General features: G+C 50.6%; 4 protein-coding genes across 14 annotated transcripts; all 4 read left to right on the top strand.

Moving 5' to 3' along the window:
* Positions 1-6,228: 6,228 nt before the first annotated feature.
* On the top strand, positions 6,229-15,441 carry RSAD1 (radical S-adenosyl methionine domain containing 1). The gene is made up of 9 exons (XM_084646978.1): positions 6,229-6,396; positions 8,739-8,872; positions 9,280-9,484; positions 9,754-10,119; positions 10,651-10,714; positions 11,010-11,157; positions 11,785-11,839; positions 13,332-13,435; positions 13,508-15,441. The coding sequence occupies exons 1-9, from the start codon at positions 6,265-6,267 to the stop codon at positions 13,614-13,616; spliced, it is 1,317 nt and encodes a 438-aa protein (XP_084503104.1). The 5' UTR covers positions 6,229-6,264; the 3' UTR covers positions 13,617-15,441.
* A 9,262-nt stretch (positions 15,442-24,703) lies between these two features.
* Positions 24,704-39,783, top strand: MYCBPAP (MYCBP associated protein). Of its 5 annotated transcripts, none has more exons than XM_084646781.1 (19): positions 24,704-24,909; positions 27,892-28,019; positions 28,643-28,802; positions 28,982-29,088; positions 30,241-30,424; positions 30,818-30,933; positions 31,630-31,780; positions 32,153-32,268; positions 32,442-32,557; positions 33,524-33,632; positions 33,990-34,179; positions 34,727-34,914; positions 35,523-35,669; positions 35,881-36,195; positions 36,943-37,064; positions 37,873-37,988; positions 38,555-38,688; positions 38,912-39,094; positions 39,629-39,783. In XM_084646781.1, the coding sequence occupies exons 1-19, from the start codon at positions 24,771-24,773 to the stop codon at positions 39,728-39,730; spliced, it is 2,823 nt and encodes a 940-aa protein (XP_084502907.1). In that variant the 5' UTR covers positions 24,704-24,770; the 3' UTR covers positions 39,731-39,783. The 5 variants fall into 5 exon arrangements, with proteins under 5 accessions (XP_084502907.1, XP_084502908.1, XP_084502906.1 ...); XM_084646782.1 differs by having other exon boundaries at positions 33,521-33,632; positions 34,727-34,795; positions 35,488-35,669; XM_084646780.1 differs by having other exon boundaries at positions 33,521-33,632.
* Positions 39,784-47,368: 7,585 nt separating this feature from the next.
* EPN3 (epsin 3) lies at positions 47,369-67,625 on the top strand. Of its 7 annotated transcripts, none has more exons than XM_084648588.1 (11): positions 47,371-47,793; positions 48,022-48,087; positions 53,527-54,231; positions 55,220-55,338; positions 60,208-60,291; positions 60,697-60,804; positions 61,439-61,523; positions 61,975-62,283; positions 63,799-63,909; positions 64,597-64,827; positions 65,881-67,625. In XM_084648588.1, the coding sequence occupies exons 3-11, from the start codon at positions 53,658-53,660 to the stop codon at positions 66,195-66,197; spliced, it is 1,938 nt and encodes a 645-aa protein (XP_084504714.1). In that variant the 5' UTR covers positions 47,371-47,793; positions 48,022-48,087; positions 53,527-53,657; the 3' UTR covers positions 66,198-67,625. The 7 variants fall into 7 exon arrangements, with proteins under 7 accessions (XP_084504719.1, XP_084504714.1, XP_084504717.1 ...); XM_084648591.1 differs by having other exon boundaries at positions 47,371-47,850; positions 60,211-60,291; XM_084648587.1 differs by having other exon boundaries at positions 47,371-47,850.
* An 8,826-nt stretch (positions 67,626-76,451) lies between these two features.
* Positions 76,452-106,284, top strand: SPATA20 (spermatogenesis associated 20). Its single transcript, XM_084648012.1, has 16 exons — positions 76,452-76,573; positions 79,347-79,484; positions 79,965-80,029; positions 80,878-81,032; positions 81,191-81,334; positions 81,816-82,017; positions 82,116-82,246; positions 82,416-82,520; positions 83,439-83,513; positions 84,539-84,751; positions 85,301-85,493; positions 87,541-87,709; positions 89,681-89,889; positions 90,618-90,817; positions 91,993-92,073; positions 104,219-106,284. The coding sequence occupies exons 1-16, from the start codon at positions 76,491-76,493 to the stop codon at positions 104,387-104,389; spliced, it is 2,334 nt and encodes a 777-aa protein (XP_084504138.1). The 5' UTR covers positions 76,452-76,490; the 3' UTR covers positions 104,390-106,284.
* Positions 106,285-122,537: the final 16,253 nt, after the last annotated feature.

The following is a 122,537-nucleotide window of genomic DNA, read 5'->3' as shown; positions in this document are numbered from 1 at the left end:
AATTGCTCCTTCCATTTAGCCTGAGAGTAGCTGGTTGATGCCCCCATCAGCTTTAACCATGTCTGTGATGTTTATAAATAAAAGACTAGCTTGATGGCTGCCATTAACACCTTCCAGCATCACGCTCTGTCACTGAGACACCTTCCTCCTAATCGCCTGACCCTCAGGCACTGGGCAGGACACAGCACAGAATCCCATGGACTGAAAGACTGGAATTTCATCCTTTGCATGTCTCTAGAAACCAGGACCGGAAGAGGCTTCTGCTGGGAAAGCCTTGCCTTCTGGCCCTGGTCCAGCAGCACGAGTGTTGCCCAACGGCCTGATCGGCCTTGCAGCACAGATGAACGCGCAGCCGCTCTCTTGGGCGGACTCAGAGACGTGGCCACGCACAAGCTGGGGACGTAGCCTTTAGAAGTGGCAGGATAGGTTGGGCTGCAGGCCATGGCACTGGTGGAATCTCAGCCATAGCAAAGGCTATGCTGCTGCCCTAGCTATGGGGCGAGGTGGGAAGAGCAGGAACAACAAACCCGAAGGCTGGTAAGTTTCCTAAGGGTTCAGGAACGAGACCTGGTACCCCAGTAGCGTCCCACCTACTATTCCAACGCACGGGGCTTTTCTGCACGATTGCACAAGCTAGAAGACTTGCTTTCACTCCTGGGCATGCAACCAAGTTCAGCAGTGGCCAAAATGCATTACTAGATGACGTCTGTCTGTTTTCCTACAACATGAGCAGGTGGGCCCAGGTGAAATCCAATGGAAGAAGTGGCACATCACTAAAATCGCTATTACGTTTGCTACCTTTGTTGGCTGCACTAGCAAAGAGGCCTAGGAATGAATAGGCACTGAGTGACTTATCTTTTCCCACAAGAAGGGTGTGAACCTTGACAGAGTAACTGGGGGAAGCCTTCATTGCTATTGTCTGTGCTATGTGCATGAGTTCAGGGGAGAGAGGACCTCAGCCTTGCTTTCATCAACTTGCATCAGCAAAGAATGTTTGGTTCTGGTCAGCTCTGGGATGAGAGGGATTGTAGAAGCCAGAACCAGCCAGAGTAGGGACCTGCTGCACTGGAAATGGGGTCAAATAGGGCCCAGATGGGGCCACCCTTCACCCCAGCGTCCCTGGGACTCTTCAGGGGAGACTCACACGTACTCTGGGGGCATTAGGACCCATGTGATACCTCCCTCCCCACTTGGCCTTGGAAAAACTGCAGGGAGGAGCCAGCCAGGCCCCAGCCCCCCTATGAGCAGCTGCAGAATGAGCCAGAGCAAGGAGGGACCTTCCGACATTCAGAGACCTTTCCACTGGACTTTTCTCTGCCAATTTCTCCAACCATTCCCCACCCCCCCGGTCTCTTCCCCTCTGCTTTATTACACACCTGCCCCTCAACCCTTCTCCACCCCTACCCTCACTCTTCTCTTTTCTTTCCATTTAGCTTGTTCCCTCCAGACTAACCGCACCAAAACCAAAGGAACAAAAAATTGTGGCCCTAACACGTTTGCTGCCATCCCATTGGTCACTTTGCTTGTATGTGCTACCTCTCCCTCTGTGTCTGTCTGGTCTCTTTAATTGTGAGCTCATTGGGGCAGGGACTGGCTAGTACCCTGTACAGTGCCTAGCACAATAGCTAAGCTGGCCTGTAGGCACCTTCACAATAAACACGATTAGTAAGACCAGGCTGCTGCAGGAACTGGCGTTGGCAACTTGGCTGGTGGTGCTGGTCTCTCTCAGACAACACTAAACCAGTTTCCCAGCATGGGCTGCAGCAGTGGGATGCTGCAGCTGGTGCCATCTTTCAAATGAAATGTAAAAAGGAGCTACTAGCCTGTATTCATATAGCCTGTGGGCGTTAAAGATCACATGGCACTTTAATGACAGGTTTCAGAGTAACAGCCGTGTTAGTCTGTATTCGCAAAAAGAAAAGGAGGACTTGTGGCACCTTAGAGACTAACACATTTATTAGAGCATGAGCTTTCGTGAGCTACAGCTCACTTCATCAGATGCATATCGTGGAAACTGCAGCAGACTTTATATACACACAGAGAATATGAAACAATACCTCCTCCCACCCCACTGTCCTGCTGGTAATAGCTTATCTAAAGTGATGGATGGCCCACCTGATGATCACTTTAGATAAGCTATTACCAGCAGGACCGTGGGGTGGGAGGAGGTATTGTTTCATATTCTCTGTGTGTATATAAAGTCTGCTGCAGTTTCCACGATATGCATCTGATGAAGTGAGCTGTAGCTCACGAAAGCTTATGCTCTAATAAATTGGTTAGTCTCTAAGGTGCCACAAGTACTCCTTTTCTTTTATGGCACTTTAAGTAAGAGAGAGGGGATTCGCTCCAGTATCTAGGTTTGGGATCTTTCCTTCTGCCCGAGCCAACTCCCTCTGCTATTTTGGACAGCTACCCTGTTCTTCATTTCCTGCCCAAGACGGCTGTATGATGCTGAAGGGCTCTGTTAATGCAGCTGCCTGCGGAGAGAGGCTTTTCAATGGTGGGTGGAGTGGTTCATACGCTTGTAAAGCACTTTGGGGTCCACTGAGCTGAAAGACCGGGGATAAATGTACCTTATTCTTACTGCTGACAAGCTGGAGCTAGGATCCACCGAGCCGGAAGACCCGGGATAAATGTACCTTGTTCTTACTGCTGACAAGCTGGAGCAGCTCCAGTGCTAAATTCACTTGAAACCAGAAGGAAAAGAGACTTCACTGGCAAATGAAACCCAGGACAACACAGGTGCTGCCACGACTTCCCCCTCAGCTCCTCACAAAGGATGCTCCAGCTCCTTGCTCTTCTGGGCACCAAAAGTAGCAACTGCTGCCCTCACTTTGCTGTGCACACCTGACAGATATTAATGCGCTTTCCTGGCAGGTGAGTCCTTCCAACTTCACCTTTGGCCCAAAGCCAAGCAGGAGACGTGTGAGCCCAAAAGAAAGTGCTGAGAAACCCCCCTAGAGATGGGAATTAAGAGTTCAGCAAGGCAGGCCCCTCTCTCCCTCTTCACTAGTGCATAATTAGATGTCATTAGTTTAGCCGGTTACTACAGATGCGCCACCTGCTGTTTGGCTGTGGGAATTACTGGCGGGCCTGGTAGGATTGGCCTTTTAACATTAGTTATAGATTTATCAAAGTGCGCCCGTGACAAAAAGCTCTGTACGCGGTCTACACAAACCCGGGTCCCCCAGCACTGCCTTCGTTCTCCTAGGCAGCCCCCCACAACAGGCAACATTCTGAGTAAATAGCTGAGCTTTGCCCCCGGCCCTGACAGTCAAGAATATCAGGCTCTGTCACCCCCGGTGCTGTTGGCCAAAGCAGCCCAGCAGATCCCAGCCATGGCTAAGAGCCTCTGAGGAACCAAGCAGGGCCCAGACCATAGCGAGTTATATAGCTCCACGCCACCGCCTCGAACTGCAGCTGGAAGCTACTGCGATCTTTGGAGAACAGATGGAACAAGCTCCCTGGGCTTAGCATTGCTGTGGGGGGGGCCAGTGTGGCCTAATGGACAGCACACGGACTGGGACGTACGAGATCTCAATTCTGTTCCTGGCTCTGCCACGGGCCCACTGAGGTAACCTTGGGCAAGTCACGTCACCTGCCCGTGCCCCAGTCTCCCCATACGGATAATGGTACTGACCTCCTTTGTAAAGTGCTTTGAGATCTACCGATGAAAAGCACTGGATAAAAGCTGTACAGCGGTGTTGTGACCATGTTGGTCCCAGGATATTAGCGAGACAAGGTGGGTGAGGCAGTATCTTTTATTGGACCAGCTTCTGTTGGTAAGAGAGACACGCTTTGACCTCACACAAGTCATTCCCCGCCCCTGTGCCTCAGTTTCCCCATCTGTAAATTAGGGAAATACTTTGAAATCAGTGGTTGAAGGGCACGGACTCAGAGGTAAGTATTACTAATTAAACACACTGTGCATATCAGAGAAATACCACCTGAGGAGTTAAAGAAAAGGACTTGACCAGCCAGGCCTCCCAACAGGGCTTGAAAAATGCACTCATTGACTCGCTGCTGCCATGAGGGAAAGTTGCCCGGGTAATTAAGCTACTCACGGGCGTGTTTGCAGGATAAGGGCCTGCGTACATACTTTATAAGTACCAGATTATTTGATGGTTTCCTGACTAGAAAGTCCAGGCCTAGAGGGTATAAATTAATGAGACACAATATCCCCTTGGGAACGTTCCAGTCATTTAGTTATACCTGGAAACACTTATTGTTAATGAAACGGCTTGGTTTTTAGTACTGAATGTTGTGGAAGTGAGCGTTGCCTGAAAAACAGGAGAGTGGAAAGTCCATCCCACGTGCCCCGGACACAACGGAGTTGCCTTCTCTAGGCTGAGCTGTGTGTTTTCAATCAGGAACTTTATCACACCCTGGCCAATGTCACACACGGAATGATGGGCACATGGCACCATACAATACCAACTACCAGCCTGCTGCCCTTGTGTGCGGCTGTTCAACAGAGCGTGTGCCGCACACAGAGCGTGTGGGAACGGACACCTCCAGCGGGGTTGTTACAGAGATTGGGACTTAATTCTATCCCAAAGCCCCCTTCTAAAGCTCACCCCAGCACCCAGCTCTCCTGCTTCCCAACCGGCCTCAACCTTCACGCTGCAAAAAGGCTCTCTCAGTTATTTGTCCGTTTATACTGTGTGTAAGTGGGGAAGGCTACAAGAATGCGGGTAGAAACGGGGAGGGCGTGTGTGGCTGAGGTTAAGACGGAGTGGGGGTGGGAATGGGGTGAAAGGGTTGGTAGGGAATGGGGGAGCCATGAGATAAGAACGGGGGGAGGAAGGGGTGGCTGGGGGGGCAGGAACAGAGAGAAGGAAGTGGTGGTGTGGGGAGCTATGGGTTAGGAACAGGGGGATGAAGGGGTGGCTGGTTAGGGCTGAGATCAGGGGGGTGGGAAGCAGGGGGTAGGAACAGGGGTAGGAAGTGGTGTTGGGGGCAGCAGGGGATAGGGACGGGAGAAGGAAGAGGTGGCTGGTTCGGGTTGCAGGGGGACCAAGTGGGGGCTGGTGGGGGAGCTGTGGGGTAGGAACAGGGGGATGGAGGCGGGGCTGCGATTGGGAGGAGGCAGTAGGAGCAGGGAGGACGAAGGGGGAGCTGGGGGACATGAACAGGGGGACGGGGAGGCTGATGAGGGGGCGGTAGGAGCAGGGGGACGAAGGGGGAACTGGGGGGTACTAATGGGGATACAGGGGGGCTGAGATCGGGAGGGGCGGTAGGAGCGGGGGGACGAAGGGGGAGCTGGGGGGTAGGAACAGGGGGATGCGGGGGTGCTGGTGAGGGCTGAGATTGGGAGGGGCGGTAGGAGCAGGGGGACGAAGGGGGAGGTGGGGGGTAGGAGCGGGGGGACGAAGGGCGAGCTGGGGGGTAGGAACAGGGGGACAGAGGGAGGGCTGAGATGGGGAGGGGGCGGTAGGAGCGGGGGGACCAAGGGGGAGCTGGGGGGGTAGGAACAGGGGAACACAGGGGGCCTGAGATCAGGAGGGGGCGGTAGGAGTAGGGGGACAAAAGGGGAGCTGAGGGGGTAGGAACAGGGGGACACGGGGGGGCTGAGATCGGGAGGGGGCGGTAGGAGCGGGGGGACGAAGGGGGAACTGGGGGGTAGGAACAGGGGGACACGGGGGGGGCTGAGAGCAGGAGGGGGCGGTAGGAGCGGGGGGACGAAGGGCAAGCTGGGGGGTAGAACAGGGGGACACGGGGGGGGGGCTGAGAGCAGGAGGGGGCAGTAGGAGCGGGGGGGACGAAGGGGGAGCTGGGGGGTAGGAACAGGGGGACACGGGGGGGGCTGAGAGCAGGAGGGGGCAGTAGGAGCGGGGGGGACGAAGGGGGAACTGGGGGGTAGGAACAGGGGGACACGGGGGGGCTGAGATCGGGAGGGGGCGGTAGGAGCGGGGGGACGAAGGGGGAGCTGGGGGGTAGGAACAGGGGGACACGGGGGGGGCTGAGAGCAGGAGGGGGCAGTAGGAGCGGGGGGGACGAAGGGGGAACTGGGGGGTAGGAACAGGGGGACACGGGGGGGGCTGAGATCGGGAGGGGCGGTAGGAGCAGGGGGGGCTGGTGAGGGCTGACGGGGAGGGGGGGCGGGAAGAAGCAGCCTGAGAGGCGGCACTGGGGGCGGGGGCTCCCGGCCGCACGCGCTCGGGCTCCGCGGCGGGGAAGCCCAGCAGGGGTCCCGGCCACACGCGCTGCGGAGCCGCCCGGCCGGTCCCGCCCCGTGACCGGCGGGGCGGGGCGGGGCAGCTCATGGCGGCGCCGGGCTGGCGGCACCCTCGGGCCCGGCTGGCCGCGGCTCTGCGCAGCCTCCGAGCGGCGCGGCAGCACCGGGCGCGGCAGCCGTCCCGCGCGGAGCCGCTCCAGGCGGCCCTCTACGTGCACGTGAGTGCGGGCCGGGCCACGTGCGCGCGCGCGCCGGGCCGGATCCCGTGCGGACGCGCGTGCCCGTGCAGCCTGTGACCGTGTGGGCGCCCCTGGCCGGTGCCCCGTAGGAGCGGGGGGCTGCGTGCGGACGGGAGCTGAGGCCCAGGGCGGGGGCGAGGGATGGCCCCTCTGAATGCGGCCGATCACCCTAGGGAAGGGCTGGGCGCCCCAGCCCGCGTCCTGGGATCCCACCCTGCTCGGTGTCGTTTGGCCTCCTGGGCCGGAGTCCGGGCGCGCCGCTGGGTCACCCGAGCCCCGTGCCGCCGGCGGGGCGGGCTGCGCCGCCTGGGCCGCCCTCGCGTTCTGGAAGGTGGGAGGAGGAGCGCGTGAGGGCGCCCGGGCACCCCACAAGCCCCCGGGGGGCCGGCTGTAGGGCAGCGGCAGGGGTCGTGCCCAGCTCAGGTGTCCGTGTGCTAACGTCGGTCAAGTTGGGGCGCTAGAATAGCAGGTGCAGGCTCAGCTAGCCGCCCCCCTGCAAGCCGAGATCCTGGGGCGGGTGCCCAGGTGGCTAGACCAAGCCGCCCCTGCCTACACCCTCACCTGGCTATTTTTAGGTGCTAGCTGGAGGTCTCCTAACCGGAGCTGGGAATTACACCTCCCGGTTGCAATGTAGACGTATCCTGAGTCAGGACAAGGCTTTGGCCTGTGTGAACCTCTGGGTCTGAACTTCTGTACTAAATGTAAAAAGAAAAGGAGGACTTGTGGCACCTTAGAGACTCACCAATTTATTTGAGCATGAGCTTTCGTGAGCTACAGCTCACTTCATCGGATGCTGTAGCTCACGAAAGCTCATGCTCAAATAAATTGGCGAGTCTCTAAGGTGCCACAAGTCCTCCTTTTCTTTTTGCAAAGACAGACTAACACGGCTGTTACTCTGAAACCTGTACTAAATGTAAGATGGTGCCATCTTTACTGGGAAGGTAACTTCCTCTGGATTTGAGTGAGGTCTCCAATATAATCTATGGCCTAGGTCCAATAGCTGGCAGTCGAAGCTAGACAAATTCAGACTAGAAATAAGGCAGTGAGGGTAGTTAACCGTTGGAACAATGTACCACGTGTGGTTTCTCCATCACTGAATACTTTTAAATCAAGATGGGGTGTTTTTCCAGAAGTTCTCCTCTCGCTCCTGGTGGGGCCTGATCTTGGCTGGTCCCTGGGCACTACCATAATACAGTAGAACCTCAGAGTTATGAACACCAGAGTTATGACCCCAGTAGGGTTGCCAGGCATCCAATTTTCGACCGGAACACCCGGTCAAAAAGGGACCCTGGTGGCTCCGGTCAGCACTGCTGATCAGGCCATTAAAAGTCCGGTCAGTGGCACAGCAGGGCCAGGCAGGCTCCCTGGCTCCACGCGGCTCCCGGAAGCAGCGGCATGTCCCCCTCCGGCTCCTAGGTGCAGGGGTGGCCCGGGAGCTCCATGTGCTGCCCCCGCCCCGAGCACTAACTCCGCAGCTCCCATTAGCTGGGAACCATGGCCACTGGGAGCTGCGGGGGTGGCGCCTGCGGACGGGACATGCTGCCGGAAGGGGGACATGCCGCTGCTTCTGGGAGCCGCCTGAGATAAGCGCTGCTTGGAGCCTGCACCCCGCACTCCCTCCAGCACCCCATTCTGCTGTCCCAGCCATGAGCCCCTCCCGCACCCAAAGTCCTTCCCAGAGCCCGCCCCCAACCCCTTGCCCCAGCCCTGAGCCCCCTTCCGCACCCCAACCTCCTGCCCCAGCCTAGTGAAAATGAGCAAGTGAGCAAGGATGGGGGAGAGCGAGTGATGGAGAGAGCAGGGGATGGAGTGAGTGGGCAGGGCCTTGGAGAAGGGGCACGGACGGAGCCTCAGGGCAGGGGGCAGGGCAAGGGTGTTCGGGTTTTCTGCAGCCAGAAACTTGGCAACCCTCAACCCCAGTCAGCCACACCCCTCATTTGGAACTGGACGTGTGCAATCAGGCAGCAGCACAAACAAACAAAAGCCAGCACAGCACAGTGCTGTGTTAAATGTGACCTACTAAAAAAAGAAAGGGAAAGCAGCATTTTTCTTCTGCATAGTGAAGTTTCGAAGCTGTCTGAAGTCAGTGTTCAGCTGTAAGCTTTTGAAAGAACCACCAGAACGTTTTGTTCGGAGTTATGAACAGCCTCCATTCCCGAGGGGTTCGTAACTGTGAGGTTCCACTGTAACCATATTCATAATACAAACAGGAATGAATTAAGGGAAGCCCTGTGACTAGTGTCACGGGAGGTCAGACTAGATGATCACAGTGGTCCCTTCTGGCCTTCGAGTCTACGAATCCTGGTCCCCGTGTCTCTTAGTGGCCGTACTGCCAGAAACGCTGCAGCTACTGCAACTTCAACACGTACATCCCCCGGGGCCTAGACGAGGAGTCCGTGAGGAGCTGTCTCTCTCGGGAAGCCCAGACCCTGATCCGGCTCAGCCAAGTCCAGAGGTGGGTCCTTCAGCAGGAAAGGGGAGAGAGTGGCGGTTGGGGGAAGGGGAGGTAATGTGGTTCTTTGTGGCTTTACAACAGCAGCCAGGGAAAGCGGCATGTGGGAGGCAGAGGTGGTTAAATCCGCCCTGCTGTATTCCACAAAGGCTGTGCTGACCTTTAGCTTTGCACCCGACCCAGAGCGGCTGGGAGGCTGGGCGTGGCTTCTTTGACACTGTTTCCCTTTCCTGCTGGGGCTTTGCAGTAAGGGTCTATTGAGGTCCGAGGGAGGGGACGTCCTGCCTGAAAGCAGGTGTCCCCTGGGGCATGGGAGGAGGATTCCTCCGCAGCAGTGAGTCTGGAGGTAGCCTGCACAGCAGCCCATTCACCCTGTGAGACTCCAGGCCTCTCTCCCCTCCGCTCGGCAGGATCAGCTCGGTGTTCTTCGGCGGGGGCACCCCAAGCCTGGCCAGCCCGCTCACCATCGCTGCTGTCCTGGAGACCGTCTCCCGCTGCGCCCACTTGGCGGCGGACGCCGAGGTCACTCTGGAAGCCAATCCCACCTCAGCAAGTGCCTCGCGGCTGGCGGGATTCCGGGCGTCAGGAGTCAATCGCCTCTCCATCGGCATCCAGGTGAGAAAGCAGGAGATTTACCCTTCTCATCCTCAGGCACACACCCCCCCCAACCCCCGTCCCCATGCTCTTCTCTCAGGGACACTCTCTCTACCTTCTCCCACAGGGTCCTGCTCTATCTCGCTCCCTCCTTCACTCTCTTTCTCCCTCTCGCTGTCTCCTCACGTGCCCTTCTCATCCCTCTCTGGGGCTTCCCCGTGCTCCCTCCCCCAAAACCTCTCTAAAGCAGCCTAAAGCACCTCTCCACCGATCATTCTTGTTCTCTGCAGTCCCTGGATGATGCAGAGCTGAGGCTCCTTGGGAGGAACCACACGGCTGATGAGGCTCTGGGGACCTTGGAAGAGGCAAAGAAGCTGTTTCCCGGCCGCACATCCGTTGACCTCATCTTTGGCCTCCCCGGCCAGAGTGTTTCCTCATGGGCCAGGGGGTTAGAAGAGCTGCTTCAGCTGTGTGATGACCATGTGTCTCTGTACCAGCTGACGCTGGAGAGGGGCACCTCCCTCTTCAAGCAGGTCCAGCGGGGCTCTCTGCCCGTGCCCAAGCAGGAGGTGGTGGCAGAGATGTATGAATCTGCCCGGGAGATGCTGCGGGACGTGGGATTCCGGCAGTATGAGGTCTCCAATTTTGCCAGGAATGTGAGTCCCTCCCCTTGGCCTGTCCCTTTTGCAGTGTGTCCCAGATCTAAGCGAGGGGAGAATAAACCCAAATAATTCAGAATGCAACTGGTGAGAGGATCTGAGCTCCCCAAGCAGGGGACGTGTTCCGGGGCAAGATGTGGGGGAGCAGATGCAGGCCCAGGGGAACTCTCTCTGGATGTTGGCAGTGGGGACGAGCACTGAGCATGCACTCTGCTAGCAATGCTTGCTGAGATTCCCTCGCAGCAGGGAGCTGGGGTGGGCAAGGAAGCTGGACTGTCTTTTCAGCCCAGGAGAGAGATGGGAAGCCCAGCACTGAAAGAGGAAGCCCTGCTTACTCTGCACACTGTGAGAAAGATAAACCCAGAACCCCACATGATGGGCCTGATCCTGCTAGGTGCTGAGCGCCTACCAGACCCGTTGAGTCCAATAGGGAGTCACCATGCCAGAAGCCTTGAGCATCTTGCAGGAATGGGTCCAAAGAGATTTGATTCCTTTTCCTGGCTTATGGTGTGTCATTTTCTCCTGCAGGGGGCGCTCAGTACCCACAACCTGTCCTATTGGCAAGGCAGCCAGTACATAGGGGTCGGGCCAGGTGAGTTCCCTGGGAAAGTAAGAGGCACACAGGGTCTCACCAGATGGGGCTGTGTATAGAGCTACAAAGCAGCCTCTCCGCTGGGGTCCAGTTGACCTCTACAAGGAGCTGCTGTGAGGAAGCTCATCCTCCCAGGGCACTGTTGCAGGGCCCTGAGCGATGACTGACCCTTGCAAGGCACCACCTCTCGCCCCCCAATCAACCCCATGGCTCTGACCCAAGGGCCATTGCTGCTCTGGGGGTGATGAACTCCAGGAGGGAAGGGATGCTGCAGAAATGCTTGTCATTATCCTAGGAGCTCATGGGAGGTTTGTGCCGCGAGCACATGGCGAGAGCCTTCGGGAAGCCAGAATACAGACCCTGGAGCCGGACAGCTGGATGAAGGAGGTGCTTGCCTGCGGACACGGGACCCGGAAACAGACTGTGCTGAGCCAGCTGGAGGTGTGAGTATTGGGGCAGGGCCAACAGTCGGCTCACCCCAGGTGGTGTCTGACTCCTCCTCCTCCTCCTCAGCGTCTTGGTGCATGTGGCCTTTCCTGCAAGCTACTGAGATAAAATAACCTGGGTGCGGGTCACTTGCCAGGACTGTGTGGCTATATTTCACCATCACTTCCCTGCCTTTTCAGGGCCTCGAGCATTGATGCCCCTCGGTCCTGCCCTTACTCTGCCTGTAGCACATATTGGGTCTCCTATGGACTGTGAGACTTTGGGCTAGTTTTGGTTGTTGGGCTTAGTGTGCCGGGGATGGGGGCTGGTGGTGGCCTGTGACATGCAGGAGGTCAGGCTAGATGATCTGGTGCTCCCTTCTGGCCTTAAACGCTATGCTTCTAACCGAGCGGGAGCCCGATCCTGCCATTCTCCTGCAGGCTAAACTATGAAAGACGATGGGAGCTTTGCCAGCAGGGCTGCAGTCTCAGGCCCTTGAAGGAGAACAATGTGGGCAGCCTTTTCCCACTTGCACTCAGGTGCTCCCCTTTGCCTTCCTTGCACCTTCAGCCCCAGATGCAGGACCACCTTCGGGAGCCCCCTGGTGACCCCACAGCCCTCTAGCATCGCTCTTTGTGTTGTAGGTTGGAGGAGGTTTTGGTCCTGGGGCTCCGCATGGACATAGGAATCACACACCAGGTGAGAGCTGGCTCTCGGTTGTAGCAGCCTGTCCTGCGGGGGTTTGAACTCTCAGAGCGTGGCTTTCGCAGCTGGCTCTGGACAGGGCCAGCAAGAGGAACCATTTCCAAGGAGAGCTCTGGTCAAGTGCTGTGTGTGGACTGGCTCGGCAAGGAGTGGTCTGTTCTCTGCTGGGATTCTGAGCAGCTCTGGAACTCTCACAGGGATTCCCTTAGTCTGAATTGCCAAGATGTCAGCCCCTGGCCCAGTACAGCTGCTATGGGTTGAAAGCCCCAAGGGGCAAATGTTTAAAGGTATTTAGGTGCTTAGAGATGCAGATAGGCATTTGAAATCAAAGGGAGTTAGGCACGGGTAGCTTTTGAAAATCCCACTAAGTGCCTAAATGCCTTTGAAAGTTCGGCCCAAGGTCATCAAGTCCAAACGGTGAATTCAGTAATCCCCCAAACCTTTACAGTCAGGATACAGGTCCCAGTCACACGCGGTAGGACAGGATTTGATTGTTTGTGGCACCTTTGATAGTCCAATCTCATGTTTGGATCACACATTGCTGGGCACAGTATGCAAAGTACAGTAGAAGTTATCAACACCGGAGTTATGAACTGACCAGTCAACCACACACCGCAGTTGGAAACGGAAGTACGCAGTCAGGCAACAGCAGAGACCAAAAACGGCACAGTGCTGTGTTTAAACATAAACGGCTAAAAAAAATAAGGGAAAGCAGCATTTCTCTTCTGGGTAGTGATGTTTCAGAGCTGTCTGAAGTCAATGCTCGGTTGTAAACTTTTGAAAGATCCACCAGAACGTTTTGTTCCGGGTTATGGACATTTCAGAGTTATGAGCAACCTCCATTCCAGAGGGGTTCATGACCCTGAGGTTCGATTGTAAGTGCATTTACCAATACTAGATGCTGACCATGCGGTGATTGGACGTGGCGGACAGGTTCTCCCACCCTTTAGCCCTGACTTCTAGGGGTGAGAGAGGAGTTCAGTCTCTGTTGGCTAGTCAGGGGTATTACCCACTGGGCCATGCGAACGGCTCCTTGGACTGCATGCCACAGCCAGAGATTTCAAGGGGCTTCTGTTCAACCCCCTTTTTTAATGGGCACCCATAGAAACTGCACCTGCGCTTCTGGCACCCTCAGCAGGAGATGCAAATCTTGTCCGTTAGGCAGCTGATCACCTGATTTCTCTCTGCGGGATCAGGACTTTCACACTGCCCCCATCACCGCAGCATCAGGCACAGTCAGAGATTGAACCATCTAAATTAAGGGTGCAAAGCCAGGTGAGTGCTATTTTTGCAGGAGCAGTGCAGATGCAGAAAGGCAGGCAGCCCTGAGAAAGGCTAGGCCTCTCCAAGAGTCTCACACCCTTCCCTCTAGAGCTTTGTGTGGAATCTGTTACTAGGCAGGTGAAACTAACCCCACAAAATAAAAGATCAAAGCCCCAGTAAACTCTGTCAAGTCAGTATTTACAAGGAGTCTCTCCCCCATCAGCACTGGCTGCAGTTTGCCACCAGCCTGAGCCTGTGGGACGTGTTTGGAACCTCAGAGGAAGTGAAAGAGCTGGAGGATCAGGGCTTGCTGCTTTTGGACAATAGGTAAGGACTGTGGCGGGGGAAGAGCCCTGTTCTTTGATGGGGGGGATGATCCATGTCCTGCTTTTTTCCCAGGGGGCTCAGGTGCTCTTGGAAAGGTTTGGCAGTGCTGGACTCTCTGCTGCTGACCCTCCTCAACCAGCTCCAGAAGTCCTGGGAAGACAGAACAGCCCATCGGACCTGAAGCTAGACAGCCTTTCCCAAAAGCAGCAGCCTTTCCCAGCAAACTCCAGCAGTCCTGGATGGACAGGGGACCCGAAGACAGACAGATCTTGCATCCAATCTGGAAAGCATTGCAGCAGGGGAGGCCGATCCTAAGGAACAACTTGGCTCTTGGCTGAAGTCACTTTGGAGCCCTCAGTTTGCAAAATCCAGGACTAGGGCCAAATCCAGGCTTGGAGTAAATCAATGAAATTTGCATTTGCTTATAGCAGAGAGGAAGCTGGTTTGTTTGTTTTTTATGTGCACCATATTTGCTCAGTGGCTACTGCAGAAAATAGGGTAAAAGCATTTTAATTTTAGATTGAATGGAAAGATACATAATAGTGTGGGTTTCAGTGACTTCAGTTCCCTTACTTCAGTGAGGAAAGTCAGTCTCTTCTAACACGGCTGCTACTCTGAAACCAGTCTCTTCTCTGCAGTCAGCATGTGATACAATCTCCCTCCAGCAGATGGAGATAAGGAGTGAAGCGAAAATACTGCAATGTCAAACCCCGAGGAAGGGCGAGCAGGTCATTTCCTGCCCGACGCTTGCAGCGTGCTCTGGACTGAACTCCCCACAGCCAGCGTGGGCGACCGGGACCGGCTAGAGCTACCTCTCACTCTGGCCGAGTTTTCGGAAGCCCTCCGTCTCATGCCCACTAATAAAGCATGTGGGTGCAGCTTGCTCCCTGTCCCCCTGGTTTAGTTCTGTAGCACTTTTGACCTTTTACGCTGGTAAGATGGACAGGTGAGCTAAGGGCTCCCTTGCAAAGGCTGCTGGTTATTCTCTTTGCCTTTCCTTGGACTCTGCAGAGTAGCTTGCTGGTCTCAGCAGCTGCCCCTCAGTGCAAAAGCAGGGCACCCCAGGGTTTAACTCTATCTTTCACTGCCTGTCGTGGATAACGGAACCACAAGCAGAGGCGATGTCACAGAGACGCACATCCCCCCACCAGAAAGCTGGGAAGGTGCAGAATATGCAGCCCAGAATAATACAGTGGCGCCTGGGGTATCAATTCACTTCTGGAGGGAATTCAGTGCCGCCGGGACAGCGCTGGGGAATGACGTGCTCTTTGCCCACCGAACGGTTACAGCATAGGCATTGGCAGGCCAAGGCTCGCCTACCCCACCCCACTAATATGCCATAGCCCTGACTTCATGCTAAGAGGAGAGTTTGTCTTCAGTGGCCCTCTCAGCCCTTGGCCTCACTGCTGAATGGAACAAAGGTGTAATTGTCTTTAGACGGCAATTCATATGACAGTAGCACCTAAAGGCCCGCATCAGGGTCAAGGCTCTGTTGTGCCAGATGCTGTACATACACATAATAAGAGACAGTGTCTGCCCTGAAGAGCTTACAGTCTAAACAGACCAGACAGACAAAAAGTGGGAGGGGAACCAGAGGTCACACAGCAGGTCAGTGGCAGAGCCAGGAATAGAATCTGAGTCTGCTGAGTCTTAGTCTAGTGCTCTAGTCCAGGCTGCAGGACAGTGTCCAGCCCAGACATCACTTCCCTTTTAAACCAAAGCAAATGCACATATTACTGTACAGAAACTTGTGCTTCATTGTGGTCCTTGCATTCCCCGTGCGGAGGAGACACAGAGGTGAGTGCCACATATCTTGGATCAGATTTAGGCCCATTATATTATGCCTAGCTTTGGTGAAGAGCTGTGCAGCTGTTGAGACATTCCTTCTGGTCTCTGGTGAATGCAAAGTGAAGAGCTCAGGTAAGCTTGCTGATCTACTCGGGTGTTCTGATTGCTACAGTCACAAGTAAGAAGTTTTGTTTTTAATAAACCAGCCTGTAATAGTTTGTCTCTGACTTAGTCTGGTAATTGTAGTTTAGCTGTAAGATCAATATTTGGATCCCGTGATAGATTACTCATGCAGTTTTCAAGACCTGGCGGCAGTTCAAATAGAGAATAATCATTTTAAAATATTAACTTGTTTTTATTTGCAATTTGTCATGAACTCCTGGAAGATGAAGAGGTCAACAGAAAAGCATATTACCCGACAGACCAGACCAGACCAAACAAGAGTTCTTTGAGTGCTTTATAATGGAATCAATTCCATACCGGCTGGGCAGCAACTCTGTGGGCAAAAGCACCAGTTTGCAATGAGCAATAGCTCGTACATAGTCCTGGATCACAGAACCTGCTTTCGATAGAGAGGATGTGAAAGCTGAGAGGCTCAGGTTAAATGTGATCGTTCTGTGCCACCAGAGATGGGTAGAAGGGATCGTCATTTTAACTTCTAATAGCTTATACAGCTTGAATTTAGTGCCCCTTTCATTCTGCAGTGTAGGGCTACAGTCAGCCTTGGGAAGGAGAAGTCCGTGTGTGGCCGTGGAACATTATGAATGACCTTCTGGCCCAAAGACAAGATTGCTACAGTATCAACAATGTTGTGTATTCAGCGGTTCCAAAATCATATTAAATCCTGGGGCTCTGTCCTAGATCTCTGGTTGCATGAACTATATTTAGGTTTATTATGGGTGTTATTAAAGATACTAAAGAAATTTAGGTCCAAAGTTTGCCTGACACCTTCATCGTTATAATGGATGGGGAAAATTTCTCTGCATCCATACAAGCTGAGGGCCTGTCCTGTGTCAGGGATTATGAGTAAGCCATGTGCCAGAACAGCTGTAATTATTTTGCATTGCAAATTCTAGGTCTATGTTTCAGATGTTTTTTTGTTTTGCCTTTTCCCATCCTCCACTGCTATTTTTAGCTCATAGTGACTAAGGCTTTGTCTACACGGGACGTCCGTCGGTAAAACTTTTGTCGTTCAGGGCTGTGAAAAAAACACACCCCGAACGACAAAAGTTTTACCGAGGAAAAGCGCCAGTTTGAATAGCGCTTTGTCGGCGGGACAGCTCTCCTGCCAACAAAGCTACCACTGCTCATTGGAGGTGGAAGTTTTTTGTTGGCGGGAGAGCTGTCTCCCGCCGACGAACACCAGCTACACTGCGCGCCTTTTAGCAGCACAGCTGTAGCAGCACTGCTGTGTTGCTAAAAGGTGCGTAGTGTGGACATAGCCTAGAAAGTAAAATTCTGAGTGATCCTGCAGAAATAAGGAATTTATTATTATGTATTTGTTTTTATTATGCAAGTAGTTAGAGGCCATGCCTGGCATCAGAGCCCCAATATGCTAGATGCTGTCTAGACACAGAGTAAGAGATGGACCCTGCCTCGAAGAATTTATAAGCTAAATGGACGTGACAGATAAAGGGTGGGAGATAGGAAGTGAATAATTAATAGGAAATTCCACTTGCTGCCATCTGTGGCTTTTGCTGAGGAGTCTCCCGCACATGTGAGTTAGGCAAAGTTAAACACCCTTCCCCATAAGGCCTAGAGGGGGGCATCGATCTAAGTTACGCAACTTTAGCTACGTGAATAACGTAGCTGAAGTCGACGTACTTAGATCTACTTACTGTGGTGTCTTCACTGCAGTAAGTCGATGGCTGACGCTGCCCCGTCGACTCCCCCTGCGCCTCTCACTCCAGTGGAGTACCAGAGTCGATGGGAGAGCGCTCAGCCGTTGATTTATCACGTCTAGAGTAGACACAATAAATCAACTGCCGCTGGATTGATTGCTGCCCGCCAATCCGGCGGGTAGTGTAGACAAGGGTAGTGTAAGAAATCTGCATGGCCTGTTGGTCTTGTCAGTTGGACTCCCTTTGACTGATTTGGAAACCCAATGCCATTTTTCACATCTGCTGATCAGCTGGTGTATGGCACCTCTGAATGGATTCTGTAGGAGTCAGAAAGGCTTTTGTAAAAGAACAATCAGTTGGCTGGGGATTTTATCGTAAGGCTAGATCAACCCTCACCATGCTGTGGCAGAGAAGTGACTTAGTTAATATTTAGCCCTACAATGGCGGTGGGATCCAGAGAAAATAATGTTCTTCCTGGTGATTTCCAAGGCTGTTGATGTAATTGATTATGCTAATGAACAAATAAGGACATTACCAAAATCAGGCAAGTTCACCTCCCCTCCATTAGGAGTATGGGTGGGAGAAATGGGAACAAAGTTTGCCAAATGCAGCTAGACAAATATTGTGCTTAAATTACACCTCCACCATCCTCTTGAGTTTAATGGGTGTAAATGAGTCCAGATGGGTCCAAAATTGGTAGGGAAAGAAATGTTGAGCCTTTGGAAAGAAACTGTATGCAAAAGAGTACTAAAATCAGTACACAATATTTGAACAGTGTCCCTTTGAGGAAAGCACACTGTATGGATTGCTATTATTGTTTTTGTGAAAATCCATCATAGCCAATATCAATATACTCACATTCAGATCTACTATACTATGGGCACAGAAAATTCCTGTTACCAGTAACTATTCTCATCCACATTCAGGGCCTGATCCAAAGCCCAAAGAAGACAATAGAAAGACTCATCAATGTCAGTGGGTTGTAGATCAGGATTGAAACGGGCAAAAGAGCCCTTTGTTGGCAGACAAGAAACAAAAGCATGCCTTGAGTCTGATGCTGTTCTCACTCATCCCAGTATATACCACTGATTTGGAGTTATTCCTGATTTACACCAGAGTAAGTGAGAGCAGATACTGCGGAAGAATAAACATCTGATGAGAAGGGACATAAATATGAAGACTAAATTCCAGCTCTTAAAAACTTACATTTGGTCTGTGTTAAATTACGGCTGTGAAATATGGACATTCAAACAATCGATAATAAAGAAACTACAGTCCTTCACATTATGGTGTTATAGAATTCTCAGACTATCACAGATAGACTGTAACCAATGAAAAAGTATTGAAGATGCCTGGAACTCCGCAAACGCTAGTTAGAGATCTTATTAAAAGAAAGATTTGATTTGCAGGGCATATTTTAAGAGGTTCAAATGGCCGTGCATGTTTATGGGCACCGGAAGGGAAAGTGGATGGCAGAACATGAGGCAGAAGAAGAAGATTTTGGGTGGTGAGATGATATCCTGGGTGGATCAAAAGGACTGCTCATCCACAAAGAGGGTAGAAGAGGACCGTGCAGAATGGACTACCATTGTTGCAAACCTCCAGTAATGGAGATGGCACAGAAGAAGAAGAAGGTGACATGAGGGCAGACTCAGGCCCATTATTTTTAAAGTCTTTTAACGAAATTCACAATCAAACATGTTTCCAATCATTACAGTTGTTGTTATGGGAGGCGGCATCATCTGCTTGGCAGAGAAGGAAACTGGAAACCAAGAGAGCTGAGTTCTGCTCCAGACATTGTCACTGATGCATTGCTTGACCTTGAGTAAGACACTTAGCCATGGTGTGCCTCAGTTTCACCAGCTGTACAATGGGGATAATACCCAAAGTGCTTTGAGATCCCCAACTGACAGGTGCAGTGGAAGCACGTAGCATTAGCACAGTCTCACTAAGGAAGGGGAAATAAGACACCTGAAAGGAATGCAGTGAGGTGATGAGGTGCAAGGGGCCAATTATTCCTCATTGACACCTTGATTGTCATTAATTATTGGCCTAACAGGTTGAACTAGTAATTTCACCCACTTCCACTGATTAGAATGAATCCCCACGGGTGTTTCCTGAAGTGCTGAGGAGTTTGCCACCCAGGCGAAATACATGAGGAAGCCTTCCCTGAGTCAGTCTCACTGAGCCTAAGAAGCAATGACTCATGCTAATAGTCTCTGACACGTTCCCCTCATTATCAGCTTGCTGGATGCCATTTGGTCTTTGCTTTAGGCAAAGGGGCCAGTTACCTATGCACTGCTCTGTGAAGTGGTAAGGAATGCACTCGCAGCTGGCAAGCTTCCATCAGTGCTGATAAGAGCAATCCTTGAATTTGCCCTTCAGTATGTGCTCTGTGTGATTCTGGGAACAACCAAGGTGACGGTAGAGGGTGACGTGTGCCGGAATTAAAGGGTGGGTGCTTTGCTAGAAAGAGTAAGAAAATCTGAGTCCGTCAGCCCCAACTCTTTTCGAGGGAGGGAGCATCAGGGGACATGGTTTCCCAACCCACTGTGCATATCTGGGACTAAGACAACGCCACCCAAACTCATGTCACCCCAGGCCTTCCAACGCTACATAAACCAAGGTGCCTTGAGCTGAAAAGCCTCTAGCCTGAGCCAGTAGGAAGTTTCTAAGGTAAATATAGGAGAACTTGCTTCTGCTTCCCTACTATAAATCTTTGCGTTCCCTTTTTAGCCTAATCCAGGAAATCCCCATTTGGGCTAGTTGCTGAAGATTTGTTACTGGACATTTTTGAAGAGGTAACATGGACTCTTCCTGAGCCTGGGCTGCAGAGAAATAATTCTGCAGTGCTCAGTGCCTTTGACCTGAAGCTCTGGGGGTAGGGAGATGCAAGGCCAGAATTTGCACATATAAGTGGGTGGTAGTGATGGCACTGAGAGGCGTGAATCCCCTGAAGACTTTCCTAGTTTCACTCAAGGGCTGTAACTGGTGCACTACAGCTGTTACCTTAGGAAATTTCGAACTGAGCAGAAAGTAGCATCAATACCTACTGGAAGGCATACATGCCACATTTGTCCCATCCTTCTCAGATGTAGACCGCTTCACCTGACCAAGCAGATCAGTCACACAAGGTCACACAAAAGGGGGGGGGGGGTGAGAAAGCCTGGATTTGTGCTGGACATGGCCCACCTTGATTACCATGCACATTGTAGGGAGAGTGGTCACTTTGGATAGCTATTACCAGCAGGATAGTGAGTTTGTGTGTGTTTTTTGGAGGGGGGTGAGGGGGTGAGAGAACCTGGATTTGTGCAGGAAATGGCCCAACTTGATTATCATGCACATTGTGTAGAGAGTTGTCACTCTGGATGGGCTATTACCAGCAGGAGAGTGAGTTTGTGTGTGGGGGGGTGGAGGGTGAGAAAACCTGGATTTGTGCTGGAAATGGCCCAACTTGATGATCACTTTAGATAAGCTATTACCAGCAGGACAGTGGGGTGGGAGGAGGTATTGTTTCATGATCTCTGTGTGTATATAAAGTCTGCTGCAGTTTCCATGGTATGCATCCGATGAAGTGAGCTATAGCTCACGAAAGCTCATGCTCAAATAAATTGGTTAGTCTCTAAGGTGCCACAAGTACTCCTTTTCTTTTTACAAGGTCCATCACAACCACGCTGTGCTCATCACTGAGCCTAAGCCTCAGCCTGCTCTTTTCCTCCAAGTGTTTGCTCTACATCCGCATGCCCTGTCTGATCACATGGCTGTGCCAGGAGCAAAACAGGGATGGGCCCATGAGCCAGAGGAATGTACTTGCCTGGAGAATCTTTTACGGTATGTGTCTGTCATGATGATCCTGAGCAGGGCAGGTGAGAGGATCCTTCTGTCTGACAAGCACATGGTGCATGCTGGGACCTGTAATCACTCTTGGCTGGACCGCTAAATTATAAAGGAGGGTCGATGCCATGTGATTCATTGGTCGGCCCTTGGGCTTCCAGCAAGCTGCCAACGTAGCTCCTCTTTGGGCAGTTTAGGTGCCTTGGGCTGAAAACAAATATCTTTGGAATGAGCAGCAAGCTTCCTGTTGTAACTTGCTTTGGCCATGACCTGGTAGCACAGAAATGCGTGCAAAGGCATTTTGCATTGATCTCTTGGCAGCATTCCCTGCTTTTTGGAAGGTGGAGTAATCCACACCAGCAGCTCTGTTTCATGCAATAAATTGCAAACAAATATTCAGAAGGGGACACTTCCTCCAGTCATCTTCTTGAGCTGTTGTCATGAGGCAGGGTTTTGCACCCACCATTTTGAGAATATCAAGTATCTGGTCTTCTGTTCATGCTCAAAAGCCAAGTACCCAGACAGTGTGCCCATTTGCATCAGAACTGGGAATTCTTTGAGGAGAAGCAGAAGATCCAAATATCCTGAAGGCATTCAGTCTAGGAACGCCTCTTTATTACTCACATCCTCGCAAATGAAATTAACATGGGGTGACAGTGTCAAAACCTGCTGTGGTGAAGACAAGTTTTCCAACAGGAAAGGTTTTATGAACTAAGGCCTGGCTCCTGTGGGTTGCTAAGCAGCTTGTGTTGTTGACTTCAATGGGATTTGGGGAGACTGTAGTGTTCAACACTTTACAGAATTGGGCTTTGTATTCTCCTTTAATTTGTCAGAAATGATGCCTATTGATGGGATGCTCATTGCCAAATTAATTAGAGAACCCCAGGACACATGATCAATACCTCCCAAAAATTTGCTGTAATCATATTGCTTTATCTTAAATCTGTTGCTCAATGTTGGAAAGCACCACGTTGCAAGACACTGTGATGAGACAAACTAAAGCAATTATGTTTTTGGTCACCAAATGGTGCTGGAAGTAAGGTATAATGAATGCAAAGCTCTCAAAAGCCAAATCTGTGACCCAGGCCTTTAAAATGTACAATGAAGAAGGTGGAAATATTAAAAAGGCACATCAATAAATAGCAGACGAGGAAGTAGGAAAAGAAACAATGTGCCGTTCATTTAATTTGTGTAAAGTTTGATATCACCTTGTGTCAAGGTTCCTTCCCCACTCTGAACTCTAAGGTACAGATGTGGGGAGCTGCATGAAAGACCCCCTAAGCTTATTTTTACCAGCTTAGGTTAAAAACTTCCCCAAGCTACAAACTTTGCCTTGTCCTTGAACCGTATGCTGCCACCACCAAGCGTGTTAAACAAAGAACAGGGAAAGAGCCCACTTGGAGATGTCTTCCCCCAAAATATCCCCCCCCAGACCTACACCCCCTTTCCTGGGGAAGGCTTGATAAAAATCCTCACCAATTTGTACAGGTGAACACAGACCCAAACCCTTGGATCTTAAGAACAATGAAAAAGCAATCAGGTTCTTAAAAGAAGAATTTTAATTAAAGAAAAGGTAAAAAAATCACCTCTGTAAAATCAGGATGGTAAATACCTTACAGGGTAATCAGATTCAAAATATAGAGAATCCCTCTAGGCAAAACCTTAAGTTATAAAAAGACACAAAAACAGGAATATACATTCCATCCAGCACAGCTTATTTCACCAGCCATTAAACAAAAGGAAATCTAACGCATTTCTAGCTAGATTCCTTACTAACTAATGGAAGTTCTGAGACTGCATTCCTGATCTGTTCCCAGCAAAAGCATCACACAGACAGACGAACCCTTTGTCCTCTCCCCCCCCCCCACCTGATTTGAAAGTATCTTGTCTCCTCATTGGTCATTTTGGTCAGGTGCCAGCAAGGTTATCTTAGCTTCTTAACCCTTTACAGGTGAAAGGGTTTTGCCTCTTGCCAGGAGGGATTTTATAGCACTATATACAGAAAAGTGGTTACCCTTCCCTTTATTTTTATGACACCTTGGTTTGAAAAATCAATATTTGTTATCTCTTAACATAAAGCATTAAGAGCACCTTGTTATCGTGGATTGAGGAGAGGTAAATTTGGAGCTAAAGCATGGCCCAAAATGGATGAAAATAGGCACAAAAGATCTACATCTAATTGTATGGTGAAGAACTATGCTTCTATTAAGAAGAGGTGAGTCAAATCCAGCTCACAGGAATTATGCAATCTGCTCTTCTGATAGCCCTCATCTTTAAATATAGGGTCGGGCCCAGGGAAATTACTAGGCCAAGCATGCAGTGCTTCCATGTGAGCCAGGTGGCACTTTATTATGGAGGGTGCTGTGCATCCCACAGTTCTGGAAGATCTCAGCATGGAATGATCAGTTATGAGCCAAGCAGCACTTTAAAACCAGGGAGAGGACAGGTCCCAGAATACAATGCCCCATCTTTAATGTGGGGGGGAAGGGCAGGCTTTGGGAGGGCAGCCCACAGAAAGGATAAGTCCCAGCATGCATTGCATCGTCTTGAAGAAAGCAAAAAGCATTGCATGTTGGGGATCCAGCCCCATAGCTAAGGGGGGGGACATGAGGTGGACTGCCCCCACCCTGGACATTTTTTTTGTCCCTCCGTCCCATAGAAATAAGATGTGTTGCAGGTTTTTTCTCTAGTTTCTTAGCTTGTCCTCAGATGTGTGATAGTAGGCCTAAGACCACAGAGTAGTAGTCACAGTTCCAATAGCTGAGGTGTGGCATGAGGGGATGCTATTGACTGTGTTTCAGCTAACTGAAGAGTGGTGGCTGCATCATGTTGCTGCTATAAGAAAGGATGTGTGTAACCCTGGTACGAAAGTGTCTGCAGATAGAGCTTGCCAAGCAGGGACATAGCATTCTGTGCTGGGAGTTCCTGTGACTAGACGTTGGCTTCCTGTTTGAAGGGCAAAGAAGGCGAGAGGGGAGTTCCTTTTGAAATGGGAGCGAGCAGAATGCTCCTTTGGAGCGCACGAGAGAGCGTGGATGGGCTGCCAAGAACTGGAACATTCCTCTGTGGCCCAGAAGACACCGTGGATGGACTGTCTAGGGGCTGTGGAACTATTGCAGAGCCAAAGGGGACGCGAAGATTGACGGGCACCAGGGCTGTGGGCCCTATCTCCCCAGTGACTGGGGCTGGTTCAGACCCGTCTCCATTTTGTGCTGCTTTGTCATCACTGCAGTAACCTGCTTTGAGGGGAGGTTCAGCCTGGTGTGGGTTGGGGAAGCTGCTTTGCTGAGAGGCATTTGCCCTGAAGGGAAGGTATCACAACGCTGCAGACAGCCCCAGTGGGCTGTAGGCACCAGCAGGAGGAGCTGTAGAGTTGCCCCAGAGGAGCCATGGAGGCAGGAGGGCAGGGGAGGAGGAAGATGCAGGCATTGCTGGTGGCTGCTGAAGGACATAGGGGCAAAGCACGAGCACCAACCCTCACAATGCAACTCTGCCTCTTTAATTGTCCAAGAGCACCCTCCCCTCCCCTTGCCCCCCAGCACCCTCCTTGCCCTTGTGACCTATGGGCAACACAGGGCTTGGCCAGGGGCAAGCACGTCTGAGACTGAAACTGCGCACGCGCAGAGTCTACCAGCTCTCTCTTCCGAGTGGCTTGCGCATGCGCACAAGGGCCGCCCGGCGTGTGGTGACGATTCTGGGGAGTCGTCACTCCCCTCCGCTTCCCCGGACCATGGCGTGCGGGAGGCGGAGCTTGTCTCCCGAGGAGCGCGCGCAGGCGCTGTGGCTGGCGCGGAGGGGGCGGCGCTGGAGGCGGCGGGGTTGCCAGGGAGACAGGCCCAAGCCTGTTGCCTGCCCGGGCCGTGCGGGGCGGGATGCAGTCGCCGGCGCCGCTGCCGCCTCAGAGCCTAAAGAAGGAGCCTCGGGGCGGCCGCAGGGTCCCCTCGCTCATCGCCGTGTCCGAGACCATCAACAAGTCGAGCAAGAAGGACGCCCGGACCAAAACCCCCCAGGGTAGGGGCGGGGCGCTGGGACCGGCAGCCCTGCGGTGCCCTCCCTTCCCCCCCCCCCCGGCACTGCTGCAGGGCCCCCCTCCTCCGGGCACAGTGAGGGGGCCCGGGGACTCCCCCCATGCGCAGAGACCCCCCCTTCTCTGGGTACAGTGAGGGGGCCCGGAGACTCCCCCCCCACCCATGCACAGAGACACTCCCCCTCCTCTGGGCACAGTGAGGGGACCCGGGGACTCCCCCCCCCATGCGCAGAGACCCCCCCTTCTCTGGGCACAGTGAGGGGACCCGGGGACTCCCCCCCCCATGCGCAGAGACCCCCCCTTCTCTGGGCACAGTGAGGGGACCCGGGGACTCCCCCCCCCCCCCATGCGCAGAGACCCCCCCTTCTCTGGGCACAGTGAGGGGACCCGGGAACTCCCTCCCCCCATGCACAGAGACACCCCCCCTCCTCTGGGCACAGTGAGGGGGCCCAGGGACTCCCCCCAGGCACAGAGAAACGGTCCAGACACCACTGCAGGGACCCCACCCGCCCAGGCACAGTGACGGGGGAAGGCTCTGACAGGGCACAGCATGGGCACCAGCTCCAGAGCCCTGCCGTGCTGGCATACAGCTGAGAGGTATTGGTATTGCTGCCAGGCAGTCACTGGGGCAGGGCTCTGGCACCACCTAACGCATTGGGACGTTGCCCATCCTGCCATCGCCCAGGTAGTGTAGCCAGAGATCCCCTGGGACAAGCTGGGAGCCCTGGCAACATTCCCATTGCCCGCTGTCACCACCGCCAGCACAAAATGGTGATGGAGTGTCTGAGTGGACCTTGCATTGCCTTGACAATCCTGCCTTGGACCTGATGGGTTATAGGGCTGGGGGTATCCAAGTGAAGCTGGTCTTGCTTTAACAGCACTGCGAGGGCCACACGCTGAACATGATAGTCAGTGGTTCTGATACTGTTACTAGCTACCTACTGTGCGTTAACTTTGTAGGAGAAAATCTCATCTCCGCCTGCCCTTGTCCAGACTCTTATCAGGCGGTTGTTTTTTTTAGTTTGTTTGTTTTAAGAGGTTTCAGAGTAACAGCCGTGTTAGTCTGTATTCGCAAAAAGAAAAGGAGTACTTGTGGCACCTTAGAGACTAACCAATTTATTTGAGCATGAGCTTTCGTGAGCTACAGCTCACTTCATCAGATGTATGCCGTGGAAACTGCAGCAGACTTTATATATACACAGAGAATATGAAAAAATACCTCCTCCCACCCCATTGTCCAGCTGGTAATAGCTTATCTAAAGTGATCAACAGGTGGGCCATTTCCAGCACAAATTCAGGTTTTCTCACCCTCCACCCTCCCACACAAATTCACTCTCCTGCTGGTGATAGCCCATCCAAAGTGACAACTCTTTACACAATGTGCATGATAATAAAGTTGGGCCATTTCCTGCACAAATCCAGGTTCTCTCACCCCCCTCCCAAAAACCACACACACAAACTCACTATCCTGCTGGTAATAGCTCATCCAAAGTGACCATTCTCCCTACAATGTGCATAATTAAGGTGGGCCATTTCCAGCACAAATCCAGGTTTTCTCACATCCCCCCCACCCCCATACACACACAAACTCACTCTCCTGCTGGTAATAGCTCATCCAAACTGACCACTGACCCAGCAGGTTAAGTTTTCCAAAAGCTGCACCTGTGTTGGAGATGCAGCAGCAGCTCCAGTATGTCTAATTGGGTGCATGGTAAGACATGCTTTAATATTTTCAGCAGGCCACAGAAAAGGAACATATGTGCCTCCAATGAGATTGCAGAAATAATCGGGTAGGTCTGGTTGGCTTGGCTAGCCCTACCCTCGGTATACATGCAATTGATTTATCACTGATGCACATTAGATCCATATTTAATCCACTTACCCAGTTAAATATTGGAGTCCTAGGGAGAATGATTTTCAAATACCAGTTATAGTCAGTGAGAAGACTGCTAAAATCTGCCTCTGAGAAGTGCAGTGATCTCATATGTTTTCAAAATATGTATTACATAAAATTAGAAGGAGGTTTCACCCTGATGTTCTTTTTAATGTTTGAAAGGGATTGAAATATAATACTACATATTCCTAATTATGTTAACATACCTGTCTCAAAAATCAATAACATTTGGCTGACTCTTACTACTGATTTTCTTTCTGGTTGGAGAAACTTTTGTTGCTTTGAGTGAAAGGTGGGGAAAGCCTTTTAAAGCTAGGATTATTTCTTATTGAATTGTGGTAACATTGAGGCGCCCCAACCAGGGTCTATTGTGTTAGGTGCTGTCAAGCACATAACAAAAAGGTAGTTCTTACCCTGAAAAATTTACAATCTAAGACCAAAAGGAGAGACAAAGAAAATATAACATCACAAAGTAATGAGGAGAATGCCACAACTTGGGACATAAGCAGATCAAATTATCAAAGCTGTGATGATCAATATGTATTTATGAGCTGCAAAAACGTCTCCCTGAATATACAAATCTGATATTTTTGCATACATGATACAGTTTTTGTTTAAGGACTATCATGTAGTTGAGTGAGTAACTGTGTTAAAAGAAAAGGAGTACTTGTGGCACCTTAGAGACTAACCAATTTCTTTTTGCGAATACAGACTAACACGGCTGTTACTCTGATAACTGTGTTAAAGTTCTCTATTTCCATTTGAAATAGGAAACTTTTGTAAAAGTTCTTTGTTTCCATTCTAGGTTGTTGCCTGCTGGAAATGTACTACTTGAAAATGTATCGCATTGTGTCTAAGCCAGGGTGAGGGCAATGGGGCAGATGAAACCCACTGTCCATGTTCAAATCATGTGGATACCATGATGTGATGAGCACAGGCGATACTGAGTTCTAGTTTTCCATACACCTTGAAGACTAGTACTGCCTTTAAGGCTTTCTCAATTGGCTGAAAGAAAGAAGGTTTCCCTGGGAGAGGAAGACAATGTGTTTTTACTTCTTTGCTTGTGCTTCAGATAAGAAGAGAGTGAAGACATTTGAGCAGCCCTCCCCACCAGTTCAAGAGGAGCCCGAGCCTGTCAGCTCTGTTCTGCAAGGAGATGAAATCCAGGCTCTGGCAATCAAGGTGGAAGATCTAGAGAAGGTGGGTATAAAATCTTGTGTCCCTTGTCACAGGGAGTAGCTGCCTTCATTGAAACTTTCCCTTTATCCTGAATGGGGGTTTGGGGAGGGTCTCATCAAAACAAACTATAGGAGCTTTGCTTTTGTTCCACTTGTTGCTGTCCTACTTCTGATGGTCTGTCAAATCATCAGAATTTTTAGCTACTCTTTTTAGCTGCTGAAAGTGGAGGATTAATTTTATACGAAGATCTTAAATGTCAGGATGAACCATCTGGTGTGTTCAGAATCACATTTCCAACTTTTTTTTTCTTTTAAGATTTCTATGGTTATGAAAAAAAAAATAGCAACTTTATGAAACCCAAGAGGTAGCACCTGTCACTAAGCTATGGTGCAGAAAATTCTTGGGGGAGGCCACTCAGAGTTAATTCCCTGCCCCATCAAAGCAGCAGAGTCAAGATAGTAAGGATGTTACTTAATCTGATAACTGTAGCTCCATACACCACACCTTCATGAGAAGGACCAGAAGTGTGGTGACAGATCTTGGTGAGTTCTTTACTTCCAGGACCTCCCCAGCAAGATCAGAATGGTGGAGATGAGGCAGTGCTGTACCTAACCTCATTGCGAATGTGTATTCTGTTTCTGTAGCTCCATACTCCACGCCTTCCCCAAGAAAGGGAGAAAACTCCTATTACAAGGAAGTTCCTCATTCGAAGACACAAACCCCAGGAGGCTGGGAAGAAGGCACAACTCCTGGTAGCATATCCTGCTGTTACTGATGCATCTAAGAGACCACTGAGTTATTCTGGTAGGGTTAAACTTGAGCTCTTAACTTGTTACTCTTATTTTTGCTAGAACTACCTGTGGCTAGACCTTTGAGAGTCCAGAAATGAATCTGAAATTCTTGTGGTCTCAGTTTCTATTTCTGTCCACTATGTTTGATGAGGAGCACTCTGTGATCTCACAGTCTGTCTTGCTTTATTGTAGGGCCAGAAGAACCCTTTGTTGGTAATTGTGAACAGATTCTCCCCCACAGCATCTTAGGAAGTCTCCAGGAATTCAAGAGAGAAGCTTTAGCTAGAGGAAATGCTGAGGTTGGTTTATAAAGTTGTGAAATGGCTGCCATCAAATGTTGTCCTAGAAGTAGAGTGTGAGTAGTGTTGGATGAATTTTTTTGCATGAATAGTTTATTCACTGAAAAACGGACTTCCAATTGTTCCAAAACTATTTGCAAACTTGTCAATTTCAACCCCAAATTTCTTTCTGACTACATTCACAAGGGGATTTATGTGGCATTCACAAAACTGAGGAGGAGGTGGCGATGGTGCCCCCATTATGCCCAATAGCCCACTGGTTGGGGCACTCAGTATGGATGTGGAAGACTCAGGTTCAAATTCCTGCTTTGGTGCAGAAACTTGAATTCGGGTATCTGCCCTCCCAGGTGAGTGCTCTAACTACCAAGCTATTGGGTGTTCTGGGGAAGTCTCTGTCTTTTCTGTTAAAGCTTTCCATTTTTCATGAAATATTCATTGGGTCAGAAAGAGAGAGAAGTAAGATTCTATAGCCTGGTGGTTAGGGCACTCACCTAGGAGCAGGAACTCCTTGGTTCAGGTCCCTAGTCCAGAGCAGGGATTGGAACCTGGTTTCCTGCATCCCAGGTGAGTACCGCCACGGGGTTATTGGGGGCACCACCACCATGGAAACTGGGAGGGGGGGAAGTTTTGGGTCAATCCAAAATGATTTTTTTTGTTTGGCTAGTGAACCGAAAAATCTGTTGTTCACACGGTTCTAGTAGTGAATGCAGTAGACTTAGGTTTAATTGAAAATGGTTCAGAAAATTCTCTGGCATGAGACATGGTTTGCCCATATGGGGGGAAATTGCTTGCAGAGTAGCTGCAATGCCAGGCCTACTAAGTCCTGTCTGGAGAAGAGTCCCACAGTAAGAGGCATTGGACAGTTCCAGGCTCCAGTTCCTTCAGCAGTTCTGCTGAGAGCACCAGTACTGAGTAGCACAAGAAGTGAGGTGGTGAGACAGTTTCATTCGTTATGTCTGACTACTCAATGTAGTATAGTCTGACGCAGTCTGCGAGTGATGCTGTGAATGCCAGAAACTGTTGATCCAGAATTGGTTGCATAGAGATGGTGCCAATCCAGAACATTCTTTTCTTTACCCCTTTGCCACTTTTGTTTTTGTGGTGCCTGTGCCTGGATGGATAGGCTAATCTAACATTTTAATTTCTGTTCAGTTAGCTGAGCTGATTGCAGACTCAGATCTGGATGGTACAGTGGCAGCTTTAGAGAAGTACAGAGAGAAACATGGGGAAGGGAAGAAGAGAGAGTCTCTCTGGGCTCCACCATCACAGCACAGGGCCCTCCAGAACTGGCATCATAATGTGGCACTCAGGAAGAAGCAGCAGAGAGTTCTGAGTAGTGAGTAAAGCTGGAACAACTTAATTGTGTGGAACGCCACGTAAGACTGTGTGAACCAAACACCATCACAGTAAGTTATTACTGTCCCTGGCAAACCAAGGCCTGGCTGATTTGCGAAATTGTATTGCTGTGCAATTATCCACACATTTTCAGTGCTCCCCAGACTCCAGTAGTGCTGGGTGAGATGGTTCAGCACATTCAGGCTGTGAGGATGGCCTTGATGGCTTGTACGGCTGTGGCTGGAAGTAGCAGTGAGGCAGATTTGGGGGTGTGTGGGGGGGTGACCGGAAGAGAGTTACCGTGCTGGAGAGGGAGCTAGCTGGAAGGAGTGAGGCTGATTTTCTGGAGACCTCTGGTTGGTAAAAGAGGTGATTCTGTTTTGCTTGTTTTTAGAGTTTCTTCGGAAACCAGAAAATGAACTGCTGATGAATCTCTCAGAGGATTACAGACGAGTCCAGGAAGAGCGATATCTTATCGACCGGAGCCTCCCTGCTCTGCACTATGGGAAAGTGAGAGCCCCACTTCTTCAGAATCCTGATTATTCTGGTTTTGTGAAAGGGGAGGCCATTTGGACTAGGATGTTAGTGTCATGAATAATACTGTTGGGACTGGCATTGAGGAGCCATCTTTAGGCATCTACCACATCCACTGCAGGTCCGAAATGAATTACGGAGCTTTCAGTTATTTCAAAGAGAAACATCATTTGATTTAAAAATGGTGGTGGTGTAACAAGTATTGGTTAGATCTAACGGATGCTGCTCTTGTGGGCTCCTTGCTAAAGAGCTTTAGTGCGTAGGGCAGTGCCATGCAGTGAGCCTCCTGCTAAGGAGCAGCAGAGGCTGGGGAGATGGCATGGTCATGTGCCAGAAATTACTATTACCAGGCAACAAAGATCTAATGGTGTCAGGGCTAGATGGCCAAGGTTCCCATTCAGAAGGTGCTCTGAAGGGAAATGCTCCTGGGCTAAAACAAGGGAGTCATTTGCTGTGTATTTACAGCACTAAAAAAAGATTCACATCAATGGGACTATATTGTGTTTAATATCATTTGGTCTTTCATTCAGTCAGAGTGTCCATTTGGATTGAGGAGAGGTCATAATTGGTTAAATCTTCTTATAAACAACATGTGATGCCTTCTGCTTAGTTCTTGTGAGAATGACAGGCAGATTATCATTGCATGGTGGCGACCTTCTTTTTCCTCCCTAGGGCTACCACGTAGGAAGTGAGTTCTGGAGCCAGCCTGAATGTATTGGAGATGAACTCACTGGTCTGGTGATGACATTGACCCAGAGAGAGCGAGGCTACCCAGAGCCTGTCACTCATGTAGGGAAACCTCAGAGTGTCAGGACGGAGATGGGTGAGGAAATGGGTGGAGGCACAGCATTAACGGGGAGGTGTGTGGAACAGCAAAGATTAACTATCCAGTAGTTTTAAATTGCTGCAAGGAAGCTCGTATTGCTAGGGTCCCTTCTGGCAGTGGGAGGGCATTGATGTGAAGCAGCTTACACTGTCGAGCATCTAGTCATCACATGCAGGGACCTGTCAAGTGGAAGGCTGCACTACTGTAGCCCTAGGTGACACTGCCAGGGTACTCCTAAGATTAAGCTTACTCTGATGGAACGGTGTGTCTCAGAGATTGGACTGTTGCAAGATCAGTGGTCGGGGAGAAAGTGAAATCAATAGGCATGTGGTGTGTAAACACTGAGCTCACATGTGATTAATTCCACAGGTTCCAGATCTGCAAAGGAGTCCCCTTTCCGTCTCACCTGGGATAAGAGTCTCTTCCTGAAGTATCGACGACAGGAGTTAAAATCCATCCTAGAGGAGCTGGATTTTAATCACCCTGTAAGACCAGTGGACTCTCTCCTAAGCACAAGGCACTGTATTTTAAGGCAGCATACTGTGCTTCTCTCCTTCCTTATCAAAGGATATACTATAGCCTAACTTAACTTAATGACTTCTGGGTAAGGAGAAAAACTAACAGATGTCCTTTTTCATGTCTATTACTTTTTGTCAAGGACCTAGATGGCCTGGAAGTTATTGGTAAAGGGCAACCTTTCACTTCTGTCTCAGCACTGTATTTCCCGCTGTGCCAGGAAAATAAGGAAGGCACCACTGAAGAGAGAGAGAGCCTGTAAGTTACGTTTGATGATAGTGATAAGGAATTGTGGATACTGACCAACAGTCTTTGAGGATTTCTCACTTGTCCTTATCCAGAATGGGCCGGGTCCTCCACAGAGGATAGGGAAGTGGCCTTAAGAAAGCCAGAGATAGCTAGTAGAGAACTCCCCCTGTGCAGGGGGAATTCTCCACTGGTGGAAACCTGATGGAGGTAGCTCCACTGCCTCCAATACCAAATGTCCTCCTTATCCCGTTGTAAGGGGCCACGTTGACAGTGTTCCAGGGTGCAGCAGAGGTGGAAAGAGGAGGAGGAGGAGAGATTGGGGAGTGAAGCACTGCTATGGTCAGTTCTCCACTGGCAAAGTTAAAGGTGCTTCTGTATGACTATGAACTAGCAATGGGGCCTCGTGGCTGAGGATCAAGAAGCTGAAACCAACTTCTTGTGACCCACCCCCTTTCCACTCAGTGTGCCCTAGGTTAGGCAGGGTGGAGAATCTGCCCCTAGTTATTCCAGGCTGTGCATCTCCTTCTGGTGTCTTCAGTCTTCCATCTTCCTCAGATATCTTTTTCTGCCCATGGTGGGCATTACTTTTGGTCCATTCTTTGGTGGATATTGCCTCTTCATTTAGTGATCTGTCCCCAGCCTTCCTTAGGCAGGTGTCCTTGTCCATTTCATCAGCATGAGTTCCATCCTGCCCATTCTTTGTGGTGACAATATCAGTCTATGTTTGGAGTTCCTGCACCCACCCTCGAAGCTGTAGTCCAATGACACTGTCTGTAATCAGAGGACTCTGTGATTTGATGAGTTTTCAGTCTGTTGGCCACGGTTGAACCCTACAGATGAAATGGTTAATCAGAAATGAACCCTCTGTTTCTTGGTTAATGTGGGTGTTCTAAACAACCACTCTGTTCCCCAGTGCTTGATAATAACTTGCTTGAACAGTCCCAAGAGAATATTGGCCTTTGCTTTGTTTAGCAGTGATCCCTTAGAAGATTATCCAGATGTGGTTCCAGAACCAGTATTAGGTCCATCTTTGCAGTTCTGTGGAGAGCCAGCTCGTTGGATCAATAGCACCACTTCTCATAGGGTAAAATTGCAATTGTTTTGAAATATGATAAGGCTAAGTTTTCTTTCTTTCCTAAGTCATAGCTGTATATTGAGTGTAACCAGCAGGGATTATTCTGGATATCATAAAGTGGTTGCTAAACTTGTACTTGCTTTGGAGGGATCTAGAAACAGAGACAGGCAGTTTTGTTTGTGTTTCTGTTCTGCCTCAGTCCACTCCTGAAAGTGGCAACTTGGTGGGGTAGGGACAAACAATGCCTTGCAGAACTTTCTGTCAGGCTGGATCTAATAGTTTAAACAACCAGCTGTAGTATCACTTCATTTGGTCACGGGAAGGCAAATCCTGTGGTTACCTTTTTTCTTTCTCTCTTCCACACAGGATGAAATTGGCATTGCTGCCCGGGTCACCTTTGAAGTTTTGGCGGGTGAGAAAGCTGAATCCTGCCTGACAGTAAGCAATGATGGCACAGCTGCCATATGGTATGATTGGCGGAGGCAAGCCCAGTCTGTTACCTTTGAAGAAACTAAGGAGAAAGGGATGCCATATTTTTACTTTAACACCAGACCAGGTGAGATGTGGATCTCTTAAAGATTACCGTATGGGCTTTATACCAATGCCAAAGGAAACATGTGAGGTGGACATGTTCAGGGGGTTATCTGAGTCAGGCCACTGCCAAAGCAAACATATGTGGTGATTCTCCATAAGAAGCTATCTGGGGCTCCCAGAGCAGACTAATGCCAGAGGAGATGTGTGAGACAGATCCCTTTCAAGAGTGGTTGGAGGAAAGCGAGTGAGTCCTAGCCAGAATTTGTATGGGTAGAATATCTAAAACCGCATGATTTTCTATTGAAAAATTGGGGCAGAACGTGTACTGAGAGGGTTGAGATCAAGGTAAAATTAGGGATTGGAAGGGTGAAGAGAAAAAACCCCAATCAGCAATCAGAATGGGAGTAAACCTGGAAGATGGATGGCGATATTAGGTGTGATATCTGGCTGAAAAACAGACATTGACGCCAGAAAATAAGCAGATTTGTGAAGTATTTGGAAGAGGAATTCTGCAGAACAAGAGAACTCTTGTAGTCAGGTGACTGATGTGCTTTCTCTGTTATTCTTAGGTGTCATTCTGCCTGGGGAAACTAGAAACTTTTCCTTCTTTTTCAAGTCGGGGAAGGCAGGAATCTTCAGTGAGTCCTGGGAGTTTGGGACTCATCCCATGTTATTAGGAGGGGCTGTCCTACAGGTGTCCCTGTGGGGCATTGCTTTGTATGAGGATATGCTGGCTGGCCTCAGAGATGAATTGGAGGTAACCAAGTGGTTAGCTGTGGGAATATAAGCTTCAGACTCAGTATGTAAATATAGAATATAGTATGATGTGGGTGCTGCAATGTTTTCATTGCCATAAAATTGTCACTAAGAGTAAGATTATCAGTTACTTACATAGCACCCAAAAGTGTGTTGTGTTTTTTGTCTTTTCTAGTTTTAGTTAATTAGGTGGTTATGCAGGTTTTCCAAATGAAGTGACATCAGCACTCCACATCACCTCCATCTATTTTTGTGCATCTTGTATAAAATCTAATGATGTCTGTCCTAAAATACTTACTTTAAAAAAAAAATCCTTCTACTTTTTTCCTTTTTTAAGTGTTAGTTACTGGTATGGCTGGAGTTTAATGACCTACTGAGTAAAGTCAAATTAAATAATAATTTTAAAATTATACCATCATCTGTAAAATATAGATGTTTGTGTGATCATTTTAATGACCACTGTATCGGATGTAAATACATCTGTGTATTTGTGTCCTTATAACTGATCATATTTGTTAATGTATGCCTATAGTAGTGTGTGTGTGAATTTCTTTGTGTGTGTATGTGGATCAAGGAATCACATCTATTTTGGTTACTGTGGTGCCCCAGAGTGAGCTGGCTGCGCGAGAAGTTGCTGTCATAGTAAAGGAGAATCTGAAGGAGCTGCTTGATCGAATTCGGACACCGGAGCGAGTCCCATCTCCTGTGGATGCTTATATCACAGAGGAAGAGTTATTCCACAGAAAGAATCCAGAGGTACAGCTTGCCATTTAATATTCTACACTGAACTGAGCATAAGTACTCGGGAATGATGATGCCGCCGTGGCCTATGTGGTGCATCCCAGGATTTCTAAGCAGGAAGATAGACTTATCTAGCTTGTCAGTTTAATCGCTAGATGGTGGTCTTATTTGCAAAGTGAGACTTGTCTCACATCTGTATTTATCTTTTCCTTTTCTGTTATCACAGTTGCACTATCAGCACCAAGTGGTGAAGGAGCTCCACAAATTGTGGAGGCAAAACATGAATTTTCCCTCAACTTCAGAGGAAGAGGAGATTTGGCGCCAGAAGAGCGTAGTGCAGCCAGTCTCAGGCCATAAGAGCATTGTACAGGAAATTTGGTGCCGGAAGAGTGCTATTGACATTGCATGTCAGAAGAGTGTTACTGGGGAGATCCCACGCCAGAAGAGTATTGCGGAGGAGATCCTAAGCCAGATGATTAATGTGGAGGAGGAGGAAGTGAGCCTGCAAGAGTGGAACCTTTCCTTTGCGGATTTTAAACAGGTTCTACCCCTCTGTCCTTGTTAAAATTGTGATGCGTTGGCAAGGAATGGAAGTGGTATCCACTTTGAGATTTGCTTGTTTGGGAATAGTCTGGTATGTTCCAGCTCCCAAATGAATGAAGTCGTGTGTGTATCAGAAGTTTGAGTAAATCACTGCAATGAGGTGAGAGGGTGTGATTCACTGAGTGTGTCAGCGAAAACCTAGCAGGGAATGAATCATCCTTCAGCACTGCTGACCATGTCCTGGGTGCTCTTGTGAAGAGATTCCCAAGGGAGACTTTGCAGCGCCTGTGTGATTAATTAAAAAGAATTAGATAACATTGTATGTGTTCAGTAGTATTTAGCTGTTGGAAAGCTAAAGCATTTAGTATGGAAGAGAAGTGCTTGTTGTTTATTCCAGGATTTAGAATATGAGGGGTGGGGTCATGATCCAGCCCCCTCTGTTTCCCTTACAGATCCTTGTGCTTAAAAAGTTGTCCTTATCCATCAGAGGATTTGGGGGCCTAGTGCTCACAACAGGGTGCAGACAGGGTATTTTCCAATTCTCTCCCTGACTGTGGTGTTTGTTTGGATTTAAGAATCCAGAGTGGTGTAACTTATCAGTGCAAGTTTGGCTACAGGGCACTGTTGGAAACCTGTCTGTTGCGTTTATAGCTTTATTCCCCATTCCCTCCCTTTTTGGACCCCCAGGGTCCTCATTCTGGCTCTGAAGCTGAGGAGTTGCTCACTGGGCTTTCTATCCCATCAGGCTTTGCAGTTAATCCCTGAGGAGGAAAAACGAGAAGCAGCCCTGACTCAGCTCAATAAGGCAGCATTGGCACTTTGTGTTGAACAGAGGCCAACCCAGTCAGACCTCCTGTACCAAACATGGTATGTTACCATTGCAGAGAAAAGCCCTTTCCAACAAATACCTTCGCTTAGTAGCACTGGCAAACTCCAGAAGAGAGCAGATAAGTGTGTCCAGCAATATGAGTTCTATCAGTCCTCTACATGCAAGGTTTTCTACAGCTTAGGGATAGCAGCTGTCCAAGTCGTAGATCCCATTTGACTCTGGAGATAAGCCAGAATATTGATCTCTTGCTGCTTTGGAGACTACTCGAGATCTTTTCATTCTCCGAGATTGTTATCTGGCAGAATATTCTGTGTTTCCTTTTATGAGGGTCTCACCTGGCAGGCAGTTTTCTCTAACATTGTACTTGAAAAGGTTGTTGTAGCCCATATTCTGTCATTGACTCTTACTTTAGGGCTGTAAACACACTGAAAGTTTCTGTTCACCTGTAAATCAGAAGGACACAGGAACGCCAAGATGCAGATGGGAATCTGATCCACATTGACTCATGTTGAAGAGGAAGAAACCTTATTTCATAATATTTATAGATCCAGCTGACCTCTGTTTCCCAAACTATTGAGAGCCATGGGGGCTATAACTTCATAAAATAATTTCTCCTGAAGCCATCTATGCACAGTTGTCAGACCTTGGATGTTAGCACATTGAGTTAGTTGGAAGCGACAATAGCTCTTACTGGCTGAGGTGTCTTTGTTCATGGGCACAGGGTAGAACAAGATGCTGGGAGAAGCAAAAACCCTGCCTTATGCTGCCCCTCATCCCCCATGCGCATATGAATGCTTTCCTGCACAACTTCTGGCCATGGCAAATACTGACGGTTTTGTTTCTCAGTTTTCAGCTGTGGCGTGAAGCAGTTGAAGGTCTGGTGAGCCGCTCCCTAATGCTGAGATCCTTGCTCGGCATGCCTGAGAAGGACACTTCCGTAGAAAGTGTTCCAGAAGAAATAGGTAAATTTCTAGTCTTAGCACACCAGCCTTTAAACCATTTAAGCAGGTTTTCCTGGGCCTTTTAAGTGGAATTCAGTTCCATTTAATTTCAGGTAATTTACTGAGCTTCAGCTGAAATGACTGCTGGTACTTGAGCACTTCCCGCACTGAGCCCTTTGTGAGGCAACCTATCAGAAAAAGTAGTGCAGAGTATAGTACTCACCCTGGTTTGTAGTGTGGTTCTTAAAGGCACAGAAACCTGTTGGCTTAGCATTCATATTTGTATTTCTGTTAACATTTAAGCCTATTTCTCACCCATACGAATAAAAACATTACCATTATTACTCCTTTACATGCTAGTCCTGCTGCATATTTATTGCTGCTTATGTCCAGCCTTAAATATGACTATACCTGAGAAGTTGGAGTACTGTACAAATGCTAATTTGCAGTATGCTTCCATAAACATCAGATAGAGGAAAATACATTGTAATATAATGTATTTACAGTGCACAGAGGCATTGGATTTGCAGCTCTGTACTGGATCTTGAAACAATGCTCTGGGATCACTGGAATTGTTTTGGTTGCAGTGGATCTGAAGCAGATTGTAAAAGGAGGAAAGGAAGACCGGAAAGCCTTGCAGAAAGAAGAGAAGAAGACAGCTGGGGGCAAGGAAAAAGAGGACAAAAAAGGAGCAACAAAGTCAACAGGAAAAGATAGAGAGGTATGTGGTGGAAATCTAGAAGATGGAAAGTGATTAACTGGTTTCTAAGAGAGTATGTGACAGATAACAAGGGTGTGTATATTGGGCTTGTAAACCTCCATCTTCCTGTGGAAGAGTTGATTTCCTCTCTTTTGAATGAACTGCTGTCTCTGATGTGCAGCATGCCCTGCAATTTGAAGGATGCTATGGTCCTACCTTTGTCTGTCTTTCTGTGTATGATCAGGAACGTTCAAATAGCAGGAAGACGAAAGGGAAAGATGAGAAAAGAGTAAGAACTCCAAGTTTCACACGGGAGGTGAAAGAATTGACACTGCTGGATAGCGTAGATTCAGACCAAGTAGAATCTCGCCAGGAACAAGTAGATCCCATTGTACTTGAGAAATACCGTGAAAAACTTTATGTTGAAGTAAGTCTGGTCTTATCTTTCCATGTTTCTCATTCTCCTGTGTTTTTTGTCACTTTTTCTCAGTTGCTTTTGTTCTGTACTGTCTCCTCTTCTTTGCTTTTAAGCTTAGCATGAAGCTAGGTGCACAGCTGAGCATTTTATCAGATAAAGAAAACCTAATGAACAAATTGTCAGCAAATGTTAGCATGGGCTGCTGTGTTAACAAATCCCCAAGCTGGAATGATTCCATCATGTATTCAGCTGCATCCCCCTGTTCTGACTTGGAATTTCTTCAGCATGCTTACGGATTCTTGAGGGATCATCATTCTTAATTTTATGTCAGATAATGTTAAACACACTTTCCTTTAGTTTAGACAGCTCCTGTTAGGGATAAAAATGTATAAAATCCAGATATTTCTTTGAGCATTACAAGCACCATGTTTGGGGGTAGGGGGGTGTATATAAGCGAGATGCTTTCGCTTCAGTCAATCCCTTTCACCAACATTTGTTATCATGTTTTCATTAAAAGGGTCTTTGTATTGTTTTCTGTTCTAGGTCTATGGCCTGCTGGATTCAATGGTGTGCAATATGGTTTTTCTATTTGAAGAGCTAACGAGGGATGCCCATGAGCGGGGGAGTGAAGCATTTTCTGTCTAAAAATACAATGTTGCTGTTCTTTTTAAAGAAATAAATATTCATGTTTATGCAGATCCAGTATAGTCTCCTTTTCTGTCTGAACCTGGCAAAAGTGACTAAAAAAAACCTGACCAGGATGGCCCTTTTCTCACATTTTGCTATTGGAGATCCATCCAGGGAGACATTCCTAGGTCATCTGTTATTTCGACAAAAAATTTATTGAATAGGGGGGAGTTCAGTGCATTACTGTGACGTTCCCCTCTGGTGTTTTCTGGACCGGTGATCTACTAGGTCACTCCAGTCCTTGACTCAGGGAGCCAGCCTTACCCTGCTCTGCTGTGAGAACCCCCACTCCTGGGCTGTTCAAGCACAGCCTTTGGCATGTAAGCTTCTCTTTGTATTGTGCAACCGAATGACACTAGCCAATATCTCCAGTCCCAGACACAACCTTAGGAACCTCCCTCTTGCAGTGTCCTGTTATGCCCACTGGACACTGCAAGCTTATATGAGTTTGTCAATTTAACAAAGAAATTGATATGTACCAGGCTTGTTATCCCAAGGGAAGTCTCTGACATGCTTCAAAACAAACACACTGCTTCAGGTATAATAAATAAACAGATTTATTAACTGTAAAGATAGATTTTAAGTGATTATAAGCCAAAACATAAGTCAGATTTGGTCAAATGAAATAAAAGAAAAACTCATTCTAAGCTGATCTTAACACTTTCAATGCCCTTATGAACTTAGATGCTTCTCACCACAGGCTGGTTGGTTGCCCTTCAGCCAGGCTCTCCCCTTTGATCAGTGCTTCATTCGCTTGGTGGTAATGTCTGTAGATGGAGGTGGAAGAGAGAGAAAGCATGGCAGACATCTCTCCCTTTTATCATGTTTTCTTCTCTCTTGGCTTTGCCCCCTCCCCTTCAGAGTCAGGTGAGCATTACCTCATCGCAGTCCCAAACTGGCCAATGGAAGGGGGGTGACTCACTCGAGAGTCCAACAGATCCTTTTGTTGCTGCCTAGGCCAGCGTCCTTTGTTCTTGTGAGGCTGGGCTGGGTTTGTCCCATATATGTCCTGATGAGGTGTGAACTGCCCCTCTGCTCTTAGGGAGTTTTTGCCTGGGCTTGCTTTAAGCCATGAGGACACGTTTTCAGCCTCATAACCATATACATGAAATCACAGCCTATAACATTACTATAACAACCATTATTATAACATTACCATGACAACAATGCTCAGTGTATCACGAGCCTTCTGAAGACACCTGACATGACAAACTTTGCATTAGATACCACACAATGAACATGGGGTGTAGGGTGATCCCACCAGATACCGAATGTCACAGGGGTATCACAGACTCAGAAATGGTTGAGACTAAAAGAAACTGGAGAAATTCTGCCTAAGGAAGAGAGCTGAAAAGTTCCAATAGCTCAAGGCACAGTGCCAGTCTGTTTCTCAGCCTCCTGTCTCTGAAACTAATGAGGAGAGGGAGCACCAAGTGTTCCAGAACCCAACCATCATGACACCAACACAGAGAAATGTCATTAGAACTCCAGCTTTTTAAAAATTGAATCTGTCTCCTTGTGTCAGATTTCTACCTGGTGGAGCTGAATTGAAGTTGGTAGAGTTTAATGGGATGAATTTGCTCCCTTCTGTTTTTTTCTGTAACTGTTTCAGTTCTAGGTTTTATCCCCCCGCTCTGATTTTTTTTTTTTGAGTGAGTTGGGATCTCATTTTTCCCAGCATGAGGCCTCCACACAGCTGCTTGCCATGCCTCCTCCTATGACTTCTCAACAGTGGAGCTCTTCAGAAGTAGCTTGGACAGGTTAGGATTTGGAATCCAGCGTTTACCTAGTGAGGCTTTAATCTTTTGATTTGGTTTGGCCTTTTCTCCTGTTTATTCCTGCCAAAGATTTGGTCAAATTGACAGAACATGGCCTGCCTGTGGAAAGGTTGTCCTCTTTCTTTTATCTGACCTTCCTGCCTAACTTGTCCTAAACCTCCACGATTAAGCAGGAGCATCCTCATCCTTCCCTGCAGCATCGGCCAGGCTGTAATTGGTATTCTCTAGCCAAGAAGCAGAAATGGGCCCCTTTTATAATACTATTCCCCACCGCAGTGGAGTAGTACGTTGCTAGGGGAGACAAAAGCAGCACTCCCCTGCCTGGCTATGAAATCATCATCCCACACAGGAGAGAGACAGGATTCCAGTGTAAAAGTGCTACAATTCAGTCACCTGCCTTCTCCCCTTTCTTTCTCCTCTTTATATAGTGTTCTCCCTTTCTGTTGATCTTAGCATATGTTTCTCTTTGGCCATTTTAATGTACCTGTGTCTCACTGGGGCCCAAATCTTATTCCCCTTACCCCCGGAGCTAGTCCCATTGGAATCAGAATCAATGGAATTGACCCTGCGAGTGAAGAGAGCAGGATTTAGCACTGTGTTAGCCTCTATCATCTGATCATCCCCTCTCCTTGTGCATTGGTTTGCCTCCATGTGTGTCTGCCTGTGTTTCCCCTGCTGCCTCCTCTGTCTAGATTTCCTAGTGTGTCTGTCAGTCACTATGGCATATTTTTGTGGAAATGTATCCATTCTTAATGCCACACCCACACCATTTAGCCCTGCCTTCAGGACATTTTTCAAATCCAGAGGAAGCTGGGATGTAGAGTCTATCTCCACTTGGCACCTTGCTTCAGAAACGTGCAGCCTCTCTGTTAAAGCAGCTGGACTCTGTGCATTAGAAAAGGCTTTGGCATTATGAAGAAAATATATCAATAATCCTACATTTGCAACATGCCTTGAGATTCTTGAGTGACAGGTTAAATGCAGTGTTGCTAATATTATATATGCGCACACACAGTAACACCTGTATTATCAGAGATGATTCATTGTATTTGAATAAATTCCTTTTCTGACATAAGCCCTTACAAGTACTAGCCTCAACAGAGGCAGAGAACACCCTTCTACCTGCAGAGTTAACAAGTGGTAAGAGCTGACTGCCCACTTAGAAAGATGCCAGGAGGCATCCATCCTCCTCCGTTATACACTCAGCATCCTCCTCGTGGCAGCAGGTTTGATGGGAATGTTAGGAGCCGCACCAGAGCCATGCTTGAGCCTACCATGACCTTCGGAAGCTGCCCTGCCCCTTTCCACTGGGCTTGGGCTCTGAGTCTCTGACCACAGTCAACAATTGGTGGCTTTCACAGTCAACCTGTGAAACTCCTTGCCTGAGGAGGTTGTGAAGGCTAGGACTATAACAGAGTTTGAAAGAGAACTAGATAAATTCATGGAGGTTAAGTCCATTCATGGCTATTAGCCAGGATGGGTAAGGAATGGTGTCCCTAGCTTCTGTTTGTCAGAGGGTGGAGATGGATGGCAGGAGAGAGATCACTTGATCATTACCTGTTAGGTTCACTCCCTGTGGGGCACCTGGCATTGGCCACTGTCGGCAGGCAGGATACTGGGCTGGATGGACCCTGGGTCTGACCCAGTATGGCCGTTCTTATGTTATGTTCTAAACTCCAATAACATGAGACGGTGGTTACCATTCTTCCCGAATGATGACTGATTATGGACGCATCGGGAATAGTTGGAGAGCCCACCTGACCATCTTCAGATATGAGGGACATGGGACTTCACATAAACATCCTGGAAATCAGAGTCATACGGCTACCTTATATGGCATCCCTAGCTGTTCTATAAAATCCAACAGTGCAGATCCTGCCAGACAACACATCTGCAATGTACTGTGTAAACAAGCAAGGAGGTGCCAGCTCATCACCCCTCTGCCAGGAAGCTATCAAACTCGGAACATGGTGTCACCATCCCGGGATAACCCTAGTTGCTCTTCATCTCCTGGGAGTGAGCAGCAATCTAACAGACTACCTAAGCAGACAGTCTGTCACCAACCATGAGTAATGACTGCCGAGGTTCATCACAGAGCCAGTGTTCTATTGATGAGGGACTCCCATCACATATCAAGGATAGCACCAAGTGTCAGAACTTTTGCTGCAGAAGGAGTATGAACCCCGAATCATTAAGAGATGCCTTCCTTCTGCCATAGAATCAAGGCCTCTTACATGCCTTCCCACTGATTTGTATGGTGGTATCCAAGATCATGATGGATAGAGCCACACTCATCCTTGTAGCTCCTTACTGGTCGAGACAGTTGTGGCTGACAGACCTACTGCAGGTGCCCATCCAGCCTCCTAACCAGCTCCCAGACTGCCTGGCCCCAGTATCTCAGAACCATGGTCAGATACTTGATAGTCACTGGATGTTGGCTGGCTGAGTAATACTGAAAAAGACTGCTCCTTGTAGGTTTGGGGAATCCTGATACAGAGTAGGAAGACAGCTACAAGAAAGGCTTTCCCCCCTTGAAATGCGAAAGAATCTCAATGTGATAAGCCAACACAACCTGGACCCAGAGCAGGTTCTGATGTTGAAGATCCTTGACTACTTGTTGCATTTAAAACACTTTGCCTTTTGTTCAGCTCTGTTAAGATTCACCTGGCAGCGATTTCAGCTTGCCATCCTCCTTTACAGTTGTGCTCAGTCGTCTTGCACCCGACGGGATCAAAGTGTCTCAAAGGCCTGTTACATGTTTACCTATAGGTCAGAGAACCTATGCTTGCTTGGGACATCAATATTGTCCTCCTGAATCTCACGGAGCCTTCCTCTGAGGCTCTTTCAGAACGCTCATTACACCATCTCACTCTCCAGGCAGTCTTTCTAATTGCCATAATTCTGGCTGGGAAAGTCAGTGAGCTGCAAGCACTCATGGCTGTACTTCCCTGTGAACTTACTCACAGACAAGGTAGGGTTGAAACCTCATCCTATGTTCATCCAGAAGATGGTCTTGGAATTCCATTTGAACTAATTAGTTAATCAACCTATCTTCTTCCTGAAACCCCGTTCTGTACCAAAAAAGAACTTGCATGTCTCCAGAGTCTTACTTTATTACATTGACAGAACAAACCCATCCAGACTGGCACCTTGTTTATCTGGTGCCGGAGCCATAGCCAGCCACTCATAAAGTCAGGTGGTTCATCATAGAGAATATACCAGAGCATAATACAGGCCATCTCAATATATTATTAGTTGGCTAGTATCTCTCCTTTTGGATGTTAAGACTGAAAGGCTCACTCCACCAGAGCTCAAGCGACATCTTCCACCTACTCCAGGAATGTGGCAATATCCTAAATCTGTAGGGCAACAGCATGAAGTAACTCACGGACCTTTGTCAGACATTATACATTGGACTTAGCTGCTAGGTAAGATGCCAACCTCAGGAGAACAGTGCTCCAATCACTATTCAACTAATCCAGCTGAGACACCTCATTTCCATCATCTTAAGGGCACACTGTTTGCCAGTGACCACAGTGGGATTCCCATTGATATATGCTCAAAGAAGGAACAGTTACCTATCTTGCAGTCATGAGATGTAGTTGGTGCAGATCCCATGACCCACCCTCCATCCCTCTCTTTTCAGAGGCCTCGGCAACCCCAGGCTTTGCCTTGTGAGGCAGGGTCATGGCCACTCTGCCCTATATGCCCTTGCATGGGAGCATGAGGTGGCACAGGGCACCTGTGCAACCCCTACAGACACTGCTGTGCAAACACTCCAATCTTGCACATTTCCTTTCAGGGGAAAACACCCTTGTAAGGCCTGGCTTTGTTCAGAAGACAAAATCTATTAAGAGCCCCAATGTGTGCCCTTCCATTGGAGTATAAGCCCTCAAGAAAGGGTCATTGCTTCAGCCAAAGGGATAGATCTAGATCCCAAGCTGCCAAGCCATACAGGCCAGGCAGGAAGGATCCCTTTTCCTCCATGCTTTGGCATTTATTTGTATGTATTTAATAATTTATAGTGTGGTATGTGAAAAATAATGTCTAGGTGGCATATGACTATATCCCATATAACATCAGAACACAGACATCCTCATAAACAGAAAGTGAAGATAAAGAAAAGACAGTGTCTCAGACCGGCCAGATGGTATTCCTCTTGATTTATCTCCACTGGGGAGATTCTGTTGGCCAGCTCATGAAAGAGGATTCTGGTGGCATTCTTTTCCACTCACTCTGGGAGTGTATGCTCTAATTCCCAGACAGGAGCATAATCTGGCATCCATCTTTCCTCCCTTTCCCCTGATAGGCAGTCTTTCAGACAGCAACAAAGTCTGAGTTGAGGGTCATCCTGATGAGACTCAGAGCGGCCCAGGAGGTAGCTGTTAGGTATCTTCCCAGATTACCTTCTCTGGTGTAGCCTGAGGCAGAACCTTTGGCTCCATGGCCCAGTTCAACATGAGTAGACCTGCTTACATGGGTCTTGGCCTGGCTTTGGAGTGGACATACGTGGGACTGCTTTCAAAGCTCCCACTCTCTGTGCATCATATAGTGGGGGTGTGGGAGGGAATTAATGACTGATTACCCACAAGAATGTCTCTGCACAGAAGATGTATTCTCTATTAAGTAGATGTCAGGGATTACTAATATTTAAAAAAAAAACTGAAATCCTGTCAGTGATTAAAATAATAGGCCGGGCTGGGGGAGAGTGTGGGTGGTGGTGATGACAGCAAGAGATCTGACTTATTCTGGAATAAAGAAAAGGAGTACTTGTGGCACCTTAGAGACTAACCAATTTATTTGAGAATAAGCTTTCGTGAGCTACAGCTCACTTCACTGGATGCATACTGTGGAAACTGCAGAAGACATTATATACACAGAGACCATGAAACAATACCTCCTCCCACCCCACTCTCCTGCTGGTAATAGCTTATCTAAAGTGATCACTCTCCTTACAATGTGTATGATAATCAAGGTGGGCCATTTCCAGCATAAATCCAAGTTTAACCAGAACGTCTGGGGGGGGGGGGTTAGGAAAAAACAAGGGGAAATAGGCTACCTTGCATAATGACTTAGCCACTCCCAGTCTCTATTTAAGCCTAAATTAATAGTATCCAATTTGCAAATGAATTCCAATTCAGCAGTTTCTTGCTGGAGTCTGGATTTGAAGTTTTTTTTGTTGTAAGATAGCGACCTTCATGTCTGTAATTGCGTGACCAGAGAGATTGAAGTGTTCTCCGACTGGTTTATGAATGTTATAATTCTTGACATCTGATTTGTGTCCATTTATTCTTTTACGTAGAGACTGTCCAGTCTGACCGATGTACATGACAGAGGGGCCTCACTCCCTGAGCCAGAGTCTGGTTGCTCTGCAGGGAAGGGCCACCACACTACAGATGGAAGCCAAAAATCTCCCTCCCACAACTGATGAGAGGTAGTGGGACAGGCTGAAAGTAAAGGGCTGCTCCTTTGGGCTGTTCCAAATTTAGATCCTGTAGAATCTTAACAGATGCGACTGAAAGGGGGCTGGGACGCCATTGGGGGTGCATTGTGATCAGCTGGCGGAGTCCAGAGGAGGCTGTGGCCCTGGACTACGTCAGAACACTGGCTTTAAAAAAAGTGACTGGCTGGAAGCCAAAGGGGACAGTGACTGAGCGTTTAAACATCCTCCACCCTCCGTACACTGTCTGCATTTCTCTTTCCTCCAGTCCCAGGAAGGGGGTCCCGTCGTCATTTCCCTATTGCATACAGAGACTAAAGGGTTAAAGAGAGCTGGGAGTTTTCTGCTAGCCCCCTAGGCTTCACGGTGGCAGATCATCGCTGGGACAATAAGAACTGGGAGCTTTTGTAAAGTCTGTGGTCCTGAAGGGGTTAATGAGAGCAGCCAATCCTGCCTGTGTCCTGTTAGAGCTGAGACAGACCTGCCCAGCCAGCTTAGCAACTTTCACAGCGTGTGCAAGAAGCAGAGAGATTTCTGACAGTCGCAGGGGATAATCTACACTACAACATAGCTCTCCCCGTCCACACACTGCCGGGTCCTCAGGACCGCTGGGGGTAGCAGCGAGGAGGGGATGTAGCCCTTGCTGGATGGGATGGATTTAGGAACTCTGGGATTGAACCTGCACCAAGCCTGGACAGTCATCTGCAGGGAACAGCATAAGGGCTGATCGGAGCACTGTCTGCTGATTGCACTCTGCAGAGGGGAAGCTGCTCAGACTCACAGGGACGAAGCCAGTGCCAGAAGTAAGACTCCTTCTCCCTGTGCATTGCGGAGCTGGGATGTCTGGGGACCATAGCCAGGTACAGGAGCTATCCTGTGGTAAGCAGGAAGGTGACTGGATGGCAGGTTGGAGGAGGGTGGGGGTGGGGAGGAAGGTTCTGGATGCTGGAGTATCTCAGACTGCAGTGAAGCACATTTTGATTTTCATCACTAGTCTGGCAAAGCTGTAGGAATTTTTTTTTCCCCAACAGAGCTCGGGTCCTCCTGCAGTGAGCTGCCTGAAGTTTCTGAGATGAGTCTGTTTCAGGATGGCTGAGGTAGGGCAAAGCCTCCCCTACTCCCCCCCCCCCCCACAAGCTCCCTGGGGTACTGGATGGTGGTGACTGTGGGGTGGGGGGTGTTCACACACAAGGGATTCAGTACCATATGGATAGAACAGCACAGGGGAGCCTTGAAGTGTAGCCCCAGCTCCTAAACCCAACCCCTTCCCTTGGTGTCAACTCCCCCTCCCTGTCTCCTCCCCCCACCATCCCTGGTGTCACACTGGTCATCTGAGCATTGTGGCCACTTCCACTCAGTACAACAGACTTCCCCGGGCAGGCTGGCTGACTTCAGCTCAGGCCTCCCCTCAGGACACCTGCCCTGGGGTCCCTTGTTCTCTTGAAGCGGTGGTGCCCCTCTGCCTGTGAAATACCCTCCACGCAGGAGAAGGGCCCGGAGTTCCAGACGTCTGGGAAGGGAAAAGAAGATCCCCGGGGGATTATGTAATTCCCCAAGCTATTGCAGATCCGAATGGAGGCATATGCAGCCGAGGGGGTAAGGGTGTGCTTTGCGTGTGCTTGCATGTAGTTACATGAACACGTCAGGGTGGGCCCCTGTCTTTGATTTCATGCTGGGTAGGATTTTCCTCAGAACCTGAGTGTTTGGTTGGGCTCTTGGCAAGTTTCGCCCTTGGTCTCGCAGCCAGACTCCCTGTCTCTCCCCCTCCCTCCCTGTCTCTTGCTCTGTCTTTTCCTCCCTTTCTATCTTTGTCAGCTGTAAGAAGAGCCGACCCCTTCCCAGTTCCTGTAACTTATCTCCCTCCCTCAGCACTGGGTACTAGCCTGTGAGCCTGGCGCCCAGTGGGGCATACCAAGAAGGGAGCAGCCAGTGGCAATGGCCTTTTGGAACCTGGCTGCGGGTTTATTAGCAGCATCTCTGGCACAGGGTAAAGCAGCCTGTGATGGAGCCTTTGCCGAGGGCTGACTCCTCGCACTGTTATACTGATTGCTGTTTGGATTTCACCTGCTTTGGGCAACGTTCTCTCCAAGAGGGAGGGCCGTGCACCTTGCTAAAGTTAACAAGGCTTTTCCCATCTTTCTCTTCTCTTCCCCATCTCTCTCTCCTCCTTCTCCCATCCTCATCTTGCTGACATCTGCCCTTTCCCTGTCTGTCACCCTGAGTCTTTCCCTCTCCGTTTCCTGTTTCTCTCCTCTCAGTCTGCCCCCTGCCCCCGCCACTCTTCCCCAATCATTACTTGTCTCTCTTCCTCTCCCCTCCCTGCCTCCTCTTGCTCCAGTCTCTCTCTCTCTTTGCCTCCCGAGACACTTTCTTTTCCCCTTTGCTGGGATCACTAAAGCTCCCTGGTTGCTGGAGACCCTGCAGTTTGGTTCAGTGCCGAGCCACTGTGTCCTTCTCCCCACCTGATGGCTTTCTGCTCAAGGTCACTGCAGTAATTCCATATGAGGCTGCCTGGTGCTGCCTTATCTACCACACGGTTTCTGTTTCACTCCCTTTATATTCCTGGGGATATTGTGTTTGATAAAACTCACTGCTTTTAACACCATTGGCAGGGCTCCAGGCACAAACACTCTGCCTGCTCCAGGTCGCCACCCATGTCCGACTTTTGTTTTTTCTCCTTTCATTCCTGTGTTTCTGGACGTCATAAAAACTGAAAACTTTCTGGGAAGTTTTGCAAGCAGGTGAATAATTGTAGGGACAGCTCATGCTGCCGGCTGGAGACAATCCTGGTGCTAGTTGGCACATTGGGAATGTCCGGACCTGGGGCTTCTACTGAAGAGGGAACCTGCTGGGAGCCAGAAGGGAATGTCTCGAGCTGAGGCTTTGATACAAGGGAGAATTTAATCAGCAAAAGCCTAGCATTCGCTAGCAGGGAAGGTGGAACTTCATCAATAACCTTGTTGCAGTCAGAAGGGAAAGTGCTGATCTTGATCGTGAAGAACTTAACTTGATCAGCTCGGTTGTTTTTAAGCAGTAAGGAGTGACCGTCTCCCCCCACCCCTGGCGGGTACTGCTGTCTCTGGTTGCAGTCATTTTACTGGCATTTAGCCGCCCTAAGATCTAAAGACAGTAGGCGGGTTGAGCTGGGCTGCACTGTGAAAGGAAATCAATACAGGGAAATATCTTGAAAGAAACTTCTTTAGCCCTGTGAGCCATCTCTGCAGATTCCTCTCCCTCTGCCTCGGTGAGTGTGATGCCTACACTGGCTGGGGGTGGGTGGGTGGCCTGATCTTCACCTATGGCCATGGGGTTAACCAGGCCATACCCAGGCAGAAGTAGGGCCTGTCCAGATCTAAGGTGTTCTCAAAGCAATTGTAGGACCTGACTGGTTTTAATGGAAGGTGGTGGGAGATGCGTGTTCTTTGTGGGTGTGTTCACATGAAGCTATTTTCAGCCCCGACTCCGTCATGGAGAAAATGAGGTTCCCTAATGGAGGTTATAGCTGAGTCACTTAGGAAGGGTAAGGATGAAAACAAGATGTAGCAACTGAATTCCGGGGAGCATAGTTGCCTCTCAAGCCAGGAGGTGAGGACTGAAACCACTGTGTCTCCCCACTCTTGGGAGTGCAGGGTCAGGGGTAAACCCAGTCAGAGTGTGGAATTGGGAGAGGATCTCTAGCACAGGTCAGACTTGTGTCTTCTCTTTGGGGCAGTGTGGGCAGTGCTGTGCAGTGATCTCCAAGCGTACATTAGCTGGAGCACAAGAAGTGAAGCAGGGGAAGTGAAGGGAGTGGGGCTAGAAAGCAAAGGTTGGCCTTGAGCACAAGCAAACCAAGAGGTCATTGGGGTAGCTCTGCAATTCATGGTTTGCCCTTCTCCCAAGGAAGAAGAAGGAGGAAACAGCTCACAGGATCCTTACGCTCCCTCCATCACCAGAGAACTGGAGTGGGGGAAACTCCTGCCCTGATTGTCTCCCCTTCCAGAACGTTGGGGTCCTGCAGCTTACTCAGACTAGATTTAAATGACCGTTTTAAAACATCAGTACCCTGTCTACGCTGCAGCCATCACCCTCACTACCATTGGTGGAGAGTCATGGGTCCCAATTTCCTTACTGTTGACACAGCTTTGAAAACCTCATTGTAACATGCATCGTCTTTTCATTGCAACAGGGCTGAGGGTTACTTTCTACATGTGCAAGTCCTGTCCCTGGGACTCTGGAGGACGGCTTAGCTGCTCTGCACCCCCGTGTGTGTGTTAGAGTGTGTGTGTGTGCATGAGAGAGAGAGATACTTTGTGCTCATTCAAAAGAAAATTCAAAGTAAGATGTTCTTATCTTTCTGCACCCACCACCTCCACCCTCTATCAAATTAATTTCTCCCTCCAGCCCCCTCTCTCCTGCTACCTCTGCTTGGATATAACATTAGCAGTTAGGTGGGCTGCAGCCTGGTAGGAACATGACAGAGACCCCGCTTGGGGAATGCACTTGTTTAAAAAAGAATTTGTAGGGAGTTTTGTGCTCTTGAAAGGAGCTGGAGCCTTCCGTTCGATCTGCAGGATGGGCACAGTGGCAGCAGGAGGCCATGTGGTCTGGTGGGCTGAGCCCAAGGCCAGTGTCAGAGCCTTGTGTGTTCTCATCTTGATCTGCCCCGCTGGCTTGCTGGGTGTCACTTGACCTCCGTGTCTCAGTTATCCCTTCTGTCAAGGGAGGATCGCAGCCTTTCCCTGCTCTGGCGAGGACTAATTGAGTTAATGTGTGTGAAGTGCTCGAGGTTATTGTTACAGGACAGGCAAGAGTAGTCTAAGTTTCCTGCACCAGAATGACCCGAGCCTGAAGTTACCAGGGCAGATGGAGAGTAACTCAGTCTCCATGACCCAGGCTGCATTCAGCTTCTCTGCTGAGACTGATAACAGTGGGGACAGTTAGCACCAGGTGAGATGTGGACACCCAGGAGCTGGATTGAAACCACCACACTTGTTTCAGATACACCACTAAATACTAGGTCCAGACTTTATCTTCCTGTGCTTCAGGCAACAGGGGCTCTGTGAAATGCCTGTGCTCAGACCCTGAGGGGAAGTATTGCTTGGCATATCCCACCTTCAGATTTAATGGCCCCCATCAGTGTCCATTCCCAGAACAAGGGGTTACCTCAGTAATGCCGTGAGAGAAACTAGGAAAGAGAGGAAAAGGTTTGGTGAACCTGCCGGTCATTTCTCTACAAAGATGCAGGATGGAAATATACCCTGAAAAAAATTCCTGCATCAGACTGTAACTGAACCCAAAGTCTGGGGTGAAACCCTGGCTCCGCTGATGCCAATAGCAAAGCTCCGGTTGACTTCTGTGGAGCCATGATTTGGCCCCTGGTGCATAGAGAGGCTCTACAAATTTCAGCATTCTCAGACCTTAACATTCTCAGGATCAGTTTGACTGCCTAAGCACTGTAGAGTTTGGGATGCTTACCCAGAATGCCTGGGTGCACGGAACTGGGTCAGAAATCTTGTCATCTCTAGCACCTTTGTTCCTGATAGGAAATATCATGAGAATAGGCTCTTGTGGCATTTCAGCACCTGCTTCCCTTGCTGGGATCCAGAACCAGCATACAAGCTCAGAGAATGGTAGTTTGAGTGTGGGGGTACAGGTTTGTTGGGGTGAAAGGTTCTTATTTTATCCAAATTGATGCGCTAATCCTCAGTCTTGAGCCAATTGTTCTCTAACAGGAGAAGGCCATGGATAATTTCCAGGAGAAGAATCCCAGTTCGACAAGTGATTGGGAAAACAACAGCTGGGGATTCCATATTTATTGCCTCTCAAAGCAGCTTATTTGCTGAGTTTACTTGTAAAAAGGTGGCTGGTTTTCTGACTGCAAGCTCTGCCAATGCACACTGGGATCTGAGAGTCATGCTGGTTTTCTTTTCCTTCTGTGGCATCAGCACCAGTATAAAAAACCATGTCGACTAAAGGGAGAATTGAACCCAGATGCATTTGGAACTTAGTTAACAATTCTGATGATGCATAGAATCAACAGAATGGAATCCATTTCCCTCTCCCATAGTGTGTTTCCATTGAGAAAACAGTACACACCTATTTTTGCCACTATGTGTGACTCTGTACATAGAGGAAGCAGATCTTTGGGGGAAGAAGGTGCCATTTTTAGACAGTTACTTTTAGGAGCAGAACCACATGGTAAAATCCAATCCAAATATTTCCGTAGAATACAAGAGGAGATATCTGGAGAAACTATAAGAACTGACTATTTATTTTCTATATGATTTTTCCTTTGGATTCATCTCGAACAAATAAAAATTTACCTTGTTTGCCTTTAGCTGCAGTAGGTAGCAAGGTTAAGTCACAAAATACATGGATGTATGGAATAGAAGTATTATAATTTTTCATATTACATTTAATATGTCTTGATTATACACATTAAAGGTGAAAATTACTGCAGGTGCTGCCAGAGAGCAACAGAAGTGCTTTGGGAATGCAGACTGGGTCCCCTTTTCACTGGTGATTGTATTTAACACTTTCTGTCTGTTTTCCAGATCAACGTGAAACCTAGTGAGCTAGAGCTCTTTCACTGGTGAAGCTGGAACGGTGACTTTCCCCCTGGGTCCCAGACTGTTTATTCCTCAGTTCTTCATTGCCCGTTGTGGACTTTCTGCAAGGTTCAGCCATGACTACCTCTGCCTTGCGCCGGCAGGTAAAAAACATTGTGCACAATTATTCGGAGGCGGAGATCAAAGTGCGTGAGGCGACCTCCAATGACTCCTGGGGCCCACCCAGCTCCCTGATGTCTGAGATTGCAGATCTGACCTTCAACACGGTGGCTTTTGCAGAGATCATGGGGATGATCTGGAGGCGGCTGAATGACAGTGGCAAGAACTGGCGCCATGTGTACAAGGCACTGACCCTGCTGGACTACCTCATCAAAACTGGATCAGAGAAGGTGGCCCATCAGTGCCGGGAGAACCTTTACACCATTCAGACTCTGAAAGACTTCCAGTACACAGACCGCGATGGCAAGGACCAAGGCATAAACGTGCGGGAGAAAGTCAAGCAGGTCATGGGCCTGCTGAAGGATGAGGAGAGGCTGAAGCAGGAAAGGGCTCATGCCCTGAAAACCAAAGAGCGCATGTCCATTGAGGGCACGGGCATCAGCAGCAGCCAGCAGCTCTCCTATGGCAGGCGGACATCGCAATATGGAGAAGACTATGGCAAGCCGAGGGGGTCTCCATCATCCTTTAATTGTAAGTGCTATAGTGCTACAGACCGTGGGTGGTATGGAGAGTGTGGGCGTTTCTGACCCAAGGGCAGTGGATCACTGGATGTCTGAAGTTCAGAAGAAACGTCTGGGCTTGCTCTTGTCTATCCTGGCAGTCCTGTCCAGAACATTGTCTTTTAGGGCAGTGGCTCAAAATCCGTATCGGTTACTTTCTAGCCACATGGCCAGTAGTCTCCACTGTGGAGCAGACACAGGTTTCTTCCTGTTCTAATGTCATGGGGTAGGTGACCTTTGGTCTTCCTCTGGGCCATCCTCACGTGCAGCATTCTGGAGAGTAAAAGTTAAGGCTGGGACTCTACATCTCACAGAGTCTGAATTGCTCCCGGCCTTCAAGGCATTACTATTGATGGGTGAACAAGGCACTCGGAGCACGGAACTGAAGGAAGCACCTCACAGATGCCATCTCAAACACTGGGGGATTGTTTATGTTAGAAGGTTGCAACTCTAAAACCTTTCTCTAGCAGCTGCTTATTTTGATATCAGCCTCAAATACTTTCTGATCGTTTCCTATCCTCCCACCGAGCTGCCTGCTTTGGTGAAGTCCCCCTGCCATTGTGTAGAGATTCTTGTGCTAACAGGATCCCTGCCGGAAAACACAATTTTATTCCTGGGGGGTAACTGTTCTATTTGCATCCTGACCCCGATCCCCACCCTTCTCCTTAACCAGGCTGGTGGTTGAATTCCAGCTCTTTAAAGGCAGACTGTCTCTCTGAGTGCTCTGGGACATCAGTGACATGAGGAGCAGCTTCCCAAGCATTTAGGGCAGTTGCTGAGCATGAAGGTCCTGTAGCGTGAGCTGGGTGGTGGGAATGAGGGGAGAGCAGAAAAGCCCGTTGAGGAGGAGAAGGTAGTGATCAATGCGGATTGACTCCTAGAAACATCCCAGCTCCAGAGATTCTGTTTTTCTTCTTCCTCCTTCAATCTGAATTCTTCCTCTTTTTTTTTTATCTCAGCCTCTTCCTCGTCCCCTCAGCACGCCTCAGACCTGGAACAGGCAAGACCCCAGACGACTGGAGAGGAGGAGCTGCAGTTACAGCTTGCACTAGCCATGAGTCGAGAGGAGGCTGAGAAGGTAATGTTTGCTGCCTCTCTCCTGCGGGGTGGTGTGATTGCCTGCAATGTCATGTGGCCCATCCAGGACTGCTGTGAGCAAACATTTCCAGTGGCTGGAGATGGGACTCACGCTGGGGAGGGCTCTGTGTCACTACAGAGAATTCTTTCTCAGGGGTCTTGCTGGTGGGTCTTACTCACATGCTTAGGGTCTAACTGATTGCCTTATTGGGGTCAGGATGGAATTTCCCCCCAGGTCAGAGTGGTAGAGACCCTGGATATGTTTTGCCTTCCTCTGCAGTGTGGGGCACGGGTCACTTGCTGGTTTGAACTAGAGTAAATGGTAGATTCTCTGTAACTTGAATTCTTTAAATCAAGTTTTGAGAACGTCAGTAACTCCGTCAGAGGTTATGGGCCTATTACAGGAATGGGTGGGTGAGGTCCGGGGGCCTGCGATGTGCAGGACAGACGACATGAGCATGATGGTCCTTTCTGGCCTTAAAGTCTCTGAGTCTATGGGATCATGGTAGTAAGGCATGAGAGAGAGATTTCTAGGCTCTGTCAACCCGCATGCTAGTGTGCACAGTATTGTTTTCTCACTGGCTGCTCCATGCAGACACAGCACGCCAACATATTGTGGCATGATGAGGATTTATTGCACAGTTGTTGCCCATTTCATATACTGTGCATACAAGTGAGCCTAGGACTTGGTGTGTGCGCTGTACCAGTACATCTTAAATCAATACCACACGGTCTCAGAAAGATAGATGCGGTCCATCTAAACCCTTTCTTCTGTGTGGTTGCCTTGAAGATGAATGGTCCCTTTCCAGTGGCGGATTAATGATTTTGCCACCCCTAGGCCCAGAAATAATTGCCCCCCGACCCCCCCACCCCCCCGCAGCTTGCCTCCGCTCTGCTTCCTCCCCTGAGCGCGCCGCTGGGTCCTGCTTCTCCCTGCTCCCTGCCAGTGCTTGTGCGTGAAACAGGTTCGCAAAGGAGCGGGGAAGGTGGGGAACACGGCATGCTCAGGAGAGGAGGCGGGGCTGGGACGGGCATTTGGGGAAGGGGACCAATAGGGGCAGGGAGGGGGCAGGGAAGGGGTGGAGTTGGGGCGGAGCCAGGGGCAGAAGGCACAAACCGGCACTGGGGGAAGCAGCCTCTGGCTGCTATTATAAATTTGCCGCGCCTGCAAATTTGCCGCCCTAGGCCTAGGCCTTGTTGGCCTCGGCGTTAATACGCCGCTGTCCCTTTACATGTATCATCAGGTGGTTTCAAAGAAGGTAAATAGAATTCCGTCTGGAGATGTGGAATCAGGACTCCGAACAGCTCATATGTAATCAGCTGCTCTAAATACATTGGGTGAAATCCTGATGATATTGAAGTTAATGCGGGTTTTGCCATTGACTTCAATGGGGTCCGGATTTCACCCATTGTCTTTCATGTATAAATTACTCTGATTCTGTTACTTTAACCATGAAGGTTTTATGCTGATGTGCCCAGAGTGATTCTGTTATTTCCTTGGCAGATACCAGGGGGAACCTGTGTCCCCCTGGGGAGAATGGGTTCTGTACCAGGAACTGCAAACATCCTGCAGAACTGGTCCATGTACTGGTGACTCTAGCTGTGATTTGAATGCAGTTGTGCTAGTGTGTGGGCATCGGATGACTAACTTTATTCCACATGACTGTGTTTAATTAAGTCACTTGGGATCATTTGAAATGAGGCTAGACAAAGCTCTGGAAGACATCATAGAAAGCAGTTCTGCCTTGGCCAGGGGGAGGGGAGGGGAGACAAGATAACCTAATGGGTTCCCGTCTCACTGTTATATTCATCATGTTAGAGTCAGGCCCAAAATCCCAGCCTAGAGCATGTGTCCTTCATGTACTTTCCCCAGCTCTCTTATCAGCTGATCTGCTTCCCCCTTTCCAGGCAGTGACTGTTTGTTTACACACAAACACACAGGCTGAGATTAACGCTAACCGGCACTGCCTCTCTCTAATGATACTGATGATATTTGAGGAGGACAAAGCCACTGAGGGACACTTTGGGTGACACCTCCAGGGTCAGGGCTTTCCCGCCTCACTGTAGTCTATGTTTAAATTAAGCTTGGTTGGACCAAAATGTCTCTCAAACACCTTCTCCTGGCTTAGCCTCTGGTGGTTGAAGTTGTCCCTGTGCCAGGCATGGCTCTAGGCCTTAGCATTCCTCTTTGTGCTGGAGCCACCCACGGTTGCTGGAGGCCTGGCTGGTTATATGATTGCTACCTACATGGTCACCATCCCTGTTTCTGAGCAAAATAGTTACCATTTCCCACCCTTCCCTTCCTGGAAGCTCTTGGATGGACTTCAGAGAACTTGTGTCCCTATTTTTGTCCCAGAGATGTAGCTTCCCAAACCTTATCAGGGAAGCTGCTGTGGTTAGTGCTGAAGGAACGTGCTAGTCAAAGAGAAGCTTATTAGAACCACCCATCTAGGTAGGCCAGGCACAACCGGGGAAGGGGGTAGGCAAAGGGGACATTTGTTTCTCCTTCTCCCTCCAACAGTCTTCAAGGGGCCCCACATTATTGTCAAAAAGGCCAAAATATGTACAAAGTTATCCAATATTAAACAATGGAACAGCGACAGAGTGGTGAGTCTTCATCCTTTCACAGCTAACCATTGACACAGGAGCCAAGTTTTCCTTTTTTAAACTCTTAAAATCCAAGAGTTTCTAGGGGTCTAACTAGCCCTTGGGCTCCTGAAAGGTTGTTTTGTTTCTAAAATAGTGACCTCCCAGGGTCCCAAAGTACTTGCCCCCCACTCCAAGTAATGGGACCCCAGAGCCACTGCTGCATCTAGGTCAAACTGTGTCATGCAGAATAGCCCTCCTCCACTGCTCCTGGCTGCTTTAGCGCCAATGAGTTTTCACAGACCATCAGGCCTTGCTGAAGGATTCTGTAGGGTTGTGAATAGGTGTGGCTGGTAGTTGTGGTCCCATCTGCATGTTTGACCTTTTAGTGGAGAAGGGCCCAAACTGTATGTTCACCAAATCCAAGTTTTCAGCATGAAGGGACATGGTCAAAATGCAGTCTGGTCCTCCCCCCACTGCAAGACTGATCCGTGGTATAATGAGGCCCCCAATGTGGTAGCGTTCTACACTGAAGACAAGATCTGAATATTTTCCAACATGCAGAGTAGCAGTATTTCAGTGGGCTGTTTGTGTGCCTATTGGATGAAGTTGGAACCACTGCTGTTCCAGCAGTTAGTGATGAGATGGAAGGAGGGACGGAGTTTATTGCAGTACATAAATCTGTTTAGTTTTATCATCGGTTGAGAGAAGAAACATGGTCCACAGTTGTAAGGATGTGACTGGGAGTAAGGTCTTGGGTTGTCCTATGGGCTGTACCACTAATACACTACAACAGGGGTGGCCAAACTGTGGCTCTTTTACCATTAAAATGCAGCTCGCAGAGCCCCCCATGTCTTTCCCCCCATTCTCCAACTACCAGACTTGGGAAGAGGGGGAAGCACAGGACCTCTGCCTGCAACGGGGTGGTGGGGTAGTGGCTTCTGCCTAGTGGGGAGGGGGGTCTTTGGACTTCAGCAGGAGCAGGACTGAAGCCCTGAGCCCCGTCAGGAACCTCCCGCAGGGCTGGAGCCTTGGCACGTGTGCCCTGGCTCTTGAACTTCTGAAGATTGTTGTATGCGGCTCAGGGGATCAGTACATTTGGCCACCCCTGAACTATAAGATCTTTGCTTAACCATCTGCACTTCAATTTTCCCATCTGAAAAGTGGAGATAATGCTGTCATCACAAGGGTGTTGAGGATTAACCAGTAACACCTGTAGAGCTCTCTGATCCTTAGAAATTGCTATAGCAATGCTAGGAGCTGTTGTTACTCTTTATCAATGTTATTAAGGGAAGATCTGCTAATGATGTTCCCCTGGAGATAAAAGAGCAGAAATATCCACTGAATTCCTGAGCAGTTTGCAAAGTGTTTAGCTTTTGCAAGGGCTGCCCTTGATATGCTCTGACCTCAGCAAGGGGAAGAAGTGTCACTGGGGAAGCTGTATGGTTAGAGGCCTGACAAGCCAAGCAGCTAAAAGTCTAAAGAAAAGTTATAACCATAAACACAATGCAAGATAGAATCTTATCGGGCCCAGATGAGTCTGAAGTGGCAAGGTGTTTGTATGTCAAATAATAGTGGACACACAACATCTTACATTAATGTACCACCTTTCATCTTGAAGGATCCCACAGTGCTTTACAAGACAACGTCACTGAAGTGCAGCCACCTCTGAGGTGGAGCGCAGCAGCCAGCTTATGGCACCACAGTGGGAGGACTTAAGAAAAGTGATATGGGATCTTTTATGTTCATGTAGTACAGATGGGATGTTGGTGTTATGGCCTCACCTCAAAGACTTTGCTAAGAAGCTACATGTATGTATCTAAAAAATGTGAAGGGCTAAGTCAACTGTGCCAGGATTCAAACCTGTGGTTTCAAGGTGTTGGTGTTTCAAACCAGAAGCTTCTAAACCAGCCCCTCCAGCAATGGATTGATGGGCAGAGTGCTAGAAGAGTAGATGAACAGACAAACAAAACAGTGGGTGGGTGAATGGCTGGATGGAAAAGGAAAGAGAGCCTGATTGATGAGTATATGGAGGAAAGATCAGATGGATTGGTGCATGGATGATGGATGGATGAAAGAATAGACATTAAGATCGGTGGTTGACTAGCTAGATGGAAGAAAGAGTAGCACCAGATGAATGGATAAATGACTGAATAAAAAGACTTACTGTATAACAGGTGAGGGATTGAAAGAAAGATGGTTACAAGGAAGGGGATAATTTGGTAGCAAATACAGAGACCTCGAATCAAAGAAGCAATTTCATTCAGTTCTCCTTCATTGGCAGCAGCCACTTCCTCCAGCCACCAGCACAGATGAAGAATTGCAATTGCAGATAGCACTCAGCCTGAGCAAAAAGGAGCATGAGAAGGTACCCCACACGCAGCAGATCAAAGGGCACTTTCCTCTTCTTGGATTCTAACTTCATGAGTTTCTAAATGGACCTTTGGAGTATTAAACATTGTGCAACTTTCTGCCTTGCTTGGTGTCTTCCTGGGAAGTGGTGTACCCCAGTCCTTCTGCTTCTGGTGCCTGCTTCGCTGTAAACTTACGTTCACTGCTCTTAAAGCTGTGCACTGAATATTCCTATCTGTGGATTTATCATGAAATGTGCAAATACATCAGTAATTGGCCGCTGGCTAATGCCCAAAACTGTAATGCACAGCAACCCCTGCCCTTGGTCTCTCTGCAGAGAGTCAGTGCACATCGGTGATCCTTTATCCTGTGTCTTTACTGTTCACATCCCAGACATATGCACTGTCCATTTTGACTGCAGGAAGTGAGGGCATGCCAAGGAGAGAACTCACTGCTACAGAGGGCACTGGAAGAGACCCACACGGGTATCGAGGAGGAGGAAGAAGAGGAGAAGATGAAGAAAAGTCAGGTGAAAAGCTTTAGCTGGTTGTCTGGATGGCTGTGGAGATATATAATGGGGTACAGAACATTTCATCTCTTGGTATCTGGTTCAAATCTATCCTAGATTGGTAATGAGCAAAGGGATTATTCCTTGATGGCTGTTCAGTGGTGTATGTGACTTGATCTGGTGATCTCTGTGTAATTCTCCATGTCTGCATGATTAAAAAAAAAAGACTCCCCATAGCAGTTCACACCTCATTAGCAGCCTGACCAGGGAAACTGAATTACCCCTGGATTGTCCCTCCAGGATGGGTTTGAACAGGCTGGGAGACACTTGCCCTGTTTCTGCTCTGCATAAGTAGAAGAGTTCAGCTAGCCTTGCTGTCCCGCTGGCTTTGTGCGTGAGCACTGCATTCATGTAAAGCTTTAGCTGGAATAGATTTTAAATGACGTATTTCTTGACTACTGAGAGGAGCCAAATCAGACCATTCCTGCCCAGATCTAAGGTTAGGTTGCTTCTCTGCAGGAAGTATAGGGTGAGGTCTGGGGTTACCTGGGAAAAACCCCTCTAGTAGCCCCTTTCGCTGCAGGAGCAATATCGGACGAGGCCTTGCAGGTATCCCTGAGCCTTAACTTGTTTCTTTTACTCCTTACAATTCTAGTCCTCTATTGTGGAGCTGGCAGACATTTTTGGACCAGTGCCAGTAACTTCAACTCATGTTTCAGCTGACCCATGGGATATTCCAGGTGGGTGCAACTCTCAATCTGCTGATGCTTGGGAGAATGGCAGAACCTTCTCCCCTCCAGCTCTGTCCTTGTCCAATTCTGGGAAACCTAACAGTAAGAATCTTTGCTTGTGTTCTCTCTGTCTGCCCTTTCCCCTTATCCTCTGCTCACTCACTGCATTGTCATAGCAGCTTTTAACCACACCTGGGCTATTGAACAGAAACGAGAAATGAAGGAAGAAGGGTGACAAATGGTAAACATGGGCTGATTACTAAATGCGCCCTGCCTTCTGGCCTCATTTTGCTTTATGTGTTTCTTTTTTGATTACCTGTTCTTTTCTGTTCTTTCTTTCTCCTGCTCCTCTCTAACCTATTTGCCCCTTTGCCTCACCCCTGGCTGTGTTTCAATGCTCTCTGCAGTGCCTTTGAATGGTTCCCTGCCTGTGTTCCACATCTTCCTGTGTGTCTTTCAGGTCTCAAGTCCAATGTGGAACCAGCAGGAGCCTCTTGGGGCCCCTCTGCAGACCCCTGGGCTCCAATCCCGGCTGCTTCCGGGGATCCTCTAAACCAGATGGCAGCATCTATCAACCAGACCTCCACTGGGCCTTGGGATCTTCCTCCCATAATCTCCTCCTCTGACCCTTGGGAGAAGACCCCCCTCTCTTCAAGTCTGTCATCAGCAGATGCCTGGGTAAAGGCATCCCCACCTTCTAAAGCTTCCGCTGATGCTACTTGTACTGCTGATCCTTGGGGAGGTGTCGTTGACAATCCTCCCAGGGCAGGTAAGAGAAGCTCATTTTGTTCATCAGTTTCCATTGCTACTTGAAGCTCGGGATCATTCTTCCTGCCATCCTCATGATACTTACCATCACATCTTCTTTTGGGATCCAGTTTCCTCTGATCCTCTAAAAATCTCAGCCAATACCTGCATCTTGTATTTCCTTCCCAGGGAATGTCTTTGATGGTCCACTTTGCCAACTCCACTCTGATCCCCTCTCCTGAGGAGGAGAATGTAACAGATTTTTCGCCTAAATCTTGAGCACACTGGTAGACATAGACCCACTCTTAGCCATGTCTATACTCAAAATAGAGTTGTAGTGAAAACGGTACAGCCCCCTGGGAGAAGAATAACAAAACCACAGATCAGGTCTGTCCAGTGTATGGTGAAAGCCCTTGCAATGCCCAAAGGAGAAACCCCTAGGAGGACAGTAGTGTGTGATGGAGGAATTTACATTAGTCCCTCTGGGAAAAGAAAGCTAGAAGAGTTGGACTACACAGTGTGATATCAGTGCTGGTAAGGCCTACATGGGGGAAACAGAGCCACAATGAATAGAAGCACAAATTTGCAGACAAAGAATACTTTCTGAGGGAACAAATTTCTTAGGGCTAGATTCTGATCTGAGTTACAGTGGTGTAAACTTGCAGTAACTCACCTGAAATCAGTGGAGGAATGGGTATTTAAAAGAAGCCAGATTCTGATCTCATTTACACTGACATATATTCATAGTGAAATTACTCTGAATTTAAATCCATGTGAATGAAATCAGAGTCTAGCTCCTAGTGAATAACTTTTCCTTTCCTTAATTATTAATTAATGATGATTATTTATGTATTATTTGCATTGCCATTGTGCTTTGGAGCTATGGTACCAGGGCCCCCCTGTGCAAGGTGCTGTACAAACACAACAAAAGATGGTCCCTGCCCCTGCCCAACAGAGCTCAGAATTTAAGTATTTCTCAACAATGATTCTTTCCTTTAGAGAAAGGAATTCAGGTAACTGGCACTTCTTTGGGTTGCTAGCTTTGCTCAGTCTATGCAGGCCTCAGGATAGAAATGAAGGGTGACAGATTTCTGGAGTCATGGGGCATGCCTGTCCCTACGGGTCTGGGATTGGTCTGAACATACCTTCCCGTTGCCCTCTGAGGCACTAACAATCAGGGAAGCCTGCCGGGCTGCAGAGGATGGCATGCATGAAGTGGGCCCTCCCTTGTATGCTAAGTTTCTCTGTCTCATCCACTGGCATTGGTTGGTCAGTGGGTCACTGATTTGGACTTGGTGGCTCATTCATACAGGCTGCTTCAGGACTCACTGACCTAGTTCATTCCTTTCTCCCTCTCTCTGGTGTTCTACGTTCTCCTTAACCCCTAACTCCCCATCTCTGCTCGTCTTGCCTCGTTTTTGTCCCTTTTAAAAATTGATTCCCTCTGTCCTTCCTCTGTTGTTTTCCTTCATCTCCTCTCTTCCTTCCCCTTGCTTCCCTTCTGGGTCTGTCTGTCTGTCTCCTTTCTTTCACTCAGCTTCAGGTGATGTCACTTTTGACTTGTTTGCGAAACCACCCCAGCCGACCGAGCAGCTGGAGCATGAGAGCTCACAGGCCCCATCCTCTATCAAGCCTAACAGCCCTGTTGGTAAGAGAGTCCTAACAGATCAGGGGTGCTGGGGCCGGAAGGATAAATAGGGCATTGCGGAACAATGGGGAAGTCGGCAGGTGTGTCTGCAGGTGAGGGTGGGAGCTTCCCTGGGGCTCTGTGGGAGGGTATATTTGTTTCATATTGTGGCATACATCTGCATGATTATAACTTACCATATCATATGGCTACTGGCCCCAAAGTCTCTCACTCTCGTCATCTCTGTGTTAGACATCTGACGCAAGGGTTAACTATCCCGAAGTGTTTGCACATGGGTGAAGGTGGAGTCCGCGCAAGCTACTGTTTTTCCATTAGCTAGAAATACTTGGGATCAGATGGGGCAAACTTCCATTGACATTTGTCTTCTGAGTCTGGCAACAATGCATGCTGCGAACTGCTGCTGAGTAGACAGAGGGTGCAGGTTCTTGAAGCCGAGACTGCTATTTCTGAGCTAGACTCCCTGCAGCAACTTTCTGTGTTAAGGAAAGGTTGTCCCAGATAAAAGGGAAGTGTTTGTGAAGGCAATCCAAGAATGTGCTTTGTGATTCTTCAAGACACAACAGTCAGAAGAGAGAGGCAACGTCTCTGCTTCTCTCTCACGTGACAGTCCACACTTCTGCCTGTTGTTCTCTTGAAATTCATGATCCCGTCTTGGTTATGCTATTCAGTCTCTGCTGTTTGTTCTAGATTTGGACCTGTTTGGTGACCTGATTCCCAGCACCAAGCAGAATGGAGTTAAGAACACAGACGTTTTTGATCTTGCGGGCTTAGGAGACTCTCTTACTGACTCCGACAAAGAGAGGAAAGATTGTAAAACTCCAGAATCCTTTCTTGGCCCAACTGCCTCATCCCTGGTGAATTTGGACTCCTTGGTGGTTGCCCCTGCAACCCTGAAGACTCATAATCCATTTTTGTCAGGTGGGTCATGGGGCGCAGGGCCCAGTCAAAAAGGCCGCTGAAGGATGTTGGGTGGTTTCTGAGGGTATGCCTACACTGCAGCATAAGCCCAGGTTAAACCTCAAACCTAATCCCCATTCTGTCTACACACAAATTGCACTAACCCAGTGTCCCAGGACCCTACAGGGTGAAGGGTCCGAGCCTGAGTCAACCCGGGACCCAGGGTTCAAGCCCTGTTGTTTTGCAGTGTAAACGCAGCCCCACTGAACCTGTGCTCTGGGAATCTGCAAAAAGTATCCTACAGTCCCATAGGCCAGCTTTCGTTGTCCAGTTTGGTGGACAGTCAGATTTTCCCACGCTGCACCACGAACAAAAGGCTAGAGCCAGCCACATTTTGGGAGGGTGATAGGAAGTCTGGGATATGGGTGGTTGAACTTGGGCCTGCGCAATGCAGTGTAGATGCTGGAGCCCCAGGCTGGGAGACCCGGGGTTCAGCAATTCCTAACCTGGGGTTACAAATGACTGTAGATGCTCAAGCCCTAAGTTAACAAACCCAGGGTCTGCTAGCTTGAATTCTACTAACCCTGGGCTTACATTGCAGTGTAGATGTACCCTGAGGCTCTTGGCGGGCTATGTAAGGATGACAGGTGGGACTTTCGAGGGGCTCATGAGCTGAAGGCCACAAAAGGATGGTGGGCGGACCAGTGGGAACATTTTCACAATGACTTGGTTTAACATGTAGCACCTACAGTGGCTGAGCTCTGCCCTTAGTATCACAGTGAAAAACAAAACCACACTAAAGTTCTGATCCTGGCCAGGAAACGGAGGTCAGCCTGAAACTCAAGGCAGAAACTTTGGTTTGAACTTAACTTCTCAAGCTAAATTTTTCAGTCTTCTCTCTGAATTTCTGGGGTTGAGTCAAACCCTGAATGTTCCTGACTCATCGGTTTAGTAGTTGAATTTAATAGCAGTGTGTTTTGAGACCAGAGATTAGCCTTGACCTTTAACCCTATCCCCTGACTTCCCATCCTGTAGGCTGTATGCCTGATGATGCTGTGTACTTTCTCCTGACAGGTCTCAGTGCACCTTCTCCCACAAACCCATTCAGCATCAGTGACCAGACCAAACCAACGCTCAATCAGATGAGGACCAGCTCCCCAGTGCCAGGCATGGCCACGGGGATGACCATGAACTCCATGACCTACAGTGCTTCACTCCCTCTTCCACTCAGCAGCATCCCAATGACCCTCCCCGTCTCCATGAGTGCCTTCCCGCAGGCCGGCGCAGGGCCGTTTCCACAGCTACCCAGTAACCTGCCTCAGCCTTTGTTGCCACTGACAGGCTCTGCTCTTCCCCCCGCCTCACAGGGCGTGATGAACCCTTTCCTCTGAAGTCTCTGGATCTGTGTTACATGTAGTCTGTCTTGTCCCATCCCCAGCTATTATGGAAATCTTTGCGTGTTCTCAAGCAAAGGCCTTGTGGGCAACAGTTCATTAGTTGTGATGGAGGAAACCATTCACCTGCAACTCCTAACCCAACACCTGCCCAGGTTACAGAGACACAGTTAGCATGAATCTCCTTGCTTGAAGTGCTATAGAACTACCTGCTCCAGCATGGCAGGTAAAGGATGGCTAGATCTGCCTTTGACGGCAATAAGGGCACTCTTGTCATCAGCTGGCATTCCCATGATCTGCAGAGTAGATGGAGGGTCCCTAAGAAAGGGCTTTAATTATCTAGGGTCCTCCTCTCTCCAGCACCATATGCTGGTACCCAGAGAGCCCAGTATGAAGCATCTTAACAGACATTTTCTAGTCACTGTAGATCTCTTAGAGATCATCCTGGGCCCATCAGTGGGATAGAGGAATCCTTCTATAATCTGCATGGAAGGTGCAATCACTTGCTGAAACTTGCCGCCCCAACGCTTGCTGAAGGTCAGGATGTTCCCAGGGACAGGAGGAGTACCCCTTAGAATCCTTTTCCTCTGCCAGTCACCTGTATGCTTTTCCCCATGGCCCTGGGGATGACTGAACTCTGATCCCGAGAATCCTCTTCCTCTCCTGCTGTCACCCATATGTTCCTCTATTTGGATGCTAATGTTTGGGACCCTCTTCTCTGCCTGCCTTATCCAGATGTCTTCCTCCCCCACATCTGGGTGTCACTCTTGGGAACCCGGTTTCTCTGCTGCTGTCACCTGGATGTTACTCTGCTTGGGTGCTGGTCTTTGGAACACTTTTCCGCTGATGCTGTCATCTGAACTGTTCTCCATGGGGCACTGACCTTTGGAACGCTGATCCTTTGTGGATGTTCCCCATGTGTTCATCGGCCTTGGTGCAGATCCTCCCAGCCTGACCCCATCTCCCTTAAACTCAACGAGACAAAACCTTCTGAGACAACCCACACAGGCCTGGATAACTTCAACTACTGGATCCCAGTTTCAGCCTCTCGAAGCTCTCCTGCCAGGACTGCGGTGCTCTGTGGGAAATACATTGGAGTGGGGGAGGAGGGGCTAATGAGCTGGGACTGTAGGCTGGGGACAGTGTGAGGTTAATATCCTGAGTGCCAGCTGTGTCTCACTTTGAGGACTCCAGGCCAACTCCATTAGACCCCGGTGCAGAGGGAGAGGAGGACGCTGAGACACTAACACAGCAGAGGGAGGGGTGATGGGACTAAGAAGGGGGAGTGGCCGGGCAGTTGTTAGCTCGTTAGTGTACACGTTTCACACTTCTCTAAAGGGGCAGAGGCAGCAGCATGGTTTACGGAGACTTCATGGCTGTAACTGAATGTAGGAAAACATGAACTGGCTGTAAAACAATAAAATATTCTAGTGTATTTCGGTGTGGGGCTTCTGACTTCCCAGGACACTGGTCTGGGCTTTACCCTTTATTTCTCTTCCTAAGTTTGAAGAAGGCTTTGCTTCCCCCTTCTGTGTCTTTTACCGTCTGCCCATAAGCCTCGTCACAGCAATGCCTGGCCTCTGGATCCAGACCCATCCCTTTTCTATAGCTGCCCTATCTCTGGCATTCACACTTGCCTCACACCTTGGGTCATCATTTACACCATTGCCAAGTGAGTTTACAATGCTGCCATTCTGGTTTGCCAGCATTTCTCACCCACGTCGTGCCAGTGTAAATGCTACACGAAGGGCAGGGCAGTGGGGAATCAGGCCCGCTGACGCTATGGTGTTGGGAACCATGCGTGTGCCTGGATGGATTTATAAAGCATCTATCACAGGGATGCCGGTTTCCTCCCAGAACTCCTGTGTCTTGTTCCCCATATCTGGGATGAGACTCTGTGCTGTGCCTCCACGTGGCTTTCAGCCACTTTTGTGCCCTCCCAATTCTGACCTGCTACAAGGGGCAAAATGGTCCTTGGTGTAAATTAGAGCAGTTGGGGTTCCACCTTGGGCAGCCTCTGGGCTGCTGCAGCCCAGACTCCCTGGTGCAATGGGCAACACCCCATGTTCCTGGGACATCCTCTGCACCAGGTCCTGCAAGGGAACCAGCATGTAGAGATGCTTACGGTGGTCCAATGCAGTGACTGTACCGGGGCATTTTCCCCCAGCCATTTTCAGGCTTTTTCTGGCTCGCATGCCAGTGCAGAGGCACAGAGGGTCTGGAGCAGGGTTGAGAATCTCCCTGAGAAATGCCCTTCTGCTTCCCCCCTCCAGTTGTGAACGCCCTCCTCCCGCCCTGGAGCTCTCTCCAGCACGGCCTTGCTCCCAGTCTGTGGGACCTCTCAGCAATGCTCAGCTGCTGCTTGCCCCCACTTGGAATCTTTTGCTAGGCCTTCTGGGTGAGTTTGGCGAGCAGGAATTTGAGCCGTTCCCAGTGTCAAAGCAACAGGGGCTGTCTCTTTAAAAGAATGAGCCAGGGACTTGCTGCCTTGAGCTCTGAAGGACAAGGACTGTTTCTGACTGAGCCAGGCCCCTGCGCGGTCATTGCGAGGAGCATCCTGCTTACGGCTGGCCTGCAGATCCTCTGCCCGTGGAGCAGACAGAGGGGATTTCAGTTCTGGCTTTGCTTGGGGTAATTTCTGCCATTGCCCAACTATGTTCCCTTAGGGTGACCAGACAGCAAGTGTGAAAAATTGGGACAGGGGGTGGGGGGTAATAGGAGCCTATATAAGAAAAAGACCCAAAAATCGGGACTGTCCCTATAAAATCGGGACATCTGGTCACCCTATGTTCCCTTGGCAGCTCTTTGGAGATGGTTTGTTGTTTGCCTGTGTGGGGGACGTGGGCATGTCAACACCATCTTCTCCTATGGAACGATAAACATGGCTAACGTGTCAGCTCACAGGCAGTCTCAGCTAAAGCCCTCTGTCCAGGCTGCCTTTACATTGACCAGAGGGGCCACCATGTGTGGCCTGGGAGCAGGCCCAGACTGGGCTTCCCCATCCCAAAGGCAGTGATAGCGTGCTAGAGGGGCAAAAGCGACTGGGTAGCATGAGTGGATGTTTAATGTCGTCTAGATGGAAAGCACAATATTCCTCCCGAGAAAAAATCAGATCCCACTTGTGTGTGTGACATTTCATGGGGTCCCCAGGCCTGAGTCACCTTGTTTCCCCCTGCCTCCAGCCAGAGGGTGTCTGGCTTGAGGTGGCTGGTGTCGGCTCCTTAAGCCTGTCAGCCCCTCAAACCACTCTCCTACGGGTTATGCCAGCCCTGATTTCGCCTTGCAGGTTAACAATCCCTGCAGCCCAGTCCCTGAGTCCCTTTGAAGCATTCCCCTGTGATAGCTGGTCCCTGGCACTGGCTACTTACAGAAATCCCACATCCTCTGCCCCCAAAGAGCAGTGTGTCTCAGTGCGCCAGTTTTATCTTAACACCCGTCCGCCCTCCCCCACCAGCACACAGCACTTGTAATAAAACAAAAGAAGGTTTATTTGAGAAAGGATAGTGATTCTCCTAGAAACAAGTGTCAGGGATGGAAACAAATGGTTACAATACAAAACAAAATCATCAAACGCAAACTAGGATCTACACTTACTCACAGTTACCTTTCCTAGCTAATAAAGTAGGTTTTCTCCTCAAAGTTCAGCCTGTTGCAGGGTTGGCTGGCTGGCTTCACGGGAACCAGTATCCAATTTTTCATGAGCACATCCCCCGCTCCCCAAGATGTCTGCTCAGTGAATGGATCCAGAGGCCTTTCCCCACCCTGTGGTATACTGAAACATTCTTTTGTCTTTATCCAGAGCCAAGGTGATCCCCCATCTGTTGTAATGTTCCTTTTTCACCTCCAAGCGATTTTGATTGTTTGCGGTTGTCTCTGACGGTTTTTCATTGAATGTCTTGGGGTGGAACAAGGCTAGACAATTGAGCCTGGTATTACATCAGTGGCTAACCAAGGCAGGGTGACAACTCCCTCCTGCTTGAATGGGCTACCACTGAGACGCATTATCCCCTGGTGATTAACTTTTACTCCAAGTCCATACAGCAAACGTTCAATATAGCTACCTAATAGGGTTGCCAACTTTCTAATTGCACGAAACCATACACCCTTGCCCTGCCCCATCCCACCCCTTCTCCGAGGCCGTGCCCCCACTCACTCCATCCCCCATCCCTCCATCACTCGCTCTTCCCCACCTTCATTCACTTTCACTGGGCTGCGGGAGGGGATGAGGGCTCCTGCTGGGGGTGCGGGCTCTGGGGTGGAGCCAGGGACGAGGGGTTTGGAGTGCAGGAGGGGGCTGCGGGCTGGGGTCAGGAGTTGGGGTGCGGGAGGAGGTACAGGGTTCGGGCTCCGGGAGGAAGTTAGGTTGTGGGAGGGGCTCAGAGCTGGAGCCGGGGGTTGGGGTGCAGGATGGGTTTCCAACCTGGGGCAGGGAGTTGGGAGGAGTGGTGTGTGGGAGGAGGTTTGGGGTGTTGGGCTTCAGCCAGGTGGTGCTTACCTCAGGTGGCTCCTAGTTGGCATCGCAGTGGGGCTAAGGCAGGCTCCGCACACTGCGCTAGCTCGCAGGCACCGCCCCCGCAGATCCCATTGGCCGTGGATCCTGGCCAATGGGAGCTGCAGAGCTGATGCTCGGAGCGGGGACAGCACGTGGAGCCTCCCTGGCTGCCCCTGTGCCTAAGGGCTGCAGGGACATGCGTGCCACTTCCGGGAGCTGTGTGGAGCCAGGGCAGGCAGGAAGCCTGCCTTAGCACCGCTGCACCGCTGACCGGACTTTTAACGGCCTGATCAGTGGTGCTGACCAGAGCTGCCAGGGTCCCTTTCCGACTGGGCATTCTGGTAAAAAACTGGACACCTGGCAACCCTATTACATTATTCCTTAAATATCACCCATACATGTCTCACAATGACTATAACTCTTGACGAGTTACAAGCTTTCTCCCCAAATGAATTACAGTAAAATGGGAAACTCCTTTGTCATGTAACAGGGGGGCCACTTCTGGCCACCACCCCAGACTCTGTACACTGTTCTGTCAACATACAGGGGCTGCAGGGCTGCTATGATACTGTAGGGCCAATGTAAGTGGCCCTATGCTGCCCCCTTTACAGGTAGCTCCCAGTGCAGAGGCCATGCCTGGGGACAGGTCAGTAGCATCCTGCTCAATGGGGGAATCTGGGCTTCAGCACAGCTCAGTGTTGGCTGCCAGAAGTTAGAGCACCCCCAGGACTGCTCTAGTTTATACTGGAAACTGCAGACACCCTGCGCACAGATGGTTTAAACCCACCTTTGACCCCCTCCTCCCAAAGTTTCACTTTCTGGGCTGTCTCTCGGAGCACAGACTGCTGCACAGGCTCCTTACAGACCGGACAGGGCCACCTACACCATGTTTGCAAAGATCCCTCGCCGTTCTCAGCCACCACAAAATTCCAGAGCCTTTTCAGTGTAACTTAGAGGATGAACAGGAATAATATTGGAACAAGTCCACTGATCCATCTGTGCCATTCTCTTGGCTTTGACCGTGCCCAGTGGCAAAGGCTACAGAGGGAGGCAGCACCCCCCACCCCAGCTACAATGGCAGGGGGGAATTTTTGCCTGACTCCAACTGATGATCACCTTCCAACCCAACACATGAGGGCTGAAATGGGGTTGAAGTGTGAAGTGTTCCTCTATGGCAGGGGGGCAGAGCATAGCAAGCGGTGGTGGACTGCTAACTCTGAATGAACACAGAGCCTGAAGACTCCTCTCTTAAGGGGTCAGGATGGAGGAGCAATGGGGAAAGCTGACATGGCTTCAGAGAAAAGATGCCAGTGGAACAAGGTGTTATAGCTGTTACTAAAAGATCATCAAGTCAAGACATAAAGCAAAAAATAAAATAAAATAAAAAAAAAGAAAAGAAAAAAAAACATTTCAAGCCATCCGCTGGGGAAGAAGCGAATGTCATATATTCCAGCTCTCGAAGGGGCCTGCCTTTGCAGTCCTGAAATCTGCACTGCACGTGGATCTTTTTTGCTGCAAAAGCTTTTCCTGTGTTACATAACATCCCTCCATCTCCACCCCCTCCAAAAGGCACAGCAGGAACAAAATAGAAACAATCTGCCTGGGTTTAGCAGGTAATCAATTTAGTCAGGCTCCCTGTGCTCCGGGCACTGCAGCTACATTGTACCCGTCAGACTCCAAGCGTTTGGAAATTCAAATCAGCTCACCAAGGCGCTGACGCTGGGGTTTGGGGGAATGATCACTCATCTGGCAATTACCAAGCAGCGCTGCTTGTTTCATACCTTCATGACAACAAATATTTAAGACCAGCTTCTCTTCACAACCTGCAGCAAACAAACATGGAGTCGCGGGGCCGGGGCTGGGGGGAGCCAATCTATTGCAGCACTAAATCAACCCCCTTAGCAAAAATGTGCTTTGCCTCCCACAGTGTCATTAATAAACGCCAGTAAAAGGACAGCATTGTGCTTTGTCAGGCCTCTTTTTTCTCCTCACCGCTGCACAAATAGGAAATCGATGCTCAAGAGCTAACAGGAGGCAGGGGGAGGTTAATGTGGCCCAGTCCTTCTCCGCTTTGGTGTGAGCTGGGCTGGGGGGGGAGCGCAGGTGTGCAGGTTACCCTGTGGCACTTAAAAGCAGATCAATGCCGAGCAGTTAATTGAATAGTAAGGCAGCTGCAGAAGGAGCCTGGAGTGGAGCAACCTCCTTGGCTCAGAAAAGCTGATGCCGGGCAGGGAAAAAAGGCACAACAAACCCATCAAGCCTTGTTATTTTTCTAGGCGTGATGGCGAGCGAGTGCTGGGCCTCCAACCGACATGGGACTGCAGACAAGGAGGAACCAGCCACGCAGAGCTGCTGTGGGATGTGATGTAGGTTGGCAGATGCTCTATACTGCTGCACTCTACTTTCTGACCGATTGTCCTCTCTCATGTACTGGATGAATTTTATTAATGTATCCTCATTGTTTCTCTGGGTGAAACACCAAATTATTGTAGCTGAAGAGTAAGTGCAAACAGTTGGGAGTTGTTCTGCATGGGCTTAATTCATGTTGCGGTCCATTATAAGCATCCAGAGGAGGTGAATACATCTCTCGGGCCATACTGTGAACTCATAGACAAGAACATAGTTCTCCATTGCTTTCCCAAAAGACCTTGGATTGCAGGGAATCCTGATCTGGATACCAAACCTAAGAGGGATTGGGTCCGTAATAGACTGTTCATTGCTCAGGACCATGAAGGACTCATAAATAATAATACTTAATATTTATTGAGTGGTTTTCATCCATAGATCTCAAAGCACTGTACAAAGGTGGGTCACCATCATGATCCCCATTTTATAAATGAATCAGAGAACTTAAGGGCCACATGTTTAAAGCTATTTAGGCACCTAAAGAGGCAGCTAGGTACCTTATGGGATTTTCAAAGGCACCTAGGTGCCTGACTCCTATTGATATCAAGTTATCAACACTCAAGTTACTTCTGTCGAGTTAGCCGAACTTGAGTGAAAACAGCCATGCTACGATGGGGGATGGATCACTTGATGATTACCTGTTCTGTTCATTCCCTCTGAAGCAACTGGCATTGGCCACTGTAGGAAGACAGGATACTGGGCTAGATGGACCTTTGGTCTGACCCAGTATGGCCAATCTTATGAATTAACACTTGTTCCTTTGAATTAACACTATGTCCCTGCTGGTGCTGCACTCACTCATGTGAGTCATTAAGCCTTCTGGGGTCATGTCCCCCAGTTCTTTGCCCTGCAGAAAGGGGAGCCACTCTGTCAATTCTTTCCCAGTGAACTGTGGGAGAAGTCATCTGTCCTTCCTGCGTACGGGGGCGGGAAATGGTGGGAAGGCATTGGAGGACTTGTGGCACTTTAATGGAGCTAGTCAGCAACCACACTAGAATGGTTGTGTTAGCAGCCGACACATTGTGCTGGCTCCAGCTTTAGCCTATACCCCCGATGGGCCCAGCCAACTTAACTGAAATGCAGTGGTACAAACTTAACTGAAATGCAGTGGTGCCCAAGGACTTTTGTGTGTGGAAGTGATTCAAGTTAGTGGGCAACACTTGAGTGATAACAGGAGTTAACTTTGGAAGGAAGACAAGCCTGTGAGGGCTGCCCTATACCTCCAGTTGTGCTGGCCTAGTCATGTTACTAGCACGACTGTGCATGGGTGAGGGCTTTGTGTGTGGCTGGGAGTCGAGTTACCAGGAGCAATCAAACTACACCACGGGGTGGTGATGCGGTAGTAGAACCAAGGCTACGGTGCTTTTGAAAATCCCCACCTCAGTTCTCTAAAGCTAGAATCTGCTGCTCCGCCAACGAAGGAAACAGCAAAGGCAGAAGGGCTCACATGAGAGAGCTATTAGAGTTAGCTGCCCACAGGAAATTACATGGACAATGCTCAAATAAATTGGTTAGTCTCGAAGGTGCCACAAGTACTCCTTTTCTTTTTGCGAATACAGACTAACACGGCTGCTACGCTAAAAGGCTACTCTGTTCCCTTCAGTCAAAACGTACAGTATGGGTGAACATAAACTGATAGGTTCTGAATATTCACTCTGAAAGGAAACATCCCACGACATTGGAGCCCCAGGACAAATGTATCCCTGGTGTTTAGCTCCATTGAGTTAATGGTTGTTGCATCTGAGTCCGACTACATGAGCGTTACACAAGGGTGAAATTGGTCTCCATTGCTTATGGTGGGTGATAAAACCACTTAGCCTTCCGCAGAAGGTTTCAGTCACTGATCGCCACAGATCAAGAACAGGCTATTTTGAAGTGATCTGGCACAGACAGATCCTGATGATTTCAGAGTGACTAAGGAGGAGCAGGGGGATTCTCCTACAGTCATTCTGACATGTCGGCCTGCCCTGATCAAGCTGCATTGAAGCATCCGTGGTGCTTTAGGCAGCTTGTGCAGGAGTGGGGAAATTGGCTCAGCCCACATATGGGAAGGCAGCCATCTACACTGGGGGGTAGCAGATGGTGGTGGAAGCTCTTTTTGGCCACAACCACCAGCATAAAGGCACAGAGACACTAGCGACTTGGGGAAGGGTAGAGGAAAAGGGGAAAAAAACCTTTTGGGGATAGCGTGGCCTTTTTTCCCCAGGAAAAAAAGGTGTGAACTTACCTCATGCTAGCTCACAAGAGTTAACTAATACGAGGTAAAATCCTAGGAAGACAAGGCAGTTGTAGTGTTAACACATTACCAGGTGGTGATAGACCCATGCTCCCCCAGTGTTTACTTTGAGTTGTTAAGGTGTGAAAACTACAGACTGCCTTGTCTTCCCTAGGCGTTCACCTGATGTTAGTTACCTCATGTTAGCTAGCATGTGATTAGGACACACCTTTTCCCCGCTCAGGTGGGCAGAGGTGGGGGCTAGAGTAGACGTTCTGGATTATCGCCGACTCTCATGATATTTGGCATTTCTCTGAAAGCCGCAGCTCCTGGAGTCACATGAATCTCAGTGTTCATTCTTAAAAAATGGATGTTTCTCTCTCTCTCATGGTTGCAGAGAAAAACTGGAAAATGTGACCCCCCCCCTTAAAGGTTCAAAGCCCAGGAGGTGAATAAAGAGCCCCCCAGTTTTATTATTGTTTTCAGTCTCCTGACTCATGCTTTTTGCATACATGGTGTTGACAATACTGGCGGGGACTCTGACTGTGTGTGCAGTGCAGGATGATCACCAGTCCCGTATTTGACGCCTAATGTCCCAGGAGCCCTGTCCTGGGGACTCAGCCCCAGGGTCCCTCCCAGAGCCAGGGTCACCCCCGTCCTGGGGACTCAGAGCCAGGGTCACCCCCGTCCTGGGGACTCAGCCCCAGGGTCACTCCCAGAGCCAGGGTCACCCCCGTCCTGGGGACTCAGCCCCAGGGTCACCCCCGTCCTGGGGACTCAGCCCCAGGGTCACTCCCAGAGCCAGGGTCACCCCCGTCCTGGGGACTCAGCGCCAGGGTCACTCCCAGAGCCAGGGTCACCCCTGTCCTGGGGACTCAGAGCCAGGGTCACCCCCGTCCTGGGGACTCAGCCCCAGGGTCACTCCCAGAGCCAGGGTCACCCCTTGAGCCTGAGCCAGGGACGCCCCGGCCCTGGGGACTCAGCCCCCCGGTGATCCCCGAGTGCGGCCGGCCGGAAGGCCCTAGCCGCGGCCGGGCTCCTCCTCCCCGGCGCAGCAGGGCCTATCCCTCCCCGTGGGCCCGGGGCTGTCCGGCCGCTCCGCGCTCTGGCCGACCGCTGCCGCCCCCTGCCGGCCTCCCCGCAGCCCGAGCACGGGAGGAGGTCGCTGGCGGCGGCCATGATCTCCGCCCCCCTCCTGCGCCGCGGCTGCTGCCTGCTGTCCCGCCGGGCCGGAGCGAGCCGAACCGCTTGGACTCGCAGGTACCGGGGCAGAGCCCGGAGGGAGCCCGAACGGAGCCGGGCCAGGGATTGGGGCCGGCTCGGGAAGCCGGGGACACGGCTGACATGGTCACAGCCCCGCCGGATCCCCGAGGGGAGCAGCCCTCCCGGGACGGATCCAAAGGGGGGGGGGGGGAGGTGGTTCTGTCAGGCCCAGGGGGATCCCCCCCCCACAGGATTGGGGGCGGGAGGCTGCTCTATTTGACCCAATGGGATCCGCCCCCCTCGGTCTGGCGCTGTTCCAAAGGGGCGTGTGGTTCTCTGACCCAGTGAGATTCCCTGGCTTGTCTTTGGTCCAGCCCCGAAGAAAGGCTGGGGGGAATGTGTGGTTCTGGGTTTTGGTGGGAGCCCCCTGTGTTCTTGCTGCTCCAGACACTTGGGTGGTTCTGTCTGACCCACTCCCTGTCTAGGATACTGATCCAAGAGAGATGTTGTCTGCCCCAATAGGATCCCCTTGTCTGTCATTGGTGCTGATCCATGGGGGGGCAGTGGTCTCTGTCCCTGGCAGTTCATGATCCCTTTGCTCCCCCTAGTCTGGCCCAGAGAGAGTTTCTGCCACACCCAGGAGTATTGTCCTCCCTGCTGCCATTATTATGAGGCATGATTTGTATTCTGAATCTGGCAGCACCTAGGCGGCCTATTGTGCTAAACCCTGTACACGTTAAAAGAAAAGGAGGACTTGTGGCACCTTAGAGACTAACCAGTTTATTTGAGCATGAGCTTTCGTGAGCTGTGCTCATGCTCAAATAAATTGGTTAGTCTCTAAGGTGCCACAAGTACTCCTTTTCTTTTTGCGAATACAGACTAACACGGCTGTTACTCTGAAAACGGTACACGTTAAGTGCATGACAAGAGGCAACTGGGGGATTCAACAAACAGAAAGGGTGGAGGTTGCAATAAGGTTCCCTATCTGTCCTACTGCTGGTCAAGAAAAATTGCCGGCCCCCTTATATCCCTATTCCCTTTGGCCACCCCTAGGACTGAGGCATTCCGTTCATCGCAGTATGAGAGTAAGTGTTCTCTACAGCTAGATCTGACCCAGTGTTGCACTTGGGAGTTATCTGTTTGTTCAGCCTGCCACTGATCCTCATTCTGATTGGTAATGGCCAGGGAGAGATCAGCTGCCTCATTTGCCTGTCCCTGAATCTGAGCCCCATTCCTCTCTGTTAGGGTGTTCAATGCCGTGCCGATGCCTGAACATCTGTCTGATGCAGCATTGATTTTTTTGTGGGTTGCAGTCTTTGGAGCTGATCCCAGAGGCTGTGTAACGTCAGGATCGCTCCATACTAATCCCCTGTATTTTTGTCTACTCTACCTGCCTGTCTTCTCTTGGCCCAAGCTTTGCAGTTAACCTTCCCCTTCATTCCCTTCTCTTGCTCTTGTCTTTGCTCTGTCTCCCATATCCCCCCCGGAACCTCCTTCCAGACCTGCTCCACCCTGTCTGCATCCTCTCCTCCTCCTTCATGTCCCATTTTAGGAGTTTACTCCATTCACAAGGCCCACCAGGTCCTTGGTCTCCTCCAAAATGATGGCAAGAGAGTGAGAAAAGATGAGCCCCACAAAAAGTGTGGGACCCAAGAGACAAGGTGACCCCATGCAGAACACTGAATTACTTGTGTATGTTACTTCTTATCCTTTGTTGGCTTCAAGCCTGTTTAGGTTGGGAACTCCAAGGAGAGACCTTGTCTTTGGATCAGTGTGAGGAGCATCTGGCATGTTTTGGAGCTGCGTAAATGTAAAGTCTCTGTTGCTGGTCTCCTTGTGGAGCGAGGCAAGGCTGAGGCTGTGAGGCCTTTTCAGGTCTGTGGGTACAGTTAGGAGGTAAAAGGAGAGATGTTTGCGGGGGAGGGGGGGAGTGGTTCAGCACAGAGGATCCTGAGGGCTGAGTTTCCTTGGGGTGCTAGGAGGTTGTGTGTGGTCCAGGTTGGGGCACTGGCTGGGGACTTGTGAGACCTGGGTTCAGTTGCTTACGCCCACCACGTGTGACCTGAGGGCGAGTCACTTTGCTTTTCTGTGCCTTGGTTCCCCAGCTGGAAGAGTGGGGAAGATAACTGTCCCCTTCCTCGCAGGGGTGTTGTGAGACATACTGTGGGACTGGAGTACAGGTACCTGCAGCAGAATGAGGTGGCAGTTCTGAGCTTTATACCGGTGGATGGTCTGTGTTGGCCAGAAAGGGAAGGGTTTTGGAGTGGGCTCAAAGGAGCAGCATACCTATTGGGGGCTGGGGGCTCTAGGGAGAAGAGCCGTGTGCATGCTGAGCAGGTAACCTTCTGGAGTATGGCTAAGGAGATGATATTTGGCTGGAGGAAGAGGACACAACCCTCCGCTGCTGCAGCTGTGCACCTGGGACTGTGGGAGCCACTCTCAGCTGGGCTATGACACAGCTCCCGCATCACAATGGCAGCATTAACACTCCTTCCCCTGCCCACTGGGGGCGTGCTTGAGCTAGCTTTGTGCTGGTGGGGCCTAAGTCACCTCAACCCAGACCCCTGCGGTAACCCAAGAGATTAGTGTCACAGCTCACAACTCCAGCCTTGGGTTTGCAGTGAGGAACCAGCAGCGTTCACAGATACAGACTGACTACACTGCTGCCCCCAGCCCACCGGGGATCACGCCGGGCTGTGCGGGTGTGTACAGGGATCTCAAGAAGCCTGGCCATATGCTGATCCAGTCCTTAGCAGTTCTTGGGACTTTGGTGTCTTACTCGTCTTCGGGGATGAGTGATGCTAACAAACCTTTGTGTTCCTTGTCACAGGACTGTGTTTCTGAGAGGGGGCCCAGCCATGGCCACAGGAGGGAAAAGCAGCCGATCTAGCATCCATCGTTACACCAACCGTCTGATTAACGAGAAGTCTCCCTACCTCCTCCAGCATGCCCACAATCCGGTGGACTGGTGAGAGAGAGAGCCTTCCCCTCTTCCCTTTCATTTTACCAACTGTGAAGCTGGGTAGGGTCCGTGGGATCTGGGATGGATGGCAGCACAGCTTAAATCCATGGTGGGCACCCTTTGGCCTCCGGGCTGCAGGTTGCCCACCACTAGCTTAAATGTACAACCAGAGTTTTCCATTAGGGACATTGATATGTGTGTGTGGGGTGGGTATCACCCTGATGGTATGGAGTTGTGTGTGTGTGCATGTGTTACCCTGAGGCTGTGGAGTTCTTCCCTTCATATCCTGTATGCTCAGATTTGTGATAACCTTGTGGGGCAGGAGGTGACTATGTGCTACAGTTCAGAACCCAGAATAGGACTTGATTATCCACAACGAGCACACTGATTGCCTCCCATCTTATAACTGGTCCTCAGCCAGCGTAAAATATATTCTAAAACCCAGCAGCCCTCATGGCAGAAGCCCCCTTTTTTCTTTTCTCTCAGGTACCCGTGGGGCCAGGAAGCCTTTGATAAATCAAAGAAAGAAAACAAGCTGATATTTCTGTCAGGTAACCCAAGAGCAAATGCACTGAGCTTTCCCATGCGTGGTTATGTAAATTACACCATAGGCCATGCATCTTTGTGTCAAGGTGGTGTGTGAACGGCACTGGAGATCATTTGAGAAGATTGTCTGATAACCTTGTACTTTGTATCAGCATGAGAGGATCAGACAGGTTTAGGGTTTGTCTTCACTGAGGTTATTCCAGAATAAGATAGGATGTGAATTTAAATGACTATAGCTATTCCTGAATACCTTTCTGTGTGGATACACTTAATCCAGAATAAGAGTGCTGTTTTCAGGTTTTGCTTAATCCACCTCCAAAGTGGATTAAGCATTATCAGTTCTGGTTAATTCCCACATGTAGACTCGCCCTTAAATGAACACTAGTTTAAACTGGGCAAAACCATGTTCTGAAGCGTCCCTAGCCACTGTTTGCCAGAAGCTGGGAATGGGCGACAGGGGATGGATCACTTGCTGTTTACCTATTTGGTTCATTCCCTCTGAAATACCAGGCATTGGCCACTGTCGGAAGACAGGATACTGGGCAAGATGGACCTTCGGTCCGACCCAGTATGTCCGTTCTTATGTTCTTATCCAATGGGCTTCTTCTTGTTTACAAGAGTCTGTGGGGCAAAATCATAGGGGTTAGAGATGGAAATGACAGGGTGACTTAACCTACATTCCTCCAATGCAGATTCATTCCCTGAAGTTTACACTCCAATCCGATTTGTAACTGTCCCATTCAATGGGCATCCCCTTGGGAGAGTATTCCACAGTGAATAGATTTCATTAGTAGGACATTTGTCCCACTATTCAGCTTGGAACCTTTCTTTAATCGACAGTGTTTGTTTTCAGTCGGCTATTCCACCTGCCACTGGTGCCACGTGATGGAGCAGGAGTCCTTCAAGAACAAAGAGATCGGCAAGATTCTGAACGACAACTTTGTGTGCATAAAAGTGGATCGTGAGGAGCGACCAGATGTGGATAAAGTTTACATGACCTTTGTGCAGGTGAGGAGGTGGGTCTGACGTGGGATGATGACAAGAAAGGGGACATGCATGACAAGAGGTGTGGAGAGAACCTCTCCACCATCCCTGGGTTAGATACACACATTATGATACCAAGGGGTGGCCGAGAGATGATCACTTATCCATGGTTTTTCTTGCAGGCCACCAGCAGTGGAGGGGGCTGGCCAATGAGTGTGTGGCTGACTCCTGACCTCAAACCCTTCGTAGGTGGGACGTATTTCCCTCCTGAAGATGGAATTTACCAAGTTGGCTTTCGGACAGTGCTGCTCCGAATTGCTGATCAGGTATACATTTTTGCATCCTGAGATTTTGTGGTGGGTTTTTGGGTCCTCATCAGAAAAACACAGAACATCAGAAAAACACAGAAACCTGGGACAGGGGAGTGGACTAGCCATCGCCATTAGCACTGATTGTTTTGGAGGGTTGATGGGGAAAATTGGATTTGGGGTTGGGATAGTGGGGACATGTGTGTTTGGGGGACAAACGAACTGGATGTGGGGACAAATGAGGGGCCAGTTAGTGAGAAAAAACACCCACTGATGGACTGCATATGGAAGAGGTGCAGAGCTCTGGATAGGTTAGAGATTGATTAGAATTGATCTGGGGAGGGGAATCATTGGGTGCTGGACCAAAGAACTGGACTGGGGCCTGAAGACAGAATCTGGATTTGACTAACACAGGGAACCTCATCAAGAGGGGACAAAGGCCATGAGCAGCTGATGGGGCAAGACTGACCTTCCGGCTCTTTCATGGTCTCCCTCCTAGTGGAAGCAGAACAAAAATGCCCTTTTGGAGAATAGCCAGAGGATTATGTCAGCGCTGCTGGCAAGGGCTGAGATCGGCATCAAAGGGGAAGATTCACCCCCACCTTTTCCAGAGGTCATGGCCAGGTGTTTCCAGCAGCTGTCTGAATCATATGATGAGGAATATGGCGGCTTTTCAGAGTTTCCAAAGTTTCCCACGCCAGGTCAGTCCATTGTCTCCTAACTGAGCCATCGCAGCAGAAGGGAGCAGCCCAGGGCATGGGACTGACCTCAGGTGCTTGGCTTTGTTATTGTGTTGCAGTCAATTTAAATTTCCTGTTCACATACTGGACCCTACACCGGGCATCCCCTGATGGCGCACGGGCCTTGCAGATGGTGCTGCACACTCTCAAGATGATGGCCTATGGTGGGATTCATGATCACATTGCTCAGGTAAGGGGGGCTGGGTGTTTGATGGCCTGGAGTGATGGCTCTTGGAGGCACCTTGTTTGGGTAGCATGAAGTGTTCTCTGTTGGAAAGAAGACCCTGGAGGTATAATCAGACTGCTGACCAGGGACGGTGCTGGGCTCTGGTGCATATGTACTATTTCTGCCTCTGCAGGGATTCCATCGCTACTCCACCGACCAGAGATGGCATGTTCCTCACTTTGAGAAGATGCTGTATGATCAGGGGCAGCTAGCTGTGGCCTATGCCAGGGCGTTTCAGGTAGGCCCACTGTAACTCTTAGCCCTAGTGTTAACTTAAGGCTCTGAATCAAGGCTCAGAAGAATTGGCCCCTGAGCAGAGATCTGATCTCAGCAAGAAGCAGCTCATTTCGGACAGTCATGAGCTGCCTGCAGGTTGAGGCTCCACCCCCGTTACACAGAGGGGTGAGAGGGAAGTTATCAAACCTATGAGCCATCAGGGAAAAGCACCGCACAAGTGGGAAGATCTCTCAGCTGAGCACCTGTGGAGATGCCTTCCCATGGGGACAGGGCAGAGCGAGAACACGGACCCCACTGGGAGCTCGGCTCCCCCGGCACTGTGATCCTGCTTCCCAGAGCAGCGGGTATAAATCAGCAAGAGAGAGGCTGTGTGTCCATACCAGAGCAATACAGGGTCTAAGTGTAGGCCCCAAGTACGATGGATCTGAGGATCCTGGTTACCTGTCACCTGCAATGGAGGCAGATGAAATTATTGGCCCATCTATTGTCTTGAGATTATCCCAGGAAACTCTGCTTGTCTGAAGCCGGGGACTCTGGCCACGCTCTGCCGGCCTCTGGCCAGACGAGGATTTCTCCTTCACTCTGCTAGCCTCCAAAGGGTTTTGCTGCTGAGGTTTCAAACACAAGCAAGAGTGGAGCTTCAGGTGGACATTCTGAGTTTGACTTTGTGTAAGCGTCCAAAGGACGTCTGCTCTCAGCAACTCTGGTGTAGATCTGGGGTAACTCACAGACACCAGCAGATTTCCCTGGTGTGACGGCGACCCTCCAATCCAGTCCAGGGTGTGCAATCCTTAAACCAGCAGATTTGCTGTTTCCCTGCATGAGCTCTTTAAATCAGAAGCCCCTGATCGATCTCGTTAGTGTCGCTTTTCCTCCCTTTGTCATCACTGGAATGGAATCCTCGTTGTGTCTTTAACAGATTTCTGGCGATGAATTCTTTGCAGATGTTGCTGCGGACGTTCTGCTCTATGTCTCCCGAGATCTGAGCGACAGGGTAAGTCAGCGCCTTTGCTCGGGTGCGGGAATCACTTGCTTCATTGCTGCCATCACATCCGGCGGCTCCTGTGCTTCGCCAGCGATCAAAGTCACTGACACGAAGCCAAGCCATGCCTTCGCTCCTGGTGCCCAGGCTCCTTCGTGCCAGTGTATCCCCACCTCTGCTGGCTATAACAGACTGGTCTGTGCCAGTTCTGTCTCCTTCTGTCTTGTCCCCTGCAGCGCTTCCTGCTGCCTGGGACGGAGATGGGTCTATGCCTGACCTATGTAGGTATTTCCATGGTCCTCACGGCTGTCTTAGCTGATGGCCTCACAATCAGTAATGGATTTTAGCCTCACAACACCCTGGGAGGGAGGGAAGTGCTATCCCCATTTTATAGAGGGGGAACTGAGGCACGGGAAGATTTAGGGATTTGCCCAAGGTTAGACAAGAAGTTGAGCCACTAAATGAACCCAGATCTTTTGCATCCCCCAGGCCAGTGCCCTATTAACTATACTGATATATCAGTACACTACACCTGGAGTATCCCCCTCTGCCCTGTTCCTGCAGCACCTCCTGCTGGCTGGGGCGGAGATTTCTCTATATCCGGAGTATCCCCCTCAGCCCTGTTCCCTGCAGCACCTCCTCTTGGCTGGGGTGGAGATTTCTCTATATCCGGAGTATCCCCCTCAGCCCTGTTCCCTGCAGCACCTCCTCCTGGCTGGGGTGGAGATTTCTCTTTGTCTGGCATATCTCCCTCAGCTCTGTTCCCTGCAGCACGTCCTGCTGGCTGGGGCGGAGATTTCTCTATATCCGGAGTATCCCCCTCAGCCCTGTTCCCTGCAGCATCTCCTGCTGGCTGGGGCGGAGATTTCTCTATATCTGGAGTATCCCTCTCTGCCCTGTTCCCTGCAGCACCGCCCATTGGCCAGGGAGATCAGTCACAGAGGCTTGATCGTACATCGCTAACGCGTGTGTGGTGAGGGGGAGGCAGCTCTGACTGGCCGGTGCGTCTGTGTTAATGGTGCTGCTGCGTGTTTCAGGCTGGAGGGTTTTACAGCGCAGAGGACGCAGACTCCTACCCGACAGCCAAGTCCAAAGAGAAGCGGGAGGGGGCCTTCTGCGTGTGGACGGCAGAGGAAATACGGCGCCTCCTTCCAGAGCCTGTGGAGGGGGCCTCGGAGAGGAAGACTCTGGCAGATGTGTTCATGCATCACTATGGGATTAAGGAAGGTGGGAACGTGAGCCCAGCGAAGGTGAGCTGGGAGAGGGGGCCTGAGGCTATGGGGAGGCAAATGGAGGCAGGGAGAGAGGGACATGGGGGACACTGGCCTCTGAACTGTGCGGACAGGTGTAGCGAAGGGAGAAGGATTCCAAAGTAGCTATATGGGCAGGGGGATTCTGGGAAGGCGTATGGAGATATTGGCAGTTAGCCATACTGGGAGGGGATGATATGTGGCAACGGGGGGTACTGGGAGGAAGTGACTCTAGCAGCTGGGGATACTGGGAAGATACCGTGTGGAAATATTGGCCGTTAGTCATTGGTAGCTGTGGTTATTGGGAGGAAGCCGCACTGGCGGCTGGGGATACTGGGTGGGAGTGGTGCTGGCTGCTGGGGTCCGGGGAGGGAGGTACTGCTAGCTAGGGGTCCCTGGAGAGAGCCATCCTGGGGGTGGGACGCAGTCACTTACTTGAGTTTGTGATGGGAGGCCATCCTAAAGAGCACGAGTGTAGGCCCGGCCGGGGGTGCAGCCTTGTCTGGTCCCTGAGGCGGGAGCTGTGATGCCCCTGGCTCCTTGTTTCAGGACCCGCACCAGGAGCTGAGGGGGCAGAACGTGCTAATTGTGCAGTATTCCCTGGAGCTGACGGCAGCCAGGTTTGGGCTGGGCCTGGAACAGCTCAAGATGATGCTGGTGAAGAGCAGAGAGCGGCTCTGCGAAGCCCGGGGTCACCGACCGCGTCCACATCTGGACACCAAGATGCTGGCGTCCTGGAACGGTGAGAAGGGTCCCTCAGGCTCAGGGGAGTCGCTGGGTGTGAAAGGTGCACAAGACTCGCTGGGAGTGATGTTCAGCCAGTGCTGGGCTCACATCCCTAGATGCACTGGCTACAGAAGCAGCCAAGAGGCCTTGTCTAAATCTCTGGAGAGGAACCATAGTCCGGGGCTGGATTACAGAGTCTGGGGTCCTAGGCCCACCCCATGACATGGGACTTCCCTTACCCCCCAGTGAACTGGGGCACTGCCCCCAAGACATGGCTCCATGCCTCATTTGGAGGGCTTGGGCCAGCTCACATCTCTCTGAGCTGTTGTTTCAGGCTGTGTGCAGACTCAGGCAAGCATCAGTCACACTTGGGTCACACGGTCAAGCTTTTCTCCACAACCCCGAGGGCTAGGAGCTTAAGTTTTTTTTAAAAAATAAAAGCTGAGATTTGGCTGTTATCACATGACTCCAGGAGCCAGGGGCCTTGTGCTCAGACCTGTGAGGCCAAGCTCTAACCCAGCGCTGCCGTAGTCTCATCTGCCCGGGAGCGGGCAGCCCATCCAGACACTGAGATCAGTTGAGAGAGTGATTTGAGGGCTCTTGGAATTAACTGTCCCAGGAGGTGCTGCAAGAAATGAGACAGGGAAATACCCTGGGCGTAGAGCAGTCTCAGGCCCAGCCAGCAGGAGGCAGTGCAGAGCCTAGAGTCCCTTTTGGACCCCTGAGTTCAGTGCCTTTAGGCCACAGTCATGGCCGAATTCTCTCCCTTGCTCCCTGTTTGGACTTGTCCTTCGGCTCTGCCTCCTGGCCTGCTAGTCCCTGGAGGGACTGGTCCAGGGCCCTGCAGAGCCTTCCAGTGTGGGGGTAGGGGGTGGGAGGTATGTCAGGCTGCTGGGGCATCCTGGGCACACAGCGGTGAGGGGCGATTGCTCGAGGGGTCCCTGCATTTGTTACTTCACAGCCGAGAGCCAGCCCTGCCAAGAGGTCTTGGGCTGGGAGCTCAGCAGCGACTCCATTCCATCCTTCTAGCCCCCAGCCCCACTTCCCCTTCCCCAGCCCCGTCATGGGCTTTCCTTGCATCCCCGCCCCCGACTGCCCATGGCTTCCCCTCCACCCACCCCTCGGACCCCTTCTCCTGCTAGTGATCCCTGCCCAGCTCTGCTGGGCTGTGACCTTTCTTCACCTCTGGGGCATCTCCAGCGCCCTGGGTCAAGCTGAGAGGCCCCCCGGGAGCATGGGCAAGGTGAATTCTCCCTCCTGGGAAGGCGTCTGGCAGGACAGTGCCCCTGCCTCTCCTGCAGGCCTGGCGCAGGCATTGCCTTTGTTCCCAGGTGCTGCTGAGCTACTTCCTCTCTGAGGCTCTCCGCCTCCCGGTGGCAGAGCAAACCCAGGGAGGGGGCACTCAGGACCGCTTCCCAAGACGGTTCTCCCATTTGCCAGCAGGGGGCAGCAGAACCTTTCTCCGGTTTTCAGGGCAACCTTTGTAAAGGCTCCTTAACACATGTAAACGGTCAAAAGTGTCCGTGTGGTGCCATGGGGCTGAGATGTCACGAGTTCAAGTCCCAGGCTAGGATCAGAGCCCATGGCCAGCACTGACACTGCTAGCTGGCATGGGAGTGGAGGGACCAGGTGTCTGTCTGTCTGTCGCTGGTACAAACCCAGGTGTCCCATGGTAGGTAGTAACCTCTGTCCTGACCGGCGTTCCCTCCCAATGAATCAGGCTGCATGCGAGCTCTCCCGGAGTCAGAGTGGCCGCTGCGCTTGTCTGTCATGACTGCACGGCATGGCTGGGCTACCGCAGATGGGAGAGACTCCGTATTCCACCAAAGGGGCATTTCGGAGCTTTTTTCCTGGCAGCTGCCACTCTGATGAGATGTGACGTTCTCGGTGGCTCACACTGGTTGTCAGGGGCTGGGGCCTGTCCTGCTTTCAGCCCCGCTTCGACCTCAGCAAAGTGAAGCTCCAGGCGGACTGTTTAAACAAAGGAGTGGAGATCGCTGGTCAGTACATGGTCCCAGCTGCATTCTGAGCGAGGCTCTGTTCTCTCCCTCTGTCCCATGTAGGCCTGATGATCTCGGGCTTCGCTCAGAGCGGGGCGATCCTCGGCAAGGAGGAGTACGTCAGCCGGGCCGGGCTGGCTGCTGACTTCCTGCGAGGCCACCTGTTCGATGCCAGCAGTGGCAGGCTGCTGCGGAGCTGCTACCGGGGCAAAGGCAGCTCGGTGGAGCAGAGGTGAGTGTGGGAGGAGTCGCTCAGCGTGGTGTGGGTGGGTGGGTATCAGCATAGAAATTAGGAGGCTGATTGTCTGTCCGATCAGTCTGTCCGTCTCTTTAATCTGCCTCATCTATTCTGCTGCATTTCGAAGGTGGCCATTGCTGTGGTGTCTGGGCTCTGGTTTCCGGGAGGAGCTGGTTTTCTGCGTCCCTTTGAGTGCCCTCTACCCCATTCACAGCTCCCCGCTTCGCAGGCCCCAGCCTTCCCCTTGGGGCCCCTCACCCTGCCCAACCTGCAGGCAGCCAAAGAGTCGCCTTGACCACGCCCCTCGTGGACTGCCCTCACTGCCCGTCTGGTGCTCCCCCCACCCCCGCATTGCCAGGCTGGGCGGGGAGAGGCAGCCCGGGGCAGGTCTGTGTCCCGCATGTGTGTGCTTGAGGTTAGATTAATTCAGCTCAGGGTGGATGGACTCCCAAGAGAGCTCAGAGGAATTAAGGTTAAATCCTCTCCCAGCTCTTTCTTATCTTTACCTTTCGAAAACACCTTCCCCTGCTGCCTGCGGAATGACAGCTGGGGCTGAGTACAGTGAGCGCCAATGTATGCACAGATTGAGATTGGGCAGGATCAGTAACAAAGCTCCATTTATCAAGGGCCAGTGCTAATCGCTGCCCAGAGGGAAACACTCAAAGGGCTTGCTCCAAACAGCTTCTGCTAACCCCCCACTCCCCCCTCTAGCCTCCCACGCCTGTGTGCCGTGCCTTTGACTGTGTCTCCCTCTGGGAGCTGGCCCCTCTCAGCCTCCCACTGGTGGCGAAAGGTTCCAGTTTCGCTTATGCAGGAGGGGCACGCGCTTTTGTGACAGATCCTCCCGTTGGCGACCCCTGCTGGCGTCTGGGAGGCCTTGCTGTGTTTGTTACATGCAGCTCCAGAGCGACACGCCCCGACACATGGTGTAGACATACAGAGCGGGTAGGCAGGGGCAGGCCCAGACGTGAACACACGCACGTGCACGTGCCTATGAGCACACCCGCACATGTCGGTGCATATGGTGTACACGCGTGCGAGGAGCATGGACGCCAGCAGGTGAGTGCAGATACAGCTGCAGAAGTAGTACCTGCAGAGACCCTCACAACTCCCCCTTGGAGTCCAGGCACGGGGGAGCCGGCTGCATGGGCACCTTCTTAATATTTGCTAGCAGCGCCGATGAAACAATGGGACAACTGTGACAACAGATGCCAGTAGCTCCACAATCCGGATGGACCCCCTCACCCCCCCTTCACTTCTTCCTTCCTTGCCACTGCGCTCTCTTGGGCAAACACAAATTAGGCATGTGTCAACGGGGATGAAGACAATTTGAATGGCAGGTTATTTGCCTGGCTAACAACTGACTGCAGTGTGGGATGGGCGGCACACGTGTTTGTGGACCCTGTTATTTGCCTGGCAGGGCTCTGGGCTTGGGGGTGGTTGGGAGTACGAAAGTGATGCCAGGGAGTTGGGTCCCTAACTGTATTCCGTTCACCCTCCCCAGCACTGGGGCATTCATTTTGGGAGACAAGGCCTGATCCTGAGCACCCTCTTTTCTCACTGATTTCAGTGGGAGTTGAGGGGCTCTGACCTTGTGAAGTCAGAGGATCCGGCCCTTTTTATCGATCTCAGTATCCGGGTTGTTACTTTACTAGTCATGTGGGAGATGGCTGGGGACCATGTGCCGGCAAGAGGGTGTCAGGTTACAAATAATGGGCCAGATCCTCAGCTGGTGTAAACTGGCTTAGCTCCAGTAAAGTCAGTCTGCACTAGCTGAGGATCTGGCCCAATATCCTTCAGGTCATAAGCCGACCACAAGCTGGGCTCAGGAAGACCTCCACTCCATGGGGCAGTGTTCCCGAGTGCGGGTCATCTGCCTTCCAGTGTTAAGAGGGACTGTAGACCTGTTCCGGCGTGGTGGATCTCACGTTCTTCTGTCCCTCCCTTCCCTGGTTATCTTCACAGTGCTGTTCCCATTCAGGGCTTCCTGGAGGATTATGTCTTTGTGATCCAGGCTCTCTTCGACCTTTATGAGGCCTCACTGAACCAGAGCTGGCTGGAGTGGGCCGTGCAGCTCCAGCGCAAACAAGACGAGCTCTTCTGGGACTCCAAAGGCTTTGCATATTTCTCCAGCGAGGCTGGGGACTCCTCTCTGCTCCTCCGCTTGAAGGATGGTAAGTGCACCGTGGAGCCGGGCTGGGTCCCCAGACTCAAGCTGAGAATGAGGAAGTCTTGAGAACTTATCGTAATGTTGTGCTGGGCAAGGTCGTGTTTGTGTGTAGGACCTACAAGAAGCTGGGCTGTAGTTTTCCTTAGTTGTGGTCTTTGATTTCACCAAGAAGCGGAAATTGGGATGCCCCAAAAGCAGCAGAGTCCTCAGTGTGCTTTGTATGGTGGTGCCCGGCACTGGCAAACAAGGGGGAGCTGAGATGCAGGGCGTCGCCCATCGATGCTAGTCCTTGCTTGGTTGCAGAGGTCCTTGCAGGCTAACACGGTAATTCTTTATAGCTTTCCCAGCCTAGACAGTGAGCGTCCCAGCTCAGGCCTGGAGCCTGGGTCTCCAGCATGGCAGGGCCGGGCACTACCCTGCTGCCATGAGTTCCTGGCGTCCTTGGTAATGTCTGAAACAGGCCCCAGGAAAAGATTTCCCAGCCCCTGGATCTTTCATGCTTTGTCTGTGGCCCAGGTCTCAAGGCAGCAGCCTTCGCAGACATCTGCCCTGGGTGCGTCACAGAGCAGCAGCCCTGGAGAGGCTGAGCAGTGCCCGGCCCTGACACCCAGCACACTGACATGCTCCTTCGGCGCCGTCCTGCTGGCATGCCAGGCAGCCGTGCCCCTGTGGCAAGTGCTGCACCTCAGGGGCACTGGGCTGCTTGGCTGACAGGCTCTTGTCCCCCTGTAGATCAAGATGGCGTGGAGCCCAGCGCCAACTCCGTGGCCGTTGCTAACCTACTCAGGGCAGCCTGTTACTCCGGCAACATGGAGTGGGTGGAGAAAGCCGGGCAGATCCTGGCTGCCTTCTCAGAGAGGCTGCTGAAGATCCCTGTGGCCCTGCCAGAGATGGCCCGAGCCACCGTGGCCTTTCACCGCACTCTCAAACAGGTAGGGACTTTGGCCAGTGGATCTGTGTGGTCAGAGACTCACCTGCTGCTTCCCCAGCACGTCCTGCTCTGCCCTAGCATAGAGGCCCCTCCCCACACTGAGCAGAGCTCTGTAGCTTACAGGGAGTCTGATTGTCCTGGGTGGCAAGACGGCTGCTCCACGGCAGAGGCACGTGGTTTGTGGCTGTTGGCATGTGCCCTGGGGAAGGGAGGGGATTCTCTGCCTGGCAGCTCCTGTGGGGATACTAGGGTGTATAGGGCTGTAGGATGTACCTTGCATCCTGCAGAGAACCCCCAGGGAGGGAGGAGAGACAGCAGTGCCCTTTGGAGCCCCCAGCTGCCTGGGGCCTGTGTGCAGCCACTGGCCATGGCTTCCCCATTCGGGAACAGCTGGTGGCAATTCTGCTGTGTGTATCCCCAGGAGTCGGATGAGGCTGGTACAGTAAGTGACTGACTAGGAGTGACTGTGAAATCGCCCCGTGACCATTCCATGAACTCCTCCTTTGCTTCTCCATCTGTTTCCGGTTGGTTTGGTCCTTTGCAGGCTTTCTCCTCTCTGCCTGGAGGAAGACTAGATGGGTGAGAGGGGAGGGGCGAGGTGGAGATGAATGAATCACAAGGATGAGTGAGCCCATAGCATGGGGGATCCCAAAATGCTGCTTATTGCAGGGGAAGGAAAGAGTCATTTCCCCATCACTGACATGCAGCCACCTCTGGGGTGCCACATGACAGCAGGGAGACAGCACTCAGCAGCACTTCAAAGCAGTTTGGGACAGGAAGTGAAGGACAATTGTGACAGCAAGAATCCAGTCACCTGACTTAGACACCTTCCTTTCTCCACGGTTCCTTGTGTCCCTCTGCTTTCCCCTCCCACCTAGTCCTTCCATCCTGCCCTTTGCCCTCTCTCCCTCTGCCGGGCTGAGGATTGAACGCATGGCATGGCTGGCCTGCTGTATCTCAGTCCTCCTGTCCCGGGGTATGCACTCACCGTTACCTGACGGAGTGGGGGAGGAAACGTTCCCTGGGGCGCCAGAGCTGCCTCCTGCAGGGTTTGGGCACCTTCCTCTGAGGCCCCGGGTCCTGGCCACTGTTAGAGAGACAAGCCTGGGCCGGATGGTACTCGGCTCTGATCCCGCCTGTTTCCATTCACCTTTGCATTCCTTTCTCTGCGGACAGGTCGTTATCTGCGGCGCCCCAGAAGGAGAAGATACTAAAGATCTGCTCCGCTGTGTGCACTCCATCTTCGCTCCAAACAAGGTACCCACCCTCTCCACAGCCTGCCAGCCAGCCCCGGTGCCCTCTGGGCCCACAGCCTGGTTCTGCTTCTCTGCCTCTCTTCACACCGGGCAGTGGCTCTCTGCAGCGTGCTGGATTCCTGATGCTCTCTCTCCCTCACCCACCCTTCCCCTTCTCCCATCCACGCCTCTCTTTTAAAGGGGTGCCCTACTTTCCCCACATGCCCTCCAGTTGCTGTGCCTTGTTTGTCAGCTTGGGAGGCAGGGATCATGAATCCCATTCCCTGGGCGCCTCTCCCTGACACAGAGAAATGGCTGCAGAGGCTCTTTCTGTCAGCCTGTACCCGGGAAATGAATTGTTACAACACAGCATGTGTGTTTACACGGGACTCCCAGAGAGAGACGCTTGTTCCAGGGCGAACGTGCCCGGCCTGGCTGTCAGCACTGGATTGCACATGTATCTAGGTTACTGAACTCAGCAACACAACTTCTGCCTGGAAATGCAACATCTTCTTAGCTCCCTCCCAGCCCCACACCCTCAACAGGAACCCTGCAGACTCCCCCAGAAGCTCCTCTGTCTCCTCTGATCCCTCAGTTCCTGTGCCAGGAACCCCCCCCAGAGCCTAATGTCCTCTTCCACCCATTCGAATCCCCAAACCTCCCTTAGATCCTCCCTCAGCCCCAGCCCCCTGAGACGCGCCCAGGACCAAGATCCGTGCATCCACTCTCAGGTCCAGGAGTTCCCATGAGCCCAGTGCTGGCCCCGCTTTCCTCACTCCCAAGTGCCTTGTGCTGTCCGTGCTGTGGGCTGAGGGCAGTCAGCTCTGCGCAGCACAGTTGCCTTGGGCATGGGGGTTTGTCATGCACTGGCATGTTGGATGCAATCCCTTTAGATGTTAAATGAGCCCCTGGTGCTCGGCTGTTCCTTGCAGTTAGCGGTGACTGTATTTTAAGGCATTCCCCGGTGGAGGGTGAGTACGAGGTGTAACATCTTCCCACCGCTCACCTCGTGTTCTGCTCTCCCAGTGGAATGGAACTGGTTCGTCACTCCTGACTAGGGCTGTGTGACTCTGCCTGTCCCGGCGTGGCTGGGAAGGCGCGCTGAGCACCCCGGCGCTGCTGCCTGGGGTTGGGAGTGGAGCTGTCGGATTGGTGTGGAAGAGACAGAAATCCCTCCGAACAGCACGACAGCTGAGCCCCGTGGCAGCTGTCACATTCAGCCGGCAGCGTCTCTGCCCTTTTGATTGACAGCTTGCTTACTTGGTAACATGTCGAGCTGAATGAAACAGGGCAGAAGAGAAGGGACGGGGTCAGTGCCAAAGGAGAAGAAAGTTCGTAGCTATGAACAGCTGAACTGGGTTCATCTCTGACAGCAGCAGTTCAGAGCCCTAGTGCCAGGAGTCGCACGCCTAACCACACACTGGAGTGCGACTGGCAGGAGTCACACGCTGAGCCACGTGTCAGAGCACTAGTGCCGGGAGTCGCCCGCCCAGCCGCCCGCCGGTGCCGGGAGTCGCCCGCCCAGCCGCCCGCCGGTGCCGGGAGTCGCCCGCCCAGCCGCCCGCCGGAGCGCCGGTGCCGGGAGTCGCCCCCCCAGCCGCCCGCCTGTGCTAGGAGCTCTCCGTGCACTTCAGGTACAACACACTTGCTCTCTGCATTGTTCCTCGTAAGAGCCCTGATCTGTTAGCAGACTGGTTCGACTCGGTAAGCTCAGTCACTGTGCACATCCTAGCCCTGCAATAATCCCAGTGAAGTGAAGAGACCCACGGCACTCCTGCAGGATCTGAGTCCTGCCCGGTGTGTGTGTCTGGCAGGACCCCGCAGCCATGACACTCTCTGCAATGGCTTTGGTGCAGGCCATCACTGCCCCGCAATCTCTCCCTGGCTCCCCAGGCCCCATCCATGCAACTGGCGTTGCCAGCCAGTCACTGGCTCCAGTAAGTGACTCTGGTCTGTGTCTGTAGCAATCCCGTCATCTCCTGGCCTTTCTTCCCTGCGTGGGAAGGTCGCCATCCAGTCTACACAACAGCCCTGTGCCCCTCCCTGGGATCTGCCACAAGAGCTAATGTGGGCAGCATGGATACGTGCCAAGGAAGAGTCAGCCTGGATTTACTCAGGGCCGCAGCGGCTCGAGGGCCTCCAGGGTCGGGGGTTGCAGCAGTGAAAAGTGGGGTTTTTGCGGGGAGCCAGTAGGTGGTGCTGGCTGAGTGTCAGGTGTGACGCAAGGTGGCTGGGCTTGCACAGGTTCAGCTGCCGGCTGGGCTGCCTCCCGCGGGTGGGTGAAGGCAACCACAGAGTGTGCCCTCCCTTGGGATGAATCTCCTGTGGGCACAGGAGGTGAGGAGGTGTAATGAAGGGAACGTGGCTCCTGGTTGCTCAGAGCCTGTTCTTCTCCTGCTGGCTCCAGCATCTCTCTGGTGCTGGCTCCATGACAGGCTGGCCTGTCCCATGGCTCCAGTGTGCCCTGGCCAGTCCTTGTTCTGCTCGCGGGGTTTCTTTCTGTTACCAGCTTTATTCCTCCCTCTCTCCCTTGGAAGGATTAAAGCCAGTGACCCACTTTGCCGGAATTGAACGTACTGGGTTGGCAGCAGGAGGCTGAGTCCGCTGGTGCCACTGTTAATAAATTACTCCCTGTTCAACAGCTGTGCCAGCCTTTGTTCTCTGCAACCTGAGCAGGTTCTGTGAGGGGGACTCGGACAACAAACCGACCGGGGAGCGCGAGCAAATCAAATGGCAAAGAAATTCACTTCCTTTCTCGCTGTTTAATTCAGTTGCCTCCAACTGCAACACGGAGCTTTGGAAGCCAAAGCCCAGCTGTTCGAGACATTCACTCCAGCACTGCAGAGATAGATGGTGGAATATCTCTTGGTAGGGGCGATGGAAGCTCCCTAAAAGTGGGAGGGCCACCAGTGTCCGAACTGTGGCCCCACCCCTTCCCCCGAGGCCGTGCCCCCACGTCGCCCCTTCTCTGCAAGGTTCTGCTCCCATGCCACCTCTTCCCCCCAGGACCCTGCCCCCACTCACTCCTCTCCCCCCCTCCCCGTCCCCCGCATTACTTGCCCTTACGTCCAGTAAAAAGTGATGGGACCATGGCCCTCTGCCCCCAGCGTCCCTGCCTCTTAGGTTTGCCTTCCCTGCAGTACGAGGCAGGAAAGAGCAGGAGGAAGATTGGTCCCTGGAATGGGTTTCACGTCAGAGCCTGGACTTGTGGAGATAGTTAAAATACCAAAGTGTGGGCTTCTTGGCAACTGCCCACACATTCCATGTTTGGCCTAGTCACTGGGGTTGTCAAAGGATTGTGGGCTGTGACCTCAAAGGATTGTGGGATTGGGAGCAGGGTAAGAAACTGCAGCTGGTTTTTGGTTGACGAGTGGAGGAAGGCTGAGAATTTTTTGCCCAATTGTTTGTCGGCCACAACTATTAGTGCACAAAGAACCCAGCAGCCATGTCTGTTTTTAGCAGATTGGTTAGCAGAACCAATGCAGGTGCCCGCCTCCCCCCGCCCCCATCCTTTAACAACAGCTGTCGCTCTTGTGCTCCCGTTGATCTCCTGGGCCCTTCCCTTTCCCTGCCTTATAGAAAGGAGCCTGAGCAGGGTTGCACCTGGTGATGGATTTGGTTTATCCTCTTTGTGGTTCTATCTGACTCCAGTCCTGCCGATGGATATTGAATTAAACTACATGCTAGTGTTCTATTGCATGGTTCCCATTTGGTTCTCGGTGAAAATCATGGCACTAAAACACTCCTTCCCTATCCTTCTAAATAAATGTTGCCTCTGACATGATGTGTTATTTCCCCGTTGCTGCATCACATCCCAGTCTCTAGAATCACTTTGCAGAATGGAGGGAGAAAGAACTTGCTTTGGAGTCTTTCCATGTGTCTATAAAAGATTCCAGGCAAAAGAGCACAGAAGCCCTGGAGACTGACTGACTGATTAAAGCAGAGACAAGGACAGCCTGAGCAGAGAGAGGGCTGTGCTTTGAAATTAATTTTCAGTGCTTTTTAGAATAGCAAGGTATGAGTTGCTAGTTCCTGAGCACAACCAGTGAAAAGAACAATGGCATGGCTGAGATGCAAGCAGAGGAATGGGCAGCAGCCTTGTGCCACTCAGGATATAAACAATGACATGTAGGAGAACACACAGGAAATGACAACAGCCTGTTGAACAGGAAGAGAAATGTGACATCATCAGAATGGGGAGTTGACTTGTCAATGATGTCATTCGTAGCACTGTGCAGAGGATGGAAGCTCTGTTTCATGAGGATTACGAGATTTTGAAACTTGGTTTAAGTTCTCCTCAGAACAAAATGCAAACATTTCAGAATTCTCCATGAAGAAAAATTTAATTTCAGATCAGTTGAAATGTTTTGTTTCTGTTTCTATTTGAATATCATAATCTCTAATAAAATTCAAAATTAAAACACTTTGAAGCAAAAAGTTGTTCCCGGGTAAATAATCAAACCTTTTTGTTTTGAGAACACCGAAACAGGATTCTTTGATGTTGGCAGAACTTTTTTCCCAGATTTTTCTCCACAATGAAACTTCTATGAAATCAACATGATTTTGTGAAGCGTTTTGATTTTGATGTAACTTCATTTTCCAATGGAAAATGGTTCCGTCCAAGGTCTTCTGACTGCCAAGACTGTAACAGGGTTCAAAAAAGAACTAGATAAGTTCATGGAGGATAGGTTCATCAATGGTTATTAGCTAGGATGGGCAGGGATGGTGGCCCTAACCTCTGCTTGACAGAAGCTGGGAATGAGTGACAGGGGATGGATCATTTGATCATTACCTGTTCCGTTCATTCCCTCTGAAGCACCTGGCATTGGCCACTGTCGGAAGACAGGATACTGGCCTGTGGACCTTGGGTCTGACCCAGTATGGCTGTTCTTATTAGTTGGGGATGCAAGAGGGGTTCTTGTCAGTTTTCTATAGGGATGGGCCTAAACCAGAACCCTGGATTCCAACCTGCCTGAAGCTTTGGAAAGTTTGGATCAGAACATCTCAAATTACACAGACCTGGGTCCATGTCTCCCAGTGCTGGTGTCTTCAGCGAACGAGGTACTGCGCCCTGCTCAGCCTCTCTATAATGGACGGGATGTCAGAGGCCTGCATCCACCCTGGTGACAGCTGCCTCTCTCTCTGTTGTCTCCAAGGTCTGGAGTGAGAGATCCTGGCTCTTCCACATGTGATTGACGCTGACAAGGAGACAGAGCTGCTGAACACAAGCACCTCCTGGATTGTCATATGAGGGCTTACCTGATGCCAGGCTATCTCCTCACAGTTTGGTAAAACAGGGCTGAAAGCAGAAGAATCGGAGCTGAAGTGTCCTAAGTATCTTCTGACTTGCTAGCACTGGGCTGCGGCCAGAGCCTAAGCCAGGTGCGATGTCTCTGCTGCCACCGGAGGGAGAGAGGCAGGTGCTGTCCCTGCTGCAGCTGAGAAGTTAAGTGCCAAGGAAACTCCAGGCAGGAGCCCGAAGAAAGATGCCTCCATGCTGCTGGGTCCTATGCATGTGGCAGGGTTTGCTGCTGCTGGGGCTTTTGACACAGTATGCTGCTGAGAGGTGCCAGACTGTCAGCCCTAGGACTGGCGTCCTCTGATTGTGCCCAGAATCGGCAGGGCAGGCAGCAGCAGTCCAAGCTCCCTGATGCCATCCTGCCTGCGTGCCTCTGGTCTGATCTGCAGAAACCCACCTCTGAGGACGAGAGACGTGCTGTTAACTAAGGCTCCATGGCCTTCGTGAGTCCTGGGCACTGTTCCCTCTGAGCTGTGTGCGTGTGAGCCCGCACACCGATCCGAAAGCCCGCACATACGGCGAAACACCGCGTGCACAACAAATGAAATGCTACATCGGAGCCAGGCCGAAATATCATTTACGGGCGACTTTTGACATTGTTCGCCCACCATCTATCAACACAGCCAGATTCTCCTAGCCGGCAAGGGGGGGAGGAAAGGGAAAGGAGGTTAAATTTCCTTTTTTCTAAGTATTTAAAGATGACATCTATAAAATAACATGGTATAAAACTATTATCACAAATTGCAAATTAAAACTTTTTAACTGTATAAGCATTTTACTCGCTTGGGCGCACTTGCCTTATGGCGCACAAATTTGAACTCTTCTTCAAAAATTTGCACAGAAGAAATTTTTCACATACAAGGCCTGTCAAAAATTAGAGGGAACATTGGCCCCGGGTCACCACAGGAACTGGACTGAGATCATCAACTCATTTCCTAGCCACTTCTAGTCATGACCAGCCAGGGCTGGGTTCAGCAGAATGACCTGGCAGTGAAAGGCTCTGAGAGGTTTAATGAGCAGCTGCGGGGTGTCACGCTGGCCGCAGGTTGCAGACTCAAGGGGCCTGTCTCTCCCCTGCCTACTAGAGGGGGACAGAGTGCTAGGTTACACTTGCACCTCAGGCCCCATGCAAACACTACCAGGGGTTGCAGTCCGTGCCCACTTTGCACCAGTGTCCATGCCTGCCCCAAGCGCAGGGCAGGGAGAACGAGCCCCAGGAGAGTTCCCGCAGGGAGGATAAAGCTAGTCCTGGATACAGGCTTGCCTTGAAGTGGGAGCAGAGTCCCAGGTTCATCCGGGGAGCGGGTTGGAGGGCTCCATTCTCCCCAGGGCAAGCAGGGAGCGCGAGCCCTGTGGAACCCCATCGCAGAGCTTGGCTGAGTGTGGGGCATGGAGTGAATCCAGAGCTGGGGCACTGCTGGCTGGGGGATTTCAGCACGGCTTACCCCTGGGATCCCTGGATGTGCCTGGCCTCTCCCGCCCTCTGTGTGTGGCGCCCATTACTACTCTTGCCAGTTAACTGGCTCTTTTTCCCCGGCCCACCTCAGCTAAAGGAGAGGAGAGGCAAAGCCTTCCAGCCACACTGCTCAGGATTTGGACAGGCTCAGACACCAGGACCCCAGAGCAACTTTCCTGTCCAACGAGACGTGTGGAAGCCTGGGCCCAAACTGCCTTTTCCCCCTTCAGGAGGCCGCTCGCCCAGAGCGCCTAACAGGCACCTCTGCCCTTTCCCGGTCCCCTCCCACCACTCTCCATTTCTCCACCCCGTTCTGCAGCGCTTGCCTCTCTTGCCCTGGAGACGGCAGAGCAGCTGTGTCAGGAGTTTAAGAGACGTCAACATGACACCCCCGCCCACCCACCCATTGCTGGCAGGTTGCTGGGGGCTAGCCTGAGCTGCATTGATGTAATTAACTAGGTCGTTCCAGTAATTAATTCCTCGCAAACATCACAGTGAAATCCTTGTCGTAGTGAGGTTGAGAAAGCTGGTGAATTTACATTTGATACCAGTGTTGGGGGCGGGGGGGGGCTGCTGTGTGAGGAGAGAGGAATCAGTGAGTGCCGCAGAAGGACGGGTTCATTTAACCCTTTGCTGTGCTGAGCTGGGGTGGCAGGGACCCAAGTCTGGAATCTCAGGTCTGTCATTTTGTATGGTAACATTTCAGGCCAAGGTGCATGATAATCAGGGATTAATAGCGACAGCATCCTTTGTTTATCTAGCATCCTTCATCCCATCTTTAGACACTTCACCAAGTGATAGAAGATGTGGAGCCTAAAGGCTCACTTCTCTTCCCCTCCAAAGTGCAGCCTACTCGGGGGCAGAGCACGGCATCTCTTTAGCAGCCATCAGGAACGCTACCCAGCAGCTTGGGAACAAGAACTCTTGGTTGTAGTGAGTTGGGGTCGTGCAGCCTGTTCCTGACCTGCTGCTGATTTGCATTGTGACCCTGAGCAGGTCATTTCCCTGCTTTGTGGCTCAGTTTCCCCTTGGAGAATGTTGCTAACGGTCCTTTATCTGCTGTGATGCTTGCTCTTAGAGTCACCCCCACCCTTGTAACACGCATTGAGCTCAAAGGAAGCTGCATCTGTACAGTTCTTGCCGTTACTCTTTCAAGGGTCCCTGCATTCAGTAGGCCGGTGGTCTCAGGCTGCCCCATGTGGTTGTGTGGTTATTATTGTGCTCTCTGAAAGGGGTGGATGAGCCCTTCATTGAGGTCTCCTCTGACTGTCAAGGTGGACTAGGCTTGGGGGGGCTCTTGCTGATTGGCTAGAAGGGGGGAGTGCAGATTTTACCTGTGAGCTGCAGCCCTCCTTGCACTGACCTGCTTAGAACATGCCCTGGATTCCCCACTGCTCCGTGCCAGCAGGGGCTGGTGGACTAGGGAGGAAAGAGACATTGGTGTCTTTTCCTCCTAACCTTACCCAGTGCTAGGGGCCGAAGGCAGTGTCCTGACGGTGGCAGGCAGATTTCAGTCACTGCCAGAGGCAGGCATGGGCCTGGGCCTGAGCCTGCTCCTGGGTTAATTCCCTGGCCTGCTAAAGGCCTGCGGGGTAATTATGAAGGATTTCATTATCTCCTCTTCCATGGAGCGCTAACACGCCAGCCTTGCTTTGTCCTGGCCCAGCCAGAGGACCTCAGGGAGGCTGCGAGAAAATGAATAATGAATTTCAGATTAGATATGAATTGGTAATTAATCACTCCTGGAATTAATTCCAGACAAAGCCAGTGGGGCACTGGGGGGAGGCAGGAGGGGGGTTGGAGAGAAATGATGCCAATCCTGAGCTGAAGCCAGAGGCAGGGAAGGGGGCCCCTCCAGCCAGGGAGGGGGCAGCTAGCTCCAGGCCCCTGTGGAGGAGATGGGAGCAGGCTGAATGGAAGGCGCCCTGGGAAAGAGAGATGGTCCATAGGAGGGCAACAGTGGCCGCTGTGTGACGAGGGGGCCTGCTGCCCAAATGGAGGGGAATGGGGCAGGACAGCTGTTGGCGGGAGGGCGGGAGTTTGGAGCATGTCAGAGAGAGGAGAGTGAGTGGGAGGCTAGCCGGGTCTGTGGCCTGGTTGGGAGGAGTCCGGGGCAAGCCCGAGGCTTTAGCAGAGGAGCTAGGAGATGTGTGTGGGTGGGGGGAATGTGGCTCGCAGGGTTTGAAGCAGGCTCAGTGCGATGTGGGTGGGGCTGCGCTGGAGGGGTGCAGTGTGTGTCAGTGGGTGGGATCTTTGCCTGCCTCTGGCGTGCGAGGGGAGTTGGTATGCGGTGGTTGGGGTGGAAACTGACATGTGTTGTGTGGAAGCACGAGTTGGGGTGATGTGTGCAGCGATTGCTGCTCTAGGGTGTTGGATGTCAGTGCCGGGGGACATTGGTATGATCTGTGCTCTGCTTGCTGCATTTGGATGAGGGGTGTGTCAGTGGTTCTGTGTGTGTACGTGTGTTTAAGAACAGATGTGATCCGTGAGGGGGTTGGGGTCTGCTATTGCTGGGAGTGTGTGTGTTTAGGGGTTAGTGGTGTGATCAGTGTGATGGTGTACAGTTGTATTGGTGTGTGTCTGCGCTCAGGGGTGTGGGTGTGATGTGTGCTGTGGTTGCTGGGTTAGGGCGTGGGGCGTGGGTTGGTGTCAGAAGTATGTCTGCGCTGACTGCTGGGGTGCTGGGATGACGGGCCTGCTGGGCAGACAGTGCAGGAATGCCGCCCTTCTTTGCTGGCGTTGGAGAACAGGCTGGCTGGGGAAAACATGCGTCCTCCCGCCCCCTGGTAGCAGGTCCCGGCCCACAGCAAATGAGCGTGTGGGCGACAGCGAGCCAGGGCATTGTGGGAGAGCGCAGGCTCTGGTGGGGAAGGGTGATCAGCATTTTGGCTTGAAAATTGCCCGGGTGCCATGTGAACCACGAGTAAGGCTATGATTTTGTCGCGGAGGTCGCAGAAGATATGGAATCTGTGACTTATAGAGACCTCCGTGACTTCAGGCCCCCACTGGTAGGAGCTGCAGGGCCCCCGCCGCCCGTGGTGGCTGGGAACTGTGGGGCACTCCCGCTGCCTGGGGCTGTGGGGTACCCTGGAGATCCGAGAAGCCCTGGGCAGCAAGGCAGTGGGGGGAGGCCGCTGCTCTGAACCATGGGTGGTGGGGGCCCTCAGAGCTCCCCCCGCACCTGCCCAGGTGTGGGGACCCCGCAGCTCCCCATTTTGTCATGCATATTTTTTCTGAAAATCAGGGACAGATCACGGGCTTCTGTGACTTTTTCTTTATTGCCTGTGACCTGTCCATGACTTTTACCAAAAAGATCCGTGACAAAACCTTAGCCTTAACCATGAGCCACCTGTGGCAGGGTTGTTGGACTGCTTGACAGCCTCCCGGTGTCATTGGATCCTGCACCTGCCCTGCTCTGCCCCATGCCCCCTGGCTTTGTCCCCACCTCTGTCTGGCATGCTGGAAGATTTGTCCCCTTCTCTGGGCTCCGTGGGATCCCTAGTGTAGGGGGAAAGGGAGGCAGTGCTGAACATGCAGCCATTGGCCTGAGAGGGGGGATCGGTTATTTAGCATCTGCCACAGTTAGGAAAGTGGCTCCTTGTCGAGTGTCTCAGGGATCCGAGGGGAGTGTTAACTCTCAGGCCGGCTTGGGTCCGTCTGTGCTGTGGCTCTGACTCCTGCCTGCGGGAAGCTGGCATGGCTTAAAAGAGATTAATGCCGTTTGAGCTCAATTAGAGCAGCAAATTTGAAGCCTGCTGGGCAGCGGGGGTGTTGCCAGCAGCGCTGTTGATCACAGTTTGTTCGTTGGGTAAACAGGACTTGGGTGGGTTTGCAGCAGAGTTAGTCACTGCTGCAGCACACGGCCCAGCACCACAATGGGCCAAGCTGTCCGTGCGGCCGCTCCCAACTGGGAGCCAACAGGGAGGGGCTGTGCAGCTACACATACGAATAAGCATCGAGTCCCAGGCCGGGCAGCACCCACTGCACATGGTGCCCCCTGATGGTACCCCTCATTGCATGCCAGCACTTCCTTGCACAACACCCCTCGCTGCCAGTACCCCTCACTGCACACTGAGCCTGCAGGCACCACCCCTCACTGCACACTGAGCCCTCAGGCAGTACCCCTCACTGCATGCCAGCTCCCAGCACTGCACACTGAGCCCTCAGGCAGTACCCCTCACTGCATGCCAGCTCCCAGCACTGCACACTGAGCCCTCAGGCACCACCCCTCACTGCATGCCAGCTCCCAGCACTGCACACTGAGCCCTCAGGCAGTACCCCTCACTGCATGCCAGCTCCCAGCACTGCACACTGAGCCTCTCATGTGATACTCAGCAGTGCATGCCCAGCCCTCCCCAAGCCCCACCCGTCACTACACCAAGCCCCCTGTGTGACACCCTTCACTGAACGCTGAGCCCTTACAGTATACCAACAGAGTGGCTTGAGTGGGGGTTGGCAGGGATCAGCACCTTCCAGGGTGGAGCCCTAAGTTAGCACAGATCAATGAGAGGAGAGTGACCTGCATTGAGGAGCCCTGGCCATATGGTCCTGCGCTTATTCTGGTCAGGAGGTGCCGTACGTTTTTGTTGCTAAGAGGGGAAAACAGGCGTTTAGGCCTCACGGGAGACATGCACAAGGGGAGGAGGGGTAGCAGGGTGGGTCAGGCAGGATACGCCATGTAGAGGGGGTGCAGGAAAGGGGAGAGGGCTAGAAATGGGGGTCCCACGTTCTTCTGGCAGCATTGGTTGGTCTGTAGGGTCCAGGTCTCTCTGGAATAGAAGCATAGGACTAGAAGGGATCATAAGAGTCATGTAGTCTAATCCCCTGCCAATGTGCAGGCTTTGTTGTGTCTAAACCATCTGAGACAGGTGGCTCTCCAGCCTCCTTTTGAGAACCTCCTGTGAAGGTGTTTCCATGACCTCCGGAGGTAGTCTCTGCCCTTGGTCTCCTGTTCTTACAGTTAGGAAGTTTTTCCTGAGATTTAATTTCAATCTGTTGTGCTGGAGTTTGAACCCATCGCCTCTTGTCCTGCCCCTGCTGGCAAGAGAGAACAACTTTTCTCCATCTTTTTTATGGCAGCCTTTCAAGAAGCTGGCATGTCTCCCCCACCCCCAATCTCCTCTCTTCCAAACTAAATATACCCAGGCCCTTCAGCCTTCGAAGAAGTGTTACAAAAAGTTAGTAAATAGCAGCAGTAAAGGGTGTGGGGATGTGATTGCAGGGTCTGTGCTCCATGAGACATGCCCTAAGATCTGTATCTGGTTCTCTTCACCTTCCATCCTCCCCTCTCCTAGCATGTGTAGGCGTGATACAGTTAGCACTTCCCACGGTGGGCCGGGGGAGCTGACTGGGTCTTGACTGTGTTCTCCCTTTCACTCCATCCCTGACTGTCTCCATCTCTGTGTATCCCAGGTGCTGATGCTGGCGGACGGGGACAGTACTGGATTCCTGTACCACCATTTGCCCTTCCTCTCCTCCCTGGAGAGGAAAGACGGAAAAGCCACTGCTTATCTCTGTGAAAACTTTGCCTGCTCCCTGCCTGTCACCTCCTCCCAGGAGCTGCGCAGGCTGCTGCTGCTGTGAGCTGTCGCCCCGTGGCCCCGCCGGGCACCCTGCCGTCTTGGCGAAGGTGGAAGAAAATAGACTAGTGAGACAGCCGCGGTGACTATGCATGGACACAGCGCAGAACTCTGCAATAAAGTCACCTTTTGCACAAGCCACTCCCTGGATTGATCTTAGTGAAACTGACAAGCAGTCACAGCCATCCATCCCTGCTGGCTCCCCACCACCCATCCGTGAGCAGCTCTGTCCTCTGATATGGTTTTAGCCCTCGTGTTTCAGTTGTAACAGTGTCTTTCCTCCTCCTCATCAGGAAGACTCACACTCCACAGTTCTCAAGAGCACTGCCCATTTGGGGCTGATTATGTTCCTTGCATTCAAATCCCCAGGGACAGGTGCAGTTAGTTCTGATCTGAACCATGACCAGTTGAGTCAAATATGAAGAGTCCACATGCAGTGGAATCTAATCATAACAATGTCCAATCAGGTTGCTCCTTTTCCTAGGTAGATTTTGCAGCACCCCGGGCGGTGGCATTGTCCCTGTTTATGGAAACTGAGGCACAGAGAGATTCATCTGCCCAGATTACATAGGAAGAGCCAGGAATAGAACCCAGGAGTCCTGACTTCCCATCCCCCTACTCCAATGTTTCTCAACTGGTGGGTTGCGATCCCTGGGAGTGGGGTGGGTGTTGTGTAAGGCAATCCAGGGAGTGGGGGGGGGACAGAGGGAGGCACTGGAAATTTTATTACAAATAAAAACAACGAAAGTCTCATTCCCTGCACAGCCTCCCCTTTCAATGTCAAGGATTCTCTGTCAGCCTCTCCAAACACACGCACAAATCAATTACACAGGCTTATTAGCACTGTTAGCATGAATACATTTTTACTCGTAAATGCAAGGAAGGTTACAACATTTTTTTTTTTACCTTAAATAAGGATCTGCCCTCTGAAAAGCACTGCCCTCCTCTAGCCAGTGTCAAGGGGGATGCGGCGGAGTGTCTAGCTGTGAACCGTCATGCGCAGCAGTGGCTAATTCCAGTGGGCCACCGGCAGTGTGGTCTAATTCAGGGGTCCTCAAACATGGTTCCCTGTGGCCCACCTGTACAGCTGCAATGGGTACTGCGCCCCGCTGTTAACACCACTATGAACAACTAGAACCATTAATAATCATTACATACAGCTAAACGATAACACTGTAAGCAAAGAATTCCCATGTTTCCTTTTCATTTGAATATAAACAGTTGTAAGGATAGAAATCCCTAGCAATATGCACTCAAAGACAGGCTTTAAGGTCTTTGAAACCAACAGGTTTAGTAAAGCTACACTTTAAAAAAACATGGAGACCAAAATGTGGTGTTCAAACAGGGCAAACAGTGCATAACTGTACCATGTACAAAACTGAATGAGCAACACAACATTAACAAAATTGTTAAAAAACCAGTTATTTGTTGATTTTAAACTTTGAACCCTATATTGTGTTTTCAATATTTTTTTAGTGTAAAATCTGAATTTCTGTGTTGTATAAGTCAAGACTGAACCCTACTCTCTACTAATTAGAAAACAATCAGATATTGTAAATAAAAATGCAAAATAACAGTTCTGTTATAACACACTGAGGCAACAGGTACTCAACCCGTCCAGTGAAAGAGAATCCAAACTTCAAGCATGCATCACCGTATTTTCTTACCACTTTATTTTTTTGGCTGGCTCATTTGTGTCACTGTAGATGGTCCAGGGCTTTCATCATCTTCTCCACCAGTGCATTCTTCTTGCTTCTGAAAAATAAATCCAGCCAGGTCAGATAGAAAAACTGCTTGCCGTTTTTACAGTTGTAAGTGGCAGACTGTGTGTACATTGCTAGGTTACCTTGCAGTGAAATGCATCATTGTACTCGCGAGAATTAAACTTGATTTATTGCAGCTTGGGTTTTTATAAATAAAGTTTTTTCTATACTCTGTCCAGCATATACAGCTCTAAACATTTCATTGCTGTAGCTTTTACTGACGTGAGTCACATGGAGTTAAAGATTTACTAAGAGCTTGACTGGAGAATACAGTTACGCCGGTGGACCATGTGGCACTGTGCAGCAGCCTTCAGTTTGGGAACCCTGGGTCTAATTCCCTCTGTCCTGGGGCGTGGGGGTCTTTAAGAATCAGTGTTGCAACCTGCAGTGACTGCTGATTTTAGTCCAGTGGGAGCAGATAGCTCCATTTCCCTCTTGCCACCACTGGGGACCAGCATATGTGCCTGGTTGGGGGTAATAGTGTCTCTCAGTTAAACGCTGACTCCCCCGGGGCTCAGAAAGTTCAACATGGGTCACTTTAAACACATGCTCAAACCATATAAGGTGGAAAATAGAAGCATGGCTAACTGGGTGCATGGTGCCTGGGGCAGGAGCGGGCTGGGACACTGGCTCCCATTAAAAGCAAAGTCCTTGTCAGGCCAGAGGAGATGTTGCCTTCAGTGCTGTGGAGGCTTCCTTGCAATCGTGCCCCCACACTGGTGGTGCAGGCAGGCAGTTCATTCCCACACCAAAGGCAGCTAGCAGAGCAGGCCGAGTGAGCAGGCGTGAAGCCTGGGAGGGTTCTTGGGGCAAGCCCCTCACAAGCAGCATTTGCCTGCTGCTGGGGCTGCTCTTGGGAGCTGCAGCTGTGTCAGGAAAGCAGGGGGAGAAGTAGTCAGCACTCGGACTTCCACCTGTAGCACTGCTTGATCTCCCCTTGGCTTTTCCCTTCTCTGTAGCTCTCCCATCTGCTTCGCCTCTCCTACTCCTGGGTCGGCTCTCTGCCTAATTAAAGGAGCCAGGAGAGATTTATGGGCCTCTAACCGTCACCATGGAACAGGCTGTGATGGAGGGATGCTACTCTAGTAACTAACCCTACTGGGGCTGACCTGCTACCTTTGTGCTGGCTAGTACCATAGGTACAGACACAGCCCAGTGACAGGGTTACTCATGGGAGCAAGGGGCCTGAGTAAGTGTAGCAGAATGGGGCCCACCGTAAGAGAATGAGGACCTGATACATTGGCCTGACCATCATCCTGTCAGCCCTGTTGTCGCCTGCGTGATACCAGTCTCAGCTGCTTGACCCTTGGACTCCCAGCTCAGCTCCTCAGGAGCATGTTCACCTATGAGGGATGGCTGAACAGGAGGCAGAAAGGGGCGGGGAGAGCGTGACACTGGAGAGAAGAGGCAACGACTCAGCTGGGAACGTGGTACATGGAGAGAGGTGTGGGGTCTCTGAACCCTGCGGCTGTTCCTGCAAGGGAACTAGCGAATGACATTTCTGGACCCCGTGACAACAGCCTCGCTCCCCGCCTAGCAGCTCTATTTGAATTACATGCTGCATACCTGGAGCTCGGCTGACCCTGGTGACTGAGCAATTTGCTTCAAGAAGTGCCAATCAAAAGGAGATTAGAGCAGCCTGATGTGCCCCCACAAACTAACAGCCAGCAAGAGAGCCCGCAGTGGACACCAGGCTGTGGGAGCTGTGGGCAGTGCATCCAATGTAGCTGCTGACAGGCTGTTACGACTGAAACTTTATTGCAATGAAACCAACACTTAGCACTTACAAACAGGTGAATAACACTCTACCTTTCCAAGGTGTGGCTGGGGATGACACAGACGGAGAAGCCGAGGCCCAAAGAGGCCCAATGGCTTGTCCCTGATCACAGAGCAAAGCAGAGTTGCTGACTCCCCATTCTGGGGTCAGTCTGTTAGACCAAGGGTTTCACTCTGCAGACCAGTGTGTGGGAGAGAGACTGTTTTATTGACCTAGCTCCTGGCCACAGATCCCCTTTCAGGCAGTTCTTGAAATGTTCCATTCTGTGAACCATCAGGAGGGGCTGCTTGGACTATAATGCCCCTCAGAACCTTGAATTGCCTAACTTCTAGGCATACTCCAACTTCCTAGAGAGACCTGAGAGTATTCATTATATGTGCCTATTTATTCTCCATTCTGATTGGTTGAAATCGTCCTATAAACACCAGGCTGTAGGTTATAAAAGCAGGTTACAGCTCACTCTTCCCTTTGCTCAGAGGCAGGGATTTTGGAAGACAAGATGGCTGCCCGCCCTCAGAAGGAAGATTTACACTCTAGAGTGGGTGTTGTGCAGTGTAAAGGGGTATCTTGTTGCCCCTCTACTGGCTTTGTGAAATAGGGACAGAAATCCTTTGGGATAGAAAAATTACCTTGCTCTTGAATCACAATGAATGCTGGACTAAGGTTGAAATTCCAATAAGCCAACTTGCTTTCCCTGTCTTTTATTTACTTATTTATCTTTTTAAACAGGTACAGAGAATACACAGAGTTATACAGGTAAATGACATAAACAGGAAGCAACTGATGGATAATAACAGTCCTGTGTTACTTGGGCAGTAGGAAGTGAAGCTGGGTTTTGGTGTAATAAGTCAGTGTTGTAAACAAGTAGCAGGCAGACATGCAGGTGAGCCAGTCCATATGCTTTAGCACAGGTAATTTGGTGCTGTAGTCTTCAGAATGCTATCGTAGAGCAGAAATAATGTAGTTCTGTGTCATTGTTTTACTCTCCTGTGTGCTGTACTATTGGGGAGGTAATGAGGAGGTCATCGCTTGGTGTTTTAGTCTGCCAGACACTATGCTATAGCTCAGTAAAGCAGTTGTGTTGGAGTACTTGAGTCACTTGCTCAGGGTGGGACAAGGTCTCAGTGTTAGAGCTGGCTGGAAAATGTTTTGGGTTTTTTCCCTATGGAAAATTTTCAGTGAAAACGGGGGGAAATAATGTTCATTGATTTTCTTTTTTTCCAGAAAACTGCCTTTCTCTCTCTCTCACACACAAATAATCAAAAACCAAAAACTTTTGGCTGAAAACCAAACATTTTCAGCTGAAAAGTTTTGATTCAGAAATACCACCATGCTGCTTTAGGAAAATTGCAGTTTGGGTACCTCATGGGTCCATTCCTCTCTCCTAGCTGGACTACATATCCCATGGGGAACCATGGACTCCCTTCTTGCTGAGCTGTGCAGTGCATCATGGGAGTCCTGGGTGTGTTGCATCATGGAAGATGTAGTCCAACTGGGGAGCTCTGTACATAGAAGAGAAGCAGGGAAAGGGGAACCTGAACTACAACTTCCATAAGGCACCACTGTGGCATTTCTGAATCAAAAATTTTCAGATTTTGTTTTTTGGGTGCTTGTTTTTTTGATGAAAAGTTGAAAGTTCCATGGAAAACAGACACTTTTAGTGAAACATTTTGTTAAGTCAAAACCCCCAATTTTCCCATCACTAAATGCTTTTGGGCCGCCCTACACAGTGCTTTAGGGGACTGGTCTTGCACCTATTGAATGGGAAAACTCCCATAAACTCGAATGCTGCAGGATCAATCCCTAGCAGAGGAAATGCAGTAGTCTCCCAGTGCCTGAGTCTCCCAGATGCAGGAGGTACCATAATTCAGTTCGTGTCCAAGCAGAAGGTTCCATGACATGGAGGAAGGAAGATGCATCTTTCATCATCATGGAAGCCCTGGTTTTGGTGTTCATTTAAAGGCGTTCATGTTATTTATTGCATGGAGATCAGAGAGAGATTTTTTTTAAATTATCTCTTACTTCTAGGCAGAATGGGGCATCTTTAATGACATGAGATCCCTTTGGTGGAATGTAAACTTTGGTGCTTTCCCCTACCCTATTTCTGTTTGCAAACAGGGAAGCACGGTGCTTTCAAAGCCTCTCTGATATTGTCAGGCTCCCTTTGAAATGCAGGCTGCTTCCTACTTTCCTTTTCACCTCGACAAAAAGATGCTGTAATCTGGAAGCGAGAGTTGCAGGGGAAGCAAGAGCTTTGTACTGTGTGTTGCCAGCTGGTTGTGTGAAGAGCTTTCTAATGGAATATGCCAGGAATCAGGAGAAACTGGCCAGGAGAAATGTCTTTGAAGTCAAGAAGGAATTTTGCACCTCATCTCGTGAATGCTTTTTACTGTCCTGGAAGAGGGAAAGAGAATAATAATAAAAAAAGGCCAAACTGTTTTTGGCCATCTATCATAAGAATGGCCATACTGGGTCAGACCAATGTTCCATCTAACCCAGTATCCTGTCTTCCGACTGTGGTCAGCGCCAGATGCTTTGAAGGGAGTGAACAGGACAGGGCAATTGACAAGTGATCCATGCCCTGTCCTCCAGTCCCTATTTCTGGCAGTTAGAGGCTTCGGGACACCCAGGGTGTGGGTGGTGTCCCTGACTATCTTGGCTAATAGCCATTGATGGACCTATTCTCCATGAGTTTATCTAATTCTTTTTTGAACCCACTTATACTTTGGCTTTCACAACATCCCATGGCAATGAGTTCCACAGGTTGACCGTGTAGAAGTATACACAGGTTGTGTGAAGTAACTCCTTTTGTTTGGTTTCAACCTGCTGCCTATTAATTTCATCACGTGACCCCCTGGTTCTTGTGTTATATGAAGGGTGTAAATAACACTTCCTTCTTCACTTTCTCCATGACTTTATAAACCTCTATTATATCCTCCCCTTAATTGTCTCTTTTCTAAGCTGAACAGTTCCAGTCTTTTTAATCTCTCCTTGTCTGGAAGCTGTTCCATACCTCCTAATCATTTTTGTTGCCCTTCTCTGTACCTTTTCCAATTCTAATATATTTTTTTGGAGATGAGGTGACCAGAAATGCATGCAATATTCCAGATGTGGCATTGATATTTTCTATTTTACTATCTATCCCTTTCCTAATGGCTCCTAACATTGTTCACTTTTTTTGACTGCTGCTGCACACTGAGCAGATGTTATCAGAGAACTATCCACAATGACTCTAAGATCTTTCTTTCTTGAATGGTAACAGCTTATTTAGAACCCCTCCTTTTGTATTTATAGCTGGAATTGTTTTCCAACGTGCATTACTTTGCATTTATCGACATTGAATTTCATCTGCCATTTTGTTGCCCAGTTTTATGAAATTCCTTTGTAACTCTTTGCATTCAGTTTTCACATGTTGAGGCCCGAGGCTTTATGGTTCACTCGCTCCGGGAGGTTAATGGTCGATCCCCTGGATTTGTGTGCGTGTGTGTTTTTCTCTTAACATTTATATGTTTCCAGTGATTTGCTCTAGCCTATACTGTCTTGTTTCAGTTCATCAGCAGGTGGGGCCATGCAAAATGATTGCTCCCAGGAACTTCTGTTTCCAATGGACAGAGGGTCAAACCCTCCAACTTGGGGAAAGACCTGACTTTCACATCTGGCCTTTAGCTCTATCGTGGGGTGATCCAGAACTTCAAATCTGAAAGCCCCCAAACTTCACAACTGGCTCCTTTGTGCCAAGATGACCACCCTGATCTCACCTGAGTCCCCCCCATGCCTGGGTGGAGTTCAGGGCAAACACTGGATGCAAAGTTTGCCACTTGGGCTCCTCTCTAGTTTGCCTCACTTTAAGTAGCTATTATGGGATCTGTCTTGAATCCCAAGCGTCTCCTTATAAAGGGACTTTCATCAGGATGGCAGTGTGGCCAACTCTCATGATTATCACACATCTTGAGATATTTGGTATTTTTCTCAAAGCCCAAGGTTTTGGACTCTGGTGATTAGATGAGAATCTCAGCTTTCATTTAAAAAAGAATTTAGCTCACATTGTTGTGGAGAAAAGCTGGAAGAGGTGACCTGAGTGCCCCCTAGCCTCCAAATCCAGCAGGCCAGGAAAAAGAGCCCCCATTTGATTATATTTTTAAACCAATCTGATTTTTGAATGCCTGGGATTAGCAACAGTGGGATTGGGCGTCCACTTCTGGTTTTTCAGATCACGGAGGTTAGTGCTGGAGAAGACCTGTCAGGCAGGGGCGCTGGAGCAATTTGTATAGTGGGGGTGCTGAGAGCCATTGAACTAAACTGTAAACCCTGTATATAATGGAAACCACTTCAAGCCAAGGGGTGTTGCAGCACCCCCCGGCATCCATAGTTCCAGCACCTATGCTGTCAATTTTGCTAATCCGGTCACTCTAGCTCTGGGCAAGAGCATTCCCTTCAGTATATTTACAAAGACAAGGAAATGTTGGTGCAGAAACTGAACTGAACTCAACGTGAATTGGAAGGGTTGCAGTACAAGGGCCCAGACATTCACACGTGAATGTTTCTGGGGAAATGTTAACTTGACCCCATTGGGCTCAGCCAGATCCCAGACACATTGGGTGGTACATGCTGCCCTCTCAACACCCAGAACTAATGCCCCAGTGTCCAGCTCAGCACCCCCTTGCTGCCAGTTCAGTGCAAACCAGAGTTGGTCAGGTGCCCTTCCACAACTGATCTGCCCCAGCTCACATCCACTGTGCACAACTCACTTGTGGCAATGGGGGAGAGTGCTGGGCATTCAGGATGCCGTTCTGCCAATGAGTTGTTGAGAACTCTGATATGTCTGATATGTGAGCAGATCGAGGGACGTGATCGTTCCCCTCTATTCGACATTGGTGAGGCCTCATCTGGAGTACTGTGTCCAGTTTTGGGCCCCACACTTCAAGAAGGATGTGGATAAATTGGAGAGAGTCCAGCGAAGGGCAACAAAAATGATTAGGGGACTGGAACACATGAGTTATGAGGAGAGGCTGAGGGAACTGGGATTGTTTAGCCTGCAGAAGAGAAGAATGAGGGGGGATTTGATAGCTGCTTTCAACTACCTGAAAGAGGGTTCCAAAGAGGATGGCTCTAGACTGTTCTCAATGGTAGCAGATGACAGAACGAGGAGTAATGGTCTCAAGTTGCAGTGGGGGAGGTTTAGATTGGATATTAGGAAAAACTTTTTCACTAAGAGGGTGGTGAAACACTGGAATGTGTTACCTAGGGAGGTGGTAGAATCTCCTTCCTTAGAGGTTTTTAAGGTCAGGCTTGACAAAGCCCTGGCTGGGATGATTTAACTGGGAATTGGTCCTGCTTCGAGCAGGGGGTTGGACTAGATGACCTTCAGGGGTCCCTTCCAACCCTGATATTCTATGATTCTATGTCCTTCTGGCCAAACCAGCTGAGTGTTTTGGGGGTAGGGAGCAGAATCCTGGGGCTGGCTTTTCTCTCTGCAGGGCCTCAGCATGGTATAGTCCTTCCAACTCTGAGCAGCAGCAACATCTGACCCTGCCATCCCAAGGGCATTCTGTGCCGATGCCTGCCTGGAGCTGTTCGCTGGGAATAAATTCTCACCTCCAGGGTGGTGACACCGCTGGAGCCTGGCTGAGAGGGCTGCGCCCTTCTCCATCGGCCCCCCCACCAGTCCCTGCTGCAGTGCAGAGCCTCTTATTTAAATTTTAATTGCTCATGCAGAGTTGAAAAGGAAGGAATGTAGGTTAAGGCAAGAGACAATCCCCTCTGCACTATGGCAAAACGTCTATTTAAAGGGCCCGGAGCTGAGTTGGGGAGGGTCTGTCAGGAAAAGAGAGAATGGCGGGAAGACCAGAGCCTTCCCAGCACAGGCACTGGATGGGAAAATCACAGAGACCCCTGCGCAGTGAACTGAACATAAGGAAAACCTGCCCCCCACCCCCCCCGCAAATCACAAATATCAATCTGCTTCAGCCCGTTCCTTTGGCCTCTGGGGAAGCAGCCTCTTGCTTTAACTCAATTGAAACTTTATAAAGGCTTGGTTTCTTACCGACAGAGGAAGACATCAGTGTCGGCACTCGTAAGATTAATCCTTCAGCCAGACGTTACTGCAGGAACAGGGGGATCTTCCCAGGCACAGTTGTTAAGTTCACAGTGCTGAAATCCAGGGAGATCCCATAGGGAAGGGGTTCTCAAACTTCATTGCACTGCAACCCCCTTCTTACAACAAAGTTACTACATGTGGGGGAGAGGCCCACAGCTCGAGCCCTGCTGCTCCCTGTGGGGAGAGGGGGGTCCACAGCCCAAGCCCTGCCACCCTAGTGGGGAGAGCAGGGGGTCCACAGCCCAAGCCCCGCTGCCCCCAGTGGAGAGAGAGGGGGGTCTGCAGCCCGAGCCCCGCCGCCCCTGGTGGGAGGGGACGGGGGGCCACAGCCTGAGCCCTGCCGCCCCTGAGTAGGGGTGGAGCTTGGGCTTCAGTTTCAGCCCCGGGTCCCAGCAAGTCTAATGCTGGCCCTGGAGACCCCATTAAAATGGGGTCCCGACCCACAGTTTGGGAACAGCGGCCATAGAGCATGACAGTGAATGAGTGCATACAGGGGCACTCTTCACAGCGCTAGAGAAGTAGGAATTCTCCAGGGCTCTGCAGCACGAACAAACACACTGTGGGAGAAGGAGGTACGCCCAGGTCACAGCTGAGAGGAAAGGTCCCCCAGGGCTCTGTGAAATGGTGCAGGCTGCAAGATGAGGGGATGTTCCCCAGGCACTGCTGGGAGGAAGCTCGCTCTGCTAGAAGGGTAGCAGTTTTTCCGTTGCAGCTTGACAAGAGGTGTCAAACTGTCCTGTCGTCAAATGCTCCTCTCTTGTGAGTGGCTGAATTCATGGAGCAACTGAGCCACTGACCCAAGAGACAGAGCAGCATAAGAAGCAAAAAGTTAAACTCTCCCCAAGAAGCTTCCTTCCTCATTACTGTTCCTGCCAGTAACTCACCAATTTCCTTGCAAATTACGTTGATTTGCTGAAACTGTTGTTTTCCACCCCTTGCTTGTCTACACAATTACATTAGGGTTTTGTTGACAGCCGCGGTGCACAGACATGACAAGAAGCAGTGATGTGAAAAGTTTCTGCTCGGTGACTCCCATACTGATCGTGTTCTGTGTTTAATGGGGCCTGTGGTGTCTCCTTCTGGGATGCTGGGCTGCTATGCCCAGGCTTCCGGCATATGGAGCTTGTGAGCTTCGGTGTTAACGTAGATGTCAGTGGGGTAACTCGTGGTGTGTGGGGGGGTCTGTGTTAAAGGGCAGGGTTAGGGGGGACAGAGCATTGATCTAACTCGTCCTTGTGCAAAGTGCCATCGCAGAATGACTAGCTTCAGAGTTCATCCTGAAGTACTTCCTCCCTCCAAATGTCCATCAAAACTAAGGGGTGCCTTGCCTCCGTAAAAGATTGGTGGCCAGATTTTCAAAGGTATTTAGGCAGCTAAACAGGGGGTGGCAGACCCAGGGGAGCAGGGGAAAGCTAAAGCCTCTGTCATGGAAAGATTGTTGGGGCTCCACCCATGTGTAAACTCCCTCATGCCCAGGGATGGGGTTCGGAGGTGAGAGCAGGACCCAGAGCGCTTGCCATGGCACCCAGGATCAGGCCATGGAGCAGAAAGTGGCTGGAATGGGCCTGGCAGCAGGTAGGATGCTCCTGCCCAGCCTGGAATCTGTTGCCTACCCCTGACATCCCCCAGTCGTATCAGTAGCTCCCCCTCCTATCCCTCTGCCCCCCATTCACAGGTAGCTCCCCCCAACTCTCTTAAAGATGCAGATAAATAACTCCCAGTTGAAGTTAGGCACCGAGATGCTTTCAAAAATCCCACTAGGTCCCTGTCTCCATCTTTGGGCACCTAAATACTTTAAAAAATCTTCGCTATCGTCCCTTGTAAGTCATTCTGCTGTGATAGGATGAAAGTCTAGCAACACCACAGACACTTATAAAGTCAGAGACCTCTATTGAGATGTACCAGGCTATGTGTTAATAAGGGTGGCCTCTTGTGGGATTCTGAAGCCTTTTATAATACAGGAGGAATTCTGTAGAATATTGTGGGTTTTTTTTTAAATAGTGGCATACTATAGTATATTTATTTACTAAAGGGGGAATTCTGTAGTCTGTCTCTCTCTCATAGTAAGGGTGGAATATTGAAGTATACTGGCTTCATTTTTGTGTCTCTTTCCAGCCTTCACCTGTCAATTGCTGTCAGATCAATAGATGCCCACCACTGCTTGCAGACTGAAATAAAGAACCAGGTCTGTTTTTTTGTCCGTAAGAATGGTTCTCAGGCTGTAGTCAGTGGGGTCCTTCCTTGCTGGTGGTTTGCAAAGAACTGGCAGGTCACATGGTGTCAGTTCCTTGTCTTTGTTTCAAACTGCTACATGGTGTTAAAAGAAACTAAAACTGCATTAAATAATCTCTCAATGTTACTTTTCCCTGCAAACAATCCTTGTCGTCGACGCTGGAGTGTTATGGAATTGCAAACAGTTGGGGAGGAGACCGTGTTGCCAAGTGTCATGATTTTATTGAGAGTTTTGTGATATTTTGTATTTGTCTTAAAGCCCCAACTCCTGGAATCATGTGAATCTAAGTTTTCATGCTCAGCTTTTATCTTAAAAACAAAAAAGTTACTAGCTCTCCTGGTTTTGGAGAAAAACTTGAAAAAGTGACTCTGGTGCCCCCTTGAACTCAAAAACCCAGAAGGCAAAGAAAAAGAACTCATTTTTAAGCTAACGTCGTGATTTTTGAATGCTTGAGGTGGGCGATACTGAGGAGATCTGTACAGTTACAAATGTCGGGGCAGATGCTCCATGCATCATGGCTGGGAGTGGAGGGGAGCCCAAGACCATGTCTCTATTCAGCCATGAGCCGTGATAAAACACCATGGCGAGGCATGTGGGATAAGAAGCCAAGTAGAACAGGGATTTCCCGCCTTAACCCCCCACCCCACCAACCCCAAGTATTCAGACAAACACAGGTTTACAAAATAATGCTCAGCGGAGCCATCCTGGCCAAATGCTCATTGATTCCAACAGGCCCATCTGTTCTCCCTGCCCAGGGCAGCCAGCCGTGGCTGTGGGGAATTCAGAATGAGATTTCATGTGAATCAAGGCCTCGCACTGAGGATGGCCACCTAGGCCAGACACCTTATAACCAAGCGCAGGCATAGCACTGAGGGGAGTGTGTGAGAGGAGCTGTGAGACCAGAGGCCTTATAAACAAAGGCCTGGCACTGACGGGTGGGCCTCAGAGGGAGAGGGCACGTAAGTGAGGTCCTAGCGCTGGGGTGAGGGTTCACGAGAGGCTGGGACTTGAAGTGTCACCGTTAGACACGGGGCTGAGCTCGCCACAGCCGGTATGAGGAGGCTGCTAGTGCCCGCGTGTGCATGTCAGAGAAGCTGAGCTGGCTTCTGGCAGCCCTGCCTCGAGTCAGTCACCGGGAGGCAATTATCCTGAAGAAGGGGCTCCGCAACCCTTCACAAATGGGGGCCTCCTCACTTAGTCAGCTGTCTGCTAATGAGCCCCCGGGGGAAAGTTGAGGAACGCTGCTGCCATCCTGCCTCCATTAGCAAAAATGTCAGAGCACAGCAAGTGAAGAGACAGGGAGATCAATGCAAACCAGGAGACCTGAATGGTGGAGCTATTATGTGACCTGCTCACTGCAGCTGCAGGGAAGGTGTGGGGGGAAAGGGAGGGCTGGGTCGTCTTCGCCTGCTGCACCCGCTACACAATTCTACCAAGGGAGGCCCAAAGGCCTGTCTGTTGTGCAAGGTACCACCTGGCCCAGTGCCTGCTAACTAGAGGCCATACCACATGGGTATCATGACCCACTTTGGGCTGGGGAAGGGGTTTGGTTATGCACAGACTCTACTGTAGAGGCCCAGACTGCGGGGGAGGGAGGAGAAAGCTGAGCTGAGGAAGGAGATGCAGGGAAGGCTGAGCCACGAGAATGGGGTGGGCGAGGGATGTAGCGGGATCTTTGACTTATAGGCAGAGAGGAACAGTTGTCCTTGGCTGGGGTGGATACATGATGTCTGCACAGTAATCCAGCACATAACGATCAGCTGAGCCCTGGAGCCCTGGGGGGGGGGGGGCAGGGAAATAGCTTGGCATCCATATGATGGGGTATGTGGTGGCACCCTGGACACAGTTCCTTCTCTTAACAGAAGCAGCTGGCTAATGACTTCCCTTCTTCCTTTGCCTGCCCCTGGCCAGGGTGAGCAGCACGATTTACACGGGCTGAGCTAGAGCCGAGCCTTACTATGGTGTCTGGCCTCTGTGATGACACCTGTCCACCTGCTGGATGCAGTCCCTGCCCTATGTGTCCAGGTCACCTCCACAGCTGACTCCACCGTACCCCAGGCACCCCCCGCTGGGGGCGACTGCAGAGTGGAATGGCCAATGGTGCAGCTGGAACATGAGGATCCACAGAAAGGGTCAGAATCTGCAGAGTTCAGACTTTCCTTGCTCCCCAAGGCCCAGGTGCCCTGCAGGCCAGGTCCCACAGCTGCTGTTGACTGCGCCCCTTCAGCCTGGCTGTTGGAGGTAAATGTTGCTGAGAGATTTTTACAGCCACTCAGGGAGAGGTAACTCATGTTGCTGTGAGAGGAGAACATATGGCAGTCATCCCCACTCCCCTTGGCTGAGCTCCCATGTAGGAGCCACAGAGGGAGTAGGGATGATATCTTGGTGTGTGTATGGGGGGATTGGTCCTACATACTTGCTTTCCTCCAGTGGTCCCCCCCATTGCCCTATGGACCATGCAGAGGAGAGGTGCAGATTCCCTCAGATGGGCATGGCAGATCCTGCTCTGCTCTCCTCAGCCATGCCAGGCCCATTCCCTGCGTCCCCCAGCGGCAGAGCCAGAGCAGCCGTGCTGCTGACCTGGCCTTTCAGGTTGCACTAATGAGACTTTCCCTTTAATACCCCAATTAATATTCCATGGCAAAGCTGGCGTTGTGTGATCGGCAGCTGTTTCTGGAGTGCTGAGCTTTTATCTCCATTTGTATTGATGTTACATCAATGTGAGACGGGGGCTTTGAAATCTGTTTATTATTTGCGATGGTGGAGGGGAGAACCAACAAAGCAGGAGAGCGGGAAGCAGGCTGCTGGTGAAACACGGTGAGGGGGGAGGGGAAGTAAATGTGGGGTAAGCCTATTGAGTGACTTCGTAGGTGAATGCATTGGAGATGGCAGCTAGACGCCACTAGCAATCCAGCTATCTCTATGGCCTGCATCGCCAGAACATCTGAGCTCTTCACCAGTCACCAATGGATCTGGCCGCACAGCACCCCAGGGAAGTAGGGACCCCACTTGATAGGTGAGGCTCAGGGTAGATTAAGTGACTTGCTCAGCATTGCAGAAGATGGGGAAGAAATTGAACCCAGGTCTGCTGTGACCCAGCCCAGTGCTTGGTCAATAGATTTGAAGGCCAGAAGGGATCATTTGATCATGTAGTCGGACCTCCTGTGTAACCTAGGCCCGAGAATTCCACCGACTCACTGCTGCACCTCATCCAGCAGCCCGGCTGTCCTATGCTGCAGCCGAGGGCTGGGGGAATTCATGGGGCTTGTTCTGAGCTCGCTCAACCCTGCAGAGAGTTGGACAGTTTGACTCGAACTCGGTTGTCCCTGGGCTCCTGATTCCTCTGAGGAGAGAGTGTTAGAAAAGAAGCAGAGACGGGGAAAAATCAGATAGTAAAACCCAACTGAGAGGGCAATGAACCCAGCGAGACTAGAGGGGCAGTCTGAGGCTGTCAGGGCTGAGGTCAGGCCATGTCTTGTTTTATTCAGGCCTGGAAAGCCCCAGCACGATTTGGGATGTGCCCACTCTACCAGCGGTGGGGGCGGATGGTTCTTCTGTCTCTATTGAAGCGGAGCTTTGGCTGGAAGCTCTCTCCCCTACCCCTTCAATTTTTTTTTTTTGCCATTTTGGGTGTGTGTATATCTGCATCTGATCCCCTGTTCCCCCACCTTGTCCCTGGTGCAGTCACTCCCATCTGTGAGAAGTGAGCGTGCCCATGTCCCTGGCAGTTCACTCCCAGGGCTGCACTCGCTTTGCGCAAATGCACAAGGTGCACGGCATGGCAGAGTCTGCCTCGGCGGGCAGGGCAATACACAAGAAACCCACTTCTCCAGCCCCTCTTACCAACCCATCCCTGCTAGAGTAGTCACAGTGGGGTTCTCCCACATCGACTTGCATTAGCTACCCTTAAAACTTCCCCTCGTATCTGTGGAACTGCTGTTCAGGCTAAATGGCCAATTCTCTTCCTCTGTGCCCCTGCTCTAGTACGGGGAGACCATTTAAGAGCTGCAGGGGGCCAGGGGAGATTTTTTGCCCCCGGGTGGGAGCCATGCAAAGCTGCTTACAGTACAGACTCCATCCCTGCAGGCTGCCTTTTGCTCAGATGCATCTGGTCCTAACCTAGGATGTCAAATCACATCCGGAATCCCAGACTCAATAGGCGCCCTGCTGCGTGGGAGCAGGGGGGAGAGATTTCCTCAGTGACATCTTACTTTTAGTGGGCTCTTCTCTGCTCTCTGCACCGCAGACTTGCATTAGATGTCAGGCAACAGGACTAAACCGCCTGGCGGTGCTGATCAAGGCCCCCCAGCTGGATGGTGAGGGTGGAAGTTGGAGTCCAATGGAGCAGATTTCTCTGTTGACTCTTCCTTTGCGTTGTACGCCCGTGCGCTGCTGATCCCAGTCCCACTGCTTCAATGCCTGCCCCTTTCGTTTTTCATCCAGACTGTTGGGCTTTCCCCACATAAGGCGCCCTTATGTCTCTTGGGAGCGGGAAGCTCTCTGCGATGAGGAAGGGACATGCTGTAAAACTGCGCCCGTCCCTGCTCTTGATGCTGCCTAATGGATGATATCAGCCATTAACAGGGCTGCTTATTTTGCAAACAATTATTTTATATGGTTTTACAATCATGTAGTGCATTAGCCCCTGGAACAGCATGTTAATTTGCATGCTTCCCTGGTGTATTGTGGGAGAGAGCTATAATGCTTCCAAACCAGCTTGTGCTGCTATTCATTGGACCGCTGATCAGCTTTTGATGCTTTAATTAACTCTGTTAATGGACCTTCGTGGCTGTGATTAAAGGGTTACCAGAACCTAGAGCTGTGCTGCTAAATGAGCCCCCATGTTGAGTCCAACAATGCAAGCTAAGTGCTATGGGTCCAATTTAGCCCTGGTGTAAGCAGGAGGAACTGCACTGACTTAGCTGGAGTCACCGCCACTTACACCAGGGATGGATTTAGTCCTGTTTCTCAATAGCTTTGAAGATCAATATATTTGCCACGCCTTCCATGTCAGAGAGGCGTTGCTTTCAAGGACCTTCACAGCCTGCCTCTTCCTTGTCTGTCAGCTTTCCTATGCTATTGAGATGTTGGCCTTCCTCCACTCTACCAGTGATGCTAGACTTCATCGCCGACTTGCTCAGCTTTCAAATAAGCATCTCTGTGCTCTCTCGGGGGCTGGCCTGGGGGGAGATCCCTGTAAATACCCACAAAGCCACCTCACTGTCTCCCTTCAAATGCCTCCTTAAAACTCTCCTTTACCGCGACACCTACAAAAAACCTGACACTGGATCAGCAGTTGCTGTGCTGAGACCACTGTCCATTTGACAACGGATACTGTCTCATTGCTTCCTTGTGCCCTTCCACTCAGTCTAGCTGCATCGGCCTGTTGTCTCTTCTCTGCTCCCTGTTTGGAGCAGGGACTGTCGACAGTCTGCGTTTGTACAGCCCTGAGCACATTGTGAGCCTGACCCATGGCTGGGGCTCCTAGGTGCAACTGTGATACAAATAATACATAACACACATTCGTCCTTGGTGTAATTTCACTGGTCAGTGGAGTCAGCCTAGGGTTACATTGGGCTCACTTGTGCCTGGAGTCTTAGCCCAGAGGTGTGCTGTCAGGCCATGCATCTCTCTGTACCTCTGGTTTCCCATCTGTAAAACGACTCTTGGCTTGATTATAAAGAGCTTGGAGACCCACTGACAAAAAGTGCTATGTAGGAGCTAAGTAGTATTATTATTTTATTATTTATTATATGCACCCCTTCACAGCTACACAGTATGGCTCAGATTGTGGAAGGTGAATAAAGTAGGAGAGAAGCTTTGTGAAAAATATTACTGAATAATTTCAGACAGCAAATAAATCTGTGAAAAGGGTGATCTGTTTGCAGCCAATCAGAGACGGCGTTCATCAGCTAGAAGGTGTCACGAATTATTTGCTGACGATTGAATATCATTATTTATATTAGAGTGGAGCCCACAATGTGCAATGCAAATGGAGAGAAAACATGGTCTATGCCCCAAAGAACTTACAAAAAAGGGCCAAATTTACAATTGTCCAGCACCCATAAGCGGGGCCAGATTTTTCAAGAGCTCAGCACCCAATGCAACCAAGGGGCTGAGCAAGTTGAAAACCTGGCCATTTATTTCAGTTCCTGCCTGGGCACTGAGATCTCTTGAAAAGTAGACCCTGTGACCCTGATCCTGCAGCTCGATGAAATCTGAGTCGGCGCAGAGGTTTGCCCACATATATTTGATTGCGGGATCAAGGATCAGAAAGATAAA

Source organism: Lepidochelys olivacea (genome assembly GCF_965140295.1).
Source record: "Lepidochelys olivacea isolate rLepOli2 genome assembly, chromosome: 14".
Classification (NCBI taxonomy): domain Eukaryota; kingdom Metazoa; phylum Chordata; order Testudines; family Cheloniidae; genus Lepidochelys; species Lepidochelys olivacea.
Note: the sequence above shows the minus strand (reverse complement) of the source record. Positions and strands in the feature narration are given on the sequence as shown.

What these genes read in the sequence shown, in the direction of transcription:
- RSAD1 (XM_084646978.1), top strand. Translation starts at nt 6,265, where the DNA reads ATGGCGGCGCCGGGCTGGCGGCACCCTCGGGCCCGGCTGGCCGCGGCT. An exon ending in CGGCTCAGCCAAGTCCAGAG is followed by an intron (nt 8,873 to 9,279) that starts GTGGGTCCTTCA and finishes TCCGCTCGGCAG; the next exon opens with GATCAGCTCGGTGTTCTTCG. An exon ending in GTGCTGAGCCAGCTGGAGGT is followed by an intron (nt 11,158 to 11,784) that starts GTGAGTATTGGG and finishes TTTGTGTTGTAG; the next exon opens with GTTGGAGGAGGTTTTGGTCC.
- MYCBPAP (XM_084646780.1), top strand. Translation starts at nt 24,771, where the DNA reads ATGCAGTCGCCGGCGCCGCTGCCGCCTCAGAGCCTAAAGAAGGAGCCT. An exon ending in CTGCTCTGCACTATGGGAAA is followed by an intron (nt 30,934 to 31,629) that starts GTGAGAGCCCCA and finishes TTTCCTCCCTAG; the next exon opens with GGCTACCACGTAGGAAGTGA. An exon ending in ATAGCACCACTTCTCATAGG is followed by an intron (nt 33,633 to 33,989) that starts GTAAAATTGCAA and finishes TCTTCCACACAG; the next exon opens with GATGAAATTGGCATTGCTGC.
- EPN3 (XM_084648588.1), top strand. Translation starts at nt 53,658, where the DNA reads ATGACTACCTCTGCCTTGCGCCGGCAGGTAAAAAACATTGTGCACAAT. An exon ending in GCAAAAAGGAGCATGAGAAG is followed by an intron (nt 60,292 to 60,696) that starts GTACCCCACACG and finishes TTTTGACTGCAG; the next exon opens with GAAGTGAGGGCATGCCAAGG. An exon ending in TCATAATCCATTTTTGTCAG is followed by an intron (nt 64,828 to 65,880) that starts GTGGGTCATGGG and finishes TTCTCCTGACAG; the next exon opens with GTCTCAGTGCACCTTCTCCC.
- SPATA20 (XM_084648012.1), top strand. Translation starts at nt 76,491, where the DNA reads ATGATCTCCGCCCCCCTCCTGCGCCGCGGCTGCTGCCTGCTGTCCCGC. An exon ending in TTTACATGACCTTTGTGCAG is followed by an intron (nt 81,033 to 81,190) that starts GTGAGGAGGTGG and finishes TTTTTCTTGCAG; the next exon opens with GCCACCAGCAGTGGAGGGGG. An exon ending in TGCTCCGAATTGCTGATCAG is followed by an intron (nt 81,335 to 81,815) that starts GTATACATTTTT and finishes TCTCCCTCCTAG; the next exon opens with TGGAAGCAGAACAAAAATGC.